At 43.2% G+C, this 130,872-nt stretch overlaps 1 protein-coding gene across 3 annotated transcripts; it reads right to left on the minus strand.

Annotated features, from left to right (window-relative positions):
• Positions 1-26,525: 26,525 nt before the first annotated feature.
• Positions 26,526-109,383, minus strand: LG05H8orf89 (linkage group 05 C8orf89 homolog). 3 transcript variants are annotated; one of them, XM_073631800.1, is made up of 8 exons: positions 109,123-109,382; positions 100,814-100,865; positions 98,223-98,380; positions 93,382-93,523; positions 91,484-91,539; positions 84,277-84,371; positions 50,651-50,738; positions 26,526-26,859 (listed from the first exon to the last, which is right to left on the minus strand). In XM_073631800.1, exons 1-7 carry the CDS (start codon positions 109,262-109,264, stop codon positions 50,706-50,708), a joined length of 678 nt encoding a protein of 225 aa, XP_073487901.1. In that variant the 5' UTR covers positions 109,265-109,382; the 3' UTR covers positions 26,526-26,859; positions 50,651-50,705. The 3 variants fall into 3 exon arrangements, with proteins under 3 accessions (XP_073487901.1, XP_073487903.1, XP_073487902.1); XM_073631801.1 differs by lacking the exons at positions 26,526-26,859; positions 50,651-50,738; positions 84,277-84,371 and adding an exon at positions 88,352-88,878 and having other exon boundaries at positions 109,123-109,377; XM_073631802.1 differs by lacking the exons at positions 26,526-26,859; positions 50,651-50,738; positions 84,277-84,371; positions 93,382-93,523 and adding an exon at positions 88,248-88,878 and having other exon boundaries at positions 109,123-109,383.
• Between the last annotated feature and the right edge of the window lie 21,489 nt (positions 109,384-130,872).

Raw genomic sequence — 130,872 nt, forward strand, 5'->3', positions numbered from 1 at the left:
TATTTGTTTAGATCTTCTTGCAAGGTTTCTACATCCTGCATAGAAGTTATTGCCATGCTTAGCTTAGTATTGTCTGCAAATACTGAGATTGAGCTGTTTACTAGATTGCTTAGCTAGTTACAGGTTTATTTACAGTTTGCAGCTAGTTATCATTTAAAAATGATTATCACTGTTATTACTTTTAACTAGTGCAACAGCACCCTGCTTGTTAACAGAAATTCTTAAACATCCCATCCCATATTAATCAGATGGACTCTGGAAGACTGCACAGAGGTCAAATTATAGACATCTCTTGCAATAGAATTTCCATCTCTGGTAAGATATTTTCCTGATGCTGGCCTGCAGTGTTTTCCTAATAAAATTGTGAGGCTGATTGTTGTGGTAAAGTCAAAACTTTTTATTTAGCAATCAGATTGAGAATGGGCACTGACAGGACCATCAATATTTATAGAACAGAGACGGGTAAAGTTATTGTAACATTTTCCAAAATCATTATAATATATAAGTTGATATGGAGGGTATTGTTTTTTTTTTTTTTTTTTAAACTGGAGTTTCCATTTTACAGGTCAGTCAACCCAAAATGTATATTTTAGTAATTAGTAAAGCTGGGCAGTTGGCCCTAGCTCCTGCCTTATTATACAGGTAAAAGCCAGTAAATTAGAATATTTTGAAAAACTTGATTTATTTCAGTAATTGCATTCAAAAGGTGTAACTTGTACATTATATTTATTCATTGCACACAGACTGATGCATTCAAATGTTTATTTCATTTAATTTTGATGATTTGAAGTGGCAACAAATGAAAATCCAAAATTCCGTGTGTCACAAAATTAGAATATTGTGTAAGGGTTAAATTTTGAAGACACCTGGTGCCACAAACTAATCAGCTGATTAACTCAAAACACCTGCAAAGGGCTTTAAATGGTCTCTCAGTCCAGTTCTGAAGCCTACACAAACATGGGGAAGACTTCAGATTTGACAGCTGTCCAAAAGGCGACCATCGACACATTGCACAAGGAGGGAAAGACACAAAAGGTTATTGCTGAAGAGGCTGGCTGTTCTCAGAGCTCTGTGTCCAAACACATTAATAGAGAGGCAAAGGGAAGGAAAAACTGTGGTCAGAAAAAGTGTACAAGCGATAGGGATCACCGCGCCCTAGTCAAGATTGTGAAAAAAAACCCATTCAAAAATGTGGGGGAGATTCACAAGGAGTGGACAGCTGCTGGAGTCAGTGCTTCAAGATCCACCACCAAGAGACGCTTGAAAGACATGGGTTTCAACTGCCGCATACCTCGTGTCAAGCCACTGTTGACCAAGAAACAGCGCGAAAACCGTCTCACCTGGGCTAAGGAAAAAAAGAGCTGGACTGCTGCTGAGTGGTCCAAAGTCATGTTTTCTGACGAAAGCAAATTTTGCATTTCCTTTGGAAATCGAGGTCCCAGAGTCTGGAGGAAGACAGGAGAGGCACAGGATCCACGTTGCCTGAAGTCTAGTGTAAAGTTTCCACCATCAGTGATGGTTTGGGGTGCCATGTCATCTGCTGGTGTCGGTCCACTCTGTTTCCTGAGATCCAGGGTCAACGCAGCCGTCTACCAGCAAGTTTTAGAGCACTTCATGCTTCCTGCTGCTGACCTGCTCTATGGAGATGGAGATTTCAGGTTCCAACAGGACTTGGCGCCTGCACACAGCGCAAAATCTACCCGTGCCTGGTTTACGGACCATGGTATTTCTGTTCTAAATTGGCCAGCCAACTCCCCTGACCTTAGCCCCATAGAAAATCTGTGGGGTATTGTGAAAAGGAAGATGCAGAATGCCAGACCCAACAACGCAGAAGAGTTGAAGGCCACTATCAGAGCAACCTGGGCTCTCATAACACCTGAGCAGTGCCAGAAACTCATCGACTCCATGCCACGCCGCATTAATGCAGTAATTGAGGCAAAAGGAGCTCCAACCAAGTATTGAGTATTGTACATGCTCATATTTTTCATTTTCATACTTTTCAGTTGGCCAACATTTCTAAAAAATCCCTTTTTTGTATTAGCCTTAAGTAATATTCTAATTTTGTGACACACGGAATTTTGGATTTTCATTTGTTGCCACTTCAAATCATCAAAATTAAATGAAATAAACATTTGAATGCATCAGTCTGTGTGCAATGAATAAATATAATGTACAAGTTACACCTTTTGAATGCAATTACTGAAATAAATCAAGTTTTTCAAAATATTCTAATTTACTGGCTTTTACCTGTATATACTAAATAATTCAACAGCAAGATTTGCCTCCCATAATTACTGATTTGTATCCATCTGTTCCTGCTCTCCTTTGCATGCTCCGACATCGCCAATTGACTTCTTCTTAATTAAAAAGAAATAACAAATCTGGCAATTCAAGTGTAGTTTTCTCCAATAGATTTCCCAAGTGATACAAAGATTTTCAGGTTTAAGGCTCCATTCACACTTGTATGACTCCAAAGTTGCGCTGACTTTGGTGTGAAACTTTGGTGCAACTTTGACGCAACTTTGGATGGGTGTAACTTGGATACAACTTTGGCTTTGACCAGTGGTAATGGACAGCTGTTGCACACAAATTGCATTGTATAACATTCAGGTATGACTTTCATGGAACTTCAGATGGTTAACAATGAGGTCTATGGCCAAGTTGCATGTAAGTTGGACCAAAGTAGTGTGTGAACTACTTTGAAGTTGCTGCATCTTTAAGTTATGCATATATGAATGGGTATCATTGGAAAACATGGGGAACGACTTTGTCATGCAACTTTGACTAGTCTTCAGTATCAAAAACTGAAAGATCAATTTCAGATGGAATAACTATGTATACTTTAGACACGATAAAGTGACGGTCCCAAAATTCAAATATCTATTGCAATAACAAAACAAAACTTGTAGAGCAATACGCTATGATTTTTTCATGTTTTTTTTTATAGTATACACAAGACTACTTACTGATAGGAAGAAAATCCCATTTACAAAAACACAAATTAATTATAAACACATAAAACTTTTAGTCTATTGAAAACATATGTCGATTGCAATCATTTTGGAGAGTGAATAAAAAGAGAACACAATAGACAATATCCGGGCTGCAGATGAAATAAAAACTGTTTTGAGAATTTCTTTGTACAGGTTCATTTATTGCAGACAGCTGTGTTGTACTTGGAAACACCCCCACACAATGGTATTCATATTAGACATTACACAAATTACACAACCAAGAATACAGAGAACAATGACTAATTGTGGGTCATTTAAGAAAAAAAAAAGGTTGTAAACCTGTATCTAGTAGTACCACTTGTACTACTCTTGCAACAACAATCGTTCACTGTAGCTGCTTCTCCTTTAAGGTAAGTTGAAATATCAGGAGTCACCAAGACAGGTGTATAGCACTCTCCCCTGATGGGACAACTGAGAATAGACAGGTTCTCCTGGATAGTACAGAGGCTGCCAGTCACACAAGCACAGTCCCTCTCACACCAAAAATGCAGGCACAGTATAGGGGATGACTTTTTAGTATTTATTGTTGAAGAACTTTAACAGGAGAAGGATTTAGGGTCACAGGATACTCTAAAATGATCAGTAACAACAATAGGAGGACAAACTTCTCTCTAATCTTCCAAAAGCAGCTTTATGAAGGTAGCAGGGAATGGCCAGTATATCTAGGACCCTACACCAGCAGTCTAAAAAGCCACTTCTGGTACTTCGTTCCCTTATGACGCTTGCACAACTATTAGTCCCCAGCAAGGTCTTTACACACAGTGCCCCAGGAGCTGTCTGCCACCCAGCATCTGCAGGTAGATCCTTAGTGAAGGAGATTAAGTAGATCATTCTCAAGACTAGAACTTCACTGCAGTGCCCTCCAGCAAATGCAATCCTCTGGCAAACTTCTCCAGGCCCTCAGCCCAGTAGCTGCTGAGACCCAGACCGCAGCTTCTTATCAAAGCGGAGCTGCCTCCAGGAGCAGCAGCCCCAAGAGAACTGGAACTTTTCCTTGAGGGAAAAGAACATTTGGTTCAGGCCTACTGTACATTTGTTATCTCCCCAGCCACCTTCTGGACACCCCCTCCCAGTGATTTGCTTGGACAAGATAAATATTCAAGTAATCATTTGAATCTCCTAGCCCTATGCTCTGAAAACAGGTGGGAGTGGGACCAGTCAAACTCTCAGCCCAGAAAAAACCCTAAGCAGACCAACATAATCAATCACTACTATATTCATTACAATGGAGCAAAAAAAAAAAACCAAAAAACTAAATGTTCCTAGCATCCTAAATAGTAGAGGCAGCTACAGGCACAACAAATGCAGTGTTCTGCTCATTTTTTCCGCTGCCTATAGCACTGCTATATTACCTTACCACCTCTAGGCCTGTTGCCATTCCAGGGGGAACAGGATTCAGCCGATTGTAATTTGGAGGGGTGTAGAATGTCCAAAGCAGAAGTTGATATTGTCAATGGGAGTGATGGTAGAGGTAGCTGAATGTGAAACATCAGAAAGGGAGGCAGAGTGGAAGGTGTTCAGGGCCCACGGTCAGAGGGAGAGAGAGGCTGTGTGGGAGCTGATCATGGGCTTTTGGGGAATAGGCAAAATACAAGCTGATCTTACCTAGGCAATAAGAAGGCACCCCACTATCAATTAGAAAATCAAAAAGATGGTCTTAAAACAAATCATTTCAAACAAAATTTTACTAGAGTATGGCCAACTTAAGATTTTATGGTTGGAGTGAAGTAGGCAGGGTGAACAATGCTCATGGATAGAGGAGGTAGGAGGCAGCACAGGAGCTGGTTGTTGCAAAGTGCTGGAAGCAAAAGAGTATCCACTGATCAGGTACCATGAGGAGAGAATGTAAAACAGCTAGTCATGGAAGAAAGTAAGGAGAGTGTTAACAAGGGACCAGATGGGAAAATGATCATGGTTAAAGTGGGAGAAAGTCAGAGCAGAAGATGACCATAGATAGAAGATCAGGGAGACAGATAGGGAGCTTGTAGTGACCAAAAAGTGGACAGAAAAGTGGCAGTTAATTGTGTACCATTGAGAGAGGCAGATGATTGGAGAGGTCGTAGGCACAACATAAGGTAATTATGACTGGAAGTAGAAGCAATTTGTAGTTAAGAGGGAGCAGAGAGCAGCAATTGATATCTTCCAGATATACAATAAAATGCAATTGTTAAATTTAACAGGCACATCAGAGTTAATTTTACCCTCTGTGCTCCCAAGCTCCTTGAGATCTATAAAAAGAGATATCTTAAGACACTGCCTAGTAGGGCCCCATACAACAATCTCCAGAAACTGCAAAACAGACACTATACCACCATATACCATAACTGGTCCAGATGCATACAGAGAGCTTGAAAGCAGGAGATACAGATAAAATGGACCTATTCCTGCCACATACATTATAGTTGAGCTGCTCCATGTTAAGATCCTCCAAGGCATTCCAAAACCTGTTGACATTTTAATCAGAAATACCACTCCGAGTTTAAGGAGATGTATGGCATTATACAAAAGACCAAACCTACATACTCACCTCCATGCTGCAGCTTCGCTGTGATGCTGCAACTGTTTCCCACCGACTCTATAAGTCCTAAAACTAAGCACTCACATGACGGCTGATCGCTAAGTTCTCAGTTCGCCTGTCAGTCGCCTCTCTCTGCTCTGCCCCTTGAGCACTCACTGGACGCCGGACAGAAGAGGGCTGGATCTCAGGGGCACGCTGAGAGGCTGAGCCAGCTGCCAATCAGTATGTTTTCCTAGGTAAGGGTGACATTACAGGGCCTATTTCCTGGATCCTGGAAAATCTGAGGATCCCAAATACCATAAGAATGGTCATTTACACAGTACAGAAGCACAGAATTTGGGATCATCAGCTTTCCCATAATCCCATAAGAAAGCTAAATGGCATCACCCTAACCCAGTAGTACCATACATTTTTTGTTTTGTTTTTCTTAAATTTTTATTCAGAAGATGGGGTGTTAGCTTATAAGCAGACCTTACGTTTTTTATCTTCATGAAAGATCTATCTTAATGCGACACTGAACTCTGGAAAAAATATCTATTCAAGTATGTATTGTAGACTCAAAACATACCTTCTATTGGTATCAGCCTCCTCCAGGTTCTTTTTTTTCTCTCTGCTGGGATCTGACTTCCTGTTAGATGGTGGCTACATTTGTTCTCCATGGTACCACTGTAGGAACGTAGCAACCCGATCTTGCTCACTCCCGGGATGGACTATAGACAGTGGCGTTTGTAGTGTGCATAGAGCAGTGCACATGACGGCTACTAACATGAACTGTTCATTCCAAACAAATAGAAATGAGGGGGGAAAAAGCAGAAGTTTAGTTTCTCATGGAGGATGTTACAAGGAGACAGAAAAACACAGTAAGAAATTATTTCATGAAAAATAGATTAATATTTTTGGATAGTAAGGATACTGTTTAGTGTCACTTTAGGAGGAAAGTATGTGAATATTCTATTTTAAAAAACTATTTTATATGTAGCTTCTACAGTCCTCTATAAAAGTGGAATATCTGCCTTCACATGTTATTATTCATCAGATCTAAAAAGGAAGTCAGTTCATACAGATTATATCACAAAGACTAGTATGTGTTTTCCCTGCAGATTGTAAGTTGACAACACTTTTATAGAGCAGTTAAACACGAGCTTGACATCTCAGTGCTATTATTTGGAAATACCTGAATTTTCATTTGTAAAGCCAAAGAAAAGTAAACTTAGCATGTAGATGACAGGTTAAACATTAAGCAGTAAACCTTCAGGCCAATCCTCAGCTGTTCAAATTCTGTTTCAACTGAACTATTGACAAAGAGTGCAACTTAGCTTTGCTAACCTCCTGTACCAGGGCATTTTACATACATTAGACCAGCATTTCTCAAACTTTTTAACCTGAAATAACACTTGAAATAACTTTCCAGGCTCCGGCAATGGCAACGTCCAAATCAGTGCGACGACTTTGCGGTGCCCCACCGATTCTCAAAAGTAGTTCCTGTGCTACTTTTGGCAACTTCGGGGGTGATTTGAATAGACATCTGTGCATGAACCCGCATAGATGTCTGTCAAATCGCACCCGAAGTCAGGCTGCACTGCTGGTTTGAAATCATGCGAGTTCAGCTGAACTCTCACAATTTCAAACCCACATCAATGTGAACCTAGGCTAACAGATAAATACTATGTACAATGAACTTTTTAGCTATTCATCTGAGAGGCCAAAGCTGCCTAAGGTACTCCTAGCAACCTCTGGAGGAACCCTTGTTGAGAAAGGCTGACAATGACATTTAAGCACATGTCTGCCTCAACAAACTCTGATATTTGGATACAGCCATGTACAGAACTATTGGAAGAAATATGCAATGCCCAAACAGATTCCCCACGGTGGTGGACTGATGGTGCTCCTACTCAGAGTGTCTTCCCAACACTAATGGAACATGGAGCTGTAAGGTGAAGAGCCGGCAACTCGTCCTTCCGAAAAAGTCACTTTATTACATTGAGTGGAGTGTACAAAGTACAGTGGCTTACATGTTTCGGCAATAAGTCTTAATCATATTGTCAAGGCTGACAATGACATTTAAGCACATGTCCGTCTCAACAAACTCTGATATTTGGGTACAGCCATGTACAGAACTGTTGGTGTGAAATATTATTTCGAGCAGGGTACAGCTCTAGTCTCTGCTGAGGTTTGTAACTCTCTAGTAGAAAAAAAAAAGCTCCCTTCATCCATAAAATATAACCCTAATGTTCTGTGCCTCATGTTCATATAGAAGAGGGTTTAAAAAAAGAAGTTTAATGCCGCCCCTTCTGCTTATTTCTTAACATCACTGAGGGCATTAAAACAATGTTTTATTATCATCCTACAGGCATTTCCTCACAAATCTCCCAGTTCCAAGAATAGCATCTATGTCCCTGTTAGATGTAATTGAGCCTTTGGTATGTACTTTATAGATCCCTTTCTCATACCGATCTAAATTATGTATGAAGAGTTAATTACCCACATATATTTTTAATGGAGGGCTTATTTCTAATTATCTGAACCCAAAAATGTAATATATTACAGCTTACAAGTCCTTAGATATGATGGCATTAGTTTCTTTCTATCCAGGCTTTTTTTCTTTTATTTTCACCAGTTGATTCCTACCAGTGCCACACTTTTTGTGTTAGGGTGACAATGTTCAATAACTGTACTGTATCTATGGAGGAGTAGCGTTTCACCCTAGGTTGCTCCTCTAGTCCTGGACAACAGAACACCTCCCCTTCTCCACATCTTTATTAAATTGAGGGTGTTTTGTAGTCCCCAAAATAAACCTAAGCAGGCCTGACAACACTGCTTGGGATTTCACTGCAGAAGAGGCTCAATTGATTTTTTGGATACTTTTCTGTACTTGCAGTGTTTTTAAAGAGAAAATACTTGGAGAAACGTGTCTTGGAGAGAGATGCACCTAAAATGATGGATCGTGAAATTATAAATCTGAAACCCTTAGCTAAACCAGAATGTTGCCAACTGAGCCTTTACAGCACCAAAAAGTAAACTGTAAAAAATATATATTTTTGCACGTTTCTATAAAGGGTTTCTTTAGTTTTAGACAGTGTAGGGAAGAGTTAAATTCTTTGTCAGGTTTTAATTTCTAACCCCACTAGGGAGATATTCCCTCACTTCCGGTCTCTATAACACCCATACAAGAAAAGTATGGTGTGGATGTCATTGTGACGGAAAGGCGGAAATAGCAATAAAGACACAGTCAGAAGTTCTTACCCTTCCCCACTCTACTATAATAAGATTTTTTTTACCCTTTTTTCAGAGTTCATTGAGGGACACATTTTGATTTATTAAGTAACTTAGGTTATATAGTCTCCTTCAAGAGAAATTAACACTAGGCACGTAGAAAGCTGAAGGCTGACCCCCTTTGGGCTACAACCCCTCCCACTTCAAACTTGCTCAGTTATAGCAAAGGTACAAAGAGTGAGCAATTTCATATGAAAGGAGTGAGCTGTGTCCCTCAATTGACTCAATGACAAAAGGAAGTTAGTTTGAGTACAAAAAAAGTTCTGTCTCTATCATCTATTAAGGGACACAGCTTTATGATATTTAAACAACCTAGATGCATCCAAAAGCAGTCCAAATAGCAGGGTGTACACACCAAAATAAACACTTGTAAACAGACCCAACAAGAGAAAACCAAGGCACATGAAAGTCCAAAGGCAATAAAGCCTCTGCTTAGGCAGACATATTGACGTGATAGAACTTAAAGAACGTATGTTCAGATGACTGGATCGCAGTGTTACTGATCTGGACACAGAGACCTGATGACCAAAAGCAAAAGAAGTACTCACTGCCCCAGTAGTGTGGGCTTTTATAGGAAAAAGAAAAACTTTAGCTTGCAACTCCTAACAAGAACCTGTCGAAACTACTTATATATCTGGAAAATCAAGTACTTCTTTTAGGACCTTCTGGGATACCAAACAGGGAATCCATGTGCCTAAACAAAGTAGTGGCTGAAAAGTAAACCCTGATGCCCCTTACCACATCCAGGTAAAAAAGAGAGATCTCTGGGGTGAACTAGTAGTGAACACAAGTAGGACAACACAACATCCTCGTTAAGGTGAAAAGTGGGAAACACTTTGCTAAAAAGGAAGCCTAACAGATGGAGCCTAACACTGGGCCTAACACTTACAACCACTCAAATATAATATTTAATCATCAAATGACAAGCAAGAGGACACTGAAAGGGAACCGACAGGGGAGACACCTTACCTTTCATGGTATTAAAACAAACAAGTGTCATTCTTCCCCCAACTGCAGGAAGAAAAAAACATGGCACTACCACAAAGGTCTGTGTAAAGAAACTACCAAAGACTTACACCAGTGAAAATAAGTTTTCAACGTTTAATGATAAACGTTTGAACATAGTTGGGATTACAGAATCTGAATACCTCTGTTTCTAAAAACCTGAGTTTCAACAGCAAGGCCCTCAAAGCCAATAACCAACAAGCCAATATATCACACTCTCTGAGTCTATATTGGAGCTATAAGAATGACTAGAATGCTCTCTGCCTTGCCTAGAGGAAGTAAAAGTTCAACTGAAAAAATGCATACATCAGGGTATACTGATTCCACAGTATCACCAAAGCATCTGCCTAGCTTCTTGTTGAACCGAGATGCTAACAAGTCTATGTATAGTGTTCCCCAACACAGACATGTCCTGGAACACCTCCGGATGGAGAGATCATTCTCCTGAATCCAGATATCTGCTAAGAAAACCTGCCTGCCAGATTTTTTATCCCAGGAATGTGTACTGCGCAGATCACTGGAACATGAAATATGACCCAGGACAGGGCAGACCCTATAGCTATTGTAATACACTAAAGCCGGCCATAAATAGATTGAGATTTGGCCGGTTCAGCATGTATGGGTACTGATTTACTGATCGACTTCTGTACAACCTCCTTGTCGGATATTTCCTGCTCGATCAGCGGCGCAGGCAATAGCTGGCAGCTCTAAATAATGTATTCTATGATAGGGACGTTTCCCCGCTGTCAGAATACAATCACTCAGCTGGGAGGATTCCCTATGCACATCAATTCTGCATATGGGGGAATCGATTCATTTTTTTTTTTTTTAACCTGCTGGTTGAACAAAAAAAAGACTCTTCTTGGGGCTGCCCTATTGTCCTTCTAATTATTGATGTAAGCCACAACTGTGGTATTGTTCTATTGAACCTGGACTGGTTGACCAGTAAAAGGGGTATCCAGGGAAGTAAAGAGAGAAGATATGTTTGTAACTCCAGGTTGTTGATTGGAAGCATCAAATCCTCCTGATACCAACAACCCTGAATAGATAGATGATTCAAAAATCTGCCCCAACCCAGAAGAGTGGCACAATGACAAAATTCCCAATGTAAGAGAAGAAAATGAGAATGATTAATTTTAAAGTGATGGAGTGGAACTGAGTAAATGTGATTGCTTTGAAGACAGTTTCATCAACTTCTCCTGGGATAGAAAGGTCTTGGCTTGATAGGTTACCAGGTAAGACTTGTGGGTCCGGGAACTTAAACCAAGAATGGAGGAACATTTTGATACAGTATAGGAGGGTGTTGCAGTTTTTATATTGACAAGTAACAATTAACATTCCATACAACCTCCTTCCGAGTACAAAAAAAAAGGAAAACGACAAGCTTGAATACAGATGTCACTCAAAAAAACTAGCGATACATACAATTTTTGGCACAGCATTGGCGTATCAAGTAGATGTAGCATAGAAAATCAGAAATCAGAATTTACAAAATATACTTAATTAAAATCACAAACAAAAACCAACCCATTCCCTCTTACCAATAGAGATTTATGAGCTGGAAACAATTGGATGCAATCTTAATCTCCTCCACAGTAATAGCCACCTCTAGCTGGTGTCTGTCTCTGAAAATGAGGGGAAATAAACAGAAGACAACAGTGTCTTCAGTGCTTCCTAACTGTAGGAGGGGACAGATGGATATAGCCAGCTATAATACTGAATAAATGTGTTTAGTATGGCATTCAGATCCTTAGTCAAAGGACCCTGGGCAGTTTTAATGCAGAATATATTGGCTTGGATTCTCTGGTCTGCCACTAATAGGGCCCTGGTCACCTTTTTTTTAAATTATTGCATTCCATGAAGAGTGAAAAATATGGTATCCCATGAAGAATAGTAAAGCCTTCTTACATTGTTGCTTGGCCAACCAGCACTTAAGCCAGATCACCATGTGGATCTTGACAGAAGAGAGGGTTATCTGAGAGAAAATCCAGTTAGCTTCCAGTGCAATACATTGAGTGTGAACACTGGAGCTGCCAGATCCTTAGTGATATAGACCAGTCAGCTATGGTGTAGAGCAGAGGCGAGTATAGGTTAAAGGGTAGGGTCTAGCAAGGAATAGATGAAGCGAGAAATCACTTCTACCTTCTTGTCAGTAGGGTCCTACAAAGAAAAAAGTATGTTCTACGTAGCTGGTCAAGTAATATCCTGGCAAAACAATGGCTAACTGAAATCAAGCTAGTGAGGTCTTCTTCAATAGATAAGGGAGGGACTCCAACAATAAATCCTTTGAAGGCTCCTCAACATTTTGAGGAGATACCTCTGAAAGGAAGGCAGACATTTTAAAACTCTGGGGACAAGTGAAACAACAAATTGCACAAGCTGAATAATAAAACATTCTCTATGAAAGAGCACTCAAGGACGCAAAAGGTGATGGTGGTGGGGTCAGAAATGGCTGATTACAAGTGATTCCAACTTGGATCTTTAGGAAGTGCAAAATCATCTTTTCCTGCACAAAGCTATACTTTCACATAGTGCGGAATAGATCCTGATTTTCAAAAAAAAAAGCTACATACTGTAAATCCTCCAGTAATATTCACTGATCAGGTTAGGTCTAAAAGTTGTTAAAAACAGCAGCTTATGGCTAGCAACCATTAGACAAAGCAGGCTAAGGTTATAGTAAGGCTCTCTTACTGGGGAAAGCCCACATATGGCAGCTAGTCTCTGCAGTAAGTGCACTGACTACCAGCAGAACCTCCCCCTCTCATCATTCCATCTGCACCCACAAGAATGGGGAACATGGCTTAACTGTGTTCCCCTAATCACTGATCAGGTCACAGCCTGTTGTCTGAGCTCTCTCAGAATATGAAAAGCAGCTGTTATGTTTGCACACAGCAAAGCTCCAAAGCTTTAGGCTCCATGCACACTGGGCTTAAGGAAACGCCAGTCACCATGGCAGAAAATAAACGCACATATAGAGCATTTTTGTGCACATGTTTAGGCATATTTAAGAGTGTTTAGCATATTTTTCTGCCAGAAAGATCCAATCAAAAATGCAAACCAGAAGGTTTTTTATTCTTCCTCTAAACGCTGTGCTCAAAATATGGCTCTAAACGTCCTAATGTGCATGGACACATAGGATAACATTGGACAGGCAAAACACAAAACTCCAGTAGATGGGGGGTTTTTTAAGCCAGTGTGCATGGAACCTTAACACATGCTGTATCATTAACCGATTGCTGACCAGCCTCCGTCATTATATTGCGGCAGGTCGGCACGATCTCGCAAACCGTCGTAGCTATACGTCGGCTCGCGGGATTAGGATAGCAGGCGCGCGCCCGCTGCACAGCGGAGTTGCCGATGCTCGTGGCCAACGGTCGCAATGACCGTCGGCCACAAGTGATCGCAAGCACGGGGGACAGAACAAGGAAGTGTGTGTGTAAACACACAAATCCATGTTCTGCTCTGAGAGGAGTGACAGATTGTGTGTTCCTATTAGCTAGGAACCACGATCTGTCACTTCCGCTAGTCAGTCCACTCCCCCTTCAGTTAGAATCACCTCCCAGGGAACACAATTAACCCCTTGATCGCCCCCTAGTGTTAACCCCTTCACTGCCAGTGACATTTTTACAGTAATCGATGCATTTTTATAGCACTGATCGCTGTATAAATGCCAATGGTGCCAAAAATGTGTCAAAATTGTCCGATGTGTCCACCATAATGTCACAGTCATGATAAAAATCGCAGATCGCCGCCATTACTAGTAAAAAAAAAAATTATAATAAAAATGCTATAAATCTATCCCCTATGTTGTAGATGCTATAACGCTTGCGCAAACCAATCAATATACGCTTATTGTGATTTTTTTTTTTACCAAAAATATGTACAAGAATACATATCGGCCTAAACTGAGAAAAAGTTCGTTTTTTTTTTAAAAATGGGGATATTTATTACAGCAAAAAGTACAAAATATTGTGTTTTTTTCAAAAGTGTCGCTCTTTTTTTGTTTATAGCGCAAAAAATAAAAAACGCAGAGGTGATCAGATACCACCAAAAGAAAACTCTATTTGTGGGAAAAAAAGGACATCAATTCTGTTTGGGTGTAGCGTCGCACAACCGCGCAATTGTCAGTTAAAGTGACGCAGTGCCGTATCGAAAAAAATGGCCTGATCATTCAACAGCCAAATCTTCTGGGGCTGAAGTGGTTAAGGAGTGAGGAGAATTATAAAATAGCAGTTCAGGCAGAACCAGTGCAAACTGGAGTAAATAGAAAATCACACCCCTTACTAGTAAGCCTTTGGAGTGAAAAAATTAGTCTTTTTCCTTTCACTTAGTAAAATAGAGCATACAAAAAAATTCTATATAAAGACATACAGGCAAGTGTAGCACAAAGGTAGATTCCTTGTAGGTGCAAAGTATTTTAACCTCAAGGTACAGTATGTAGTCTACGATTGCGTGTGTGCATGCACACTTGACCTGATTATGACATTTTTAGGATGTGTGACTATCATGAGAAAGTAAACCAACTCCATAGTTAGATAAAAGTCAATTACCGAGGACATTTTATGCACTGATATGTCTAGCCAGCCCCCCAGACTAGACCAGGGGTCTCCAAATTATGGCCACTACAAGATTTTATCAGGTAAGCAACTAGGGTTGCTGGTTACTTCCCAGGACCTACTGTGCTCTCAGTAAAGGACTTGCTCGTGCACACGAGCGGACTTGCCAACGGGCTAAACTCTGTCTGAATTTCCAACGGAAAGATTTAGAACATGTTCTATATCTGAGTCCGTCTGAAATGCCAACAGAAAAAGTCCGATGGGGCATACACACGGTCAGAATGTCTGACCAAAAGCTCCCATCTGACTTTTTCTGTTGCGAAGTCCGACCGTGTGTACACAGCATTAGAGGTCAGAGATCAGTAGTAGGTAAGAGCTGCCAATAAAGACCAATATGTAACCCAACTACAAAAAGCCTAATTAGAGTTTAATAAACCCCCAACATTCTATTTATATTACATGAAATAGAAAGAATGAAGTAAAGGAGGATGAGTCTGCTGTGACCAGTGAACAATAGCCTATACACTTTATTAACACAAAAACACACCATGGTCAAATTGAGTCTCCAACTATTTCCTTTCTATGATATGCAAAAATCATAATTCTTCTATAAATACATACAAATTAAGAAGCAGTATACAGTATACATGCCATTTTTTTCTTAGGAATTTGTTAATTAAGTGTATATGCTACTGTATATTTCAATAGTCACAGCAGCCTCATTCTTTATATTTCATGTATTATGAGTAGAATATTTGGGTGGGGGGTGGTTGGGGTCTAATCAGGCTTTTTTGTAGTTGGGTTACATCACATTTAACCCCGTGCTTGCTGAAGATAGAGCCCAGTGGGAGCCGAACCCCACAGCTGCGACATCTATACTATGTAACTAGCAGGTACTACTGAATTGCCTGCTGGATCCTTGACAACTGGCAAGGGATGTTTCAAGTGATCCTTTTCCCCCTGCCTCTCCTGGGCCTCCTCCACATTACAAGTGCTAGAACTGCAGCAGATTCATGTAGTGCTTGTGATGTGGAGGAGATCGGGTGCTGGGGGAGCAGCAGGAGGACAGGATCGGATGAAACATCCCTTCCTCTCCAGATGACAGCTGTCAAGTAACCAGCAGGCATTTCGGGAGCACCCGCTAGTTACATGTACATGTACAGTATAGATGGGACCTGCAGCTGTGGGATTTGGCTACCACTGGGCTCCACCTCCAGCAAGTGGGGGGTTAACTGTGATGTGTGGACTGCTCGTGCTCGGTTCTTTCTCCAGTCAAAAAAATAAAGAACCAACGTCTCTCCATGTTGTGCAATGTGTGAGAGCACAGTGAGTGCCCCTCCCTTGCTCTACACATATTGCATCCGTGGATGATATGCCACTGGTTTGCATCAAACCAATGGTAGTACTAAACCTGAACCTTATCTCTCAAACTATAAGCTCAAAGACAAGACAATTAGTGCATTAAAGTTTTGGTTATATCTTATTTAATCACTTGCCGACCGGCTCGCGCCGATATACATAGGCAAAGTGGCACGGGTGCACAAAACAACGTACCCGTACGTCCCTGCGTCATCCGCGGCTAGCGGGCGCACGCACGCCGCGTGCCACGGGAGCGTGCCTGCTGACTCGATGTCCGCCGGTGGCCCGCGATCGTGGCACGGGCAGGCAGAACAGGAAATGCCTATGTATACAAGGCATTTCCCTGTTCTGCCTAGCAACATGACAGGGATCTACTGCTCCCAGTGATTGGGAGCAGTAATCTCTGTCATGTTCTAGTGAGCCCATCCCCCCTACAGTTAGAACATGCTGAGGGAACACAGTTAACCCCTTGATCGCCTTCTAGTGTTCAACCCCTTCCCTGCCAGTGACATTTACACAGTAATCAGTGCATTTTCATATCACTGATCGCTGTATAAATGCCAATGGTCCCAAAATAGTGTCAAAAGTGTCCGTTCTGTCCGCCGCAATGTTGCAGTCACGATAAAAAAACGCAGATCGACGCCATTTCTAAAAAATATCAATAAGAATCCCATAAATCTATCCCCTATTTTGTAGACGGGACAACTTTTGCGCAAAACAATCAATATACGCTTATAGCGTTTTTGTTTTTTTTTTTACCAAAAATACGTAGAAGAATACATATCGGCCTAAACTGTGGAAGACATTTTTGGGATATTTATTATAGCAAAATGTAAAAAATTTTGCTTTTTCTTCAAAATTGTTGCTCTTTTTTTGTTTATAGCGCAAAAAAATAAAAACCGCAGAGTTGATCAAATACCACCAAAAGAAAGCTCTATTTGTGGGAAAAAAAGGACGTCAACTTTGTTTGGGTACAACATCGCATGACCGCGCAATTGTCAGTTAAATTGACGCAGTGCCGTATCGCAAAAAAGGGCTTGGTCAGGAAGGGGGTAAATCCTTCTGGGGCTGAAGTGGTTCATCATATTTCTAATAGAACAGCTGTAGTTCCTATGTGTTGTAGAAGAGTTTTGGCTTCTGTCATGGGAAATCTTAGTGAATGCTTGTTTGATTGCATTGGCTGACCTAGATTAAGTGAGTTCGCTGGAATCTATCCCTATAATAATTAAGATGATTATACTCTTTATCCAGAAAAACTTGGTATGTTTGTTGGAGCTTAGTGAAACACAAGTAGAGGATGTCCTTTATATCAGTGTGAAAAATAAAAGGATTTTATGTATAGTGATAACATCCATTTTTAATGAATAAATAGAGTTTTGTAGATTAAAATAAAAAGACATTTATCATTATGCATATACTGTAAAACAAAGGAGTTGAGACTCTTCACTCAGTATTCATTTAAAACATCCAATCCTGTTAAAAAGAAAATTCCCGTTAGTTTATTTATCTCATCTGTATATTACTGGGTAATGAACATACCTACAATTTATTGAATGAAGATTTTCAACTCTTTTAGCAAATCAATTTGTTATATCTAATTTTGCTATTTAGCTAATTGTTCTTTCTTATTAGTAAGCCATTACCATTAAATTGGCGGGATTTGTGCACAGCACACACACGCACTCATTCTTCATTTCCATAAGTATTTAATTATGATGCTAAAACTAATTTTTTGTATGTAGGGCCCGCTGGATATTGTTGTCACTGGCCCCTAGCTGTCAGGGAGTTCTGCCATAAGTGGACTGTGTTTCACTATACCTAGGAATACAGATTCCCCAAATAGGGAAAGAGCGCTACTGAGATCCTTAGCTAGTAAGTGCTAGTTGTTGTCATTGACTGCTAAGACAAGTGGGTATATATCATATAAATCATGCAGCGATACTTCAATCATTATTGCTAACTGCAGCTTTGTCATCAAACCTAATCAGTTCTTCCCAATGTCCTTCATATCATATCATATGTCTCTTGTCATTGATAAAAGTGTCAACCCAGGTTAATGAAAGAAGAACGGTAATGGAAAAACATTTTTTTTTTTAATACTGATAGTGTTAATTCCATAGTACTGGATTAATTGTACAGTGGGTCTCGGGCTGTTTTTATTGGATGCAGCCTCTGCAGATTTAATGGGATCGTGCATCAGGGTCGGTGTACATAAACATTTATTGCTTGTTACATGGGTTTATGAAGCATTATGCAGTGTTTCCATCTTTAATTGGAACTTAGGCAGTGATATACCATTTTCAGAGTATTTAATTATAGTGGCAATTGATATTGAAACAATGCTTCCAGGTAGAGGAATTGTACATATGTATTGTGTAGCTCAATAACTTTTTGAGTGCAAAAAAATTCTAAAGACTTGCTAAAATTCGGGACCCCATGCAGAAACTCATGTTTAAGTGTTATCTGCCACTCTCTGGCATTCTATTGACTTTAAACAGCGACATCAATACACAATATGCATTTAAGCCACAAATTTAACTTGATGTTCTGCCACTTTGCTCAGCAGCCCCACCATCCAATGATCTATGCGTTATAGGTCCAAATGTGCTATTACTGGGTTGTGAGTTATTGGGGGAGACTGGCCAAGACCAGGTGGGTGCACAGAAAAGGATCTACAGCATATTAAACAGCTATTAACAGGCTCATGGTATTAATTTATAACATTTTAAGCTTTATTCATTTTACAGGTGCACTTTTAGTTTTAGTGATGAAATAAATCTATAGATAAAATAGAAAGCCCTTTGAAAGTGTTTTAGTGTTATATGACTTAGCTGAAAAGAATGTTTCATTCCAAGCACGTGGAATTCCACTGGTATGTCAGTTAGTGTATCTCCTCATATATCAGTTGAAAAACCAACACTTTAAAGTTTTTTTTTTCATGCAAACTGTCTTTTTGTAAAGTAACATTCTTGCAAATGTCAATCAGCCCTTTGTAAATACTATCTTGCATACTCCAATATGTGGATTTAAATGCAGCAACACCTGGGTTATTTAATTGCTTAGGGCTGTACCGGCGTACTGAAGACACTCCTTTTCCTGCACAGGAAGAACAAAGGATTTATACTATAAATGAGTGATGCTGCTGTCATTCATGGGCTACTAGCTGAACTAACTTATATTTACTTACAATCAGGCCTAGGCGTGGCAACCTATAGGAAAATCAAATACAGGTATTTACAAAGTGGCTACATAGCAAGACTGTAAATGCTTACAACAACCAGTTACAAATATAATTGTGTAAAATTCAGAATGATATTTATTTTTTATTTTTAATGTATTTAAAATTTTGCAGCCTTACCTATGGAGTTTTACCTATGGAAAATGTATATGTACCCATACCTAGCTACTCATCACCCCCAAAATGATAGTGCTGGTGCTTCGTGTCTGACGCATACCCACACAGTGCTGTCACATGGGAATTAATCTTCAGCTTTTCAAAAAGCTTCAAGTTGCGACCTAGAGTTTACAAAGGGCTTTCTGTCTTTGTTCGTAGCAAGCAATTAGAGCAACAGGGGAGTGAAAGGAAGGTAAGTATGTGTAGCTAGGGTGGGCAGCAGGTAAGTGAACCTTTTGCTTCGCCCTGTATGGGCAAAGCAGAGGTTTACTTGAGAGATCTGCCTGAGATTATCTCCTTATACCCATAAGGACATATCTGCAACCTGAGATCAAATGGTTCATGAAAATATTTTTTGGTACTTTGATTTATGTTTTTTACATCTTAAATCTAAAGCCCATTGCATCTTTCAAGCTCATGTATATGTTTTCTTAAAATATTCTTCAGTCCCCCCCAGTCCCCTCATTATATAGATCTGGGCCCCCCTCCAGCAGGTGCTTACCTTGTCTGATGGCTACGGCATCGCAGGATGTCTGCAGCCCAGCCAGTAAAAATCTAGTGTCACCCTACCTGCACCAGCGTCCTAACGTCATGTTGACTTGAATGGGACTCACCTCAAATTCCAATCCAGCTTATGGGGTGTTAGTGTGTACGCATGGGCAGACCACCATTAGATTTTTACTGGCCTAGCTGAAGATCTTGCTGGAAGCCACAGCTGTTGGACAGTAAACACCTATTGGAGGGGGGACCCAGATCTATATACTAGGGAAAGTGGGGCTGGGGAATTTTTTAAGCAAACATTTACATGTACTTTAAGTGAACAAATTCAAAACCTGCAAAGCAGCTACACAATTAGGAATATGCAGGGATGACCATGCATGAGAGTTTCTAATTAACTTTAATTGCCCCTTATAATGTAACTGCAGCCAAACTTTTTGTTCCAGTTTTTGTAAGAGTGGAGAAGCTTTGATCCTCTAATGGAAACTGTGATAAATTTGCAGTTACATTCTCAGATTGTGTCACAAGATCACACTTCTCAGAGTTACTGAGCTTGGGGGTTTATGACTGCTAATTCGCAGTTCCCACTTAATTAGAGATGGGCCAGCCCAGAGAGTGGGCGTGCTCTGGACAGGACCACCCAGAAAGTGGGTCTGATCTACGTGGAAGCATCCAAGAAGGTGGGTGTATCAAGTGCAGGTCATTTGCGGGGGTGACAGTGTACTGGGGACTGGGATGCAGACATTAGTAAGTATGCTCTTTCAGGTTTTTATTGCTCCATGTGTGCCTGCATGTGTCACTTCTTGCCCTTAACTGGTAAAAGTTGAGCTTTTTGTGTCCATTCTCTGGAGTTCACTTTCCATATACCCATTTCGATAATCCACTAGGAACTGCTTTATGGATGACTGACTGCCTAGTGTATTCTCCATAGAAATATGGGGAGAAGAAATTTAAAAAAAGGGAAATTTCAATTTCAGCTCATAGCCCTTCACTAGGTGTTTTCAAAGAAGATCAAACCCTTTTCAACGCTATCATAAAAGGTTTTAATTGCTCTTAAGGTCTGGTTCACACCTTTGCATTTTTTTAGTGTGTTTTCCGTTTTGCATAAACACACTACAGTCCATTTAACATGGTTTCCTATGGGTCATATTCACATCTGTGCATTTTATGGAAAGGGCTAGGAACTTTTTTCTGGTTTTTGGTTCCATAGACTTCAATGAAATTAAAAACGTGTATTGAAAACCGCAAAATGGACCTGGAATATGCAAACTGCAACCTGCATAGGTGTGAACCAGGCCTTAATGATGGTGTTTTAAATAGCAAACTGAACTAGCCCTGAACTTTTTACCTGACATGATATATTTTTAGTGATATACTGTGGTGCCTACATAAGCGCTGATGACTTACCAGTAAATGTGAAGAGCGATCTGCATGTAAACTAGTATAAATGTAAAACAGATGTTTCTATTCATAAACTGACCTCATTCTACTCTGTAGAAGCTGGGAATTATTAATTTATAATTTTTATGTATTTTCTGTAAAGGCCTGCGGTTATTTCTTAATGCATTAATATCGTTGCAAAGATTATTGTTTTCATTTTGGCAGCATTCATTTCCTAATAGCGTTGACTGCTATCCAAGAAGCACATTGGGGGACATACAGTATATCAACCAAATTAGTAACACAGTAAGATGCAAGTCAGGGTACCTCTCTCTTGGCAAAGACTTTGCAACAGGTTTACAGTGTATTTGTGAATCGTGCATCTGTATACCTGGACAGCAACTGCGACAGGTTTGAAAAGTTCTGTGACAGATGTGTTACTGAAACTCAGACATATTTTTGTACTCTAAACATGCGAAAAAAATAAATGGTCAGGGCCAGATTTCATTCTGTTGCAGTGCTACTTTAGAGCAGCTGAGGGAGGATTGTATAAGGCCCCTTTCACACCAGTGGACTGATTGGGTCCGCCTGTCGGTTTTTCAGGCGGACCCAATCAAACCACCCATTGATCTCTATAGGGCAGTGGATATCAGCGGACATGTGCTTGCTGCCACCCACCAGGCATCCGATCCGATAAAGTCTGCTCTCTCTTAGAGGAGAGCAGGCTGTGTCCATGTCCGCTCTGTATAGCAGAGCAGACACAGACCTGTCATTTGGCTGCTCAGTGGGGATCAGCGGAGAGATCCCCCTCTGAGCAGGCAGATTCTGCTTGGAAGTATACGCTCCATCTGAAAGGGGCCTAACCCAAGCTGTAACATTGTAAAAAATCTGTGTATACACTGTTATGCCTCATACACACGGTCGGATTTTCCTACGGAAAATGTTTGATGGGGAGCTTTTTGTCGGAAATTCCGACCATGTGTAGGCTCCATCGGACATTTTCCATCGGAATTTCCGTTGCACAAAATTTGAGATCTGGATCTCAAATTTTCCAACAACAAAATCTGTTCTCGTAAATTCCGATCGTGTGTACACAATTCTGACGCACAAAGTGCCACGCATGCTCAGCATAAATTACGAGACGGAAGCACTCGGTCTGGTAAAATTACCGTTCATAATGGAGATAGCACATTCGTCACGCTGCAATTTTTTAAAATAGTTTAATGCAGCGCATTCTCTTCTTCTTTATAATGCTAGAATAATTAAGTTGTTTTGCTGCTCATATTCACACAGAGTTCTGACAAACTAGTTTCTTTATTATTTCTTGTGATCTTCTGAATAATATTTTTTTTTTTCGTCAGATCTCCATAATAATGTTTCTAATTTTTGTTTAGATTTTTTTTTTTTTATCAAGAGCTACATTTTTTTTTTTTTATAGTGCTCTCCATAATATTATTTCACGTTTTGTGTGTCAAGTTACCACAACACCATTATTATCTTTGTACCCCAGGGCACACATCAATTATTTTAAAGTCAAAATTGGTGGCCTGAGGAGTCCTTATAATAGTGAGCACAATCCAGTCCGGGACTACAAGAGATCAGGAACAGCAGCAGATGACATATCTGTCCCCAGGCTGTGGTCATACAACAGCCTGCGTCTTTTGTCAGACCAGACTGAACCCAGGCCATCAATTTCTTGTCTTCCTTACACGCTTCCTTCCAGGCTGTGGCTCTGGTGTTGGAGTTGTGGCAGGAGGTGGAGGAGGACCATGGTTCAACTCACAAACGTGGCTTTGGCTTGTGAGTTCGCCCCTCAACCCCTTATTTAGGGCTTGTAACATAACTTCCTCACATAAGAGGTGTTGGCCCTCCTCCATTTCCAGCATTTTGCAGGCTGACATGTAGGCATAGTCCTCTTGAAGACTGGGGGGGTTTCTGAGGGCCGCAGTAGCCTTCATAAATAGGCCAAGTGCTGCCTCCTCCAGGTTACTCCTCTTCCTGGCACTTTTTTGTGGAAGGCCGAGGGGAGGTATCTGGGATTCGGGCAGGCTACTGGGCCCGGCCACCTCCTGGCTGCCACTTTCCACGGCCTGGCTGAGGCCTTCTGTGTATGAAAAAGGGACAAAGTTTTAGTTTTTGGTTCATCAATCACACACAATTTTCAGCTCATGACTGTTGCAAATCGAATGTTAATAAATAGAAAAGACTATCATTCTGACCCCAGCATTTTTCATTCTTGTCCCAATCATTTGTGGCCACTACTGTCTATTGATATGTAAAACACTTTGTGAAATCATACATTAGTGATCAAAACTAATATCTATTTAACGTCATTAATTTGACAACCAGAAATATTTTGAAGAATGCTATACCTGACTCAAGCTGGGCTCCTCCACATGTTGCTGCCTGGAAGGCCCAGGCTGGTCGTCGGAAGCCTCAGCTGGGGGGAAGGAAGCCTTGAAGGAAGACTGGAGAGTGCTGGACTGGGTTCCGTCTGGTCTGACAGAAAATGCAGTCTGTCATAGTAACACAGCCTGGGTACATAAATGTCACCTGCTGCTCCTGATCTCAGGGAATCCTGGACCTTCTTGTGCTATTATATGTGCTCCTCATGCCACCAATTTTGGACGTTAAATACTTGATGTCTGCCGTGGGGATCATCGGCTTCACAAATTCAAGCAGTTTCTCCAGCGCTGCCTGCCTCTTTGTTTGTTTATTAAAAAATGGGTGGTTCAGCTGCCACAGACAGGGCAGCCCCCTGAACATATCAATGAATATTCCTAGAAATTCCAATTCTATCATTGAAGGGATCCATTTTCTCTGCAAGACACAACACAAGACAAACCCTAATGTCAAGCAAAACTCTGCTAATCTTGACCTAATATAGGCCTCAATCTATAAACAGTACATGCCACTGATGCACCAAGTTAAATTGTACCTTCGTTATAATGATCGTCGCTTCCATTACTCCGTCCTCCGCTCACAGATCGTATGTACGACGCACGCGCGTTACGCTTTATATACACTGCACATGCGTGAAACTCCGCCCGCCCCTGACGTTCTTTCTAGTATATTCCCCACCCCTTCTCTTTTGGCGCAGTGGAAGAGCACATGGCAGAGAGACAACAGGTGCATGTAGAGGAGAGCAGCAACGATGAAAAGCTGGAGCCATGAACGTCCCAATCCCGGAGAAGATTTAAGGCCTCAAATATGTCCTTTATAGAGATGGTGGACATCTTGAAGAGGGCCGATTATGACGGGAAGCATGGACCTTACCCAAACACAAATGTGAGAAAGGCCAAGATCATGACTAAAGTTGTGAAGATTCTGCACAGGAATTTTGAGGTACGGCGATCCAAGGAGCAATTGAGGAAACGCTGGTCAGACCTGAAATTGAGGGAGCACAATCAGTACAGAAAGATCAGAAAACTGCTTCTAAATAAGTAGTTTTCGCGTGTTACTATTATTATTATTATTACTTGCATGCTGCTCCATGTGCTTTTCTTTACTGTTGTACAGTTTAAAATGGCAACTTTCATGTTCATGGGCACAGTAATCTGTCATAGGAAACATCGTTCTTTCACCCACTTATAAGATGTTTTTGGCAGATACAGGTTAACTACATTTGTTCAGGCCTATTTGTATTAAAATAAGTTTGTTGTCTAGATTGCTAGTAACTAGAATGAAATGCAAACTTGATTCAGTGTAAGGAGAGGACATTCAGCAGCTGTTTACACATCTGCACACAGGAGCACTAGTGTGGGACACCAGAACAAACTTTTTAGGGTGTCCCAAACAGGTGCTCCAGTGGATACTAGGGGTCTCTACATGTGTGATACTTTAACAAAAAAGGGAAGTATTCCAGCTTTAGAAAGGAAATAAAATGTTCTTCAGCTCGGAACTCTGCCAAAACAGACAATTGTACGACACTTCCAAGCAATGTTTCATATTCCTATTTCTGCTCTCAAATATCTGCGTGCTAAGTATACCTATTTTTTATTCACATAGGGGAGAAAAGACTCGAGAAATCTGAGGACACCATGATCCCCCCACCTCCTAAAGAAGGGGAAATCCCAAAACCACAAGCAGAGGATGTGGAGGGAGATGTTTATGAAGTGGGCGAAATAGTGACCACAACAGGTGAGTGTCTGAGACCACAGATTCAGGTAATAGATGGATGCCTGCATATTTCTAATACATGGTGTGTTTTTTTATTTTAGGTGATGTGGATGTTGTGGAAGAAGAATCTCATTTCACAAGTGAAAGTGCCCAGATCCTCATCGGGGAGAGAATGGGGTGCAATCGTGATTTAGAAAATATAAAGGAAAACATCAATGATGTTCAACAAAAAATGAAGAACATCATTGATGTTTTAGGCAGAATATAAAACACAAAAATTGTACCGTGTATTTTTGTTTTAAAAAAAAGTTTTTAAAGTATTTTAAAAGACAAATTTTGAAGATGCACACGGTGTGTCAACATGTGCTATCTGCCATCACGGGATATAAATGTACGCATTTTGTGGGTGTAACCCATTCCTTGCAACTCAAGTAGGTGAGAGGAAGGGGTTGCACCCCCAAAACACATCCATTGATCCCCCATGATGGGAGCTAGCACATGTTGACATTAGGCATGGGATCAGGAGGGAAATCCCCAGTTTGAATCACAATTTGTGCGCATCTTCAAAATTTGGCTTTTACAGGGGTGACATCACTCCATCTGTTGAAGGCAATATCAACACACTTTGGACATACTCATGTCTGATATTGCCTTCACTTTATCAAAGTTGAACTTTGTAAGTTCCTGAGTTGTGTATGTTCTGGTTTGAAACATGCCTGTTTAACAAAAAAAAAAGGATATTTACAATGTGAAAAAAAGTTATACACCAAAGATGTTGGTTTGTTCAAAAACCCTTTTCTAGCGCATATGTTAATGTGCTTTGAGTAAAATGTTTTCTACTCAACAGCTTCTTCTTTTAATCCTCAATAGCAATTTTTGTAGTAAGTTGGTGTTTACAGTGGCAATGGGGGTTATTTACTAAAGGCAAATCCACTTTGCACTACAAGTGCAGTTTCAAATGCATTTTTGCAGTGCACTTGGAATGCAAAGTGGAATTTCCTTTGGTAAATAACACCCATAGTGCTTTATAATTTGCCACAATCACGCCATTTTCGTGACGCCCCAAAATTAATTCATGGTGATCAAAATGATGAATATTTTTCTCAGTAAAATACATACATTAACAACAAAAACAAGGTGTGTGTAGCAGACCCACAGCATAATAAGATTCCCCTGAAGAAGAGATTGTCACCTCATGTATGAAATTACATTTGCACTATTGAAGAAAATGGCCAAAAAGAAAAGCCCACTGGAGAACAGCTAAAAGAAACCCAGGCAGTAAATCAAAGGAAATCTTTCAGTTTAAGTTAAAAAATGTTTTATAAAATGTTTCTTAACCAGTTTCTGGCATATCAATGGCCCCCCTACCCGCAAAGTACTCGACATACTTCTGTCTTACTTCGCGGGCGCTTTGGGGGGGCAAGCCAGGACGGCCAGCTTCAAGCGCCATCAGGGTTTCTTGTTGAAGTCCGGCCTCATGCCCAACTGAGGCCACATAGTTCATTGAATTTCTCCTTAAATAGTTGTGTAGAATGCAGCATGCAAGGATTATATGGTTAAGTTTATATTCCGCCATGTTGATTGGCATAAGGAATAGGCAAAACCGGCTGGCCAATGTCCCAAACGCATTCTCCACCACTCTTCTAGCTCTGGCCAGACGGTAGCTATAAACCCTCTGGTCCGGGGTGAGGGTCCTCATGGCTTCACAACGGTCGTCTGGTCAGTACGAACTAACAGAAAGCACTGAAAAACAGAAAGGCCGGAGCTGAAAATCAGAAATGAGCAGACAAGAACACAATGACAATCAAATACGTAATATCAACACGAACCCACAAGCACAAATTTAAGTGCAGTAATGATCGGAAAAGCACAAGGCTGAAAAGCGCGAATCGTCTGTCACCAAACTTCTAATAACACGAGATTAGCAGGCTTGACACGAGATTAGCACGTTGATGCATGTGTTGTACATCACCGCGTTCTTGAGGTTCGTAAATTCTGACCAACTTTGTGTGACCATGTGTATGCAAGAGCCAACATCCGTCGGAAAAAAAACATGGATTTTGTTGCCGGAATGTGTGATCATGTGTACGCGGCATTAGTGTTTAGTGTAACCTTGCTGTGCAACAGAATTCATGGATGTCCCACACTGTGAGTTGACACACAATTGGAAGAAACAAGAGTGCACAATATCTTTATCATCAAATATGTCAAAAGGTATCCCTTAATACAAAAATGTAATATATTCTCTTAAAAATAATTCCATTTTAGATAGGCCTATACCCATAATAATGAAGCTCAACAACCAAACATCTATTTAGAACCGATCTGTCATGATCTGGGTCATAATATGGTTGAATACATGTACTAATACATAAAATTAACTGTGATAATCAAAGATTGCTAAAAAGAAAATGTATACTGTGAAAAAAGAAACTCCACAATTGTTGACACATACACACAAAAACAATTCAGTGCTTGCTGGTAGATTTAATGTCATACAATCTTAATCTTATAGCTCTATTGCCAAACAATCATCAATGTATATATTTGTCCTTAAACATTTTCAAAGAAATGGTAGACAACAAAGTGGGTAACAAGACAAAATCGTACAGATCCTATCTGAATCACAAGGCTGCCCTTTACCCTTACCCCCACAAGCTGCAGCAGAAGCATATTTTTTGTAATAATACATTGCTGCCTGCCTTGACCCTGAATTAAAGTAAACCTTTGAAACGTTGAATTTGTCATTGCTTTGTTACCCAATTTTCCATTGAACTACCACAAGCATTAAGCCAGAGAAGTATTAAAAGTCTGAACTCCAATTCTGCTTGCTTGTTCCACATTATTAGAACAGACCATAGATTATACTCAGATTACAGGCACATTATTAGCAGTGAAGATCCATGAGCTCTATCCATTCATAGCTATAGTCGTGTAGCAACAAGTGCAGCAGCTGCTAGCAAGCCCATGGTTCCACCAGACTCAGTTATGACTCTACATTCAATAAAACCTTATTGTTATTGAGTTATTACCTGATAACTCCTTTTTCAGGAACCCTTCAAGATGGTTGATTAGAGAGAGATGGCTTTGCCCAACTACAGAAAACTCAAGACTAGAGAGATTAAAAGGCTGCAAACATATAATTACTACAAACATACTGTTTGATTACAACATAGTTATAGGAGTTGGAACCCCACTGTCCTGGAGGATTCCTAGAAAGGATTTTTCAGGTAATAACTTATTTATCCAAATCATCCTTTACCCGGTTGACTAGAGAGATTAGCAAGGTGTTATCTAGGATGGGACCAGGAAAGGATGTTGATGTAATAGTGCACAACAACACTATACAGTTTATATCCAAGACATTTGTTAAAAGGCCACAACAGCAATGCAATACAGTACAACACAATAATTATAGTTTTTTTTTTGTCCAGTAAGGTAAGAGCCAACGTATTAAAGTGGTAGTAAATAACCCTTGGTGACTTGTACCTACCAGTAAGCTTATAATAAAGCTTACTGATAGGTACAAAGAATATCTCCTAAGTGTGCACCATTTAGGAGATATTCACTATTTTTGCAGCTAGTAGCATCACCGGTGCATGCACACTGTGCTCTGAATGGGCAGCATACTGAGTATGCCATCCATTCAGAGTGCTGTGCCATGATTGTGACTCCCATACACATGCGCAGTAATGACATCATTATGGCTTGGCTATTCAAACGGCTGGAGCCCTTAGGCCTGGAAGGAAGACCGAGTGAACATGGAAGCCCTGTCAGTGGTGACAGTGCACCGCTGGAGGGCTTTGTTTTAAGGTACTTTTTTTATAAAATATAAAATATAAAAATATAATTATGCCATTAACTTGCAGTGGGAATTTTTTTCTTTACTCCCTTTACTACTGTTTTAAAAATGTTAGCTAGATTTTGTATGATTCAAAGTCCAGTGATGTATGTGCCATGGCTCCTTTTCTTTTTGTACTTCTAGAAATGCCAAAAAAGCACTGAAAAATAAATGATACAAGCTTGAATCAACGTCAAAGTTGGATCTCCAGGGACAAAGGTTGCTGCCTCTTCTATCGTTGTTGTTACACCAATGAGATACATTAAGTAGGTTGTCCTGTAGGAATTACTGATTAAAGGAAATATTCTGCAAAATACTTTACACGCTGAGTGAAATTCCTACTGGAAGAAAGTACAGCCTGCTGTAGAAAAGGATGGGGGGATTGGATGGTATTTGCTGGGTGTGCATTTTTTTTGTTTTCTGCTATATATGTTATTCTATTTCTCTGGTCTGCCTACCTTGTCAGTGTTTTCCTTGCAATTTACTTAAAATTTAGCTTTTTTCTATGATATTCAAATGTTCAGCCAGTAGGGAGTACAGCACCAAGAGGTTCAGGCTTAGAAAATAAATCAATTCTAAACACACTTTTGCAGTGCGAAAAAGTATGTATTTTACATGTGTTACACCATGCGTTAGTTAGCCTACTCATTTTTAAAACCTTTATCAGCGTTCAACCAGTTATATTTTTTGTTTACGAAGATGATAACTCCTGAAATAGAACCTCAGGCTTCATTTTGTGACTGGCCAGAAGGAGAGGGAGCTGGTCACATGGCCATAGCGCTTGGCACTATGAGACTTGCAACGCTTAAATCTGAGTGGCCCAGAAAGTAGAGTGGGAGCTAAAGTTTCCCCAGCATGTGAACAACAGGATTTGTTTAAGCTAGAAGAAAGTAGGCATGATGGTGGGTGGTTTTTAGGGACTTAATATATAAATGGATGCTAGTACATTTTTTTGCCAGAGTCGGCCTTTAATGGGGTGCCAATGCACTAAGGCAGGGTCAAAACTGCCCTTGGCCCTTTTTCATGAACACATAGTAATGGGTTTTGGTGCACTGCAGTGCTTTAGTACATTGGACATGCCATTCAAAACGAATGTGTTGTGAATGAATGTCTTGACAGGTTTTGTTGTTGTGTTGATGAGAACTTGCAGCTTGCTACAGGGGTTCATTCCATCTTGAGATTGGTTTGAGATATTTCTGAGATCATTCATTGACAAGTACATTTGACCTGCATTTGACCTCCTTCTAAGCTGCATCCAACTTCTTCAAGCTGCTTCTGTGTTTTCATTGACTTGTATGGGGAGAGAAGCCGTTTTAATCAGAACAAAAGTCCTTTGACACAGGCTCTTACTGCTGTTCTTCAATGTAAGCAGCCTTTGCTTAGGGAAGAAACCCCTGATCTGTACTTGCATGACCCCAGTGTAGCCCTGGTCTGCAGAGCTGGCAGGAGAGGAGTGACTGCACAGACCAGGCTGTCACTGTAGCCACCCAAACACAGCCGGCACTTCATTTTCTCCCTTCCTCCCTCACTGGCCACCTGCAAGCAGAGAAGCAGCTGTGACAGCAGAGAGGGGCTGATGCCACTCAGACAATTGGAGCTGCCCATAAGAGAAAAAAAGACTCTGTGGCCGTCTTTATTGGAAAAAATGAGAAAGTCAACGGGTTCCTAACAAACAGCAGACACACTGATCACCCCTCCTGTAGATAATCTCCTTCCCCCTGCTGCCAAACTCCCCCTTGTGTGTTCCTCCAGCAGTGCTGACAGCTTCTTCTCCTCTCCTTCCTGCTGGCTGCTGCACTTACCACTAGCAATGGGAAAGTGCATGGAAAGGCAAGATAAATCACTTATATGCAAAAAACAGATGAATGATAGCAAGTTGATAGCAAGTTTCTGCACACGGGCATAGGCGTGCACACAGGGTGTGCCAGATGTGCCTGGGCACACCCTAATCACCCAATGAAGTGCAGATTCCCCTGCTTTCTGGCGCCACCATCTCCCCCTGCAGTGCTACCAGCTTCCCTCCTCTCCCACTGGCTGCTGAGGGGAATGGGAGATGGAGAGCAAGAGAAGGGGCCAGTAAATATTTCATTTACCGGCCCCTTTCCTTTTCTGTACCGATCGCTCCTGTGTTCATTCCAAACTGAAGCAGAGTAAACTATGTTTACTCTGCTTCAGTTTGTGAATGAACAGGAAGCTGCTCAGGACAGAGCACTTCCCAATAATTCACTGTCCAGTGCAGCTGAGGCTGCAGAGAAAGGGACTGGAGAATCTCTGTCCTCAGACCCGTTCTGAGCCCTTAACAGGGCTCCTAAAAAAATTGTAAAAAAATTATATTGTAAAAAAATATTTTAAAAAATTGCAAGAAATAATAAAAACATTATAAAAATGAAAAACTACTGATGCCATCAACTGCTCTACTGACACCAATCTCTGCTGATATACATGAATGTGTGTGTTTGTGCTCTGGGTTGCACACCCTAATGCAATAATGCAATAGACTGCACACACCAATGCATACAGGTATAACACTCATTTTAAAGAAATATACACAAAGAAATGTTTCAGGTTTATTGACACTTGCAGAAAGTATTCATGTTAAAGACAGCCTGTATTTTCAGAAGAAGGCAACACCTGTAGGTCTCTTATAACATGTTTTCTTAAAAAGATAATTTATCTTAAAAAATGTAAGATATTGCAGTTTAGCAATTATTAGATGTGGTGGCTGCATTATTATTCTTTGTTTTAGGCTTTTTCCCCTCTGTTTTCCAGTTGTGATCTGGCCAGTAATACACTGCCTGCATTAGAATGCCTACACTGGAGGAACTAGCATGGGGGCAGATTTGGACAGCAGCATTGTCAGTGTGGGGGGGGGGGGGGGAGTGGGGGGGGATGTTCCCCAGTTAATATGTTATAAGCAGATATAGCAGGTGTTTTTTTTTCCTTTTGGAAAATAGATTTAATATAAATAAATAAACGCTAATTGTTATCACTCCTGTCAGTATTAAATATTTTGCCTCATTCCTGTAACTGAAAGATAGCTTGTTCTTTTGAAAAACAACAGACTTACTGCCTGGATCACCAGATGAAAATAGAAGAAAGAAAGCCCAAACAAGGAAACTAATACAGCCAGCACATCTAAGAATTGATAAACTGCAATATAATAAATGTTTGTGTTTGGGTTTAATAATGCTACAACAATAAGCATAGAGGGGGCCTAACAATGTATCATTTCCACCTGGAAAAGTATCAAGTATGCATCAACCAAAGTCAGTGTTACAAACGTGAACAAGTAATATTTATAACTTTGTATTGCATGTTGCCACTTGTTTAATTATAAAGGGGCTATATATCAAATGAGCATAGACAAGAGATAAACTGAATCTGAGCTGACTCAAAATCTACCAGGCAAAAAACACTATGCTTGGTTGCGTTATGGTTGTTTTATCTGTTTGAAAATTTTATTATGTCAAATTTATTTTGGATGATAAAAAGTAAGTCTAATTAAAAGCACCATCGCTCTGCGGGGTCAAAAGAGGTCTGCTTTTATCACCATTAGCGCAGATGATTGAACTTGATACTTTAAATAGGGATTATATTAAAGGTCGAGTTGCGAAGCATTAGCTTGTCAGGTGAAAGCCTGGGAATGTACATAGACGGTCTACAAATAAAGATATGAGCAATAAACAGCATAACAGAGGGTTAAAGAATCAGCCCATCCAAAACAGGCATTTCAATTTTTGTTAATTCTGGATAGGTACAGTATATGAGAAACCTTCATTTACATAGTTGGGGATTATTATCACTGTCAACAACAATGCACTGAAGGTGGCCACAGATGGATTTAAATTCAGTCGGTTTAGCAGGGACTGGCCAAATTTTGATCAGTGTGTAACTGTCCCTGTTCGACCAAAGTTGGCGGTTAAATCGACTTCTGTCAGTTTATTCTGCCAGCGCCAGGACCTGCTGTCAGTATGCAACATCCCGGCAGGGGGGATTCCTCCTTCCACCTCATTTGAAGGGTTGTAGGAATCTGTTTGCTTTTTTGGCCAGCTTTAGTAAGTTCTTTCTATTTACCGTATATAAAAGCAATACCCCATAACCCCTCCACATGAGAAAATACGGTATATTCCTGTACCGAGAACCACTCAAAAAGGTATTAGGGGTCTAACCCCAAAGAAAATCATTCAAAAGCACAGGGGTGTAACCCCTGGAAAAATGAAAAAACAAGGGGCCTAAACCCCTAGAACCTTTCTAAGAGGACTAACCCAAGGGCACTACAAAATGGTCCTAATCTTGGACTCTCCTACGGCAAAACAAAAACAGCCTCCTCCTTAGTGCCGGTTCACACAGGGGCGGCACGACTTGCAGGTCGCCTCAGCGAGGCGACCTGCAAACGACTTCCGAGGCGACTTGCAAAACGACTTCTGTACAGAAGTCTATGTAAGTCGCCCCAAGTCGCCCCCAAAGTAGTACAGGAACCTTTTTCTAAGTCGGAGCGACTTGCGTCGCTCCTATTAGAACGGTTCCGTAGCACAGAACGGGAGGCAACTTGTCAGGCGACTAGGTCGCCTGACAAGTCGCCCCTATGTGAACCGGCACTTAGGGCTGACTATGGACAGGGCAACATCAACAGTAAGCAGAAAAAAAAAATTGACAAACAACATATACATCAACATATGCACATTATTCACAACACTGCATAAAGCATATATTTTTACATCTTTGTCTTGACCTGGTCCTTTCCATGACCACCAAAAACCCAGGCAGACTTCTGCCAGACTATACAGTATATATACAGGGCCCTCTTACTTGTGATTAAGCACAAGATGTATGTGTGAAACGTGTCTACGTGACCACAGTTTGGTGTCTTTGGTGTTATCTTTGTGAAGCAAAATAAAAGGCAATCAGAAGTTCTGAATGTGCAGCCATTCCTTTCTTCTTCCCTCTTACCCAAGATGCCCTCACATTGGCAAGTGATGAAAATAGAAAAATAGTGCTGGTCCCATAGGGTTATCTTACTGGTATTGCTATCTTAAAGTATTAATTTTGAAGTAAACTATCTGGTTCCTAGGCAGGCAGCTTATACATGCCACATATCCAAGGTCTCCTTGGCTTGCAGTGTAGTGTAACAAAAACTGAAGTTGAAGCACCACACCAATGCCAAGAGGTGCAGATACAATTTTATTTAAGAAAAGTCTGCAGGGTGAATACACTAAAGCACGGGTGTCCAAACTTTTTTCAAAGAGGGCCAGATTTGATGAAGTGAACATGCGACCATTTTGCCTGACATTCTTTGAACCATTAAAATTCAGTCCAAGTGTGTTCGTTCGAGCACTAATACACTGCCCAACAAGAATTATCTTGCCTTTGTGGCTATGTTTGAGTAAAGAGATGAGCTTGGGCGTGTTATTTGGGTATACCGTATCTATCGGCGTATAACACGCACCTTCACTTTAAGAGGGAAGTTTCATGAAAAAACCCTAAATTTTAAATAAAGAACTGTGAAGCAAAATAAGGGTCAGTGCCCATTTGCAGCCTCACAAGTGCCATGAATGCAGCACCCCCATTGCCATGAATGAAGCCCCACCATTGCCATGAATGCAGCACCCACCATTGCCATGAATGCGGCACCCACCATTGCCATGAATGCGGCACCCACCATTGCATTGGATGCAGCATCCACCATTGCCATGAATGTGGCACCCACCATTGCCATGAATGCGGCACCCACCATTGCCAGGAATGCAGCCCCACCATTGCCAGGAATGCAGCACCCACCATTGCCAAGAATGCAGCACCCACCATTGCCATGAATGCAGTACCCACCATTGCCATGAATGCAGCCCCACCATTGCCAGGAATGCAGCACCCACCATTGCCAAGAATGCAGCACCCACCATTTCCAGGAATGCAGTACCCACCATTGCCAGGAATGCAGCACCCACCATTGCTAGGAATGCAGCACCCACCGTTGCCAGGAATGCAGCACCCACCATTGCCAGGAATGCAGCACCCACCATTGCCAGGAATGCAGCAACCCCCATTGCCAGGAATGCAGCATCCACCATTGCCAGGAATGCAGCACCCCCATTGCCAGGAATGCAGCAACCCCCATTGCCAGGAATGCAGCACCCCCATTGCCAGGAATGCAGCAACCACCATTGCCAGGAATGCAGCACCCCCATTGCCAGGAATGCAGAAACCCCTATTGCCAGCAATGCAGCAACCCCTATTGCCAGCAATGCAGCACCCGCCATTGTCAAGAATGCAGCACCCACCATTTCCAGGAATGCAGTACCCACCATTGCCAGGAATGCAGCACCCACCATAGCTAGGAATGCAGCACCCACCATTGCCAGGAATGCAGCACCCACCATTGCCAGGAATGCAGCACCCACCATTGTCAGGAATGCAGCAACCCCCATTGCCAGGAATGCAGCAACCCCCATTGCCAGGAATGCAGCACCCACCATTGCCAGGAATGCAGCACCCCCATTGGCAGGAATGCAGCAACCCCCATTGCCAGGAATGCAGCACCCCCATTGCCAGGAATGCAGCAACCACCATTGCCAGGAATGCAGCACCCCCATTGCCAGGAATGCAGCACCCACCATTGCCAGGAATGCAGCACCCCCATTGCCAGGAAGGCAGAAACCCCTATTGCCAGGAATGCAGCACCCACCATTGCCAGGAATGCAGCACCCACCATTGCCAAGAATGCAGCACCCCCATTGCAGCCTGATTGATGCCCATCCATCTGCAGCCTTGGAGGGGACAGGGAGGGGGGCAGGACGAGTGCCAAAAGATTACATACAGGAATAACTCTTGTTTTCTCAGCAGCCTCTTTAATAGAAAGTCTCACCTCCTATGATGGACAGAACATGGCAGCCCAGGAGAAAGGACTTCCTATTACAGAGCCTGCCCTGTAAACAGGAAATGCTCCTGTGTGTATGGCACTCGTCCCGCCTCTTCCCTGTCCCTCCCAAGGCAGCCAGCATATATATCTTTTGTGGCCCCGGCGCTGGGAGATCGTTGGTGGCCACAAAAGATATACATGTTCAAATAACCAGATGGGCCTTTCAAAACTGGAACGATTGGCCCCTGGACATGTCTGAACTGGGGTAAAGGGGTTCACTGATGTAAGATGGCAGTCAGGACACTGATATAATGGGGGATCTTTATATCAGTGTCCCCCCTTACCTTAGGGTCTCCACTCGCCCCAACATCTGTGACTCCCAATACACTGACTGACTGTGTCACACACTAATCTGTAATTGGGGACAAGAGTAGTTTTAATCTGCACTTTTCTGCTGTTCATGGTCAGTGGAAAAGTGCCCTTAATTACTGGCAACTCTGCTTGGCAGCCAGGAGGCCCCTGTGAGCGTGAGGCCTTAGGCGACTGCCTAGTTTGCCTAATTAAGTGGAGCTACACCCAAAAATGGAACTTCCACTTCTTTGCTTTCTCCCCCCCCACCGCTGCCACATTTGGCACCTTTCAGGAGGAAGGGGGGAGCAGGGACCTGTTTTTGGCTGAGCAGCCAATTGTTCCATTACTTTTGGTCCCTTAAAAAGTGGGAGGCACATATACAAACTGTTGTAATTCCTACACCGTTCACCTGATTTGGATGTAAATACCCTCAAATTAAATCTGAAAGTCTGCAGTTAAAGCACATATTGTTCGCGTCATTTCAAATCCATTGTGGTGGTGTATAGAGCCAAAAAGATTAGAATTGTGACGACGTCCCAATATTTATGGACCTAACTGTATATGAGCTATGAGTAAGCATCATTGGATGTGAAACGCGTTAGCCTTGATCCCTGTTTTATCCACTCTTTGATGTGACTTTTTCTGTATTTTTACCTATTTTTGCCAATAAAGATGACTTTTTCATGGAGTGCGGCAGTCCAGGATTTTCTTCCTTTTTCTACACAATTGTGCACAGCCAGCACCTGAGAGTTTGTAGTAGGGCGGGAGCACTTGTTCAGGTGTGGTAGCTTTGTGAGCGACTTTTCTTTCTCATTAAATAAAAGTTCTTGCAAAACCACGTCCTCTTTGAATAGTAAATCTGACAGTATTCAAAAAAGCAGTACAAAGTAATGTGAAAAGTTCAGTAATCCAAAACTCCATGTAAAGCTTTAGCATACTGCAGCCAGTACAAGGAAGGATAATTTCTGGCTTTTTTCTATCCGTTGGTGTACTTTGCACATTGCCCAGAATAAGCCTGAAAATAACATCCCCAAAGGAGAACCAGCCCATATATAAGAATCTCTTATGCCGCGTACACACGGTCGGACTTTTCGTCTACAAAAGTCCGACAGCCTGTCCGACAGACTTCCGGCGGACTTCCGGCGGACTTTCGGCGGACTTGCAGCAGACTTTCTAACGAACGGACTTGCCTACACACGACCACACAAAAGTCCGACGGATTCGTACGTGATGACGTACACCGGACTAAAATAAGGAAGTTCATAGCCAGTAGCCAATAGCTGCCCTAGCATGGGTTTTTGTCCGTCGGACTAGCACACAGACGAGCGGATTTCGGGGTCCGTCGTAGTTACGACGTAAAGATTTGAAGCATGTTTCAAATCTAAAGTCCGTCGGATTTGAGGCTGAAAAAGTCTGCTGAAAGTCCGGAGAAGCCCACACACGATCGGATTACCAGCCAGCTTTAGTCCGTCGGCGTCCGTTGGACTTTTGTAGATGAAAAGTCCGACCGTGTGTACGCGGCATAACTGTTAATTAATAACATTCTGTTGGTAGGGAAGATCCTTGTAGGTTCCTTCTCCTTATATAGATATACTGAACCTTCCAGTCTACTAAACTTAATCTTATTTGGATTTCCCACTTCACTGCAATAATAAACCAGCATAATGAACTGAGGCATGAAAACGCTTCAGCTACAAACTATTATCATGGTTATGCTTGTTAGGGATTTCAACTTCTATTTCTCCATTATTTTCATATCTATGATATTTTATTGCTCTGAATATTTTTTATGGCATAAAAACAAATAAAGCAAACTGGAGTAGTCAAGCTATTTGAAGTAGGGCTATATTAAGGGCCCACATGTGTGTCATGAATCGCACGCACTGGTGTATGTTGTGGAGGGAGTTTCAATGCTTTGTGTCATTTACTGTTTTTTTGTTTTTGTTTTACTGAAAGAGACTTGAAAAAAACACTTAAAGTTACCCCAACTTTTTTTATTCCTGATATGTGCCTGCTATACTATGTACTTGTATGAAAAAGTATCCTGTTCTCTTTGTATTGCTTCCTTGATGGGAAATTCCTAGTGTTCCTGCCAGTCCCTCTGCTTTCCTGTTAAAAACTGACCACGCTAAGCAGCAGGACACACTGTGGTCAGTTCTCTAGCTGTGCTGGGAACTCAGTATGCTCTCCTCCAATGATCAGACTTGTCCTGACACGCCCCCCCTCACAGCCATTCACTGGGAAGATCAGTGTACTGCAGCTTTTCCTCCCCTCAGATCTTATGCAGCTGAGAACAGAGGAAATGTGAGCACCTAAAAAACAGGGGATAACATTTTTTTATCTATATACACAAATGTTTTGCCTTTCATTTCTATTTTAAAGTGTAAGTCCTGGCAAAAACTAACTACCATTAAACTTGCTCTCTGCCACATCCTAAACCTAATCTATCTAACCCTGTAAAGCAAAAATCGTTGTACTTACCTATTCTGCAGCCAATCTGGTCCACTTCCCAGCAGCGGATGCTGTGTGCAGGAGAGGATCGACAACAGCTGGGAAATGGCTGGGAAGTGACATCACCCATAGAGTTACTATGGGGCTTCCGTTGTTGGCTTCCTCTCCTGCACACGCCTCCACACTGAAGCTGCTGCTGACAACTGATGCTGGGACCGGACCGGATTGGCTGCAGAATAGGTAAGTACAGCGATTTTTGCTTTACAGGGTTAGATAGATTAAGTTTAGAATGTGTCAAAGAGCAGGTTTAGCGCAATGCCGCGTACACACGATCGGAATTTTGGTCGGAAAAAGCTCTGATGGTTTTTCCGACTGAACTCCGACGGGAATTCGCTCAAGCTGTCTTGCATAAACACGGTCACACCAAATTCCGACCGTCAAGAATGAGGTAACGTACAACACATACGACAGGACTAGAAAAAGGAAGTTCAATACCCAGTGCGCCACCCTTTGGGCTCCTTCTGCTAATCTCGTGTTAGTAGAAGTTTGGTAAGAGACGATTCACGCTTTTCAGACTCGTGCTTATTTCCGATCGTTTTACTGTGTTCAGTTTGTGCTTGTGTGTGTGTATCTGGTTTTCAGTGCATGTAGTCAGTTTGTATCTGTTTTTCAGTGTGTTCTTGTTCGCTCATTTCTCATTTTCAGCCCGCTCTTCACAGGCCTTGCTGTTCTTCAGTGTGTTCGATTAGTTTGTTCTGACCAGCCGACCGTTTTGAAGCCATGTTGCGTATACGTACTCATCGTAGAGTTCGTGCTGTGTGGGGGCTTGGTGTTGGGGTTCTTACTTTGACCCAAGTCCAGTCCATGAACAGGTTTGGGAGGAGTTCATGGACCAAGAATTGGTTACTCCATCGTGGCCAATTCTCTCATATGCTGAGATCCAGGAGAATAACCCTGATTTCAGGAATTTTCTTGGGAGGGTGCATGTGATCAGCACAGGGCCAATCAGCACTGTCCAGAAAGAGGGTCAGGGGTCACGCATCCTAATAGGATAGTCAGTGCAGAATGAAAACTCTTCCTACAAGCTTTAACCAGACACTCATAGAAGTCACAGGACTGCTATATACTGCTGAAGAGAAAATGTATTTTGCAATTTATATTTACTAAAATAATTGCATTTCCATGTTCTGTGTACTATGGGAGACCAGATATAGTGAATGCAGGGTCCTGGGTTTTAGTAACACTTTAACCACTTGCCGACCAGCCGCTGTCATTATACTGCAGCAGGTCGGCAGTATAATGCAGCAGGTTCCCGCAAATTCCCGTAGGTGTACGTCGGCTTCTTTAACAGCCATAGCAGGTGCGCGTGCATGCCCGCTGCATGGCGGGGGACCCGATGCACGTGGCCAGTGGCCGTGAGGTCCCCCGGCCACCCGCGGTCACAGGAAAGAGAGCCAGGATGGGGATCTCTCAATGTAAACAGACAGATCCGCATTCTGACAGGGGAGGAGAAAGAGATCTGCTGTTCCTAGTGATTTGGAACAGCGATTTCTCTCCTCCTCCAGTCGGTCCCATCCCCCCACAGTTAGAAACACCTCCCAGGGAACACATTTAACCCCTTGATTACCTCCTAATGTTAACCCCTTCCCTGCCAGTGACATTTACACAGTAATCAGTGCATTTTTATAGCACTGAACGCTGTATAAATGTCAATGGTCCCAAAAAAGTGTCAAAAGTGTCCAATCTGTCCGCCGCAATGTAGCAATCCCGATAAAAAACTGCCATTACTAATACAAAAAATAAAAAATAAAAATGCCATAAAAATATCCCCTATTTTGTAGACGCTATAAGTTTTGGGCAAACCAATCAATATGGGCTTATTGCGATTTATTTTACCAAATATATGTAGAAGAATACATATTGACCTAAACTGATGAAGAAATTCTTTTTAAAAAAAAACAATTTGGGGATATTTATTGTAACAAAAAGTAAAAAATATTGTTTTTGTTTTTAAAATTGACACTTTTTTTTGTTTGTAGCGCAAAAAATAAAAACCACATGAGGTGATCAAATACAACCAAAAGAAAGCTCTATTTGTGGGGAAAAAAGGATGTCAAATTTGTTTGGGTACAGTGTCGCACGACCGCGCAATTGTCAGTTAAAGCGACGCAGTGCCGTATCGCAAAAATGGCCTGGTCATTATGGGGGGGAAATCTTCCGGGCTGTAAATGGTTAAGCAATACATTGGGCCTTTGAATCATTGTTGGTATATTTTGGTGCAGAAGCATATGCATTTTGGTGTGGCTTCTTCCAGTACAATACAAAATAAGAGTGAAAAACAAGGGACTGTTTTAATTTAAGGGCTTAGTTTAGAAGTAAACTAGGTTGGTTTGGATGTAAACCTCTGACATGAAAACTGAACACATCATATCTGTCTATTGTGTGTATTGCCTCAATCCAAAGCACTTAGTGTGATTTCTGTCTGCTGCCTGCATTCCTGCCTACTCTGCTAACTGAATTTCTGACAGCTAATACCAACTCCAAAGGATGATTGGGGTGGGGGATAGGAGTTCCAGGACACAGCCTATGATTGACAGCCTCAGATGTGCATGTGTGCCTATGAGTTTGTGTGGAGGAATTCCCTTCCCTCCACTCGGGTCTCAGATTACACTCAGCACCCTGATATGTGTTCTGCGGTGTGTAGCATCAAATCTCCTTTCCCTGCCTGCTCAGTAATGCTGTGTAAAATGTGTGCTCTACAAGGCTGTAGAGTGTATAAGAAAGATGGCTGCAGATAAACAGGTACAACTTATGTAGAAGCTTTGTTTCATCTCTGTGTATCACCTGAGGCCAGTCACTTCAGTGGATATATGTAAGGGCTTACAACCACTTTAAAGTGGAAGGAAAAGTTTGCAGTAATCCTACATTCATACACCCCAATAATATCTTATCTTTACAGTAAAAAGTTAATATATGTTGTTTTCTACCTTTTTGGGATTAAAATTGCTGCTATCACGTGACTGCAAAGCTAATGTCTTTTTGCATGCAAGACAGCTGTTGGGTGTCTCCACAGGCTCCTATTGTCATCATTTTCAGAAGTGATGTACCTAGCTGGAAGGCATGAACATCGAGCAGGATGGAGGTAAAGACAGCAAAGGGTCGGGTGGTACAGAGGTGGGACCAGGCGAGACGGGGTGAGGATACTCAATGCTGTGTTGAAATCATTATACGGGCACCAACAACAGTTTAAGGATTTGCCTGCGAGCTGCCTCGGTGGCACAGGCACACTGGTGTCGGTAAAGCTAAGGAGTTGGTTGTCTAGCTTAGACTGCTGTTTCTAACCTTGACAATCAGCAAATAAGATAATGCATACTACAAAAGTTTTAGTTGTTACACATAATAAACAAGAGCAAATTTTGATTTTTAACTGAAATTACACTTTAAGGAAAATCTATCACCAGAAAAAAAAAATCCACCAGGTGGGACTTGTGCACTTAGCACTTGTCGCCACTAAAATCCAAGCAGTGGATATTAAAAAAAAAAAAAATTTTCTTTTCTGTCATTACTGGCTCTAGTTCCACCCTCCTGAAAACTAAAAATATAGGTTTTACCAAGGGGGGAGTTACAGCCAGCCCCAAGTCCTGGCTTCTCGCCATTCTGCAGTACCTTCCTTCTCATCTGCCCTGTTCAGTAAACAGGATTCAGACCTGCAATCTGCTATTTAGGGCACAGAGGGTGGAAACTGCCAGCTTGCGCTGAGAATGGTTGCAGCCTGAGAAAAGCATTTCTGTTTCAATGTATTTATTGGTTTTACGCCACAATGTAAGAAATCAAAAGCAAGCATATAGGTCGCCCTCACAGGGGCTAAGAAATCATCAGGTATTACAAAAGAATCCAAAGGAATACAAAGATAACAATCAAAGTTAAACCTTCTTGTGATTGGGATTATATTGAAGGATAATTAAGGTGAAATGGAAGTGGAAGGGAAAAGGCCATACACCACAACCTTTTTACAGTCCTCCCAGGGGAGGTTCCATTGCTGAGACCGACCCCAAAGTATGGAGTCTGTAAGGACAAGAAGAAAAAAGAACCAGAAAGTAAGTAAGAGGGAGTAAGAAAGGACAAAGTCTAGAGAAGGAAGGAGAAAAATGAAGGAAAAAGAACTCAGTCTCAGACACCCCGCCGGAAGCAGTCAGAGGAGGCCCGAACAAGCTGGTTGGAGTTAGGGAAACGGATAGGAAATCCAAGGTTCCCAGACTTTGAGATATTTGTCGTGGGAGTCGTTCACAATGCTAGACCCAAGAAAAGCATTTCATTTACACCACAAGCAGTTTTGGTGAATGGAAGCATTCTTGTCAAGCTGCACCCATTCACAGAACAAGCTTACAGTTTCCACACTCTTTGTTCTCCTGAATAGTAGGCTGCAGCTCCGGACTCTAGGTAAACCAAAGAGGAGAGATGAGGACAACACTGCAGAGCACAGTGACCTTTCTTCTGGCAGTTTCATGGTGGAGGATGTGTGGACTCTGTGTGTACTGTCACACCAGCTCTCCTGACCTGCCACTTGTGAACTCTGTCTCCATTGACCTGTGTTGTTGGATAGTTAAGCAAGTAGGGGTCCGGGTTTGAATAAGGTGATAAGGTCAGGGATTAAGGCAGTTTAGTTTAAGTTTTTAAGTTAAAGTTTAGGATGTAGATAATGTGTTAGGGGAGGTTAACAATAAATTGCTTTGGGAAGGTTAGATTAAGTGTTAAGGTCAGGTCAATGGTTAAAGGACAGCCCCAAGATCTCACCTTGCCCACCTGAGCAGCCATGCATATAATAGTAATCGCCTCCAATCAACAGATCCCAGAGTCCTCATTCTGCAACCTGAGGCTGGGCAAGGTGTTCGTCTGTTCTGCAAACCATTATACTTAGCATTTCTGAGGCTGCTATGGGGAAGATTTACTGATTAGTGGTATTAGTATAGTTGGAGTTTACCAGAAAGAGAGGGGAGGTGGTAGATGTAAAAAAGTGCACCTGTGCTTTAAAGTGTCTGTCTACACAAAAGTGAAATTTCAGTTGTAGGTGTAGCCTGTAGTGCGATTGGTAGAGTTATAACGATGGCCTTGAAGATTTTCAAAAGACAAAGAAAAGGATTGCTAATAATATGTTTTCTCCTTATATAATCTACACATAATTTAAAGTAATATTTAAAAGAAGTAGGACAAGAACAGAGTCGATAATTTTTCATTATGGTGTTAGCAGCATCACTTAGTAGACCTGATGGGAATAACAGATATCTTTGAAAAACCCATTATTTTGGTAATTGTTGCATTTAGTAGGAAAGCCAATAATAGGATGGATGAAAATAATTCTAACAAGGATGAATGAACCACTTTAGCTTTTTGACACAGGCAAAAAATCATTTTGGAGATGGTTAATCCAGATGAACTCCAGAACTTAATCAACCAATTGAAGGTTTTAGCATGGCTTTTTAAAATATGGATGTATTCAGAGAGAACTACCTAGGATTTTAACCCCATAAACACAAAGGTTTTCATTCATTGTGAAAACTGGAATCACTTGGCATGTTGACTCGTTCTCTTCAGTCTCCATGATTAATGCCCTGTACACGCGAGCGGACTTTTCGACCGGACTGGTCCGACGGACCGAATCCGTCAAACAATCCGACCGTGTGTGGGCTTCATCGGACTTTCGACAGACCTTTTCGGTCGAATATCTGACGGACTTTAGATTTGAAACATGTTTCAAATCTTTCCGCCGGAACTTCGCTGAACCCAGTTCCTATCGGGAAGCCTGTTCATCAATACAACGCAAGGGCAGCTACAGCACCTGCCCGCGAGAATGTTTCCAGTGCGATCCTATTGCAACAGGGTACTATGCATCTCGCGCTCGCTGCAATAGGAAAAACACATTTTCCTGTTGCAGCTAGAGGGAGGCGACAATGTCCCTTAGGTCTGGTAAAGGTTTTAAGGGGAGCCCCCTACGCCAAAAAAAACGGCGTGGGGGTCCCCCCAAAATCCATACTAGATCCTTATCCGAGCACACAGCCCGGCCGGTCAGGAAAGGGGGAGGGGACGAGCGAGCACCCCCCCTCCTGAACCGTACCAGGCCGCATACCCTCAACATGGGGGAGGTGGGTGCTTTGGGGAAGGGGGCGCTCTGCAACCCCCAACCCCAAAGCACCTTTTCCCCATGCTGATGAGGACAAGGGCCTCTTCCCGACAACCCTGGCCGTTGGTTGTCGGAGGTCTGCGGGCGGGGGGCTTATCGGAATCTGGGAGCCCCCTTTAATAAGGAGGCCCCCAGATCCCGACCCCCCGCCCTATGTGAATGAGTATGGGGTACATCGTACCCCTACCCATTCACCTGGGGAAAAATGTGTCAATAAAAAAACACACTACGCAGGTTTTTAAAGTAATTTATTAGGCAGCTCCGGGGGTCTTCTTTCAACTTCGGGGGTCTCTTCCGACTTCTCTGCTCTCTCCAGCCTCTTCTCCCGATGTCCGGTTCTTCTCCCGCTCTCCGGCCTCTTCTCCCAGTGTCCGGTTCTTCTCCCACTCTCCGGCCTCTTCTCTGCTTCTTCTCCCGCTCTCCGGTTCTTCTGCCGGGCTCCTCCGCTATCTTCTGCTCTTTTGCCGCTCTCTTGCTAGCGGTGGCCCAGTCTTCTCCACCGTCTTCTTCCCTCTTCTCTTCTTCCGATGTTGACACGACGCTCTCTCCCGCTGTAATGCTGTGTTCACGGTGTGCAACGACTTATATAGGCATGGGGCATGGTCATCAGGTGATGTCACCTGGTGACTCCGCCTCTTATGACATCACAGTCCCAGGGCATGCTGGGACTGTGCCATCATAAGGGGCGGGGTCACCACCCAGTGACCACGCCCTATGCCTATATAAGTCGTTGCGCACCGTGAACACAGCATTACAGCAGGAGAGAGCGTTGTGACAACATCGGAAGAAGAGAAGAGAGAAGAAGATGATGGAGAAGACCGGGCCACTGCTAGCAAGAGAGCAGCAAAAGAGCAGAAGATAGCGAAGGAGCATGGCAGAAGAACCGGAGAGCTGGAGAAGAAGCAGAGAAGAGGCCGGAGAGCGGGAGAAGAACCGGACACCGGGAGAAGAGGCCAGAGAGCGGGAGAAGAGGCCGGAGAGAGCGGAGAAGTCGGAAGAGACCCCCAAAGTCGGAAGAAGACCCCCGGAGCTGCCTAATAAATTACTTTAAAAACCTGTGTAGTGTGTTTTTTTATTGACACTTTTTTCCCCAGGTGAATGGGTAGGGGTACGATGTACCCCATACTCATTCACATAGGGCAGGGGGCCGGGATCTGGGGGCCCCCTTATTAAAGGGGGCTGCTGGATTCCGATAACCCCCCTGCCCGCAGACCCCGACAACCAACAGCCAGGGTTGTCGGGAAGAGGCCCTTGTCCTCATCAACATGGGGACAAGGTGCTTTGGGGTGGGGGGGCCGCAGGGTGCCCCCCTTCCCCAAAGCACCCACCCCCCCATGTTGAGGGTATGCGGCTTTGTACGGTTCAGGAGGGGGGGTGCTCGCTCGTCCACACCCCCTTTCCTGACCGGCCGGGCTGCGTGCTCGGATAAGGGTCTGGTATGGATTTTGAGGGGACCCCCACGCCGTTACCCCTTAAAATCCATACCAGACCTGAGGGCCTGGTATGCTCCGCGATGGGGCTTGCAAGGTGTTAATCTTGCCGATAAAAGTGGCTAGATTGACTTCTTTTTCTAGTCCTGTCGTACTTCATCACGTTCAAAATGAACGTGTGTGGGCAAGTCCGGAAATCCACTGTAACTCCGTCGAAAGTCCGTCGGGAAGACCGTCTGACCTATTCTGCCGGAAAGTCCGGTCGTGTGTGCACGAGTCTGTTCATTTGGAAAGTCCGTCGGATAGATCGTCGGACCAGTCCGGTCGAAAAGTCTGCTCGTGTGTATATATATATATATATATATATATATATATACATACATACATATATATATATACACACATAAATATGACAGGGGGGCATAGTTACTGTCTTGGGGGTGCCTGAAGGAGGTATAAGGAAGTTAATAATCTTCCTCTTTCCTCCTCCGTTCCCCCGGGATTCTGTCTTCACTCCCCAATTCTCCACCTCTGAGGTGGTGAATCGGGGAGGGTGAATTCTGACTCAGATTGCCAGTGAAGGGCTGAGATCTCAGCTTCATAAACTGGGCGTTTCTGTGTCAGTCAATGAGGATTCTCAGTGTGCGGAGATCATAGGCGGGAGAACATGTTCAAACACATTCTCCCCCAATTATCTCTGTTTCATAAACCGTTTATGGACTGTGATCAGTGGCGTTCCTCGGGATCACCACTGTTCACTGCTTCATAAACGGACATCTAAGCCCTGTAAGCAGAGCGAAACACATCAGAGGCATAGCTTAGATGAAGCTGGGATGAGGCTGCTATTACTTGTGTGATGAACAGGCTTGCACGATGTGTGGCAATCAGGATGCCTTTTTTTGCCTACAGACTGTACAGAGTCACGACTTGCTCTTTGCCCAGCCTGCACCCACAGGGGAACCCATCAGATATAGCTACAGAAGCCTGAGTGTAGACCCAAAGCATTATACAGGTTCTCTGGATCAGTGTTTTAAAGCTAGACATAGACTTTACTCTGAATGAACAATCACTGTAAAATTTACTTTCAATTTAGCAAAAGTAAGCGTAGCTACAGAATATAGAGACAAACATAAACCATCCCTTTTAATAGTGCACTACAAAGTTTATGGTAGACCTGCAGGCAATTGGCTGTAGCACGGATCAGTGTATTCTGACAGCAGAGGAGTTCATGTGGTCAGAATACAAGAGCACAATGGAGTGGATAGGGAATCAGTTTATTTTTTTTCTGATGGAAAAAAAACAGTTCATGTATGGCCAGCCTTACTTAAAATGCCTGCCAATGATTAGAACAAAAATATTGGGAGGTGGCTTTACTATTATAAACCTTCACTAGAAATACAATGCATGTGAAAAGAAAATTGATATTATATGATTTTTGAAAATTCCATGTTGGATGGCAAATGAGAAACAACCCTACTAAACTGAAATAAAGGACAGGTATGATAAGTGTGAGACTCTACAGCTGTTGTGTGAGATATATCACGCTCCCAGCTCTACGGCTGCCAGCTATCCTTCAGCTATAAGCCAAGAGAGGAAGTGTGCTGCTCCACTGGAGCCTTGAGGGGATTCACCTGTACTGAATTATTTACGTTTTATCAACTAGATTGCTATAGGGAAGTGTCCTGAAGGAGGGAATAAACCCGGTTTGGCAGTTCATGATATGTTCCTGACATATCCTGTACTTTATGTTACCTGCAAGGCACTGAAAGTTTAGCTGCATCATCTGTGATCATCACAATTTTTTTTTTTTTTTTTGATCATCACAATTTTTAATAACTACTCGATTGCTATCAACAAGGAATGAGAAATAAATAAAGCAAACTTGTGTTTGTAAAAGTAATTGATGTTGAATGCTGACAGAATATTTAGCACCACAAGGTGGCTTCACCCAGCTGGAGATTCTACAAAGAAAAAAGGAATTCAAGGGCCCATTCAAACTGTGCATTCAAATTGAATGGGCTTGCAGTGTATGATACTCACTAAAAAATAGACCTGACCCATATTTTTTAATATTGCCGCTACTGTAATAGCCTTCCAATATGAATGGCACTGCAACCCACTGTGGTTTGCATGTTACTATACACACGCATTACTGCAGCACATACAGTTGCTCTTCTGTCTTCACAGAAGCTGTTATTACATAGCATATAGAATACTTACAGCAGTGGTCACCAACCAGTGGTCCACGAGAACATTTTGGTGGTCCCCAGGGGTTCTGCTGCAAATCAACATTGTGGCAGATGTATACCGCCCAATGTTGTTTCCAGTGATACCGATGCCTCCTCTGTAGCTCCGGCTCTTGTGAACTCAGAGGGAGACACTGGGAGTAGCGCAGAGAGCTGGAGGTAAAGAAGGAGGGGACTTCCAATGGCAGTGCTGATTACAGACTGTGGGAGGGAGCACGGAGCTTGAGCACATAGCTGGATAAGGAGGTGAGATACAATGATGAGTCTGTGTAAGGCAACAATGTGATGCAGGGTGCAGGGGACAGAGCTGGAGCATTGTGTCTATAAGGCAGCAGTGTGATCCAGGGGAAAGGGGACAGAGATCCAGGGCATTGTGTGTATAAGGCATGTAAAATGCATGTTAGTGGACCGCTGGATTCAAAATTGTGAGTTCAGTGTAGTGGTCTGTAAGGTCCGAAAGGTTGGCAACCACTGGGTTTTATTTCATGTTTTTTTGGCAACAATCATTGTCAGCAATATATGTTCATGAAGGGCCAAGTCTGGCTATAATTTTTGCATGAATCATCTGCTTATAGCACTTATTGGTATATTTACAGTACATTCCGACCATAAAAGAGATTAGACAGAAACTTTTAATGAAATTTCATAAGAATTTAGCTTTCATAACTAGGTGGATTGTGGTCTCTAGAAAAGACGGTTAATAAACAACTTACACGTATAGCCAGCTATTATGATGATATAATGCTGGATGGCCGAATCACATAAGGTTCTTCTTTCATAAAGATATAGCCTATTTAATGGTGTTTTTCAAGGCAATTATTGCTTTTGATTAAACTTTTTTATGGGTATGGAATAACATGTTGGGAAATGTCTGAATCATTTTATGTGCAATAGTTTTACATTTCAAGATAAAGGGACTCTGAAAGGTCCTATGCTTTCCTTTATTATGGAAATTTTGGGGATTCTTGGTGTAATAGGTGTTATTAGGCTTTCTATCAAACACATACATTTTACATGGTTTAAAGCTTGTTCACGTGAATTTTTTCCATTTATTTAAAATCAAAGAACAGAAAAAAGCTTTCTTTTTATCTGCCCTTTGTTGCTTAAAAAAGGCTTTAAAACCCAACCCCAGCTTTCTGATGCACACTATAGGATCAACTGTTTGTGAACATCAGAAAATCACACCTATCTGAGCTTGTTTGACATCTGATTACAACAATATGAATGGTTTTGCCTCCCTTCTTTGAGGCTTTAACACCCTCCACTCTTTTTGTAAGCCTTTCAACAAGATGTTGGTGCACATCAGTTGGAATTTGGGCCCATTCTGCCAAAAAAAGCATTTGCGAAGTCAGGTTGAGAAAACCTAGCTCTCAGTCAGCATTCTAGTTCATCCCAAATGTGCTTAGTGGGGTTGAGGTCAAAGCCTGCTACAGGCCACTCGAGTTAAGCTACACCAGACTTATCAACCCACATATTTGTGGACTTGACTTTGTAACCTGTACTTAATATTTTGGAGGGTTGTTTTTGGTCTTATAGTGTACTGTATGTAACATTGTAAAGTATAGGAAAAAACTACCAGTGCTTTAATATTTTTAGTATGTGTCCTTACACCAGCCCTGGAAATTTTAATTTTACTCAGTGCAAACTAATACAATATGTTTGCTGATATCGATAACCTGCAGTACTCAAACAGTATGTATGGGAACATTTCACCTAAACTGGTAATAAACTTGCCAAGACTAAAGGAAGAAGGATGGAAGCATCAACTAGCCCACTGACAAATCCAGATTTTGAGTGGAAAGGCCATGGACATCCTGTACATGCAAACCTTCGCTTATTTCTTCTAGTTTTAAGTTGAGTCGTTTAATAAGAAAGTTAGCCTGAGGAAAAACAGAAATTTGCGCTGGCTTTAATTAAATGCGGATGTCACAAAATATCTTTACGTTCCAGCAACTTTGGTGGGATCAGCATAGTGTGCACACACACATGTTACTATGCTGGGTTTCAACATCCCTGGATCCTTCCCAGCTATTAATTGAGCTTCCTTTGAGACTGTGTACAGTGCATAACAGCAGCCTTCATCAATGAGGCTGTTGTGTTTAGAAACTGGATCAAATTTGCATTCACTTCCACTGTTATAAGAATGCTGATTCTTTTTTGGAGCTTTTTTCGATAACATACCTGCTAGAATCATCTTGATAAAAGTAAGAAGGCATTATCTCAAGTCCATTAGGTGTCATGTCCTACTTCTGCCACTCTTTCCAGGCATCTAGAAGAAAAGTGATCTCCATTATCATACCTTAATAACAGCCTGGGATTTCCTGTTCTTGCCAGGGCCATCTAAGGAAAGCTATGGTAAATATTCAGCAAGTCTTCATGCTTTATTGTAAAAGTAACATTTATCTGGAAACATTTTTACTCTACATCCGTTCTCAACCTTTAGGGAGTCCAGGGCACAATAAATTCTTCCAAACCCTCCATGCCCCAATATGGCCATGATCTACCTCTTGCTGACCCCTTTTCTAAACCTTCCCCACTCTTTCCATAACAAAGAAAAAGTTTGGGATATAGATACACTTTAAAGTTATAACTTGTTATATCATAAGAAGCTATAAGGTTGATTCATTAAAACTATTAAAACTGAACAGAAGAAAAACAGCACACAATTGCAGCTGTATACCACAGCCTATTGGATGTCTTGTTTACCGTTTCCCCAAAATAAACAGTAAAATTTGATTGGTTCCCCTTAGTTGCAGCTCCAGTCCTTTTGCTTCTATTCAGTTCTTATTTTTAATGTATTGCTAAGTCCCTGGAGACAACATTTATGGACAGTATCAGTATCTGGACTTGAACAAAAACCAGTCAGAATGGATAAAAACTTGCAAAAAACAATTTCAAACTGGAAATCAATGAAAGAATAGTGATCGGGGGCGTGGCTTGGATGGCTTCCCGAGCAGACGTGTTTCACTGAGGCTCCCGCTCCGGCCTGCCTGCATAGAGCTGGAACCTGCACCTCACTGCCACTAATCATGGGCAAACCGCGCAAAAATAAGGAAACGGACCCCAGAGGACATACCACCCGTTCTTCCTCGGTTCCCCCCGCCACTCATTACCGAGTATTTTGGGCAAGAAGCTACGGCCGGGCACCACGAGGCCAAGATGGCGCCGACGCCACAGGCAGCAATCTCACCATCCTCTTCTCTGCAAGCCTCTGCGGACCGCAGAAGCAACAGGTACGGATCCGAGGGTGACCTACCCACTCTCCAATCCCCCCTACTGAACTTTCGATCAGCCCCCCCTCCGGAGGCCATATACTGGGCAGCCTATCGCAGACTTTCCCCCCATGCCTCATAGGGCCTGCGCCCTCTATATCATCCGGCCAGCCATCCCCCTCCTGGGATTCCTATCCTCCAGAATGGGACCCCCGCTCCCTGCCACAACGCTCCCAGCCGCACAGGGACAGAGCCCCCTCTCTCTCCCCTCTCCAGGGGGACACAGTCCAGGCTCCGGCATCATCCCAGGCCCTAAAGCCACCAGGTTCCCAGGGGGCTTATTCACATACGGGGAGCCCACAAGGCCCACTGCTAACCAAGCACTCCAGCATTACTTCCCCTCCACTACCACCTCAGAGGGGACCCCCCACGCCAGCTTCCTACTCTGCAGTAGTACAGGGCTCCCATGCCCACATTACACCAGACTTTGACCCTGACCCTGAAGCATGTACATCTTGGCAAGATTACGTCCGCTGCATGCCCACAAAACAGGACTTCCGAATGTTAATTCAGGAAGTGCGGGACACATGTAGAACAGAGATTAACATGCTTCGCACTGATCTTCATCAACTGTCCACTAAAGTCGCATCCTTAGAAGAAGAAACAAATGACACTAAAATTGAACTCTCACAAATACATGACCGCTTAACTTCACAAGCTACCACCCTTAGAGACTTCCAACGTCACCTTGAGGACCTCGACAACAGAGGTAGACGTAATAATATTAGGGTCAGAGGTCTACCGGAGGCGACTCAAGAAGAAGACCTGAATGTGACTCTGCAAGCCATTTTCAACAGCATTTTAGGTCGCCCAGAACATCAGCGGGTTAAGCTGGACCGTGCACACTGAGCTCTGCGTCCCCGTGGGCCAGGATCTCGTCCACGAGACGTGATCTGTAGGGTCCACAACTACACCCACAAAGAGGACATTATGAGAAAGGCACGAAACATGCATGCTATTGATTTTGACGGGGCCTCCCTACAACTTTTTCCAGACCTCTTATGGATCACCCTTCAACAGAGAAGATCTTTGCAACCACTCCTCACCCTGCTAAGAGAACATGACTTTCGCTATCATTGGGGTTTCCCCTTCAGCCTCGTGGCAAAAAAAGATGGAAAGTCCACAACCCTCCGTTACCCGGAGGATCTTCAATTTTTATGCAGAGAACTGGACATCCTGGTACCACCTACCCCTGGATGGGAACCGTTGCCACTACCCCCACCTCGCCCAGACCCTTGGATCCAAGTCGCAGGCCGGAAACGCACAAGACCGCGATCTGCAGGTCCTTCTCCTCCACCTCGTCAGCGATGAACTGCTGCTCATCTGAACTCCCCTCTCACCCAGTTGTATCACCTCAGTTTTGCTCGGTTTGTCTCTTCCTATTTCTCTACCTGAGAACCTGGAGACATATCCTGCTCATCCTACTCATTTAAAGTATGGACTTACTTAGCAAACAGATTCTCTCTTGAGTTAGCAATACATGTTTGATTGTGTTTATAAGGTTTAGATTACATTAGACTTACATAACTAGTCGGGTTGTGCCATCTCCCCCCCCCATGCTCCTCCTCTTTTTCTCACACCCTCTTCTTCCCTACCCTCTCCACCCTCGCCCCTTTCTTTCCCACCCTTACCCTCTCCTACATCTATCTACACCCGCTCACCTACTCTCACTCTCTCCCCCTCCTCTTACCGTCTGTTTCAGAGGAGGGACATGGCCAGGTGGGAGGGTTATCTCCCCCCCTCACCCCTTTTCTGTTTTGCTTCCCCCCTGCTGGGGGTTAAACTATAGAGGAATACTATTATGCAGAGGGGTATTTCATATACTTATACTTTTATATCATCGTTTTTGAATTCATAGAACATGTCTTACTATTGCTCCAAATCTCACGTATCAAAAGCTTCAATGGTTTATTCTTTTATTCGAACCAAAGTCATAAGTATAGATATGTCGGTTGCCAGTTAACGCATACAGGTTCCCTGTTTTTTCTGTTATTTAGTTTTTCTTTTTTTTTTGGATTTAGATGCAGGCAGGCCCGGAAGGGGGTTGTCCTCCCCTCCTTGGGTCCATCCTTTCCTCCCCCCCGGAGCTCTCCGAATGGCTCCTTTTTTTATTTTCTCTGACAGTGGCATTTCTGACTCCGATGTCAGAGGGGGCCCTTCGGAGTCTCCCACCCCATCACTTTGTGTAGGTGGGTTATATTGTGAATGGTTAACTAACCTTAATATTGTACTAACCTTTGTGTTTTTTTTCCTGTTTTCTGTACCTTTTTTTATGTTCTTCTCCTACTGCTATTCCCATTTCTTTCTTTCCCCCTTCTCATTCTTTTGGGCGCCGCCCGTCTCCGGGACCGGGTTCATGTTCGGGGGGTCGCAGGCCTCCAAACCGCAACCACCATGGAAACCCACTATAGGTACCTCCTATACTCCAAGGCTCTACTACACCCACTAGGTAAGCTACCGTTTCTTTCCACAAAATATCCACCATGGTTGACATATTTTCATTAAACGTAAAGGGCCTTAACTCAAATGTTAAGAGAAGCCTAGCGCTACGAGAGTTCAAACGGTCTAAAGCGGACATTATTTCCATTCAGGAGACCCACCTCGATAAAACAGGCACCATGACATTCGCACGACGGCAATATCCTCACATATACCAGACCTCTGGTCCACATAAACGGGCAGGGGTAGCAATCCTTTTTAAGCAAGGCTCCCCCTTCCAGTTGCAATCCCTATACTCTGACCCTTTGGGACATTACCTCATCCTCCGAGGCCTCTGGAGAGGAGCGAATATCACTCTATGCAATATCTATGCCCCAAACACGAATCAAATCCCTTTTTTGTCTAAGGTCTTTGACCGCTTGTTTGAGGCCTCCCATCAATACCTGGTGATCGGAGGAGATTTTAACCTTGTCCACTCTCCGGGTCTTGATAAACATTCAATGGGTCAGGGGAAATCCCAGGCAAACACCAATAGAACAGCCACCCAGTTTCGCCAACTTACTAGGAAATATGCCCTGTTCGACACCTGGCGCACCACATACCCATCAGCTAAACAATTCACTTTCTATTCCCATCCCCATATGTCCCAATCACGAGTAGACTATTTTTTTGTTAATGCCCCGACTTTACGAACATGCACGAACTCAGACATTCAGGCCATCTCTTGGTCGGATCATGCACCGATTACACTCTCTCTAACACTCTCTCCGAGCTCCCTTCGTAAATGCCATTGGCGCCTAAACGACTTCCTACTCAAACATGACCCATCCAGAATGGAACTAGAACAAACTTTGAAGTTGTACTTTGCGGAAAATTGCTCCTCTGAGATCTCCGCCTCATCTCTGTGGGAAGCCCATAAGGCAGTCTTCCGAGGCCAATGCATCTCGCTCTCCACTGCCTTAAAAAGAAACGCTAATGCCACACGCAGCGCCCTCTTAGACAGACTTAAGCATCTAGAAATGCATTTGCTCACATCTCCATCCCTGACAATCCTTAGAGAACTCACTAGTGTAAGGGCTGGACTGAAAGATATCGAAATAGGGAAGATAGAAAAGGCGCTAGTCAGGCTTAGACAGACTTACTACGACAAAGCCAACAAACCTCATACGCTCTTGGCGAAACAGCTTCGTGACAAGGCAGCAACAACTACCACTACACAACTTAGGGAGGCAAATGGCGTCCTCCACTCCCACCCTAACAAAATAGCACAACTTTTTCACGACTTTTATTCTGCATTGTATAATGATCCGAATGTTCCGCATAACCCACTTCCTCCTGACTTATCTCAGGCCATCTATACCTATTTAGCGGAAGCGGATACTCCCAAGCTTACCTCCTCTGCCCTGGAGACTCTTAACGCCTCCATTACAGAGGAGGAGCTAACAGACACAATTAAACTGTTGCCAAATAATAAGGACCCTGGGCCTGATGGACTACCATACCTCTATTATAAGACGTTTCTACCACATTTACTCCCCCATATGACAAATCTCTTTAATTCATTTCTTTCTAACACACCCATCCCCAGAGATATGCAAAATTCCTACCTGACACTAATCCCAAAGCCAGGGAAAGATCACACTCTTCCGTCCAATTATAGACCGATAGCACTTCTTAATACAGACCTAAAAATTTTTACGAAACTACTGGCAAATAGATTAAACAACTTCATGCCATCCCTGGTCCATAGGGACCAGGTGGGCTTTATCCCTTGTCGACAGGCTGGGGATAACACCCGGAGGGTTATTGACCTGGTTGAGGTTGCGAACAGGAACACAATGGAGGCAATACTGCTCAGTCTAGATGCCGAAAAAGCCTTTGATAGACTGGGCTGGCCTTTCCTGTTCGCGACTCTCAACCGGGCTGGTATTGAAGGTCCGTTCCTCCGAGCCATTACCCACTTATACTCGGCCCCAACAGCCCAGGTTCGCACTAACTTTGCCACTTCCCCTACTTTTTTGACCTCTAATGGGACCCGCCAAGGCTGTCCACTCTCCCCTCTTTTATATGCCCTATGCATTGAACCGCTAGCAGCCCATATCAGAAATAACCTAAGTATCCATGGTATACCAGTCCGTACTAGAGATTTCAAGATCTCCTTATTTGCGGATGATGTCCTCCTCACTCTTACCCAACCTCACATATCTCTCCCGAACTTACAAGTGGAGCTGGAGAGATATAGCACCCTCTCGGGTTATAAAATTAACAGTTCCAAGACAGAGGTTCTCCCTCTTAATTTATCTCCCCATACTTTTTCAACGCTTTCACAAACTTTTCCATACTCTTGGCGGTCCTCCTCCTTAAAATACCTGGGGGTACATATTACACCCACATACGATACTCTATACAAGACCAACTTTCCACAAATGTTCGCCTCTATCAGAGCCTCCCTAAATAAATGGAAATCTTTGAAACTGTCCCTTTTTGGTAGACTTGCAACCTTGAAGATGACGATACTACCTAGACTTCTATATCTGTTTGAGACGCTCCCTATCCCCATTCCGAGTTCACACCTAAAAAAACTTCAGGGTGACCTGATAAACTTCTTCTGGAATTATAAAAGACACCGCATTGCTAGATCGGTTCTATATGCCCCACGTAACCAAGGTGGACTGGCGTTCCCCAACATAGCTAAGTACTACCTAGCAGCTCAACTAAGACCCATAGCCTCCTGGTGCACCCTACATGCTTACAATCGGTGGACACAGATAGAAAAGTTATGGCTAGCCCCCATACACCCAAACTCCATGCTTTGGAGCTCTGATATACCTCCGGGCAGCGTACAATTGCTAGGACCAATGGCTCTCTTACGTACATTATGGCGACGGGCCAAATTGAAATACCCGCTCACCACCACGTCTTCCCCAGTCACTTCATTCCTATTTACACCCAATATCCCCGACAGCTTAACCTCACAGATGTCCCATTTCTGGATGAATAAGGCCATATTTTGTTATGGAAAATGAATTGACCCTAAAACTAGAATGCTACGATCCTTCCAAGAACTGCAAAAGACTTTTGATATTCCCAAGCAGGCCTTTTTTAGTTACCTACAAATACGCCATTATGCACAATCACTGAGGTCGAATTTAAGATTTTCTCCCCTGACAGACTTTGAAAAGCTATGTTTAGAGGGCTCATCCCCTAAAGGCATGATTTCCCGCTCCTATCAAATACTGGTCACTGATTTCTCACCAGATGGCCCGCGACATCCATATATGGCTAAGTGGGAGCAGGCGTTGGGTACAGACCTACCCTTAAAAACCTGGCAATCCATATGGAACCAGGCTACTAAAAGCTCCATATGCACGCTTTATAAAGAGAATCAATACAAAATTCTATTCCATTGGTATCAAACCCCTGACCTGCTCCACTCCATATACCCCACAGCTGATTCTCGCTGTTGGAGATGTTATAAGGATAGGGGAACACTATTTCATGTCTATTGGACCTGCCCTCTAATCATCCCTTACTGGGGTATGGTACAATCCCTACTCCAGTCCATCTTTGATACAGGAGTGCTCCTTGATCCGAGGATTTTTCTCTTAGGCCTTCCACCTACCACCTTCTCAAAAGCATCCAAAAAACTTTTAGCTCATGTGCTTACTGCAGCACGCTGTCTGGTGGCTCTAAAATGGAAAAAAAGAGAGACTCCCTCATTGACTGAGCTACACTCCAGGATTAGGGATGTTAAGAGAATGGAATATCTTACGGCCTCACTAAATGATACTCTTGAGAAGCACAACCGTATTTGGGAACCCTGGGTTCTGTTTGAGACTCCTGTGACCTAATGATATGTGTCATTTATGTATTTATGACCCGTCCCCCACGGACCTGCCCCGGGTCTGGAGATGGGTGGCTACCCCCCCTTTTTTCCTCCTTTCTCTACTTTTTTCCTTCTTTTTTTTTTTTTTCTTTTTTCTATTTGTGAAGTTATATATATATATATATATATATGTAAAGGGTACTAATGGATATACTGTATGAGATGTATAACAATCTAGTAAAACCACTCCGTTTCATCACTAACTGTTTATATTGACAGGCTTAACCGCCCAATGTGTGCCAAATTGAAATGTGACACTACGATCTCTTTCTATCCCTGTACCTAATGCTGTAATGCTGTGTTTGTTATTTTTTTTTTCTGTGGAAAAAATAATAAAAATTGTCAATTATAAAAAAAAAAAAAAAAAAAGAAAGAATAGTGATCACTGGGATACACATACATTTATAAATTATTATTTTTGTATATAGTAATACTTTCATTTATTTTTGCATGAATGTTCCATATTTATTTCACTCAGTTTCCATAATCTGTTCTTCATTGGCATGTTATTGCTTCCTAGAAGGCAAACATAGTAGGAGAGTTATGCTGCTCCAATGTCTCCTTGTTGCCCTTGCTTCCTCTGAGCAATGCAGTAAGCTTCTTCTAATCTATTTTTCTCCTCCAAAAGTTACAAGTTAAAAAATGTTAGTCATATTATCATTTATTTAAAAATAAATTGTTCTATGTGTGTGCAGTGCACTGTGGGGGGTCCCGGACTAATAGAAGTTTATTGAGTTCCATCAATTTTTTAACAAGCACGTGATTAGAGCCTGAAGCTCTAATTGGCTTGTTTTACATTATCCTCGGGGCTCAGAGCACTGCGCCAAGAACCCTTGCACTTTTGATTTTAGTGATTCAAAATTCGGCTCTGGCTTCTCGTCCTGGCCAATCAGGAGACTGAAGATTTGGAACACAGAAGCCGCTGGGTATCAGGTGGAGCTATGACAGCCCAGGCTGGAGGCTTCGTTTGCAGGTAAGAACCGGGAAGGGTTTGTTTGTGCCCCCCCCAAAAAAAATGTTATGGCCAGGAAAACCTGACAGGCTGGTTGTACACAAGTCATTCAATAGATGGACTTGTGTGAAACCAGCTAGCCCATACATGGATTGAAATTCGGCCAGGCTGGCATCTGTTGTTACCACCTTCCAGGTAACTGATAGAAAGGATCTCCCTTTTTGAAGATTCTTGGATTCAACCACCAATTGAGCAGTCTTGAATAAAACTGCGCATAAGGAATGGCCTCGAAAGAAGCCACCATCTTTCACAACAATTTCATGCAAAGTCGAATAGAAGGATTCTTCTTTGTTTTGACCAACTGATTCAGTTTATTTATGGAACTGATCCTTTCCTGGGGCAAAAACACCCTCTACTGAGTTGTATCTATGATCAGCCCAAAGTACTGCAATCTCGTTAATGGTTTTAAGGAGGATTTCTCTAGGTTGAGAATCCAACTTAGGTATTCCAGGTAGCTGACTGCGGTGACCAAAGTTTGATTTAAGCGGGCTACCGATTGATCTATCAAGAGTAGATCATCTAAGTAGGCTAGTATCGTTATACCTTGAGCCCTTAGCCTGGCTAAAGGAGGAGCCAGGACCTTTGTAAACACTCGAGGTGCAGTAGCTAGACCGAAAGGCAGAGCTACAAACTGGAAATGAAGATTTTCTACCTCGAAGCGTAGAAATTTCTGGTGAGCAGGGAGAATTGGCACAAGGAGATAAGCATCCTTAATGTCAATTGACGCCAGAGGTTCTCCCCCTTGTAGGATGGAGACTACTGATCAGATTGACTCCATGTGAAAAAAGAACATGTGACTCCATGTGAAAAGATCTTTGAGAGCTAAAATGGGTCTGACATCCCCGTTTGGTTTTGGAACCATGAACAGGCTTGAATAAAACCCCAAACCTTGCTCTTCCAATGGGACCACCGATATCACTCTTTGAGACAAGAGATGATCCAAAGCTAGAAAGAGAGACTTCTTTTTCACTGGATCTCTGGGAATGTTTGATCTGAGAAAATGAGGAGACAGAAACCCTCGGAACTCTAGTTTGTAACCTAGAGAAATTGAAGAAGCCACCCATCTGTCTTGACATTGTTCCTGCCAGACCTTTGAAAACTGTAGAAGCCTTCCCCCCACTCAAGCGAGCGGGGGCGCACCTTCATTAGGAGGCTTTAGTATTCTGTTTTGTGGGTTTCTTCCCCCAGGTCCTTTTTTGGCCCTGGTCCTGACCCTGAGGTTTACCTCTTGAACCTGATGGTGGAGGCCATCATGACTGCCTGGAGGCTGATGCCCATGGCACTGGAGAAGAAGCACGTTTAAAAGAAAAATGTTTAAACTTCTTCTTAACCGGTAAAAGGGAACTTTTTCCATTAGAAATTCTTTGGATATACTTATCCAGATCGTCTCCAAACAACCATCCACCATGAAAAGGAAAATTGGCAAAGAGCTTTTTGCATGGCGCTTCGACTGATCAATTTTTCAACCATAGAATTCCACATGTACCAGCCCTAGCATGAGCCGTGAGGCCTGGAGAATAGAATCTTTCATAGCGTCTACTGTAAAACATAATGCTTCTGATATCCCGGCCAACTCCTGGGTCTGCTGATCAAGAATAACTTTGAGTACCTCTATAAACTGGTCCTTTAAGGACTGAGATGTTCCGATCGCTGCCAGTGCAGGTTGAACGACTGAATCTGTCAGCGAAATATAGTTTTTAAATAGGAAGTCCAACTTCTTATGCGTTGGATCCTTTAGCATATGAGCATTGTCTACTGGACAAGTCAGGTTTTTATTTACAGATGATATAGCAGCGTCAATTGCTGGAATTCCCCATTTCTTATAAAACTCTTCCTCCATAGGATAAAGTATTGAAAACTTTTTCGGAGGAAAAATTGTTTATCTGGGTGCTCCCACTCAGAATACATTAGCTTCCTTAGCCATGAATGGATAGGAAAAGAATGTAAAGATTGGGGAGGCTTTAGTGAACCCAAACTAGAAGTGGGCTCATCGACCGACTGCATTATTGGCAGTAAAAATGTGGAGTGGACCAATTCAGTGAGACTGTACCAACAATCTTTCCTGCAAACCTGATACTTCCGTATTAGGTTCTTCGGAAGAGGAGACTTCACCCTCTTCCTGGTCTTTTGAAAGAAATTTGTTATCTCTTGCTCCTTGTTCCTCAGAAAGAGGGTCCTGGGCAATGGACAGGGACCTGCTGCGCTTAGTCCCACTCTGGGATGCAATTAAAGTATACATTTTTTGCTCCAAGCTTAAAGTGGTTGAAGAAAAAAACTCCTTAGTAATGTACACAGGGGCTGCAGTGTTAAGAGCAGCTGCAAAACTTGCCCCTCCTGATGGCTCACTCTGACCAGCCATATTACTTTCAGGGGAGGATGCCATCTTTTTTTGCGATAGTTCTAGGCTTCCGTGTGACTGTAACAGTCCTTCTAGAGCCCTTTTTTGAGGGGTTTTCCATCCCCCTTCCGACCATAGCCTCATGCACAAAGCAGAGGTACTACCAGAAGGAATGCATCCACTGCTTGAGCAATAGTCCAGCCCTGTAGCTGCTATTAATGCTCAGCCTGATGCAGTAGTAAATGTGTCAAAAGGAATACCTGTGTCACCAAACCTCTTATATGCCACCTTTGCTCTTGTGTCCCTCCTGCTGCATGTAACAGCACAAATGGTGCCTTTTTTAAAACATACCTTCCCGCGCTGGACGTTGGAGGACGCCAATGCCGCGCTAATCCCCGCCCCCCTGTTGCCTATGGCCCTTTCCCTCTTTTTTGAAAAAGAGCTCTTTCCCGCGTGAGCACGGGCTCTTGATCCTATGGGATCCACAGGGAGGAAGGAGAAATGGCGAGGGGGTCTGAAAGCTGCTGAGCGGCGTGCCGTTCACGCTGTTTTGTTTTTTTTTAATTCTTGTGGCGCTCTATCCCTGAGAAGAGGAGAAGGAATAGCATAGGGGGGCATCTGGTGGGGAGAGGGAACCCCCCCAGACTTACTGGAGGTCTGCTGCTTGGCTGGAGGAAAAAGAACTGCTGCTTCCTGGACACAACGTGGGCTTTCTGAGAAGCATGAGACAATAAGTGCTCAATACAGCCCCCCAGTGGTGACACATAGGCATGACAACACTTACTAAATTTAAAGGAGACAATCATAAGCAAATTTTAAAAATTTCTTAGAAAACTCCACTTACCTTTCCCCCCGCAGGGTTTTCTGTGGTAAACCAACAGACCCAATCTTCACCCTTCACGGTGGGTTCCGTTAAACCTTCAGGAGCTGGGGATCCTCAAGGAAACCCACAATCCTGGGCCTGTAATAGCACCACCCCCAGTAAAAACTTTATGGCCTTAATACCAAAAAGTACTGGATCCCGGGGTCCAGCTCTCTAAAAAGAGAAGCGTTACAGGCAAGACCTCATTTCTTCAGATACGAGGCCCGGGTACCATTCAATTCGAGCAAAAAGACACTTTGAATGGATCCGGCTGCATGGCTAACCCCAGCAAGGATTGCTCCAGTGGAGCTCAGCACAGCACATCTTTACTTGTGACCAACACCTTAGACACTGGCGAAAAAACTGAGATACTCCCAGTAGTGGGAGGGATCACGGATGTGGAAATACGGGGCAATTTAGGTAACAGCGATCACAGGTCAATTCGTTTCAGTACAAATCACACAAATAGGAAACATAAAGGGAATACAAAGACACTGAATTTCAAAAGAGCCAACTCCCCTAAACTACAAACCTTGCTAAAAGGCATAAATTGGGATAAAATATTAGGAACAAAGAATACGGAGGAGAGATGGGTTTGCTTTAAGAGCATATTAAATAAGGGCATTAGCCAATGTATCCCATTGGGTAATAAATTTAAAAGAGCGAACAAAAATCCTGGATGGCTTAACTCCAATATAAAAATGCATATAAAAGCAAAGGAGAAGGCCTTCAAAAAATACAAGGTTGAGGGATCATCCTCAGCATTCAGACTTTATAAAGAATGCAATGAAAAATGTAAGGGTGCAATTAGGACGGCTAAGAACATGAAAGACACATGAGACACTGAGATACTCCCAGTAGTGGGAGGGATCACGGATGTGGAAATACGGGGCAATTTAGGTAACAGCGATCACAGTTCAATTTGTTTCAGTATAAATCACACAAATAGGAAAAATAAAGGGAATACAAAGACACTGAATTTCAAAAGAGAGACACATGACAGAGGAGAGCAAAAAAAATCCCAAGAAATTCTTTAAGTATGTAAACAGTAAAAAAGGGAGGACAGACCATATTGGCCCCATAAAGAATGAGGAAGGACATCTGGTCACAAAGGATGGGGAGATGGCGAAGGTATTGAATGTATTCTTCTCCTCAGTCTTCGCGAGTGAATCGGGGGGCTTCAGTAACCAAAACTGCAGTGTTTATCCTCATGACACAACACAGGAAGCACCTCCATGGTTAACAGAGGACAGAATTAAAATTAGACTTGAGAAACTTAACATTAATAAATCACCGGGACCAGATGGCTTGTATCCGAGGGTACTTAGGGAACTCAGTCAAGTGATTGCCAGACTGTTGTTCCTAATTTTTACAGATAGTCTACTGACTGGAATGGTACCAGCTGATTGGAGAAAAGCCAGTGTAGCACCAATATTTAAAAAGGGCCCAAAATACATCCCTGGGAATTACAGACCAGTTAGCCTAACATAAATAGTATGTAAACTCTTGGAGGGGATGATAAGGGACTATATACAAGATTTTAGTAATAAGAACTGTATCATTAGCAGTAATCAACATGGATTCATGAAGAATCGTTCTTGCCAAACCAATCTATTAACCTTCTATGAGGAGGTGAGTTGCCATCTAGATAAAGGAAGGCCCGTAGACGTGGTGTATCTGGATTTTGCAAAAGCATTTGACACAGTTTCCCATAAACGTTTACTGTACAAAATAAGGTCCGTTGGCATGGACCATAGGGTAAGTACATGGATTGAACACTGGCTACAAGGGCGAGTTCAGAGGGTGGTGATAAATGGGGAGTACTCAGAATGGTCAGGGGTGGGTAGTGGGGTTCCCCAGGGTTCTGTGCTGCGACCAATCCTTTTTAATTTGTTCATAAACGACCTGGAGGATGGGATAAACAGTTCAATCTCTGTATTTGCAGACGATACTAAGCTAAGCAGGGCAATAACTTCTCCGCAGGATGTGGAAACCTTGCAAAAAGACCTGAACAAATTAATGGGGTGGGCGACTACATGGCAAATGAGGTTCAATGTAGAAAAATGTAAAATAATGCATTTGGGTGGCAAAAATATGAATGCAATCTATACTCTGGGGGGAGAACCTCTGGGAGAATCTAGGATGGAAAAGGACCTGGGGGTCCTAGTAGATGACAGGCTCAGCAATGGCATGCAATGCCAAGCTGCTGCTAACAAAGCAAACAGAATATTGGCATGCATTAAAAAGGGGATCAACTCCAGAGATAAAACGATAATTCTCCCACTCTACAAGGCTCTGGTCCGGCCGCACCTGGAGTATGCTGTCCAGTTCTGGGCACCAGTCCTCAGGAAGGATGTACTGGAAATGGAGCGAGTACAAAGAAGGGCAACAAAGCTAATAAAGGGTCTGGAGGATCTTAGTTATGAGGAAAGGTTGCGAGCACTGAACTTATTCTCTCTGGAGAAGAGACGCTTGAGAGGGGATATGATTTCAATTTACAAATACTGTACTGGTGACCCCACAATAGGGATAAAACTTTTTCGCAGAAGAGAGTTTAATAAGACTCGTGGCCACTCATAACAATTAGAAGAAAAGAGGTTTAACCTTAAACTACGTAGAGGGTTCTTTACTGTAAGAGCGGAAAGGATGTGGAATTCCCTTCCACAGGCAGTGGTCTCAGCGGGGAGCATTGATAGCTTCAAGAAACTATTAGATAATCACCTGAATGACCGCAACATACAGGGATATACAATGTAATACTGACACATAATCACACACATAGGTTGGACTTGATGGACTTGTGTCTTTTTTCAACCTCACCTACTATGTAACTATATAGTGGGAGGGGTTATATAGGGGGTACACTTTTTGTCTTAGGGTGTTCCAGTGTCCATCACCTGAAGGTGGCCTATAACCCACATAGTAACTACTAGGGCTCTATGTCCAGTGAAGTACGATAAGAAATCCTGCTCGTCAGTCCTGCCTACTTAAGCCGTCCAGCCCATATGATCTCTGTGTTCCTGTTAAAGATTTGCTTGGCTGACATTCCTTCAGGTTCCAGAACCTGCTTGCTGTTCTACTACGCTGTTCTCTGGCTCCCTGACGTTTTGGCTTGTTTGACTATCCATTCCGGTTCCTGAACTCTGGCTATGTTTTGACTAAATTTACTCTGTCTACCTTTTTTTATTATTATTAACTGCTTGCTGCCTGCCCACCGTCAAATGACGGCGGAGCGGTGCAGCTCTCGTTCTGGTACGACGTCATATGACAGTGTCCCAGAACGGCTGCGCCCGCGGCCCGATCTCTGTAAAGAGCCGTGTCTGCGGCTCTTTAACCATGTGATCGGCTGTATCCAATCACAGCTGGTCACATATAAACAAGGAAGTGCGGTAATTGGCCCTCCTCACCTCACACTGACAGAGTGTGAGGACAGGAGAGCCGATCAGCGGCATCTCCTCACAGTGCCTGCCAGTGGCAGCAATCAGTGCCCACCACTGCTCACAAGTGCCACCAATCAGTGCCCATTAGCGATGCCAGTCAGTGTTGGCAATCAGTGCCACCTATCAGTGCTGCCCATCAATGCCCATCACTGCTGTCAAACAATGCCCATCAGTGCCACCCATCAATGCCCATCAGTGCCACCTAACAGTGCCCATCAGTGCTGCCTATCAGTGCTCATCAGTGCCACATATCAGTGCCAACTATCAGTGCCCATAAGTGCGGCCTACTAGTGCCCATAAGTGCGGCCTATTAGTGCCTCATCAGTGCCGCCTCATCAGTGCCCATAAGTGCCACCTCATCAATGCCCACCAGTTCAGCCTATCAGTGCCCATTAGTGCCGCCTCATCAGCGCACATCAGTGAAGGTGAAAAATTACTTAGTTACAAAATTTACTGACAGAAAAAAAGTAAAAAATATTTTTTTTCCAAAATTTTTGGTCTTTTTTTTGTAAAAAATAAAAAACCCAGCAGTTATTAAATACCACAAAAAAAGCTATATTTGTGTAAAGAAAATGATAAACAATTTGTCTGGGTACAGTGTAGCATGACCTCGCAATTGTTATTCAAAGTACAACAGCGCTGAAAGCTGAAAAATGGCCTGGGCAGGAAGGGGAGTGTTAGTGCCTGGTAGGCAAGTGGTTAAGGATTTACCCCCTTCCTGACCAGAGCACTTTTTACAAATTGGCACTGCGTCGCTTTAACTGCTAATTGCGCAGTCATGCAATGCTGTACCCAAACGAAATTTGCGTCCTTTTCTTCCCACAAATAGGGCTTTCTTTTGATGGTATTTGATCACCTCTGTGATTTTTATTTTCTGTGCTATAAACGGAAAAAGACCGAAAATTTTGAAAAAAATGATATTTTCTACTTTTTGTTCTAAAAAAATCCAATAAACTCATTTAGGCCAAAATGTATTCAGCCACATGTGTTTGGTAAAAAAAAATGTCAATAAGCATATATTTATTGGTTTGCGCAAAAAGTTATAGTGTCTACAAACTAGGGTACATTTTCTGGAATTTACACAGCTTTTAGTGTATGACTGCCTATGTCATTTTTTGAGGTGCTAAAATGGCAGGGCAGTACAAAACCCCCCCAAATGACCCCATTTTGGAAAGTAGACACCCCAAGGAAATTGCTGAGAGGCATGTTGAGCCCATTGAATATTAATTTTTTTTGTCCCAAGTGATTGAATAATGACAAAAAAAAAAAATTACAAAAAGTTGTCACTAAATGATGCACAAAGTTGTCACTAAATGATATATTGCTCAAACATGCCATGGGCATATGTGGAATTACACCCCAAAATACATTCTGCTGCTTCTCCTGAGTACGGGGATACCACATGTGTGGGACTTTTTGGGTACCTAGCCGCGTACGGGGCCCTGAAACCAAGCACCGCCTTCAGGATTTTTAAGGGCGTAAATTTTTTATTTCACTCCTCACTACCTATCACATTTTTGAAGGCCATAAAATGCCAAGATGGCACAACCCCCCCCCCCCCAAATGACCCCATTTTGGAAAGTAGACACTCCAAGCTATTTGCTGAGAGGCATGTTGAGTCCATGGAATATTTTATATTTTGCCACAAGTTGCAGGAAAATGACAATTTTATTTTTTTTTTGCACAAATTTGTCACTAAATGATATATTGCTCAAACATGCCATGGGCATATGTGGAATTACACCCCAAAATACATTCTGCTGCTTCTCCTGAGTACGGGGATACCACATGTGTGGGACTTTTTGGGAGCCTAGCTGCATACGAGGCCCCGAAAACCAATCACTGCCTTCAGGATTTCTAAGGGCGTAAATTTTTGATTCACTCCTCACTACCTATCACAGTTTCGAAGGCCATAAAATGCCAAGATAGCACAACCCCCCCCCCCCCCAAATTACCCCATTTTGGAAGGTAGATACCCCAAGCTATTTGCTGAGAGGCATGGTGAGTATTTTGCAGCTCTCATTTGTTTTTGAAAATGAATAAAGACAACAAAAAACATTTTTTTTTTCTTTTTTTCAATTTTCAAAACTTTGTGACAGAAAGTGAGGTCTGCAAAATACTCACTATACCTCTCAGCAAATAGCTTGGGGTGTCTACTTTCCAAAAGAGGGTCATTTGGGGGGTGTTTGTGCCACATGGGCATTCCATGGCCTCCGAAACTGTGATAGGCAGTGAAGAGTGAAATCAAAAATTTACGCCCTTAGAAAGCCAGAAGGCGGTGCTTGGTTTTCGGGGTCCCGTACGTGGCTAGGCTCCCAAAAAGTCTCACACATGTGGTATCCCCATACTCAGGAGAAGCAACAGAATGTATTTTGGGGTGTAATTTCACATATTCCCATGGCATGTTTAAGCAATATATCATTTAGTGACAACTTTGTGCAAAAAAAAAAAAAAAAAATTGTCTTTTTCCCTCAACTTGTGTTACAATATAAAATATTCCATGGACTCGACATGCCTCTCAGCAAATAGCTTGGGGTGTCTACTTTCCAAAATGGAGTCATTTGGGGGGGGTTTGAACTGTCCTGGCATTTTATGCACAACATTTAGAAGCTTATGTCACACATCACCCACTCTTCTAACCACTTGAAGACAAAGCCCTTTCTGACACTTTTTGTTTACATGAAAAAATTATTTTTTTTTGCAAGAAAATTACTTTGAACCCCCAAACATTATATATTTTTTTTAAAGCAAATGCCCTACAGATTAAAATGGTGGGTGTTTCATTTTCTTTCACACAGTATTTGCGCATCGATTTTTCAAACGCATTTTTTGGGGAAAAAAAACACTTTTTTAAAACTTTAATGCACTAAAACACACTATATTGCCCACATGTTTGATGAAATAAAAAAGATGATCTTAGGCCGAGTACATGGATACCAAACATGACATGCTTTAAAATTGCGCACACGAGCTGTGGTGGAAGGGGGGGGGGCGTGACCGGATGCTGGGGTGAGGGAGAGCGATGCAGCTGAACCTGACCCTCGCTCTCACTCCCGCTCCTGAGATAAGGACGCAGCATGGCTGGAAAAGGACGTTGTGGAGGGGGGAATGCCTGAAGCACCAGGGGGCGGTAATAGCTGCGGTACACTGCCCGGATGCACGGCACTGTGACACGCTGTCACGCTGTCTGGACGGAGCTGCGTTGAACCTACACACACTGTTCCTGTGTTAAGCTGAGTTACACACGGCTCTCCTGAGAAGGACATCGGCGGCGCTCAGCCCTGTGAGAGAGGGGGGCGCTGACGTCCAGGATCGAGCTGGGGTATTGGAGAGTCCTTGAAAAAATTCTTAACCAAGCAGCAGAGGATTCTACCCACAGCGTTAGAGGGGGTGAGTAGGTGGTTATTTACTTACTCACCTGCAGTACACAAGCTCACAAAGGCTTATCAAAGAAAAGGCTCATACAGCTCATATAGCTAATAACTTGGTGGGGGAGAAGAGGCACACCCCCAGGCCAGAGTGAAACTTAGCTAGTGGTGGGAATAGCGCCCTGTCGGTATGACGAGAAGGAAGGGGATAGAGGATGGAACAGCGCAGGAGGGGTTGGGGGCCCCCGGACCTGGTGGCACGAAGGAAAAGGGGAACCAAGTGGCAGCCAAACTGGAGCGCTTTGCGCACACCCCGAATCAAACCCCCAAAAAGGCTAGCAGCACAGGGGGAGCCCAGCAACAAATTGGCCACCCTGGGAGGAGAAGTCAGGCCCAAGAGAATGGGACTTTGGTAGCTATACCACCAGCGGGCCCAGCAGCAGCAGCAGGAGGCCCAGAAAAACAACAGGTCTTGGGTGCAGAGGGGGCAGTAGGGGGAGGCCAGTGTGACCCGATTAATGGAAAAGAGCCATCCCTAAATGACATTTTTCTGGCTGTTAACAATTGCAAACAATCAATTAATGAACTGTCCGAGCAACTTAAGGGCATCAGGGATGAATTGTTAACCGTCAAGGAAGATGTGCGTGCAGTGTGCATACGAACAACAGCTTTGGAGGAAAGGTTCAGTCAAATGGAAGATGAGGTATTTCCTTTAAAACAAGAAGTAGCACTTATGAAAACCCAACTGAAGGACTGCCTACAGAAAATGGATAATATGGAGAACAGGTTGCACAGGGAAAATCTGCGGGTACTTGGGCTCCCAGAGGGCTGTGAGGGTAATAATCCCATCAGGTTTATGGAAGACTGGCTGAGAGAGAAATTTGGCAGGGATTCATTCTCAAAACACCTTCGCTATAGAGCGCGCACATAGAATAGCCCCCAGGACCTCGGCTCCAGGGGGCCATCCCAGGCCTTTTATTTTTAAACTTTTATGTTTTCGGGACAAGGTTACTATCCTGCAGAAGGCAAGAGAATTAAGAAATATCCAGCATAATGGTGCTAGGATTTCAATATATCCGGACTTTTCCCCCGAGCTACAGAGAGAAAGAGCCAAATTTGGAGATTGTAAAAGAAAGCTTCAACAACTAAGAGTTAACTATGCGCTATTGTACCCAGCACGGCTGTGTGTCTCAGCTCAGGCTTTTTCCCACCCCTAAGGATGTATCAATTTGGTTAGAGAATAATGAAGAGAGAATAAGGTGGGGAGAAGAAATCTAGACACTTTTTTTTTTTTTTTTTGAATCTTTTTGGACCTTTTTTGTGTGCTGGGGTTCCCCTTTTTTTTTTTTTTTCCGTTTCTCAGCTGTTTGTTCTATATTTACTGTTTTTTTAGAATGTAATCTGGAGTGGAGTGGCGGGGGGGGGGGGCGGGGGGATGGTAGGGGATTAAATATAAATATAAGTTATAAATGCAAATATATTAGTAAGACGTATTAGGATGGCTTAATTCACTAGCACATTAATTATAATATCAATAAGTATAAATACTCAGGGGATAGTTCCCCTTCTACTAGGTTTGGTGCACGTTTTTTTTTTCTCTAGCCTCAGAGAGTTTTTGAAGGTCACTATAGAAGCTGGAAGGGTAGGCCCAAATTTGGGCATAGGGGTTTGGGATGGGGGGGGAGGGAGGGGGGGTGCTGGGGGGGAGAGGGGAGGGGGTTGGGGGGCGATTTGGGATGGGGGGGTGTACACTGTGGGTAGAGAGGGGGGAGCATGGTCACGGATGGATGAGTGTCGGTTTAGCCTATCACAGCAAAGGGACACAAAAAAAAAGTAGGGCTACACATAATGTTCACAAAAAAAAAAGGTGGTTTGGGCCATTAGAAGACTAGCATGTGGTAAGGTCACTAGGCCTAAGGGCTGATGATAACCGAAAAAAGGTGTAATAAAACCCCAGGAATTGGTGGAAGGGTTAATATATGTGCATGGAATGTAAGGGGGATTGGGGATAATTTAAAAAAACAGGTAATTTTTTCAATAGCCAAGAGGAGGAAAGTTTAAATACTCTGCCTGCAGGAGACCCATTTGGTAAAGGACTCAATTAAAACTTTAGATAACGCGCAATTTCGAACACAGTATCACTCCACCCACTCCTCCTATTCCAGAGGGGTGAGTGTATTGATAAGAACCGGTTTTCCCTTCTCCTGCAGTCAGAGCAAGGTGGACGAACACGGGCGGTATATCTTTCTTTCCTGTTTGATAGAAAATAAAAGATTTATTTTGGCCAACGTTTATATCCCTCCCCCATTTAGCATGGCAATACTGGATGATTTAGCCAGTTTTATCATGTACTTTCCCGGGACCCCAGTCATAGTGGTGGGTGATTTTAATATGACAATGGACAACAGTATAGATAGGTTCCCTCCCAAAATTGGAACAAGAGCGTCACCTAAGAGCCCCCTTATGCAATATTGTGATGAAATAGGATTGGTAGACATCTGGAGGAGGAGGCATCCTGGGGAGAAACATTATTCATGCCACTCCAGGACTCATGCCACCTTATCCAGAATCGACCTGGTCCTGGGAAATGAGGAGGCATTAAATGTAGTGGAGGAAATAACGTATGAGCCAAGGGCCGTCTCGGACCACACGCCTGTTATTACTGCTGTGAAGATAGGAGAGCACCACAACAGGGGGAGTTGGAAGGTTAATCCCTTCTGGCTTGATTTAATAGGAGAAGAGGAGAGAATGAAGGAGAGCCTATCAGAGTTTGTTAAAATAAACCTGGGCTCGACCTCATTGGGGGTTGTTTGGGACTCCCTGAAGGCATATCTCTGGGGAGTACTAATCCAGAAAATCACATTTAGTAAAAAGCAATCGCAAGCAGAAGAACAAAAAGCTAAAGAGAGTGTAAAAGTAGCAGAGGCACAGTACGTAGATGCACCATCCCAATCCAACTATGAGCTCTGGGTGGAGAGACAGGACGAGTACAGTAGGGTTCTCCGGGAAGGGCTGGTAAAGAAGAGATTATTTCAGAGGCGGAGCTTTTTCGGAGAAGGGGAGCGAGTTGGGAAGGCTCTGTCTCTGATAATCAAGGCAAACGGCCACCTTGGTACAATAGCAGCAATTAAGGGGGGGATGGAGTAATGAAAAAAAACACTCCTGATATACTGTGTGAATTTAGGACATACTTTGAGAAGTTGTACAGCTCTCATAGAGTAAATGTGGAGGCGGAAATGCAAGTTTTCTTTGAGGGGTTAAGGATAACCCCATTAACAAGCGAAGATAGGGAAATGCTGGATGCTCCACTGACCCTTGCAGAATTGCAGAGGGCAGTGGGAGATATGGCAGGCCAGAAGTCACCGGGCCCCGACGGCCTGCCCATTGAAATATTCAAAAAATATGGGGAGGTATTATTGCCCCTACTCTTGGAGGTGCTTAACGGAGCCAGGGAGGACGGGGTCCTGCCTTCGTCCATGTCAGAAGCTATAATAATAACCCTGTTGAAAGAAGGGAAGAGCCCAATAGATATGGCCTCATATAGGCCTATCTCGCTCTTGTGTTCGGACGTGAAGATTTTGGCAAAAGTAATGGCCGCAAGGCTGAATAAGATAATTTCCAAACTAATACATACGGATCAGACTGGGTTCATCCCGAATAGATCTACAAGTACGAACATAAGACGAGTGTACCTGAATATGCAAATACCTGTGGAAAATAGTGGGGGGAGAGCGGCCCTCTCATTGGACGCGGCCAGAGCCTTCGATTCCCTGGAATGGCACTATCTGTGGAAGGTACTAGCGGAATACCAGTTTGGCCCTGGGTTTGTCCAATGGTTAAGGCTGTTATACAGTGGTCCGAGGGCTAGGGTGAAGATCAATGGTCAGTGCTCGGAGGGGTTCCAGCTGAGCAGGGGTACGAGACAGGGGTGCCCTCTGTCCCCCCTGCTCTTTGCCCTGGCAGTTGAGCCTTTGGCGATGGCCCTGAGGGCGGCACATGGGGTGCAGGGGTTTAAAAGAAGGAAGGGGACAGACAAGGTAGCTATGTATGCAGATGACATCCTGCTGTTCTTGGCAGATATGCAGAACTCATTAAAAACAGCCATAGGGATAGTTGAGGAATTTGGCGTTTTTTCCGGGCTGTTGATTAACTGGGAGAAATCAGTAATCTTACCTATAGATCCGCTGAATGAACCCCTTCCTTGTCAAGTATCCCAGGTTAAAATAGTCAGCCAAATGAAATATCTGGGTATTAATATAACCAGTGGACAGTATATATCCCGTAACTTAGTCCCACTTATGAAAAAATTAAAGCAGAAATGCCGGGTGTGGGGTCGCCTGCCCCTCTCGGTCGTCGGACGCTGCAACCTGATCAAGATGGTCTGGCTACCCCAACTTTTATATGTTTTGCAGAACTCCCCTGTGTGGATTCCTAAGCACTGGTTTAAAAAAATAGACAGTGTGTTTAGAGAACTTATTTGGAAAGATGGGACGGCCAGGATCGGTTTGCGGACGTTGCGACGGCCAGAGGTGAGGGGCGGCCTGGCAGTACCGGATCCGTACGGATACTTTTTGGCCTCCCAACTGCAGCAAATGGGAGGCAGTAATAGGTCATGGGAGGAAGGAGTGGGCAGTAGCGTCTTGTGGAACGACATCGGCCATGATATGATCGCCGAGGCATTAGAGGCAGACTCATTTGGTACTAAGTGCCCCACTACCCAACTGATGGTTAAGGCTTGGGTACAAGCCAAAAGAATTCTGGGATATACTGGCTTTGCGGAATTTTCCCCACTCTGGGATAATAACAACCTTAATGAGCTTAAAAAAATGGGACACGTTGTGGAGTGGGACCGCCAGGGTATTCATTTCCTGGCACAGGTATATAAAGAGGGGAGGTTAAAATCTTTTAAGGAGTTGGTAGAGGAGTATGCAATTTCTAATAGATCTTTTTACAGGTATTTGCAACTCAGGCATGCCCTAGAGGCACAATTTGGGAAGGATGCGCCAGTGTGGTGCGAAATGACCTCTTTGAGAAAGCTTATTGATGCGCATACTAGGAAGGGGTTGATTTCTGATATGTACAGATGTCTGAACGCATCAGCCCAGGGGGGCATGGTGGAAAACAAGAACAGGATCAAATGGGAGGGAGATGTGGGAGCACTGTCCGATGATCAATGGACGCAGGTTCTGTCGCTGGGGCCCAGGGTCACTCTCTCTCCTTCTCTCTCCTATAGGGCATATTACACACCATTGAAATTATTTAAGTGGGGTAAGAGGCCCGACCCAAAGTGCCAGAGGTGTGGGGGAGGGTATGAAGACCTGATCCACATGTTTTGGCGATGCCGCAAACTACATATATATTGGAAAGGGGTCGTGGAAAGGATAAATCTGGTGTTTGGGACGTCATTGAGAGTAGAGGCGAGAGAGTGCCTGTTGGGACTAACGGGGGATAAGGTGGCCTCGAGGGACATACAGACAGCAAGGATCAGATGCCTGTTTCAGGGTAAAAAGCTTATCGCACAGTATTGGCAGAGAAAGGAAGCACCGACGGTTTCAGAATGGGTGAATGCAGTTAGAGAGGTGATCTGCAGAGAGAAATATATATACAAGAAGAGGGGTAACTTTAAGAAATTTGAAAAAATATGGAAAGCATGGCTAGACCTGGAAGGGGTTGGATTGATAGGAGGAGTGGGTTGTGGATGGTCTGGGGAGGGGGGGATGGTTGAATGAATAGTAAAATGTATGGTAAAGTGCATGGTGGGGAATGGATGGGGGGTGGGAGAGTGAACGGGGGAAAAAAGGTAGAAAACTATTCTCGTAGCCTACAGCATAAGGGCGAGTTGATCTGACGCGCATTAGAATGATAATAATATAGGGATAGGTATTAATGTGTTTTTTCTTATGACAATATTCCTTGTTCCCTTATTGTATGTTTGTTGTAATGGAAATTTTTTTCTCAAATAAAAAGATTTAAAAAAAAAAAAAATTGCGCACACACGTGCAGTGGCAACAAACTAAATACATTTTTAAAAGCCTTTAAAAGCCTTTACAGGTTACCACTTTAGATTTACAGAGGAGGTCTACTGCTAAAATACTGCCCTCGATCTGACCTTCGCGGTGATACCTCACATGCATGGAGCAATTGCTGTTTACATTTTATTCCAGACCGATGCTTGCGTTCGCCTTTGCTCGAGAGCAGGGGGGAACAGGAGGGGCTTTTTTTTTTTTTTTGCTTTTTTTTTTTTTGCTTATTTTATCTTATTTTTAAACTGTTCCTTTCATTTTTTTTTTTAATAATTTTTATTGTTATCTCAGGGAATGTAAATATCCCCTATGATAGCAATAGGTAGTGACAGGTACTCTTTTTTGAAAAAATTGGGGTCTATTAGACCCTAGATCTCTCCTCTGCCCTCAAACTATCTGACCACACCAAGATCGGTGTGATAAAATGCTTTCCCAATGGCGCTGTTTACATCCGGCGAAATCTAAGTCATGAAATGCTCGTAGCTTCCGGTTTCTTAGGTGATAGAGAGGTTTGGAGCCACTCTGGTCTCTGATCAGCTCTATGGTCAGCTGGCTAAATCACCAGCTGCATTCTCAGGTTCCCTGTTGGGATAGGTGAGCCAGAGAAAAACATGGAAGACGGTGGGGGGGTGCATTCCCTCCCACTGCTTGTAAAAGCAGTCTAGAGGCTAATTAGCTGCTAGGATTGCTGTTACATGAAAGCCGAACGCTGGCTGAAAAGAATGATACCAAGATGATACCTAAACCTGCAGGCATCATTCTGGTATAACCACTCAAAGTCCAGCAACATACCAGTACGTTGCTGGTCCTTGTTGGGCATATATTGTAAACTTTTTTTTCATGCAGTCTGTGGGCTGAACGAAAAAAAGAGATTGATCGGTGGGTATGCCCACCATTAGAATACCTCCCTTCATCCACCCACTTCTAATGATGGGCATACATGCACCGTATATATATCCCGAAGCATGGGGGCATCCTCCCGCAAAAGTTAGGAGCAAATCGCTCCTCTGCCCTCTGCTGCCCCACGCTTCGGCATATATGCTGAAGTATGTAACTGTGGTGGTGAAATCACCTCCGACAGCGATGGAGTCACGGCTTTATGTATCGTGGGAGCAAACGCTGTTGCTGTCAAGATAAATAAATCCGCGCTGCAACTGAATGGCATACCTGCTAAGCAAATGATGGCTAACAATAAAACAAAGTAACATTACAGTATAACAGTAAGACTTACCATACCTGCAAAGCAAATACAAAAAAAACATAGTAAAAAATAAAACATTTAACGCAACTTGTGCCTACCTAAAATATATATATGCCGAAACATGGGGGCATCCTCCCACAAAAGGTAGGAGCAAATCGCTCCTCCACCCACTGCTGCCCCCACACTTCGGCATATATGCGAAGTATGTAACTGTGGTGGTGAAATCACCTCCGACAGCGCTGGAGTCACGGCTTTATGTATTGTGGGAGCAAACGCTGTTGCTGTCAAGATAAATAAATCCACGCTGCAACTGAATGGCATACCTGCTAAGCAAATGATGGTTAACAATAAAACAAAGTAACATTACAGTATAACAGTAATGCCCCGTACACACGGTCGGATTTTCCGATGGAAAATGTCCGATCGGAGCGTGTTGTCGGAAATTCCGACCGTGTGTGGGCTCCATCGGACATTTTCCATCGGATTTTCCGACACACAAAGTTGGACAGCAGGAGATAAAATTTTCCGACAACAAAATCCGATCGCGTCAATTCCGACCGTGTGTGGCCTGTTCCGACGCACAAAGTGCCACGCATGCTCAGAAGAAATTCCGAGACGGGACAGCTCATTCTGGTAAACTTAGCGTTCGCAATGGATACAGCACTTTCGTCACGCTGCAATGTTAAAAATGGTTCAATATAGCACACTCTCTTCTTCTTTATAATGTGACAAGAATTAAGTAGTTTTGCTGCTCATATTCACACACACTTCTCACAAACTTCTTTCGTTACTATTTATCGGGATTCCCTCAATATATTTTGATTTCTCACATCTGACAACATATTTTTGTATATTTTTTATATATTTTTGGGCTTTAATGTAGATTCTTTTTTTGTGTTTCTATTTTTTTTTTTTTTTTTGCGATTTTGATTTGTACTCCCGAAAATGTTTGAGTGTGTTTTTTTGTGACAAGTTCCCACAACACCATTGATATGTTGTTCTATTTAATCTGTAGGAGATTGTTTGGTGTTGTTGTCTCTTGTTAATTTCACATTTTATGTTAGAAATGTACCTGAATCCTCACCAACAAACTGTCCTTTTTGGATGAAAACACACTCAGGAGAGTAGAATTTCCCCAAAAAATTTATTAAGGGCTCACAACTATAAACAAAGAGGGAGGCAACGCTGGAGAAACTGCAGAAGTGGGTGAAGCCTTGTACCCCCAGGGCAGACATCAATTATTTAAAAGCCAAATTGGTGGCCTGAGGAGTCCATATCTAAGAGAGGGCAGTGTGGTCCAGAAGTCCCAGAGATCTGGAAAGCAGCAGATGACATCTGTGTCCCCAGGCTGTGGTCATACGAGAGACTGCATCTTCTGTCAGACCAGACTGAACCCAGGGTCATCACTCTCTGGTCTTCTTTCCACGCCTCCTTCCACGTGGTGGCTCTGGTGGTGGAGTTGTGGCAGCAGGAGGAGGAGGAGGAGGAGGATCGTCCATCTCAATGACATCCGTCTTGGGTGTTAGTTCCCCACTCACCCCCTTACGTAGGACTTTATAAATAAGGTCCTCAGAGAGCCTGCGTTGGCCCTCCTGCATGCCCTGCAATTTGGTGGCAGCCATGCAGGCAAAGGCCTCTTCAGGAGTTGGTAAGGCTCTGAGGGACGCAGAAGCCTCCCGGATCAGCCTGAATGCTGAATCCTGCACGGGACTCGGAGTCGTCTTCCTGGCTCGTTTATGTGGCAGGCGGAGGGGAGGGACCTGAGACTCAGTGAGGCTGCGACTTGTCCCAGGCTTCTCCTGGCTGACACTTAGCCCCGCCTCCTCCTGGCTGCCACTAATCCCCGCCTCCTCCTGACTACCACATTCCACAACCTCCTCCTGGCTGAGGTCTTCCTGTGTATGAAAAAGGGATATAGTTTTAGTATTTTTTTCATCAATCACACACAATTTTCACCTCCTGACTGCTGCAAATTGAATGTTAACAAATATAACAGACTATCATTCTGAGCCCAGCATTTTTCATTCTTGTCCCAATTTTGGGTGCCCACTACTGTCTATTGATATGTAAAACACTTTTTTCAATCAGCAATTAGTGATCAATAATAAAATCTAGTAAACATCATTTATTTTTTGACCAGAAATCTGTAGAAGAATGCTATACCTGACTCCAGCTGGGCTCCTCCGTTTCTTCCTGGCTGGAAGGCCCAGGTTGGACATCGGAAGCCTCAGCTGGGGTGGAAGGAAGCATGGAAGGAAGAGTGGAGAGGGATTCCCTGACTTCAGTGTGGTCTGACAGAAATCGCAGTCTCTCATAGTACCAAAGCCTGGGGACATAAACGTCATCTGCTGCAGCTCCTGATCTCTGGGAATCCGTGACCTTCTTGCGCTCCCTTAGATAAGTGCTCCTCAGGCCACCAATTTTAGCTTTTAAATAAGGGATGATTGCTGTGGGGACCACCGGCTTCACCAACTCCAGCAGTTTCTCCAGCGCTGCCTGCCTCTTCTGTTTGTGGTTATAGTGGGGGTGTCTCACTTGCCACAGACAGGGCAGCTCCCTGTACTTGTCTATGAACAGGGGCAGGAAATTGTGGTCGTTGAACCCATCCATTTTCTCTGCAAGACACAACACTAGACAAACCCTAATGTAAGGCCAAACTCCCCTAATCTTGTTACAATATAGGCTTCCATTTCGAAACAGTATAGGCCCAAGTTTAGATATTACCTTCGTTATCACGATCGGCGTCTCCGATGCTCCTTCCTCCGCTCACAGATCGTACGTAAGACGCACGTGTGTTATGCTTTATACACACTGCGTATGCGTATAACTCCGCCCGCCCCTGACGTTCTTTCTAGTCTATCCCCCGCCCCTTTTCGTTCGGCGCAGTGGGGGAAGAGCACATGGCGGATAGACAGCAGGTGCGTGCTAATTGTAGCAACGAGGAGGAGGAGGAGGAAGGGCCGGAGCCTGAAACGTCCCGATCCAGAAGGAGATTTAAGGACTCAAATATGTCCTTTGGGGAGATGTTGGAAATGGTGGACATCCTGAAGAAGGCCGACTATGATGGAAAGTATGGGCCTTACCCCAACCCCAATGTCCGAAAGGCCAAGATCATGGCGAAAGTGGTCAGGAGTCTGCACCGGAAATTCGGGGTACGACGATCGAAAGATCAGCTCAGGAAGCAGTGGTCGGACCTGAAATTACGAGAACATAAGCAGTACAGAAAGATCCGGAGAGTGCTGCAAAAAAGTAAGTAGTTGTGCTGTGTTCCTATTCTTTATGTTTATTACGTTCGTGCTGCTCCATGTGCTTTTAGGAACTGTTGTACAGTTTAAAATGGCAACTTTCATGTTCATGGGTACATTATTCGTTCGGATCAAACATTTTTCGTTCCAAATATAAAATACCATTGTTTAGCCCATATGCATTTGGCCACCATTTTGACGCCCTATACTTGTCTTCAAAGAATTGGGTTGTGTAGATGGCTTTGTTACTAGAATGAAATGCAAACTAGATTGTGTGTAGGAGAGGACACTCAGCAGCTGTTTTCACATCTGGACACTGGAGCACTAGTGTGGGACACAAAAACGCCATTTTTATTAGGGGGGCCACACAGGTGCTCCAGTGTATACTATAGGGGGGGCTACATCTGTGAAGCTCACACTAAGCAGGTAAAGTATTGCAGGTTGACAAAGGGCATTCAACAAATTACAACTTGGAACTCTGCTAAAATTGACAATTGTACCTCACTTCCAAGCAATGTTTCCTATTTATAGTTCTGACATTAAATATCTGTGTGCTAATTATACCATTTTGTTTCACATAGGGGAGAAAAGACTTGGAAGACACCCCTCATCCGAGGAGACCAGAGCCCCCCCCCCTCTGGAAGAAGGGGAAATCCCCCCAACACAAGCTAAGCAGGAGGAAGAAGACGTGGTGGAACTAGTCACCACAACAGGTGAGTGTCTGCGACCACAGGCTCAGATAAGAGATGGATGGCGGCATTTTTTTAAACCAAATTTATTTTGGGGTTCCTCTCTTTTTAGGTGATCGTGAGGTTGTGGATGAAGATCCTTTCACATCCGAAAGTGCCCAGATCCTGATCGGGGAGATCATGGGGTGTAATTTACAATTGGAAATCATCAAGCAAAACATCAATGATGTTATTCCAAAATATAAAAACATCATTGATGTTTTGGGGCGAGTTTAAAACCCCTCCAAATCACTTTCTTCTTTTGTGTGCTACAATGTGCTAAATGTTTTTGTGATTTTTCCCAAAGCCAAATTTGGAGGATGCACACAGTGTGCCAACATGTGCTATCTGCCATCACGGGAGATCAATGGACGCGTTTTGGGGGTGCAACCCCTTCCTCAATAATAAAGTAGCGGTGAGGAAGGGCTTGCTCCCCCAAAACACATCCCTTGATCCCCCGTGATGGCAGGTAGCACATGTTGACATTGGGAAATTTGTGTGCGTCTTCCAAATTTGGCTTTTCCAGGGGTGATTTCCCCCCATCTGAACGCAATATCAAACACAGTTCCTAAATACTCATGTCTGATATTGCCTTCAAGTTCTACCAAATGTGAACTTTGTAAGATCAAGATTTGTGTCTTTCTTGTTGGTTTTACACAGGCCTGTTTTCTATAAAATGGACATTTTGATTTTGGATAATGCCACCACAAAAATTGGTATACAACAAACATGTTGGTTTGTGTGAAAAACCTTTGGTAAATGCACATGTGATTGTGCAGGTATTAAAAAGATTGTTAATCAAGAATGTGTGGATTATTGTCTCAACGCTACAACACTTTTGGGGTGATGTAATTGTTGTTTTCTGAGAAAATGGGGGTTATTTCCTAAGGGCAAATCCACTTTGCACTACAAGTGCAGTTTCAGTGCAGTTGCAAGTGCACTTGTAGTGAAATGTGTTTTTGCATTTAGTAAATAACAGCCAACAGTGCTTTGTAGAAGGTTACACAATCACGCCATTTTCTGCACTCCAAACATTTCTGTCAGGGTCAGCTAAAACAAACACAAGCAGTAAATGTCCACAAAGATTTTTTTTTTTTTTTATTATTATAAAAAGGCTTCACAGATTGTCTGGCATATTGATGGCCCCCCTACCTGCAAAGAACTCCTGGTATCGTAACCGGACATCACGGGCACTCAGGGAGGGCAAGCCAGGACGGCCGCTTTCAAGCGCCGTCAGTGTGGTTTGATGTATCATTCCGGCCTCAGGCCCAACTGAGCCAGCATAGTTGGCCGAATGTTTCCTTAAAAAGTTATGAAGAACACAGCACGCAAGTATTATATGGTTCAGTTTATACTCCGCCATATGGATGGGTGTCATAAATAGGCGGAACTGGCTGGCCAGGATTCCAAATGTGTTCTCCACCACTCTTCGGGCTCTGGCCAGCCGGTAATTAAAAACCCTCTGTTCCGGGGTGAGGGTCCTCATTGGGAATGGCCGCATCAGGTGGTCCCCCAGCGCAAACGCTTCATCAGCAACGAACACGAATGGGAGTCCTTCCACATTGTCCTCTGGAGCTGGCAAGTCCAAGCTGCCATTCTGGAGACGCCTGTAAAACTCCGTCTGGGCGATGACTCCACCATCGGACATCCGGCCATTCTTCCCCACGTCCACATACAAGAAGTCGTAATTAGCCGACACCACCGCCAACATCACTATACTATTGAACCCCTTGTAATTATAATAGTACGACCCCGAGTTGGGTGGTGGGACGATGTGGACGTGTTTCCCATCAATTGCCCCTCCGCAGTTAGGAAAGTCCCACCGCTTGGCAAAGTGGGAGGCCACAGTCTGCCATTCCTGTGGCGTGGAAGGAAACTGTTGAGGAAAAAACAATAAACATTACTATTTTTACTCTGAAACATGGCAAGCAGATTAGACACAAACATTATGGGGCAACCTCCAGATAGCATTTATTAAGGGGAATTTAACAACACCAAAGTATAAGGTACACCTATCATATTCCCCCTCCCCCCCTTTCATGGGCCATTTCTAACATTATAGGGGGTGTGTGGAAATCTTGGACAGGTAACCCTCTTCACTTCATTGAGAGATGAATGCCTAAATAATGGGGATTACTTGGAACAGCCCCTCCTTAGTTATACTATTGGCAGACCACTGGACAGGTAAGAAGTGTCTGAATACAAAGATATAAATACACACTGTACACATTTGAGGACATTTGGACATTCTGCTATTACCTATCAAGATAATAATAGGATACAAAAACTTTAAACAGTACCATTGGAAAGTATACAGGCAGGCCCTTGCACTACATGCTTTGGGTAATTCATCCATAAATCTGACCAGTAAAGAGGTGGGTATAGTGTGTATGGGTTTGGCAAAGTCAGCAGATAGATGATTGAGGATAGATAGAGAATTGGGATCAGCTGACTTAGCAGTTGGGGGAGGGAGGGTTACTAAAAATTATTTGGGGACACCACAAAAAAAAAGCCTCTGGCACTCTGCCTGAATTTAAAGAAAAAATAACATTTCCAAACATTTTAGGGGGTGTTTGGGGTAAAGCACTACTATGGAGCTGATAAAATACATTGTTAAGTGACTACATGAGGTGAATATAGGGCAGGAGACACCATGCTGGGGAGGTTATTGAAGGGCAAATATGTATGAAGGACATAAAATAATAATTACATAAAAATCCAGCATGCATGAGAACAAAGGGGACATTCACACGCATATTACAATCATGGTAATTAGGGAATGAGGAAAGAAATACAAGATATTATCAAACATTCAATACAATAAAATGTGATATTAAAGGATAAAAATCTTACCTTCATATACTCCTTCTGCAGGACCTGGATGATGGTAGAACAGGTCTCTGGGATAATGATACCCAGAGCCTGGCGGGAGATGCCTGTCGAGAACTTCAAGTCCTGCAGGCTTCTCCCTGTGGCCAAATACCGCAGGGTAGCGACCAACCTCTGCTCCGGAGTGATGGCTTGCCTCATGCAGGTATCCTGACTGCTGATATAGGGGGTCAGCGAAGCCAACAAACGGTGAAACACGGGGTCCGTCATCCTGAGAAAGTTCCTGAAATCATCAGGATTACTCTCACGGATCTCACGGAGCAAAGGCATATGAGAGAACTGGTCACGCTGAAGCAACCAATTCTTGGTCCATGAACTCCTCCCCACCCTGTTCATGGACTGGACTTGTGTCAAGGTCAGGACCCCTACACCAAGCCCCCGCACAGCACGAACTCTACGAGGAGTACGCATACGAAACATGGCTAGAAAACGGTCGGCTGCTCAGAACGAAGTAACAGAACGCACTGAAGAACAGCAAGGCCTGTGAAGAGCGACCTGAAAAACAGTAACGAACGAACAAGAATACAATGACTACCTAAAGTCACGCGGAACTTGCTGCACGCACTAAAGAGCAGATACAAACCCACAAGCTCAAACTGAACGGCAGAAAACTATCTGAAAGCCACGAGTCTGAAAAAGCGCGAATCGTCTCTCACCAAACTTTTACTAACACGAGATTAGCAAAAGGAGCCCAAAGGGTGCCGCGCTTGGTTCTGAACCGGCCTTTTCTAGTCTCGTCGTACGTGGCGTACATGACCGCGTGGTTGGCGATAGGAAATTCCGACAACTTTGTGCGACCGTGTGTAGGCAAAACAAGTTTGAGCCAACATCCGTCAGAAAAAATCCTAGGATTTTGTTGTCGGAATGTCCGAACAAAGTCCGACCGTGTGTATGCCCTATAAGACTTACCATACCTGCAAAGCAAATACAAAAAAAAAAAAGCAAAAAATAAAACATTTAACGCAACCTGTGCCTAAAATATATATATATGCCGAAGCATGGGGGCATCCTCCCACAAAAGGTAGGAGCAAATCGCTCCTCCACCCACTGCTGCCCCCACGCTTCGGCATATGCTGAAGTATGTAACTGTGGTGGTAAAATCACCTCCGACAGCGCTGGAGTCACGGCTTTATGTATCGTGGAAACAAACGCTGTTGCTGTCAAGATGAATAAATACGCTCTGCAGCTGAATGGCGTACCTGAAAACAAAAAAATGGTTAACAATAAAACACAGTAAACAGTAAAGTATAAAAAAATTGCATATCTGAAAAGCAAACATGGTAAAACATAATAACAATAAAACATTGCAGAATAGAATACAGTAAAAAAGGGCAGAACAATAGAGAGAGAGAGAACAATAAAACGACAACTATTTTTGTTTTTTTTATTTTATATATTTTTTTGTGTTTTTATTTTATTTTTTTTTTACACTTTTTTTTGTAACTATAACTTTTGTAACTGGTACCAGGTTCGGGTCTCTCAAAATGCGATGGCATCTTGGGAGACCCTGTGTTAGTGTGCCTAGTCTGTGCAGTGCTGTACCCTACCCTAATACTCAACTAGTGAATGGTAGCGTTCAAAACATTCACCAATGCAAAGACCAGGATTGTCAGGACAGGAGGGACAATAATACCGGGTGTCACGCCTATATCCGCGCTTGCTGCAGACACGACATCTTCTTTGGGGGGCTCGTTGGGTAGAGGTACTCAAGAGAACATACAGAAAATGCCTCTCATGCAGCCGGCTTACTGCATTTGGTTGGGGAAGGTGAGGTGGAGCACCGTCTGGAAACAGAAGGGCTCTGACGATCTCTTCCTGGAATTTAAGGAAGGATCCAGTTCAGCAAAGCCAGTTGAAATAAATAAACAGACACTTTCTGGTACCAGCGTCTGGCCTTACGGGCAATTAGGTACGGCGCCAACAACTGGTCGTTGAGGTCCACCCCTCCCATATTTTGGTTATATTCATGGACACAGAGGGGTTTCTCCACAACAACAGTCGCCGTAGTAATTTGGACCGTCGTGTCTGCATGAAGGGAGGTAAGAACGAAAACATTCTTATTATCCCTCCACTTCATAGTGAGCAAGGTCACTAAAAAGTGGCACGCTCGTGTAATAATTGTCCACGTACAAGTGGTACCCCTTTCCGAACAAGGGTGACACCAAGTCCCACATAATCTTGCCAGCGCTTCCTATGTAGTCAGGGCAGTTTGTCAGCTCTACGTGACTATCTTTGCTCTCGTAAACCATAAAACTACATGTATAGCCTGTGGCCCTGTCACAGAGCTTGCTGGGAAGGTACTGTTTGAATGACAAGCGGTCAGAAAACTTAATCAGGGACTCATCAACGCAGACAACTTGATGGGGAGTAAATAAGTCTGCAAAACGTTGGTTGAAGTAGTTTACGAGGGGCCGAATTTTGTAGAGCCGATCGTATTCAGGGTCTCCACGAGGACGACAGAGTTCATTGTTGTTGAAGTGCATGAACCGCAAATTCTGCTCGTATCGTGCCCTGGTTATGGAGGCAGAGAACAAGGGCATATGGTGAATTGGGTCAGCGGTAGTTATGCCCATGTTGAGGGAAAGGCCTAGAAAGATCTTAAATTCGGAAACCGTAATTGGTTTCCAATCTCTGGCAAGGGAGGACTGGGGAAGAGTGGCGATGTGTTGACCAGCATACAAATTGCTTTGGTCCACAATAGATCTATAGAGATCTTCTGTGAAAAACAGCGAATAAAAATCCAGTGACATAAAATCAACTGTTTCCACCTGAATTCCGGGTTGGCCAGTGAAAGGGGGAAGTATGGGTGCTGCAGAAGTGGTGGGTTCCCAATTCGGATTGGCGAATGCAGCAGGAAGGGCACTATGGGCATGACGGGCCTGTGTTCGTCTTCTTGGTGGCAGCGGGACACTACTTGTGCTTGCCACCTCGCCAGCTTGAACTGCACTTATGGGACTCGCCATGTCATCAAGTGTTACTGCAGTGCTGGATGTACGACCAGGGTGTACTAGGCCGCTGGTGCTTGCCAGTTCACCAGAAGGAATAGCGGCGCTAGTACTGCTCTGCCCCATACGAGGGACCTGCGGTTCTTGCACATCAAGGACAGAAGAAGAAGTTCGGGGTCTGGTACGCCTGACCTTGGCAGGGACCACAACTCCGTCGTCAGAGCTATCTGTCATGGACCCGCTGTCCTCTACAGGATCGTATTCTGAGCCAGAATCTAACAGATGAGTGACTTCCTCTTCACTATCTGTCATACTCAGAAACGTGTAGGCCTCTTCACTAGTGTACCTTCGATTTGCCATTTTGGGCTCCAAATTTAGGGGTACACTAGTGAGACTCACAGGCAAAAAAAGCTCCTGATTGTTAGTGACTGTATCAAAACGCTACCAACAAAAACTGTAAGCGATCGCAGGGATCAGGCTGACTCTGCGAACGCTACAGTTATGTGTGTTTATTGTTTTGTAAGTGACAGTGATCGATCGATACTGCACTTGGGTGGGCTGGGCCGGGCCGAGGGGCAAAACGCAGGTGCTAGCAGGTATCTGGGCTGATCCCGCTAACACTGTGTTTTTGGGAACCCTAAACTGCTGGGGATGCTAGTATAGATCTGATCGGATCAGATATTGATCCATTCAGATACTATACCACTAAGAGAGGTGTATGCTGTGTGCGTGGGTGTTAGCGGTACTGGCCCTAACCTGGCCCTGCCTGGGGTGACGCAGACCTTATCTGACCCTAAAAACTTAACTTATATCACCGCCGGGCGATTAGGGGGTTAAACCTTTACAAGGTAATAAACGGCGGGTGCCCTAAAACTATAATAAACAAACTAACCAGCGTCACCCATAACAGTTATACGGTGATCACTGGTGAAAGGGTTAACTAGGGGGCAATCAGGGGGTTAAAACCTTTATTAGGTAGTATATGGGGGTCCCTGTCCCTATAAAACACTGACGGCGTACCTATATACTTACCTCCCTAACTAGCATCACCAGTGACACTAATACAGCGATCAGAAAATCGATCACTTAGTGACACTGGTGACAGGGGGTGATCAAGGGGTTAACCTTTATTGGGGGGGTTAGGGGGGTATCCTAGACCTAAAGGGGGCTAACACTAACTGCTCTATCTCTTATAACTATCACAAACTGACACCAATGCAAAAAAAAAAAAACCTGCTATTGGTGTCACTGTGACAGGGGGTACAGGGGGGTGATGGGGGGTGAAATGTGTGCCTAGAGTGTTCTACTGTACGTGTAGTGTTTGGTGCACTTACTTGATGTCTTCTCTCCTCGGCGCTGGAACGAAAAAAAAAAACACTGGCTCGAGGAGAGATGACATCACTTCCTCTGCCGTTGTTTACATTACAGCAGCAGAGGAAGAATGTCATTGGCTGGGAGCGATCGTGAGGGGGTGGCCACGAATGGATGGCCTCCCCCTCACCTCTGATCGCTCGGGGACAGATGCCGACCACCTCGGGCACCGGGGGGATCCCATACGTTACTTTGCCTGCCCTCGCCATTCTGCCGCAGTATATCTGCGTGAGGCGGTCGGCAAGTGGTTAAACAAGTGTGATTTAACTGTACTTCTGTCTCAGTCAGATTCATGGTTTCTGACACCATTCATGTGTGGGGTTGCTTTTCAGCCAAGGGAGTGGGCTCACTCACAATTTTGCCTAAGAACACAGCCATGAATAAAGAATCGTACAAAAAAACTAAAAAAAAACTGTGAGAACCACTTCTCCCAACCATCCAAGAACAGTTTGGTGAGGAACAATGCCTTTTCTAGCTTGATGGATTTCCTTGCCATAGGGCAAAAGTGATAACTAAATGGCTTGGGGAAAAAACATCAACATTTTGGGTCCATGGCCAGGAAACCCCCAGTGGTCAATCCTCAAGAGACGGGTGAACAAAACAAGCCCCCACAAATTCTGACAAACTCCAAGCGTTGATTATGCAAGAATGGACTGCCATCAGTCAGGATGTGGCCCAGAAGTGGATTGACAGCATGTCAGGGTGAATTGCAGAGGTCTTGAAAAAGAAGGGTCAACACTGCAAATATTGACTCTTTGCATAAACTTCATGTAATTGGCAATAAAAGCTTTAGACACTTATGAAATGCTTGTAATTATACTTCAGTATACCATAGTAACTTCTGACAAAAAGATCAAAAAACACTGAAGCAGCAGACTTTGTGAAAACTAATATGTGTGTGCCATTCTCAAAACCTTTGGCCATGGCTGTCCTTTAGTATATATCTCCACCTGCTGGCAGTCTGAGGAATTTCAGCTACATTTTAACAAACAAGTGAATAGGATTTCAATACAGATTCACTTTAAAATAAAAACTAAGATATGTTATTTTTTTTAAGCATTGTATTTTTTACATGAGTATTAAAAAAAATAACTTTTAAATGTATTCCAAACATATTCTTTTTCTGTAAAACAAAAATCAGTCACCAGTATCTTATAAACAGAAGTATAAACAAATAATCTTCTGAATATAGTAAAGCCAAAGTAAAGTGAAGGCCGTTTCAGTTGGAGATAATGCATGAATTTCTAGTGTCATTGCCATTGAATTTAATGAGTTTGTTTTTTGGTGTTTTCGTGACGTATTGTATACGTTTCCAAGCTGGCCATTTCTGAAAGTCTCTGCAGGTATTGTATGGGAGCCCTGCTGACAGGGTCTGGATATCTAGAACAGCCTAGGCACAACAGAAGAAACATATTTTTATTAGCTACAATATACTCTACAAGACTGTCAATACAGAAAATCCATGAATTAGGTATAAACATAGAGATTCTCCTGTATTCGGTCTCTATTACAGATGGGGGGGGGGGGGGTCTTATGTTGGCTGCATAGTTAATGGGTATCACTTCTGTTCAAAATGAGAAAACACTAAAGGACATGTCTCTGAAGTGTATCTAAGCCCAGGAGCAAAAAGTTGATTTATTGATGATTTCCATTTCTTAGATGACGTGGCTGCATTCGTTTTCTTTTATCAAGCTCTTTTCCCTTTTCCCTTTTTTTTACTTTTTTTTTTATTTTTACCTGGTGGTGCTGCCGGTAACACACTTTCTGTCCTAGGTTGCAAATGCTGACTTAGTGTACTGTATTAATGGAGAAGCACAATGCCATCCTAGGACAGGAAGCTTGTTGGGACCACAGAACACCTCCCCCTCTCCTCATCTCTATTACATAAGGGGGGAGTGCTCTGTAGGTCATAGAAGTAAACTGAGAAAGGCTGATAACTTGCTTGGGATATCAGTGCAGCCCAAGCAGTTTACAAAGAAATTTAGGTTCACACTGAATTTCTGGCAGGGTCAACAGATATTTTCCTATACTTGCTGGGCTTTTAAAGAGCGACAATATAGGGAAATGTGCATGTATTGGATAGGTATACTAAATATATATATATATTTTTTTTTTTTTACACTTTGCCCAGACATACACATTAATGGCTCATTAGAGCAAGCTGTGAAGTCACATGGCCTTTCATAAACAGTTTGCCTTGAAAGCTTGCTATGGTTTCTAATAGCATTTAGGTTGAAAAAAGACAAATGTCCTTTGAAATTATTTTGTCATTTTGACCAAAAGTACTATGCTTTTACCAATAGATGGCAATAGATGAACAAAATATATAAATTAATTACTGTATATATATATATATATATAGACAAGCACAAATTTCAGTCAAAGCTTTAAAATTCACACACAGATTTTGGATCCTACATGCACATGGTGGTTGGCAATATTCAAAAAGCTCTTTAATATATTATTCCCTGACAAAGTTAAAAAATGTGTGTGCTCTCTGAACAGATGTATTACATGTGGTATGTTTTCACTGAGCTCCATTCACTATTTGAACACCAAAATGTAGCTCACACCAGGGGAGGACTTGGAACCTAAGGCTTGGGGATAAACACAACCAAGTGGCCCTTCCATGGCAGGGATATACACCAATCAACCATAACATAATGACCACTGGCAGGTAAAGTAAATAACATTGATTATTTTGTTACAATGGCATCTGAAAGTTGGTGGGACAGATTTGGCAGTAACTAAAGATAGCAAACTGGCAACAGGGTCATGGGAGACCAAGGCTTACAGAAGCATGAGGATAATGAAGACTGGCCCCTGTAGTCTGATCAAATGGAAGCACTACTGTAGCTCAAACTTCTGGAAAAGTTAATGCTGTTTCCAATAGAAAAGTGCAAGAGCACACAGTATAAAGGGATCTATTCCTAGGGTGGTCTATAGAGTAGACGTCCCCGGAATAGAATAGACAGCTACTTATGGTCAGAAAGGGCACTCTACACAGTTATGTAAAAAAGTTTTGTATCAAATTTTATTGTGGTGATATTCACCTAAATCATTAAATTTAAAAACATTATGTTGCTTTCCATTGAGGTTGATTAGCTCAAGTCCTCTGACAACGCATCATAAAAGAAGTGATGCCTTCAATGTATAACCATACAGACAAAGTATCAATGTTACAGATGTCTAACATACAGACAAACAATACTGTATTGTTAGAGTATTGTTTGTCTGTATGTTAGACATCTGTAACATTGATACTTTGTCTGTATGGTTATACATTGAAGGTATCACTTCTTTTATGATGTGTTGTCAGAGGACTTGAGCTAATCAACCTCAATGGAAAACAACATAATGTTTTTAAATTTAATGATTTAGGTGAATATCACCACAATAAAATTTGATACAAAACTTTTTTACATAACTGTGTAGAGTGCCCTTTCTGACCATAAGTAGTTGTCTATTCTATTCCGGGGATGTCTACTCTATAGACCACCCTAGGAATAGATCCCTTTATACATATATATGCAATTGGCTACGGCCAGAACCTCAAAATTGGAGGAGAGGCAGAGAACTATTTGTTATGTTACCTTACTACTAATAGAGAGTGTACCGGCACCTGGCTCAGCCTCTCAGCGATCTTCCGAGAGCCTGAGTCAGCCGCTCCTGCTCCCTCCACCACCCATCGTTCCACTGAGGGTCTCTGCTGGAGGGGCAGAGCAGAAAGTCAGTAACTGACAGTCACGGTTCTCTGCTTAGAGCGGAGGGGGAGAACTGAGCGATCATGGTGTTTTATCACTCAGTAATCTGTGTAGAGTCAACAGGGAAAGGATGCAGAATTGGGTCAATGATGCATCCATGTAGGAGAGTATACTGTAATGAGTTTTTTTCCCGTAGCCCATACTTCTCTTTTAAACAATTAAAAACCTCCTGTGTGGATTGTATGCCCCTAACGGTTACAGAATACATATTACATAATAAATAAAACATACTTGTCTGCTCCCGCTGAAAAGACCGTGACTTGGAGGCACCACTGGACACTTGTGTTCTAGATCACAGAAGTTTTATAATTATAGAACCATTAACATTCAAAAATATTAAATATGGCAGGTAAAATGCATACAATCTTAAAATAATTTGTGCTCCGCAGCTAGCGGTCAGTCATTGGAAGATCCAGTCCTCACTAACAATCTTCATGTGATCATTATGTCAGCTATGATCACATGCAGGCTGGAAATTCAATAAAAAGAAAAAAGCAGTGAGCCTGCAGGTGCAGCTACAGCCCAAGAAAGATAGTGTGCCTCTGTTTAATACTGTAACTGTAGGACACAATTATACAATTTAGAAATAAAATCACTAAAAAAAAAAAAAAAAAAGTAAGAAAATATTTATATGGTATAATTATTTGTTTTACATTTGTATCTATTTTTAACCTATAAAACCAAACAAAACCATAAAGCTGAACCCTGTAGAAAATATTGTCTAAATACAAGAGGAGATTCTTACTTGAATCTTGGTGTGCTTTGTGTATTTCTTCAGAATCTATGCAGTAATCCAGGAAGAAACTTTACTTATATGCAGGAACTTCCTTTACTAATGACCAGTCAGTGCTGCTCTGTCTCTTTGTACATGGATGACTCGCTCTGCCCCTTCCTGCATTTTTCTGCTGGTAGCCTGTAATGGGTGGACCTGCAGAGTCCCTCTCACTACTTTGCCACTGTGCTACACATAGCTTCTACAGTGAACAATGTCATATCTTTACAATGTAATCTCTGGGTTTGCAAAGGCAAGTACATTTAGTCGTTGTGCCTAGTTCAGCTTTAATATGTCCTTAAAATAAAAATGTAAAATCTATTTAGGTAGGTAAAACTTGTCATAGAGTTATAGTCAAGTTAACCTATGCATACTGATACTGCAAGATTTGGCAAGTGCATTTAGGTTTTGATGAACTTTAGTCATGAAAAGGGTTAAAGCACTCTTGTCAATTGCAAACAAAATAGTTCATTTGAATGGACTACCAAATACATAGAAACGTGCAAGATGTAGTGCAAACGCTACTTTTGCAAATCGCCGTGTGATTTGGTGGCTGCAAACGCAGCATGTTTGCGAGATGCAGTTGGGTGTCATTAACAATTTATGGCACCCATTCGCGTCTCGCAAGGGTAGCGTGTTCATGTGTGGTGCATGAAAAGTGTACAGAATGTTCCTTTTTAACACCACGTGCCAATGTGAACTGCCCCTAAAATACACAGCCAGTCATGTGAAGCCTCTTATGGCTGTAGCATCCTTATAATAATACACATACACCCTGCATTTCAACTTTTCACACGGTTTTATGCTGAGATGGGCATTTCTGATGCCAGGTAGAGGGAGCTTCTCACTCCACTTGCATTAGGGAATGGTCCCACAAAAACCAATGACAGAAATTAGGACAGAGGTAGATGAGCAACATGGGGCCCTGTCTATTGCTGAGATAGTTATGAAACGCATATAAATGGTGCCCTAGGAAAAGCTGAAAGTGAGTATATTTTCAGGAAGCAGAAAAATGGAATGGCCATCATAACCACCTCAATACCGGGCATCAATTCCCACCCCTGCTGCCCCTCATATCCTGAAGCATGGGGCGGGGTCACATGTGTGACCCCTGCAACCCCTATAGTTAGAACAGTTGTCTAGTTTAATTCAACAGGTATAGCTTGGAAGTTTAGCATGCTGGATGTATTCCATGCCATCCAAATTATTTATGAAAATATGACTGTCTAGTCGAGAGTTGTTGGTGGCCCATATACATGTAATAACCAAGTCAAGTATTCAAACAGCGGCAACTTAATTCAAATATATACAATGAATAAGAGACTCCTGAACTGTAAAAAGCCTATGCCTCAATTACCTGTCAGTGTTGAGATGAGGGGAACACAACATATATCCTCTGTAGTCTCGTAAATGAGGGAACCGATTAATTTTGGTGCCTGGAACTCTCCAGCTGAGATCAGTTGTGTTTGGGTTCTGGTTACCCATGACAGAATATAATCCTAAATAAGACATAATCATCAAATAAACAAGATCTCCACTTTTCACAACAGTATATCTACTAGTATACACTTCATAGAAAGGCGGATTTAGCATTTACCATAACCCAGCAACACAAGCACTCTGTATTATCATGCTGTTTCCAAGTAACACCTCAATAAGCAAATAAGGAACTAATGATAGTGAATGCAAATGCTGGCACCAATCGTATCAAAAAATACATTGGATAAACATGTGGCGCAGAGTTCTCCTGCTCATTGTTCACATATTCGCCAGGTTGCAGGTTTTCTCCCACACAAGGAATATAATACCGAATAAAAATACTGGCATCAGCTGAGGGTGAAGTATCCTCCTTTAAACATTTTTAAAAAATGAGTACAGAAGACCAAGTCAGAACCTTACAGACCTGAGAAAGAGAGGACTAGTACTGAAATGGTAAAAGAACTAACAGCCATAAAGAAGTGAGCTTTAACAGGAAAAGAGGGAATCTTATCCTTCAAACCATATGCCTAATCAAGGGTTTGGTGAATTCACCAAGAACTGGTGGAACTAGAGGTCGAAGTACCTTTCTTTGGTCTGTCTGAAATAACAAATAAGGAAACAGAATGAGGCAATGGCAGGAATATATAAACAGTTGTCCTGAACAACATTTAGAAAATGGTGAACAATCTCCTAGTGATGAACTGGTGGCAGACAAAAGGATGGCAAAACAATGTCCTTATTTAGATAAACAGAGGCCACCTTAGGCAAAAAAAAAAAATGCCTGGGTCGCAAAACAACCCTGTTCACGTGAAGAACCGAAAAGGGTTCTTTACAGCACAAAGCTGCCCGTTACAAAACCTGTCTGGTCAAAGCAGTTGCTACAAGGAAACTTTTGGGACAAAAGGTGAAAATGGGAGTTCATTAATCAGCTCAAATGGAGGCATTTGAAGAACTGGCAAGACTTAATTCAAGTTGATTTCAAGGGGAATCTGATAGGAGGAGCCGTATGAGTGACCCCCAGAATGTAAAAACCAAGCAGTGAACTGCCAACAGTGTCTGACAGAGAATAGCCAAGGCAGATACCTTGATGGTACCTTAGTACCACAAAGGCATTACCTTGATGATACCCAGGGCCAAGCGCTGGCCAGCCCCCCAAAAAAAAATCTGAGGTCACGTACTATAGCCATGTTCTGAAAGCCTAACTTTACACAAAAGGGGAAGTTCCACTTTTCTTCCTCCAACACCCTGCTATATTTGGCTCATATATTTGACTGACCATTGAAAAGAGAAAGAGTGCATTAGGTCTTCTCTGTCACTCTGTTCTCTCACCCTATCCAGATGCTTCTTGCACTGCAGCAAAACCAGTTGGCTTCCTCTCCCCACCCAGTCTGAACCCTGCTGTTCAGGGTTTGCAAGTCAAATGCAGGTACTTGCACTGCTTACATTGAAAAAATACATTTAAGAATGTATTACTGAATACAGAACTGTATTATTTTGTATCTTTTATCTGCCTGGAGTTCACCTTTAAGGGCTCATTTATATCAGCTATATTAATTTTTAAGAGCGATACAAAAAAAATGTACGTACTATATTTCAATGGGCCTAATTTACACCATTGCAGTATTTCATGTGCATTTAAACAGTACAGCACAATGCATTTCTTTTTTTTGCACATAAACATACCAGAACACATGTGAACACACTGCAAACACATGTAAGCGAAAGTCGTAAAAAGGATCATAAATAATGCAAGAACACCACAAACACACTATAAACACCTTACAAATGCATGTAAATACACATGCAGAACTGCACAATGAACACAGGAATTGCGGTATAAACAAGTTCTAAATGTTAACTAGAGGTTTGCTGAATTAGACATAAACTACACAAAAGGTAAAGGACAGCCTATCGCTAAACCATTTTATTGCACAAGTACTGATATTGCAATCTCTCAAATATGAAGTAGACAACAGGGTGGTAGAGCCAAGTCTATGGGAGGGTTCGCTGGACAGAAGAATCCTCAGGAGACCAGAGATTGTATGAGAATACGTCAGTACTCTGACACCACGCTGAGATGTTATATGACGTTGTTATATCAGTATGTGGCATTTTGTTTTTCTTTTGGGACTATGAGGTAATTATACATTTTTTATTATCTAGCTGAAGAAAGAATTTATAATCCAATGGGGCCAGACTGTCTGTTTTTAAAGCCAGAAGAAAGAGTATAATGTACTTGTCATACAAATAGAAGTTCATATCAGATAAATACGTTAAAACCGTCTGTTATTTGAAGTAATATGACAGAATTAAAAGCCAATTCCACCCACAAGTGACAGCTTAGACTTAAGCAGAAATACATAATGTACACACAAAGTTAGATATAAATGGGTTCCAGCAAGCCCTACAATTTTAGCCTTTCCAGTGTCCTTCCAGATGTTTCCAGCAGTCTCCTCCATTCCTAATGTAGCAGTTTGCTGACTGCCATGATGATGGTTGTTTAGTAAGATCCTATCCAAGAGCAGTCAAGAAAAAAATGTGGTATGTGGCAAGAGTTCAATGACTTGTTGGAATGCCACATCCCATTTAACCCCAAAAGGGACAATAAAAAACAAGGGGCTTATGGACAGAACCAAACAGGCAAGCCCTTCAAGCCTAAATAGTTACAGTACTTGACAATGACACTACATGGTTAGGCCAAAGCAACCCAAGATGGGGAAAAATTGAGGCATGATATAACATTTGGCTCTGACAACATCACCAAAAGTGGTACAGCTGACTAGTAATACTAGACAGCACGTGACTGATGTCAACAGGTCAGTGAGTAGTGGGACAAAGCAGGTGCTGGAAGCAAGATGTGACACGGGCTAAGAACTTAGGAAGAAAAGCAAATTCTCAAGGACCATAGGGAGAGAGGAGGGTGAAGGGGCAATGTTTATCCTGGGGAAGAACTTCCTACAAATAATCCAGGTAGTGCCTATGGTATGATGTGATAGCTGTATTAATTACATGTGTTTTATACTGTACTGTATAACAATGTGTTCATTTTGCACACAAAGCATTTTCATAATCTTTTGTTTAACAAAATAGATGGTGCCATAGATGTATTGAAAAATAGGATTAGCTTTGATGAATGCAAATATTGCATCAGAGAAGCTTCGCATCAAGCTGTGTTGGATTAAGTCATATTGGGATGTTCATTAAAGTATCCAAAGTAGAGTAGAGACTAACCATAGAGGGATCACTTTATGCAGCTGGACAACTTGAATATGTATTACAATATATAAGAAGCACTTGTTTATGCAATAACTTGTAAGAAGTATGTAAGGCAGGGCTGTCTTTAAGGCAGGGCAAAAGGGGCAGCTGCCCCGGGCCCAGTCATTGTTGTGGGACCCAAAGAAGCTGCCCCTTGAGCCTACACTGCCTGAAAATAGTTGACTCGGGGGTGCCCAAGAAAATTTTTACTCAGGGTCCAGACGGCCCTGATGTAAGGGTGTACATAAGAGTGCAGAGTGTAAACTAAGAATCTTAATTGTTAACAAATGGTCATAAGGCCTTATATGTGTAGCACCCTCTAGTGTGCTAGATGTAGATCATTTTTGTAAACTGCAGTGTAGGTAAATTTGGCTTGGCTGAGAGCCAGGCCTGGCTTGAATCTGGGTCAGGGATGAGTGACTCAGTAGGCAGCATCTCTGATAACTCCTCCTGCTTGCTGGGAGCTTGGAAAAGCTTCCAGAAGTAGAGGGAGGAGTCTAGGAGGAGCTTGGAGTATTAATGAGGGCCCTAGTCAATCCCCAGCAAAATGGGCTAGCAAGGGGCAGGCCACCACTTAAATACTCATGAGTCATGCCAGCAGGGGGAGCCGGGTGGAAGATGGAGAAGGAGTGCTGAGGAAGCTGTTGGCGGCCCTTGAGGATGCCCCCTAGTCGGGGGGGGGGGTGACCTCGGGCCTGGGTGCTGAAGGGACCCTCTACAAAACATGGAAGAAATCCTTTCTGGAGGATGGTAGCAAGGAGAGGACAGCAGGAGAAGGTCAGCATGTGAGTTTCTGGTGAGTGAGCAGTCTGGGAGGACTGTGGAGAGAGAGAGACTGTTTAAGTCTAGAGAGGACTGTGGAGAAGTTAGCCAGGAGGGCTAGTGAAAGGGGCAGCTTGGCAGTGCCTGAAGAGGTGGTGCTGGGATCAGCAGCCACAGGAATGTATGCTGGATGCTGAAATTGCTACACACCTAAAGGGGCCTCGGGTTCCTGCCTGTAATGGGCTATTGCTCTTAAAATCAGACTGAGAGCCTTTTTGTCAGATTCACCAAACGGTGTGCCAGCTGGAGTTCTCCAAGCAAATTAGTGCTGGAGGAAGCAGAAGAGTGTATATAGACTATGTATAGGAAAGTTGTCCCTGAAGTTGTTCTGAAGTCAAATAGGCATCCCATAATTTTCAAATCTCTATCCAATCCCTCAATGACAAAAACAAAGCATTGGACTGTTCTCTGACTTGGAGTGCCTGTGAAGATGTGGTGTGCCTGGCTGTGCAGGGTGGGGAATCCCGATCTACTTGTGGCTCCGTAGGGGGTGTGCTGCATATGTTATATGTAAGCATACACATTGTTTCAGTTCTATTGCATCACATAAGCTAAAATGAAAGAAACCCATCCCCAATCAACAGTGTACCAAAATCTACTTTATTTTGAAAGTGACAAATACATTTCATACCAGGTACTTACCATTACTCTGAATTGCTGACAGAGTACTACTCCAGCTGAGCTTGTGAACGCAAGAGTTGGCACAGTGTGGTGAAATAGTCATAAGCTGACACTGTAGTCTTGGGAGAACTCCTGCAATGTCATGTCCACAATTTAATGGATGGCCAGATAGTATGAACCTAGCCATAAATTAAAAAACAAAAATAGTAATGAGGAACCTACAGATTAAGAGAAAGGTAATTATGTACAGTACATTGCTTTGCAAGAATTTGCTAACAGTAAGTAAACAACAATAACAAGTCATTTGTTTACACATATGTACTTAATAATGTTCTACCTTAGATGACCTCTTGAATTTTTTCAGCAGCATTATGAGTACCTACAATATACTGCTATGCATAGGTGTGCTCAGGTGTTGTGCCAGGTGTGCCTGGGCACACCCTAATCACTACGTGTTGATTCCCCCTACTGACTGGGCTTCCCCCGTGTTGCACCTTTTCCCCCCCAGCAGTTCAGCTGGCTTTCCTCCCCTCCCCCTCCCCCTCCCCCTCCCCCTCTTGGTTGCTGCAGGGGATGTTTGAGAATGGAGAGCAGGGAAAGGGCTAGTAAATATTTTATTTACCTTCCCCTTCCTTTTCTAAATTAACACAGTGAATACACTCACTCATTGTGTTCATTCTTAACTGAAGCATAGTAAACTGTTCTTCAGTTTGTGAATGAACAGGAAGCTGCTCAGCACAGAGCACTTCCCATTAACTCACTGTCCCGTGTAGCTGATATTGCAGAGAAGGACATGTGTGTTTGAGCTTTGGGAGGCATACCCTAATGCAATAGGCTGCCCACACCTATGCTGCTATGGTCTCAAAGGTAAAGGCTTGTTAGCAGTGGTATGAATTACTTTGAACCACTTACCTAAGGGCCAGTTCACACCAGTGCGCTTTTTTTCTGCACTAAAAATGCATGCACAGTGTTTTCCATTTATTCCAATGGCTCTAGTTCACACCATGCAGTCAGTTTTCAAAGCAGAAACTGACCGGAAACTGACTGTATGGTGTTAACTAGAGCCATTGGAATACATGGAAAACACTGTGCATGCATTTTGTGCAGAAAAAAAGCGCACGGAACTGAACGGAAATTTCAAGAAAAGAATCAGTTCTGAGCAAAGAAAAAAAATAAATATTAAAGACAATTAATGAAACCATTGATCTTTTTGTTAAAAGTGGTTTTATTGAAAACATCAAAGGCAAGAGTACAAACCTTTCACTCATACAGATAAGATCGAGTATACCAGTAGTGTCTAAGAAATTTAGCACACAGCACAATCACTTATCAGTTATATGCAGATGGTAGGTGAACTATAGTGAAATAAACAGTGTTTTATTAGTTTCAAACTAGGTAAGGAAAGAAGATAGCTGAGCGCCTCTAATGCCTGACTAAGTCACCTGTGGATCTGTGGAACATGAGTATTTAGGTCTGATTAGGGTGGTAAAAAAAAAAAATAGGGAACAAAACGTTCTAGTGCCAGCTTCACCAAGGCTTAAATGCTTTGACACAAGGCAAGGATATTCAATTGGAGTCGGATTTCTCTGCAGCACTGCGGTGGGTTAAAGCATGTCAAAGGGAAAGTCCTAGGAAGGGGAGGCGGAAGGAGGATAAAAGAAAAAAAAAAAGGGGGGGGGGAATGGGTGTTTAGGGCAGGGCATTAGGTAACGGGGAGAAAGCAAGGATAAAATTTGGGGGTGGGACCCTCCCGGAATGGAAGGCCATGAGCTATCGTAAGCAGGGGCTCCTAATTTGAAATTAAGATAATTCCAATGATGGCAAAATCAGAACTACTGTATGTATGGAAGAGAGATAGCAAGGTGTTGTTTATATAAAGCTGTAGGTTTTAAAAGCAAATTTGGAGGGTTATGTGTGAAAAAACTTGTTTAAATCCAATCTAATCCTTCTCAAAAGAAGAAATTGGTGCACCAACCAATCCACAACCCTGACTAAGTGACAGGCCCAGTAGTACTCCTGTATATAGGGAAGGCTTATGCCCCCATGTGATTTGGGAAAAGTGAGAGTTTTGCCCATTATTCTGGGGTGAAAACGTTGGGGTTTTGTTGCATACATTTCCAAATACATGTAAAACATTGCCGCATCAAGGCACCTCTGAAAAGTGAGGACCCCCAACTCAAATCTATCTGAGCTCCCAGCTATGGGTCATACGTATATTGCAATACACAGATTAAGTAGCTGAGGAGGAAGATACTCTTGCCACAAATACAGGTCTTGATTCAGCAATGATAATCCAGCCTGATAAACATACTGGTCTCTTGTATCTTAGAAACTCCAGTAACAAGATACTCCATCAGTATTTCCAATTAAATCAAGCTTCCAGGATTAATAAAGAATCAAATTATTGAATCATGCCCCCATGATGGATTCTTCATAATTCAAAAAGGAAAAAAAAAACTGGAGAGGGACAAAGATTTAGACTACCAGAGGGAAATCTTACCAATAAAGTCTTCAAGAGATAAAAGATTGTGATTCATTTTTTTGGTGCCTATCCAAAATGAAAAATAAAAACACTTTTTTGTTAGAGTTTTTGTAAAATGTGCATCGCTTACCTGTTATTAAGGACTGAAGAATCCAGATAACCCGAGCCTCTAACATGTAAATCTGTAGGGGATTAAAACAGGGAAGGGATATAAGATACCGAGGCATGTCTATCAAGGCTTTAATTAGTTATTTCGTCCACATAGCTCAGTTTCAACTTCCTAAAGATTTTGCTTAATTGCTTGCAAGACTTTTGAATATTTTGTTATTCTTGAAAAAATTCTAGGGAAAAGATATTATATATTATTTAATTTAGCTTCATTCTGTTTTTTCCCTTATTTTCACCTGTGAATCCTGTGACTAACACACTTCCAGTTCCATGTCTACATTTTTTTCGACTATACCCATGGAAGAAGCCATGGTTGTCATACAGACTTAGCATCCAACATGTCTGTCTTTGTTCATTTCCATTACACAAATAATTGGTGGGAATAATGGATAAACAATAAAGAAAAGGTTCTTTGTGCTTACTTATCAGCTCACAGGAAGTTACTGATATCTGTAAACTGTTGCAGCCATCACATCTAAGGACAGTGAAAAAAATACATTCCAGGTAGGGAAATTGTATTCATAGTTACACTGGTCTGGCTGGAACCAATGTAACGTAATGCATATACCATAGCTGGCTGATGTGTCTGGAAGCTGGAAATCACTGAAATCACCCCAAATGGCTGCCTTGCTGCATTCTGAACACAGGAGGTCAGCCACTCGGCAACCCCTGTGTAAGGTCTGAACATTCCTTGTGATTCTTTGGCCACTGGCTTATTAACGCAGTTCTGGCAAAAACACTTGGACCAGTTCGCTGATAGTCTCGCATTTCACACTCTTGATTGGTGATCCTTTGTTACTTTTGGGTTTTTTTCTTCTGCAGCTTAGTGTAAACAAAAGAAGACATAAGGGACAAGATAAGACACCTTAGCTTATGTAGCTAAACCACACACTACCTAGTGCAAGGAAACATTTGGAGCCCAAACTTCACAGACCTCATCCCATAAAAGTAAGTGAGATTTAAAAAAAAAGCAGTTATTACCTGTTAACTGAATTTCCAGGAATCTTCCAGGACACCTTACTGCTGACAGACCCCAGGTCCTTAGTATTGGAATATAATCTGAGGGATCTGAGGGTCTTCCTGAATTGAAAAGTAATGCTTCACCTATGTGTTTTTCCTGCTGCCAAAAAGGTCGATTTCTGGTGTCCCCCATTTTGCACAAATCTGTGTGAAGACAACCAGGCTCAGACACCATTCTGTCTGTACTAGTTTCCAGGTAAGCACCTTTGAGGACCCCTGTGACCATAAGAACCCGCAGCAACAACAACAAATCCTTTACAGTGTAAATTGACTCCATTATGATTTTTTTAAATTTCACACATTTGTTTACATCCTGTATTTCCCCAAGGGTTTCCTTGTGAGGAAGATGCGGGAGTAGAACCCTCCTTCCCTTTCCTCTTTTGCAAGTGGGGTCATCACCCTGTGTTGCAGTATTTCTTCTAGCAGAGATAAAGTGAAGCTCTGCCTAAAAGGGGAAGCTCTGTTTGTTGACCCCCCCGCCACATTTTGCACCTTACGGGGGTGGGGGGGGGGCAGGTACTGGGTTTTGACAGGTACCCTCTCCCACTTCCGGCTAACTTTGCCGCAGAGAACTCAGCAGGAAGTTCGTCTCAGCATCCTGCTTCCCTCGCTGCTAGGCCATTCACAAAGCGCAGCGCACTTGGAGCATGCGCAGTAGGGAATTGGCTGTGAAGCCGCAAGGCTTCACTGGTGGTTTCCCTTAGCTGAGTTGGCAGCGGCAGCACCCGAGAGGAGATTGAAAAATCGTCTTGGGTGAAAACACTGCTGGAATAGTGGACTGGTAAGTGAGTGTCCTAATATTAAAAGTCAGCAGCTACAGTATTTTTTCTGAAGGAGCCTGGAGCTCCTCTATAAGAGCGATTCCACTTCTACTTGGTCTTGGGGTAGGAGGAGTAGCAAAGAATCTTATTGGGGGGTCTGTAAATTCTATTCTGTAGCCATTTCTTGTAATGTCCAGTATAAAGGGGTTTTGGGAGGCTTTTTGCCACTGCGGGAGGAAGGCCCCCAATCTTCCATCCACATGGCAGCTTGAGTCACTGGGAATGAGGCTTTTCTTTGTCTTTGTTGGGGTCGAAAATAAATCCTTTTTCCCTTCTTTTTGAAAGGCCAGCCTTTCTTTTGGCCTTGCTGTTTGCATTTTTTTGTTCTGCCTCTGCCTGTTGGGATGAAAAATGTCTTCCTAGATTGCTTGTTTGGAGTAGGAAAATCTTTTTCATGTCTGCTGACCTCTAATACTGAAGATAGCTAACTGTCAAACAGCAGATTTCCTTTGAATGGGAACCCGCACAGCTTAGCATTTGAGGTCAGTTCCCCATGCCATGTCTTAAACCATAGCGCTCTTCTTGCTGAGTTAAGAAGTGCAGTAGCGCTTGCTGAGAATTACTGGCCTTTGAGAAGCCTCTATAAATAGTCACGCTAGGTTCCCTTGTGGCTCTGGCCCCTCCCCCAGGTGCTCCTGCGGTATGTATAGGTGGATGCAGAAAAAATTGTTCAAAACCTACTACCATTGCAGCCGGTTTTTTTCCTCCCTATCAGTAGACTCATGCTGTATGCTGGGTCCTGAGATCTGGTCCGCACCTCCTGGACCAGGACTGATTTATCTTCAGGGTCCTGGTACTAGTTTACATGGCTGGAGCTGCGGCTCCTGGAAAAGACGCCACTATCGCTGGAAGCACATAATTAGGGAATTGATGCCACTGCCACAGTCACCTGGGAGCCACACATGGGAGCGGAGGATACCGGGACTGCCATGCAGATCCACAGTCTCCTCTACCTACCTAGGAAAGCTTACTAAGCCTGGATGCCTGAGGGGATGGTTGAAGCCTCTCCAGTGGGAGAGATACCTCTAGGTAATTTAGAGAACATGATAGGAGGCAAAATTCCTAATTCTCTCCTATCATCCCTGGCCAGCCTGCCCTCTAGTCCACTGTCCTGATCACAAGGAGTAGCTGACTCAGGAGGCCCCTGCAACTATCATGATGGCCTAAAAAAAGCATAAGATAACAAACTAATGATGCTCCTGTTTGGCCAGAGGAAACACAGGTGAAGAACATTTTCAGAAAATATAGAAAATACCTCTTGATCTTACTTAAAATACAGTGTTCTATCACCTCCTGTGACCTGAACTGATATATCAAAATATGTCATCTTCCTTCCATGTTATCTTTTGTAAATTACTGTCCCCAGCATGTAATGGAGAAGGGAGGGAGAATAACATGGTTATTCTTCTTTCCCAGGGAAAGAACCAGGACCTCTCCATAGATACAGCAGAGTGAGTGAGGGTAGCCAGTCTAGAACATGAAATGTATTGTTTGCAGTATTACCAGACAAAAATAAAGGGAAAAAAGTCTGGAAATGAGGAAACCAGTGTAGCCATTGCATCTAAGGACTGGCAGACTGTGATATAGTAACTCCTTGCTTTGTTTAGTATATATACAATTTAAAAACTGTTGGCACTATTCCTACCAAGTTCTGTCTATCCCATCAGTGCACCTTAGTGGAATGTTTACCTTGAGAGATGCTGTGAAAGTCAATCCTCCCATCCCCTATGCTGGGCTGCTGTATCCAGTTGTTCTACTTCCTCATATTTGGGCACTTCCAGTGGGAGAGACAGCATTACAAGGCACCGAGGAGACAAGGAACCTCAAAGCAGCAGCATGGAACATAACGCTCACAGATCTTTTCTTCAAACCAGGATGTGTTTGAGCAGAAAATTATTATTTAGAGTCCATGGGGAACAAGACATTCAACGTAGAGATTTGCAGTGATGCCCCTGCATTGTGCAAAGGGTATAGAAGGATATAACAGTCTGACCTAGCAATGAGCATCCTCTATATATAATGTAAATGAGGAATACAGAAGCGAAGAATAAATATTAAATATAGCAACGGAGAGATTGTTTCTAAGAATAAAGTCCTTTGTTCCAAAGTGGCATTGGCTGTCTCCTAGTGACCTAATAAACAAACGGCAAAAGAAAACTAAACCACATTGGCTAGGATTACAATGTGAGCACAATGTGCTGGCAATGGTTGGTTGTACAAACTGAAAAGGCAGCCTGGCACTGTGCTATCTGTTACTAGGCAGGTCAGTGCTGTCCAGTCATTTTTAGATTTATTTTGTAGGATTTCTATTAGGTGCAGTAACCCAAAGCAACCAATGTTCACTCTGCTGGACACTAACCAGTACAGGATGCATTCTGATTGGTTGCGCCTACACATGAATACATAATATTATTAAATATCTCTGTAGGTGTAAATAACATCAATGCACTTTTTTCTTTAAATTTCAGCTAGACGTTAGAAATACAAGTTATATTTTATATTTTCCAAAGTTTATTTGGTTTTGTAAATGATGTAAAAATGATCCTGAGCAGATGTGATTCTATTATCAGACGTGCTGTAACCGCTGAAGGCGCTCCCATCTTCACCCAATTTTCCTTTCGGGTTTGCGGACTCCAGCTGTGTGAGTAGCTGGAACCGCGATGACGTCACTCCCGCGTATGCGTGGGAGCAGATTACGTCACAGGACCCTGAAGGAACGGCACATTATGCCATTCCTTCGGAGCACATGCGCCGGTGACATCCCCGGCTGCATCTACAGTAAATATCTCCTGAACAGTGCAAGTTTAGGAGATTATAGGTAAGCCTTATTATAGGCTTACCTACAGTATAGGTAAAAATCGTGCATGGGAGTTTACGCCCACTTTAAAGGAGTTCTTTGGTCACAGGATACACTTTTGTTTTAGTTCATCAGCTTTGTAAAAATAAAAAAATTGTTATATTTGACAATCCAACATAGGTCTGAAAAGTCTCCTTTCATATTGTGAGTTCTGCGTCTTTCCTGGCCAACTCTTTCTTGGATTCCCTGCATGGTTTGCTGTTTCTCCTCTGCTCTTTCCTTTGGGTTACTTTCAAATTCGAAGGACTACATATCCTATGGTACCTTGCTGCCTGCAAGCGGTGATCCCTGTACTGACTCCACCTCCTGAAACTCCTTCACCCAGCGTGTGTGTGTGATCAGAAATGGCCCTCCCCACACAGGATATTGTGCTAAACCTGTAGGTAAATAAGAAAACCAGAACCTTCACTAAATGGAAGAGTGGGTTTGATAATAATGTTGGCAGTGCCTCTACTCAGAACAGGGCCTATGTGAGCAGAGGGGATTCCCGTCCTGGAAAATTAACCAGTAATCTAACCTAAGTATTTTGGAGCAGAGGAACTACTGCAACCAGCATTTAACATTAACCATAATTATACACACGCACACCAGTATGGAAATAACACAAACTTTATATAACAAAAGATTATTAATACTAATACTACATAGGTATTATCAGCAAAAGGCCTGATAGGAGACCTGGTGGAAATGTGCATATATTTCCGGTTATATATAGTTATTATTGTGGGCAGCACAGTGGTGTAGTGGGTAGCACTCTCGCCTAGCAGTAAAAAGGGGTCGCTGGTTCGAATCCCAACCACGACACTACCTGCCTGGAGTTTGCATGTTCTTCCTGTGCCTGCGTGGGTTTCCTCTGGGTACTCCGGTTTCCTCCTACACTCCAAAGACATGGTAGGTTAATTGGCTTCTATCTAAATTGGCCCTAGTATATGAATGTGAGTTAGGGACCTTAGATTGTAAGCTCCTTGAGGGTAGGGACCGATGTGAATGTACAATGTATATGTAAAGTGCTGCGTAAATTGACGGCACTATATAAGTACCTTAAATAACAATAAATAATAATTATTAGAGATACCTCCAGATGAAAGATGCAACAAAGCCCAGTTGCAGGCGCCCCTTAAGATGTTCTCGATGCAGCATTTCTCTTTGTGTCAGAGACCCACACACAAGATCTGTGGTGATGAGACCCTCCAGACATTGTCCAACAAACTTGGAATGCACCTTTTGACCAGCAAAAGCTGTGGTGTGGCACTGGAATTCAGAGTCAGCTTATCTATTTTTCTTCTTTTTTTTTTTTTACGTTCGCAGTGGTGCAAAAACTAGAACAAAAGAACCCATAAGTGTACAAAAAACCTGCATGTGAACACACACAAAAAAGTGCACTTAAGCGTATGCTTTCAGTCCACACCCTGAAGGAGTAGGACCTCTACCCTGACCCCCAGGGCTCAAGGCTCCTGACAGGGCCATAGGTTTACATGATCTGCCTAGCCAGAAGGCCTGGCAGACCCCATTCTTCTAAGGCAGCCAAAGCCACCCTTGAATACTAAGTCAGGGGAGCTCTCCCTAAAAAGAGACCCCCCAGAGGCAGGGGAGGAAGGAACCGGATGGCCACAAATCCTCCCCCTAGACATCAGGGTAAGCCCGAGAACTCACACCCTTCATACAGTGAAAAAAACACACAAAAGTGAAGGTGATAAACGTGGGAGAAAAAATGAATAGAAAAAAAAAGGTGGCCGTACGATATAGTGCACTGGCTGGGCAGACCTGAGGCCTGGTAGACAAAAATTGCCCTCTCTTTAGCCAAAAGGCCAAGCCCATCATTTGGTGCTGTGAACATGTGATCCGTTCACGCCGTGGGGTCCACACCCAAGTGTTAGTAAGAGCACCCCTAGGGCGACCACTCCCAGGGGGCACAGGCACCGCAGACCTTCTGCCTTCCCAGCCCATTGCCAGACAAGGTAGAATGTTCAAACCAGGAGGCAATGAGCTCTTCCAGCTTTCCCGGGGAATTACTCCCGTGCCCCAATTGCCTGTAAATGCCCCAGTTTCTGTTCCAGCCGGCACTAACCTTACAAGCCCCCATCACTCCAGCAGGCTTGCATAGCCTTCACCCTAACCTTGGTCAGGTCAGAATAGTAGCACAGTGCCCCCACTGGATCACCGATAAGAACAGATAATACACTTGATCTTAGCCAAAAGGCAGAGTCAACTTACAGTATCTCACAAAAGTGAGTACACCCCTCACATTTTTGTAAATATTTTATTATATCTTTTCATGTGACAACACTGAAGAAATTACACTTTGATACAATGTAAAGTAGTGAGTGTACAGCTTGTATAACAGTGTAAATTTGCTGTCCCCTCAAAATAATTCCACACATGGCCATTAATGTCTAAAACACAGGCAACAAAAGTGAGTACACCCCTAAGTGAAAATTTCCAAACTGGGCCCATTTAGCCATTTTGCCTCCCCAGTGTCATGTGACTTATCAGTATTACAAGGTCTCAGGCGTGAATGGGGAGCAGGTGTGTTAAATTTGGTGTTATCGCTCTCACTTTCTCATACTGGTCACTGGAAGTTTAACATGGCACCTCATGGCAAAGAACTTTCTGAGGATCTGAAAAAAAGAATTGTTGCTCTACATAAAGATAGCCTAGGCCAGTGATGGTGAACCTTGATACCCAAGATGTTTTGGAACTACATTCACTCTGCAGTGTAGTTGAGCATCATGGGAAATGTAGTTCCAAAACATCTGGGGTGCCAAGATTCGCTATCACTGGCCTAGGCTATAAGAAATAGTGCTAAAATCTTGTGAGCCACAAATGGGTTAATGCCTCCAATGTGAATAAATGAACCTAATTCAGCTGCACACACTAACCACGTTCCATACCGTGTATATGCCAAAATAAAATAAATATATGTGCATGCGCTAAAGGCTATAAATACGTGAACAAAGAATATAATAAATCTATACAATATTGAAAATTACAAACAGTGTCAAACGCCTGTGAAGAAAGTGACTAAAATCCACAATTGAATATATGAATAAATGGTAACAAGCAACATGCAAAAAAAAAAAAAATGTGAGAAAGAAAAGAAAAAAATCCTTTAAATAATTAACAAAAATATATAAGTGCTACTTGATAAATAAAGTGTCCGAAACCAATTCATACAAATGAATATATCTCAGTCCAAACCATTCACAAGAGTATATAAATCAAAGTGCACAATAGTGTCCAAACAAATAGCAGGCATTCCTCATGCTTGTATTTATGAAAAAGTGCTAAATATTCCTCATGCTCTTCTTAAGAGATGTGCACGTTATGGCATGCTGCAGTGCTCTCCAGTGACCCCCAATGGATAATGCGCTCACCTTAGAGCGTGTGACACAGTGGTTAAACAGTGTCAAAACACGCATTAGAGCCACTCCAGGGCTCATACAGGGTCTGCTGGTGATGATCTGTACCACGCTCAAATGGTGACATATATAAAAGAAAGGAGACTCATAGCATAATACCGCCAGGAATTTATTTGAAAAGCCATAAAAACAATCCCTCCAGGAGGGTACTCACAATGCTTGGGTGCGTCAGTGCACCATCCTATCCAAAGTATGCAATACAGATGAATCCTGTGGTGTGCGGTGCGGTGTACAATCCTCTGCCTGTCTGTGTGTAGAAAGCTCCGTCCTGCCCCTCCCCTACGCGTCTTCGGCATAGGGTATACGTGCCTTCATCTGGGGGATCTAATAGGACGGGCGCTCCATGTGTAATTTATACTGTCACAGCGGCCATTTTGCCTGGGACCGCTGACATCCTAGTGTTCGGCTCCAACAGCAGCCATTTTGCCTGGGATCGCTGACATCCTAGTGTTAGGCTCCAGCTATGTAAAAACAACAGCAAATGACGCTGTATGCCGGCCTTGATATTTAGGAAAAAGCAGGAAATGAAAAGCTATAGTAAGCGGTGTTAACCCTATCTGCATAAATATAATCCTAATCCAGGACAGAGCCACACATCAGAGTAGACACCACATCGCACACCACAAATAATGGTAATTGCACTAGCGATTAATATATGGAACATCAAAAAACTACAAATGTACTAATCTAATGGCATAATATATAACAATAAAAAATTTATATAAAAAATTTTGTTTAAAATCATACTGAGAATTAAGTATGTTTCTCGCATCAGTAATACAGCACAATCATTATTGTGGGATCCTATAAAACCCTTAAAGGGACCTGTAACCTTTATTGCTCTGTAATAGGAAACTCACAGATATGTGTTTAAATAAAAATATTAAAATAAATTTAAATAAAAATATTAAAATAAATATATAAAAAAATATTTGAAATAAATATAGAAAATTGATACAAAAAAAAAAAAAAAAAATTTTATATATAAAAATTCAATAATTCTATAACCTAAAAAATACACATCTGGAATACAGTAGATACGATAAAATTACAAATATAAATATAAACGAAAGTATTCCTGAAAATGTGTATTGATCTTGGAATATCACAATTACTATCTAGTAATAACACCTAAAAAATAGCCGCCTCACCAAATGGTAAAAGGGGAAAAGTAAGTCTATATGAACCATACCATAAATGTTAATCAGGCGATCATTTAAGTATCTAAAAAGTGCTAAGTAATCCAGGAGAGCGTTATATCAAAAAGCAATAAATATGGGGGAGTGCTTTGTGAAAGGCACTATATGAGCTTAATCGCTCCCCAATGTGCAAACATATTATTTTAGTGGCTAGAGTGAATCCAATCAAAATCAAGCGAATCGTCATAATCTACTATGTATACCCATAAAAAACTTTTTAAGTACTGTAAAATATGGATATCTAGGTGGGATACAAAAAGGTGAAATCAATAATTACTCAAGAAACATCTTAAATCGAACTCCTTATTAAGCCCCCCCGGGGCCATGGAGCCGAGCTGGTGTATCCACCATGATTCACGTTTACTAATTTCTCTTACAAAGTTGGAACCCCTCCAGTGGCGTTTGGGTACCTCTATCCCCCAAAATTTCATCCCAAGCGTGCTTTGATTATGTACACGTTTGAAATGTATGTACAGATGGTGCTTGTCAGACCCCTTACATATATTCCTTTACGTGCTCTTCTAAACGGTCTTTCAAAGCCCTAATAGTCCGCCCCACATAGATGTAATTGCATGGGCATTTTAACGCGTAAACAACCCCTATCGTGTCGCAGGATATAAAATCTCTAATGGTGTAGGAGTGGTTGTTTCTAGGATTGGTAAACTCTTTTAATCTTCTATTGTTACCAGGAACCCTAACGCAGCTGTAACATCTCCCACACCCATAAAAACCTTTTAGGTCCCAGAACATTGAGGGTTTCTGGGGGGGTGGTTCTACCACATTATGAACTAACTTATCTCGTAAGTTGGGTGCTCTCTTAAAAATAATCTTGGGTTTCTCTGGGAGTATCTCTTTTAGGTGGACATCTTGTTTCAAAACATTCCAGTACTTCCGAATAATTTTTTGTACTTCATTGTTTTGTAAAGAATAATTCAGAACCATACTAATACCATCATTAACATCTTCTTCCGTAGTCTGAACCTTATCTTTAAGTAAATTATCTCTACTAAGGCCAGCGACTTCCAACTTTTCTTTATTCAAGAATTCTTTCTGGTACAGTTAGGCTAATATTCATTACCTACTGGGTTATACTTCATCTCCAGGGGAATGGACACTGGTAGACCAAAAGTCTTCAGACAGGAAGTGATCCCCTATATAACCCCTCCCATATAGGACGTGCTTCAGTTTTGTAGCAAGCACAGAATCCTCAAAAAAGAGGAGAGGGACCTCTGTGTCCCATGTAGTACTCAAAGAAAAGGATTTTACAGGTAACTATGTAAAAATCCTATTTTCTTTTTCATACATTATGGGACACAAAGTTAGGCTAATATTCATTACCAACTGGGACATCCCAGAGGAATAGCCTTGACGGGAGAGAGACAACCTGACAAACAATAGCCATCAGACCTTATACGACAGCCCGCAGTACACTGCGGCCGAAAAGCCGAATCCTGGGCTGTTCGAACATCCACTTGATAAAATTTTGTGAATGTATGCACTGAAGACCAGGTAGCAGCCTTACAAATCTGAGCCACAGATACCTGATGGTGAAAAGCCCAGGAGGTTCCTACACCCCTGGTAGAATGAGCTCTCACCCTAAAGGGAGGAGCTTTACATTTCAGACCATAGGCCTGAATGACCAATTGACGGACCCAATTGGCAATGGAAGCTGCCTGCCCCTTCTTGGGTCCTTTTGATAAAGCAAAAATGGAGTCTGATCCTTGGATCCCCACAGATGTAGACAAATAAACCTTGACTGCCCGGAAAACGTCCACAAAATGCAGTCGTCTCTTTTCCGCAGAAGGAGGCTGAGAGAAAAAAAGAAGGCAAAATAATGTCCTGATTTAAATGAAAGGCCGACAACACTTTTGGCAAAAGGGATGGAACAGGTCACAGCACGGCCCTGTGGTATGGTTCCTCCAATCTGATTTCCACAGCTGACTGTAGAAAAGAGAGAATTCTCCCAATCATATTTCCGAGGATGCCATTTTCTGGCTTCACACCAAGCGATATAAGTCTTCCAGACTGTCAGGAAAGGTTCTATCTGCTGGTAAATTCTATCATTTGGCATGCAGTACAGAGGTCCACCAGCAGGGAAAAGCTCTCCTGACAGTTCAAAACTGCCAGGAGAGCTTTTCCCTGCTGGTGTTGTCATCTTTGGACCGCAGTACTGGCGTCCACCAGTGGATAGATCCTGGCAGTGTGGAGCAGACAGCACCTCCCGATCAGGTGTCACCTGAGGCTAATTGCAGGTGTGCATATAAATACCCGGAAAGCACTCCCATGCTTGACCTGGTATCTTCCTTGTGCCCTGATCCATACCTGCAACCTGTATCCTGAACCTAAATTTGTACCCGATCCCATCCTGATCCTGTCCACCCTGTGTTCCTGTTCCCTTGTAACCTGATCCCATCCATCATCACCCTCCCCTGTCCTGCCCTTGTTCATCTGCTGATCTACTGTGTATGACCCTGGCCTGGCTAACATTTGTGATTCCGGAACTGCCCTTTGTTATCTGCTGATCTTCTGTGCATGACCCTGGCCTGGCTAACATGTTTGATTTTGGTACTTCCCTTTGGCTGTATATAATTATGTGTTGTCTGTGGGTTTCTGTTGGTTGGTTGAGCACTATTTGTATTTGGGGTGTTTACTTATTTATATCACTTATCTTAAATAAACATTATTATTATTCACTTTATATACGTTTTGGTGTCCTCTGTCGCAGATCACACAGTTCTGGTCACACCTGTTTATGACACAGACCTTATGAGAGATCTTCCTAGTGACAGCTTTTCTAGCATTCACTAGGGCGTAGACACCACTGGTCCAGAGATGCCACAGTCCTTTAACACTCTGGCTTCAATAGCCATTCAATCAAATTTAGAGACTTTAAATTGGGGTGGAATATAGGACCTTGAGACAGTAGATCGGGGAAAAGTGGAACCGTCAATGGCCCGTCTATTGTCAGTCTCACAATCTCCGTAAACCAGGGCCTTCTGAGCCAGGCTGGTGCCACCAGAATGACTGGAACCCCCTCTCTAAATCCTGCGCAACAAATGTGGAAGGAGGGGGATTGGAGGGAAAGCACGAACCAGGGAGTACTGGCTCCATGGAACTACCAGAGCATCTGCTCCGATTGTCAGAGGATCCCTTGTTTGAGACACAAACTGCTGTAGCTTGTTGTTGAACCTGGATGCCAGTAGGTCGACCTCTGGCCATCCCCAGTGCTGGCAAATTTCCTGGAACACCCCTGGTGTAGGGACCATTCCCCCGGGCAGATATGCGGGCGGCTGAGATAATCTGCCTTCCAGTTCTCTACTGCCAGGATATGGACTGCCGATAGAATCAGCACATGTCTCTATGCCCAGGCTAGTATGTGGTTCACCTCCTTCAGAGCTGAATGACTCCTGGTACCACCTTGGTGGTTTATATAGGCCACTGCAGTGGCATTGTCGGACTGAACCCTGATAGGGCAGTCCTGAAGTTCCACCGTCCAGGACTGTAGGGCCAAACGTACTGCCCGTATTCCAGGATGTTGATGGGCAGGATCTGTTCTGTCCTTGACCATTTCCCCTGAGCTGTGAGCCTCTCTAGGGTCGCCCCCCAGCCTGAGAGACTGGCATCTGTAGTCAGTACTCTCCAAGTTACCGGGAGGAAGGATTTTCCCTTTCGCAGGTTCTGATCCTGCAACCCCTAGTTTTGGCTTAAGCGTGCCCGAGCAGATAAGAACATTGGATAATCCAGGGCTTGTCCTCTTCTGTTCCAAGCCAATAAGATGTCTTAGTGTAAAGGCCTGGAATGGAACTGGGCATAGGGCACTGTCTCGGAGGACACCAGCCTCCCTAGAAGACTCATACAGAGCCGAATGGAGGGTTGTCTGGTGCCTCTTATCTGATGCACCTGATCCTTCAGGACACAGATCCTTACGGGTGGCAAAAATACCCTCGCCTGGACAGTATCTAGGATCAGACCTAAATATTTTAGACTTTGAGCTGGTCTCAAGGTTGACTTTTCAGTATTTATGATCCAGCCTAAACTTTCCAAATACCGCACCGTGCATGTTATGATCTGTTCTATAGCCTGTAGTGAGTGATCTCTGAGCAGGAGGTCATCCAGATACCCGAGCACCAAGATCCCTTGGGCCCTTAAAAGACCCAGTACTGGTGCTAGGACCTTTGTGAACACCCAGGGAGCTGTAGCAAGCCCGAAGGGTAGAGCCACAAACTGAAAATGACGTTTCTCTACTGCAAATCACAGGAACCTCTGATGAGGATGAAAGATAGGTACGTGTAAGTACGCGTCTTTTATATCGATGGAGGCTAGAGTCTCCCATCTGGAGTTAGGCTACTACTGAGTGGACAGACTTCATCCGAAAGGACTGGATCAGTAGATACTGGTCCAGGGATCTTAGGTCCAAAATGGGCCTTGTGTCCCCCGTTTGGTTTTTGAACCGTAAACAGGTTAGAGTAAAACCCCGCTCCCCTTTCGGCTACAGGAACCTCTACAATCACTCCTTGATGCATTAAATGATGTAGTGCCTGAAGCAATAAATCTTTTTTTGGAGGACCTGAGGGAACGCTGAATCTTAGAAACCTGAGGGGGAATCCCCCGCAAATCCAGCTTGACTGCCCTGCTATTGAACTTTTGGTCAATGGTTCAGAAACGCATAAAGGCAAGCCTAGATATCGATCTTCCCCTTTCACCAAAGCACTTCTTGCTCCACATTCCCCTTTTGTCATTATAAACGTAGCGCTCTCACTCAGCTTCTCAATGCTGCAAAACATCTTATACCAATTCACTGGAAGAGCACACATGTCCCAAATGAACAGGATTGGATTGGGAAGGTGGTGGAGTTTATGGAGGCGAAGGAGTGGATCAGTACCTGTAAGGGTTTCCAGGAATGCTTGGACTTTACCTGGGTTCCATGGAAGAACCATGTCTTGGGGTCAGTTTCATCCAGTTTAGCTGGACCTGGTGGATCCGTTTATAGACAACTTGTACAGGCACACCAATAATTTTGAATCATTTGTTTCCTTTTTCTAACAGCCAGAAAACCATATGTAAATGCCAAATTTAGGCACATCAGCAGTGCTTTCAAGTCCTACGTCTCAAAATTTTTAGCATGTTATTTAGGCTTAATGTACACGGGACATTTTAACCACTTGGCGACCGCCGCACACCGATGTACGTCCAAACTTTGGCGGAGGATATCGTTATGGCAGCAGCTAGCTGCCATAACTCCAGTATCCCCGTTTTCGTGTGGCGGTCAGCTTTCAGATAAAAGTGTTCTCTGCAGCGCATTCACAAGATCACTTTTATCAGTGGTGGGAGAGGGCCCCCCCCCCTCCCGCCACGATCAGGTGCCCTCCGCCACTTACCGGAGCCGTCGGTAGCGGCGGAGGCGATCGTGTCCTTCTCCGTGCTGTGCCTGGAGACAAGCGAGGACAAGATGGCACCCACTCGTCTCCATGACACTGCTGGGCAGAAGCGACGTCAAAACGTCACTTCCGCCCATACGTCTTAAAGGCACATTTTTTTTGATGACTTTTTTTTTTTTTTAAATTGCATTTAAGTGTAAATATGAGATCTGAGGTCTTTTTGACCCCAGATCTCATATTTAAGAGGTCCTGTCATGCTTTTTTCTATTACAAGGGATGTTTACATTCTTTGTAATAGGAATAAAAGTGACACAATTTTTGTTTTTGTTTTTAAACTGTGTAAAAATAAATAAAATCATGTAAAATAAATAAAAAAATAAAAAATAAAAAAAAACCCCTGTCCCGATGAGCTCGCGCGCAGAAGCGAACGCATACATGAGTAGCGCACGCATATGAAAACGGTGGTCAAACCACACATGTGAGGTATCGCCATGACCTGTAGAGCAAGAGCAGTCATTCTAGCCCTAGACCTCCTCTGTAACACAAAACATGCAACCTGTAGAATTTTTTTTAAACGTCGCCTATGGAGATTTTTGAGGGTAAAAGTTTGACGCCATTCCACAAGCGGGCGCAATTTTGAGTGTAAAAAAAAAAATTGGGCTAACTTTACTGTTGTCTTATTTTTTTTATTCAAAAAAGTAATTTTTTTCCAAAAAAAGTGCGCTTATAAGACCGCTGCACAAATACGGTGCAAAAAAAGTATTGCATTGACTGCCATTTTATTCTCTAGGGGGTTAGAAAAAAAAAACAATATATAATGTTTGGGGGTTATAAGTAATTTTCTAGCAAAAAAAAACTGTTTTAAACATGTAAACACCTAAAATCCAAAACGAGGCTGGTCCTTAAAACCACTCCTGAACAATTCAACTTGACAGATAGGAACCGATGTTTAAAAAAAGCTGAGTTAGACTTACCGGTAACTCTTTTTCTGAGAGTCTTCCAGGACAGCCCATGAGACCTTGGGCTCCTCCTACCAGGACAGGAAACACGTCACCCCCACCAGATAAAAGGGCGGTCCTCCAGGCCCATGTCAGTATTCTCAAGAACCGTAGGACCCTGCAAAACATATGCATAATACACATAACTTCAGACAATACCGGGTGGGAATCCGGCTGTCCTGGAAGACTCTCAGAAAAGGAGTTACCGGTAAGTCTAACTCAGCTTTTCTCCAAGCGTCTTCCAGGACAGCCCATGAGACGATGAGCCAGAACTTACCAGTCTAGGGAGGGACAACTGCCTGAAGGACCTTACGACCAAACGCCTGCTCCTGAGCTGATAGGAGATCCAGGCGATAATGTTTAATGAAGGTCGAGTAACTGGACCAAGTGGCAGCCCTGCAAATTTGTTCCGGTGAGGCACCAGCCCTCTCAGCCCAAGACGTAGACAAGGCTCTAGTTGAGTGCGCAGTAACAAAAGGTGTAGGGACCTCCCTAATTTTGTAAGCTTCCAAGATGGCTTGCTTTATCCATCTAGCCAATGTGGCTTTAGATGCACTATTCCCCTTGTGAACTCCAGAAAAGAGGACAAACAAGGCATCAGTTTTCCTAAAGGTCTTCGTGACCTCAAGATAGACCAAGAGAATCCTTCTTACATCTCGGAAACTACATTTTCTTTCTAAGTCGCCCTGTGGCGAACTACAAATGGTTGGCAATACAATGTTCTGAGATCGGTGGAATGTACTTGCCACCTTGGGCAAAAAACCTGGATCGGTTCGTAACACAACTCGATCCTCAAAAATCGTGAGGAAGGGCTCCCTAACTGATAGGGCCTGCAACTCACTTACCCTACGAGCTGAGGTAACAGCTATAAGGAACACAGTTTTTAATGTAAGTAACTTAACTGACATACTTTCCAGAGGTTCAAACGGAAATTCTACCAGAGTTTGAAGTACTAGGGACAGATCCCACGTTGGACAACTTCTCACCACTACTGGTCTGGCCCTAGAGATAGATTTGAAAAATCTGGCTATAGTGGGATTTTCCAGGAGAGAAAACTGGAGGAACACACTAATAGCTCCCGCCTGTACCTTTAAGGTACTAACAGAAAGACCTTTGTCGACACCCTCTTGGAAAAATTCCAAAATAGACGGAATATCATGAGCTAATCTATCATTTTCAGATAACCATGAGTTAAACCTTTTCCAAACTTTGGAATATATGGCTCTAGTAACTGGCTTCCTGCAATTCACAAGAGTCCTGACTACTTTGTCAGAGAACCCTTGGGCGCTCAGTATCTTTTCTTCAGATACCAGGCCGTTAAGTTTAAGGAAACCACCTGAGGGTGTGATACTGGACCCTGCAATAATAGGTCTTCCCTTTTCGGAAGACTCCACAGAGGCTCTGAAACCAGAGACTGTAGCAGGGAAAACCATGGCCTCTTTGGCCAAAACGTGGCAATTAGAATCAGATCTGTCTCTTCCAGCCGAAACTTCCGGAGGACTACTGGAATCAGCCTGATTGGCGGAAAGGCATAACATAGGCCTGGAGGCCACGGGTTTGCCAGAGCATCGATCCCCAAGACTTGGTCTGCCGGGTTCATGGAAAAGAATACCTCCGTCTTGCGGTTGTTTCGGTTTGCGAACAAATCCGCTACCGGATAACCCCATCTCTTGGTGAGGTCTGCAAAGACTTCGGGATGAAGGGACCAGTTGTCTTGGTCTATCCTGTGACGGCTGAGATAATCTGCCAGGCAATTGTTTTTCCCCTTCAGGTGTACAGCAGAAATGGAGGCTAGATTCCCCTCTGCCCATGAAAGGATCTCCTGGGCAATGGACTGAAGCCTCCGGCTTCTCGTGCCTCCCTGCTTGTTGATATACGCGACTGTCGCTATATTGTCTGACAGGATTTGGAGGTTGTGACCCCTGACCTCCATCTGAAAAGACTGGAGGGCTCTCTGGACTGCAAGCAGCTCTCTTTGATTGGATGAGGCCCTTGCCTCCTCTGGGGACCACTCTCCTTGTGCTACTGCATTGCTGAGGTGGGCCCCCCATCCCCAGGAACTCGCATCCGTGGTAATCCTTCGGGAAATGGGAAAGGACCATGGGAGACCTCCTGCTAGGTGCTGACCAGCTCTCCACCACCACAGGCTTCTTTTTATCCTGTTGGGAAGCCAGATCCTTGACTCCAGGGACCTTACGTCCCCGTCCCAGTTTCTTAAAAGAAACCTTTGTAAAGGACGCTGACGGAGTCTCGCCCATGGTACTGCGGGAAAACATGAGGTCATAAGACCCACTGCCCTCGACACCTGTCTCAGAGAGACCGACTGGTTGGTCTGCAATGTTGACATAGTCTGGAACACTTTGGTAATCTTCTCCTGAGGAAGAAAAACTCTTTGGTTCACGGAGCAAAAATCGTAACCCAGATAAGTTACTTTCTGGGCCGGAATCAATGACGATTTTTCTTTGTTTATTAGCCAGCCTAGGGACTGTAAGAAGTCCTGTACAGCCTGGAGATCTTCCAACAGCCTTTGGTATGATTTTGCCACTATCAGGAGGTCGTCTAAGTAAGGGATAACCGTTATTGCCTTTAATCTTAGAGGAGCCAGCGCTTCCCCCAACACCTTCGTAAAGATGCGTGGGGCTGAGGAAAGACCGAAGGGGAGGGCCCGAAATTGAAAATGTCGGGTCCCCATACCCGTCTTCACTGCCAATCTCAAAAACTTTTGGAAGGCTGGATGGATAGGGATGTGAAGATAAGCATCCCTTAAGTCCAACGTGGCCATAAAGCAGTTTGGGTATAGTAGGTTTTTGATTGTAAAAACCGTCTCCATACGGAAATGCTTGTATCTGATGGACTTGTTTAAGGTCCGGAGATTCAGGATAAGTCGAAACTTTCCTGCCGGCTTTCTGACCACAAATACATGGGAATAGAATCCCTTGCCCCGCTCCGATCGAGGAACAGGAATCAGGACTTTTTGATCTAATAAGTCTCCGATCTGGAGACCCAGAGCCCTCGCTTTCTCCCGATCTTGTGGAGGAAATGTGACCAACAAACGTTCTGGTGGTTGGTGAACAAACTCCAGCCTGTACCCGTTGGTCACTAGGTCCAGGACGAAGGGGCTCAGAGTGACTGCTGCCCACTGTGGGATGAAGGCCCTCAATCTCCCTCCCACCGGGGAACACAAGTCACTGCGGCTTGGCGGGCTGTTGAGGAGGGTTAAATAGCACTCCCCCTTTGCCTCTGCCTTTGTGCCCAGTCCAATGCTTTTTCGGCCTGCTGTCCTTTTCTCTAGGACTCTGTTGCCTGTTTTGGCCACGAAAAAATTTTCTGGCTGTCTGAACTCTTTCTCTCTGGAAACGCCTTTTTCTTATCAGCCGTGCATTCCAGTGCCTCCTGTAGACCTGGGCCAAATAAATGATCGCCAGTTAAAGGAAGGCCACAAAGGCGCAACTTGGAGGCCGAGTCCCCTGACCAGGTCTTAAGCCAAAGGCTTCTCCTGCCCGAGTTCACTAGAGCCGAAGTCCTGGCTGACATTCTTACCGACTCAGCGGAAGAATCTGCCAAAAAACCCACTGCCTGAAATAGGAGAGGAAAAGACTTTAAAATTTGCTCTCTGGAGGTACCTGCTGACAGATGTGACTGAATCTGAGTCAACCAAACCTCCAGATTTCTGGCCACACAAGTGGAAGCCAAAGCTGGTTTCAGGTTTCCAACTGCTGAGTCCCAGGCTCTGTGGAGAAGGATATCCCCCCTCTTGTCCATCGGATCCTTAAGCGTACCCATATCATCAAACGCCAGGTCCGAGTTTTTTGAAACTTTTGAAAGAGGTGCGTCTAGCTTGGGATTCTTATTCCATGGCTGCGCAGTGTCCTCATCAAAAGGAAACCTCCTTTTTAGGTTACTAGAGAAGAATGGTTTTCTCTCAGGATTATCCCATTCCAGTTTAATAGTATCAACCAAAGAACTATGAACTGGAAACACTCTTGATTTTCTCTTATGTAATCCCTTATACATAAGATCATGTTTGTATAACTGAACCTCTTCCTCTTTTAATTCAAGGGTAGTATAGATAGCCTTTAATAAGTCATCTACATCCTCAACAGATAACTTAAATCTTGAGCCTCGAGTGGATTCTCTATCTCTGGGCTCTGTATCTGACCCTGATTCTTCCAGAGAAGAACGGGTAGATCTGACCTCAGCCTCAGAGTCTTCACTCTCTGCCTGCTGCAGAGTGCTTACTGACGCCTTCAGTGAAGACGGACTCTCTGCTGGAGTCTGGAGCTTGTCAATAAGCGTTCTAAAGGAACTGAAGGTGGACGCAAGCTCATCCCTAACAGAAGTAAGCATCTTCTGGCACGAGGCAACCGGGTCATCCTTTACTAGGCCTTCTATACAGGTGCGACAAACTGCTTTGCTCCATGAGGAGCTCAATTTGTTTGCGCAAACCGCACATTTCCTTTTAAGTGGCTGCGCTTGGGCATTGTCCTGAGTCTTGGTCTGCAAGACAAAATAAATGACCCACAATGTAATTAAAGCCACACAATCACTCCGTAACACCACGTGCAGGAGGGAGGAAATGTGTCCCCTTACACCCACTACTACAGAGGGGGGAGGGGAAGGGAACACTCACAGGGATAGTAAGGTGGTGACAGAACACCCCAGGCTTACCTGTGAGGTGCTGGTGTTGGGAACTGCATCCGCTGCCTGTGCAGGCACTGCAGGAGGATCCATTCTGCCCCTCTTGGTCATCCACAGCCTGGCTGCTTAACACCAAGAAACACCAGCAGCCAGCGTTCTCTGTTCGCGCCATTTATGAAGACTGGAACCTCGTCTCCGGCGCCCGATGATGATGTCATATGCCCCGGAAGTAACCCTCTCCAGGCACTTCCTGTGGGCCAGCTTGGAGCGCAATAGCTCCGCCCCCTCGAACGCTGCGGCTTCCTCCATTCCTTGCTCAGATCAGCCAGGCTGTCGGCAGGGAAGGACAACCGAAGCTCAGCTGAGCTAGAGTGCAATGCACTGCGCTAGGGGCACGACCTCACACCGGTCCTGGCCCTCTCCAGGCACTGAGGACAGAGAACAGCAACACAGCCAACCTCCCCAGCGGTGTGCTGCTTCTGGCAGAGGAAGAGGTAAGTGATATGCCCCAGAAAAAAGCCATACAAAGCCCCTGCTTATAAGGCCTATGGGAGCAGGTTCCATGAACATGTTACCCCCCGTCCGGAGGAAACACAAATAACTGACATGGGCCTGGAGGACCGCCCTTTTATCTGGTGGGGGTGACGTGTTTCCTGTCCTGGTAGGAGGAGCCCAAGGTCTCAGGGGCTGTCCTGGAAGACGCTTGGAGAAAAATCAGTTTTGCCACATTTTACAATGCGTTTAGAAGAGTTTTTTTTCTTGTAAATGGTCAAAGACGAAACGCTGCTAAACAAGAGTTACTGAGTTTACAAGCTGTTGCAGGCATTTGGCATTGCAAATGCCTCTCAACGCAGTTTTTTGCTTTAAAACAATGCTTCTCAACTGCCTAGAAACAATCCTGTGTACATGCACTGATAAAATAACCGAGGAGAGCTCAGAGGCAACTTAAAAAAATGACCGACTGCTCCTAAAAGTCAATGTACATGAAGCCTTAATGTGATATTTCCTTTTTTTTCCCCTCTTATATTCAGGTTGTTCTGTTATGGCCAAGCGCTAGTCATCTACTAGACCTCGTGTAAGTCCACGGTTGGCCTCACTGGAGCTCTCGTGTGGTCAGCTCTTTGCTCCAAGCCAATAGCTGGGACACAGCCTGGAGAGGTGTAAGGGCAATTCGCTGCATAGCACAGAGAGTGGTTGATTCAGACTTTGCACCGCCTGGTGTGCAGTTGGGGCCTTCCTGGACTTACACATGGTACTACACTCTATTGGCGAAATCTGAAAATGTCTAAAGGCCATTGATTGCATTAAACTTGTTTCCCTACGTTTCATTTGCATATTTTCTGTTTAAATAATTTCAATCAGCTACTTGTACTGGTCTCAACACATTCTCTTCATTCCTGAGGGAATTCACATCCTTCGATTCAAAACTCAGAACATGGTGAGACCAGCAGCTGTAATATTACTTGCTTTAGCACAGGAATTAGTGATACCTATGATTGTTGATGCTGATTATTTTTTCCTTATGTTTGGTATGATGAAAATGTAAAATAAACATTGCTTAAAAAAAGGGTTTTAATTGACACAAATTATTGCAGTTTTGAATGCCTTACCTTGCTGCAAAGTTTATATTTTCACATTGCTGTCTTTCACTGAGTTGGACACTTATCACTTTTGTTATTTTTATATTTTGCAGTCTGTTCACTGGGAGAAAAAAAAAAAAAGACTGAGGAAACCCTCCCTTCTTTCTGCAGCAGACTCATGACATCACCTGACTAAGCAGACATTAGATTAGAGCTCAAACTGCCACTTGCTGCAGAATACTGTAGCATATCATGAATTTATTCATGCAGACTTAAAGCAGTTCTTCGGGCATGTGCGAAAATTAAAAGTCAGCAGCTACAAAACTGTAGCTGCCGCTTTTTAATAGACAGACATTCACCTGTGACCCAAAAGTAAAAATGTAGGTGCCATCCAAAGCCAACCGCAGTTAGTGCTGGGTCAGGATGGGAGCCCATCCCAGCTCCAACATGGCAGAAAAATATCTGAGCCGCACATCATAAAGCAGACCAGTGTGAAATGATAAATGGCAGCCTCAGCCTGGGCTCCAGCCAGGCCATGACCCAAACATGTTTTGCTCCACCCCAGAGCTTAATCATGATTAAGCTCTAAGGCACAGCGGACCGCATTCTGGTGGGTGTGGCCTTGCCAGAGCCAAGGCTGCCACTGCCATTTATTCTTCCACCGGGGTCTGATTTATGATGTGTGGCTGACAGACATTTTCTTTAGACATTCACCTGTCCCAGGATCCAGCACTGTCCTCACCCAAGCCATTTTCTTCACTGGTCTTCAGTCCCCTGCATCTTAACTGTGGGCAGCCAGCTGTGACTCCTTGTGGTGACACAGCTGACTGCACTTTGTGAATGGCCCTGCAGCCGCTCCAAAAATGCTCAGCTAGACAAATGCACACTTCCTGGTCCCATGACTCCTCTTAATACAAAATGTGGGGTAGGTATATGTATACCTAAAGAGATATAGCTTTGCAATTGTGAAGCGAATAACTGGGGTGACCTAGCTGGGACATGCCTTTTACGTTCCTTTTCTTTTTTTAGCCCTCCCCTCCCCAGGAATGCCTCAAAATGTCCTTCCTCCTTACTGTCTACACACTAAAATACCTTATACCCTGACATGGACATTCATTTTACTGTTCATTTAAGCACAAGAGAATCCATTTTGTTCTCACTGTTGAAATGTGTTCTGTAACCTTCACCTAACACACAGACACTTCTCCTACTAAACGCTCTCTACTCCCCCCTCCCTTTTCAAGGTTTAACTTTTGCAATTGTTCTATTCGCTAGTTTTTAATAATATATTTCTATTTGTTAGCTTTTAATAACATATTGCTATTTGTTACTTTTTAATAACATCTCACACCACCCCTTTCTTATCTATGTATAAAATAACATGTAATAATAAATTTTTCACTGAACGGACATTTTAAACACAGTGATTGAGTCCTGTGAATCTGTTCCTGCAGCTGCAGTATTAACTTTGTTTTAGAGTCCCAATCAGAAATCAGTCATATCAGTCTTGGCGAGCCAGCCAGGAGTTTGGCAGAGTCTCCAGAAGGAACCGCGCTTCGATCGGGATCATCGGGAAACGCAGACCTCAAATGCCGGCTAGGTAAGCTGCCCTTAAGCTTGCTATATTTCTGCCTTTTCCTATGTATCCTATCTGTCGGTTCTCAAGGAAACCAGACCACTCTCGGACCTTTCTGGTTGGGTAACGTGTGTGTGTGTGAATGTGTTTGTGTCCCCCTTCACGGGTTGGACTGTGTGTGGATAGGGAAAATCCTCTGCAGTTCCCTGCGTTGACTCCTTGTGGGCGACCTGGGTCAGAGGCGCATGGTAGGGTCAGATAAAACTCACAGAGAAGAGAAGAGACGAGGAGGGTCTCTTAATGAGTGTTTTGTCTATTGTCATAAACCCCTTCTATCCACGTAGATAAGTGGAGACTATTCTTGTAAATCTGCAGATTTGCTGTACTATTTGTTTTAGAGGCAAGAGGGTATAGGCACAGGTAGAGAAGAGAGAAGACTGGCCAGTCATTATGGGCATTAAATTAATTAAGGGAATGAAGGGAGAGAGGCCTTCAGAAAATGCCCAGCGCAAGATGAGCGCTAGAGAATATATGAACCGAAGGTACGGTTCTGCCTATACTGAGCCCCTAGATAAATGGGTAGAATGGACAAAGGGAACAGCTAAACCTTTAAAATCTGAAGGGACTTTTGATTTAAAAGTATGGCAAACTTTTCTGCACGATTATGGCCCACTACTGTGCAGTGAAGGAACGTGGAGAATAGCTTGCACATGGGAGACAGAAGCTAAAGTAGCAAATCAAACTGGCTTGACGGAGATATTTAATAAAAGTACTGCCCAAATTTACTACGTTTGGCCAGAAGACTCTGTAGAGGAGGACCCCCCACCTTATGTGGCTGCCAGTTTGGCTTTAAGGGGTCCACGCACAAAAGCAAAAGAATTAGATTACATGGAACACACAAAAGATGAGCTATGCAATATAGTAGAGAGCAGAGGTTTAACAGCCCCATATCAACCTACAAAGAGGGATTTGGCTCGTATCCTAGAAACAGATGATTGGCATAAATCAAAAGGCACATATGCAAACCTGGATCTCTCTGAACTTAAGGCTTTGGCCAGAGAAAGAGAGATAGAGTCTGAACTTCCGGAGCAAACCATAATTTCCAAATTGTGGCAGCAAGATGAAGAGAGAAGGAAGGGAGATGCCAGCCCTTCTGCCCCTGGCATAGAGAAATCTGTTGCAGTTTATCCTGTCAGAACCCAATTAGTTTTTGAAGGTGATGCTGTTGACAGTAAGTCTCAAATTAAATGGCATGTACCTTTTAGTCCCCAAGAAATGAGAGCCATATTAGAAGGATTGGGAGATCCTAGAAAGAATCCAATTGGGTTTGCAAACAAACTTAGTGCTGCACAGGAAGCATATGAGGCTTCTGCTACTGACATTCATCAGCTTCTTATTAAAGCAGTGGGAAGCAACATGTCTGGCTATATACTTAAAGAATGTGGTGTAGACGTCAAAAATCTAGGTAAGATGGTTAGTGGACGGGAGGTTTGTGAGAAATTGAAGGAAAAATTGCCCCAAATATATGGACAAACCAGACATGCTGAATTTATGAATGCTAAGCAAGGGAAAGAGGAAGCAGCAGGGGCTTATTGGAGGCGGTTAAGTGAGATGGCTGAGGAAGCAGGCATTAAAATAGAGGGAGAAGGCGGGAGAAACTGCAAGTCCATCTACACAACTGGTGAAACAAAGGTTTCTTGATGGTTTAATACCCCAGTTGAAAGAAAAGTTGTTCACAGCAAGGCCTGAGGCAGGCAATATGTCTATTCGAGACGTCCTGCCTATCCTGTTGTCCATAGAAAACAGGATTAACCAAAAAGACAGCAAACCCAAGGTAATGTACATGGGGAAGCAGAGAGGAAAAGGAAGAGGTAGAGGCAAAGGCAATTTCAGAAATCATGGCAATCGGGGACCAATTATATGCTACAATTGTGATGGGGAAGGACACATAGCCAAATTCTGCCATCTTCCTGACCGTAGACTAGAAAAGAGCTTAGAGGCCCCTCATGCTGATCCCAGTTCTCTGCCAAAAGCAGTGGATCAGGCATAGGAAAATGGCATGCCAGTATCAATCATGTTAAATAGGGGAGACAATGGTCCCGAGGCCAGAGTAAAAGTATTTTTACAAGAACTCCCCTATCCTGGAGGAGAAACAGAATTAACCTGTTTAATTGATACTGGTGCAAGCCGAAGTGTTTTTAATCGAGAGGACTTACCTCCAGGATTATTATCTACAAATGTTATCTCTGGTGTTGGCCTAACCGGGACCTCTACTGATTTGGTTGAGTCCAAGCCACTTAAACTTAGGCTAGGACAGCAAACAGAAATTGTCACTAAAGTGTTAGTTTCAGACACAGTTCCTACCAATCTTTTGGGAGCTGACATTTTGAACCAAATTCTAGCAAACATAGACTACACTCCTACAGGAGTCCAAGTGGTCAGTAGTCTATCAGGAGAAGTTTTAAATTCTGCCTGTGGAGTATTTTTAATCCAAGACTCCACTCTGCCATTTCCACCAGAATTGAAAGTGATTCCCCCTGAATTATGGGCCACCAGCAAATATGATGTAGGTCTGCTGGATTGCACCCCAGTCATGATAAAAATTAAACCAGGAGCCCATCTCCCACAGATTAAACAGTACCCACTGAGTATTGCTCAGACTGAGGGGATAAAGGATCAAATCACTCAACTGAAAGCAGCAGGGGTTGTTGTACCCATTAAGTCCCAGGTCAATACACCCCTGTTCCCAATTGCAAAGAAGCCAGACAAGAAGGGTGGGCAGGTGACATATCGCATGGTGCATGATTTGAGAGCCATTAACAATATAATAGAGGCAGATACCCCGATCGTGCCCAACCCCCGCACTTTACTAAGTGGAATACCTGCCTCCAGCACCTGCTTTACAGTGATTGATCTTGCAAATGCTTTCTTTTCGGTGCCCCTGCACCCAGATTGCTGGCACCTTTTTTCATTTACCCATGATGCCCAAAAGTTAGCATGGACAAGATTGCCCCAAGGCTGTGTGAGTAGCCCCTCTGAATATAATACTGCGTTAAAGCAAGTATTGGACCAATGGTCCCCCTTACACCCAAACACAGTTTTGCTTCAGTACATAGACGATTTGCTTATTTGTTCTGATACAAAGGACATTTGTAGCAGAGAAACAGTAAGCCTTCTCCTGTTTCTCTATAACAGTAACAACAAAGTTAGCAAAGATAAGCTACAATACTGCCAAGAGAAAGTGATCTTCCTGGGTCACTGCATTTCACATGGAATCCGTCACCTAACCCCAGATCGAGTTAAAACTCTACAAAACTTTGAAAAGCCAAAAAATGTACGGCAACTACGTGCCTTCCTGGGGTTAGTGGGATATTGTAGGGACTGGATTCCAAATGCATCAGAACTTATGGCTCCTCTATATGAGGCTACCACTAGAAACCCTTTCAAACTCACATGGGACAATGAATTGCAGATGAAGGAGCTTATTAAAATTTTGTCTGAAGCTCCCGCCATTGGACTTCCTGACTATACTAAGACTTTCTCGTTGTTCTGTCATGAAGTCAATGGATTTGCTGCAGGTGTACTCACCCAGCTACATGGAGACAAACAGAGGCCTGTGATGTATGTATCAGCCTCATTAGACCCTGTCATCAAAGGCTCCCCCAGTTGTATGCGAGCCATAGCAGCCTGCATTTTGCTGCTAGACAAAGTAACGGAGCTTGTACTAGATTCTGCTCTGATCCTGTATGTACCACATGCAGTACAGGAAATCATGAATCAAGTAAATACTAGACATGTGTCTGCCAGTAGATTTGACAAGTACCAGTCTGCTCTTTTTGCTCCATCGAATTTAACAATCAAACGATGTGTTACTTTAAATCCGGCTACTCTTCTTCCTATAATTGATGAGGAAGATGCAACAAATGGTACTGATGTAGAACCTGAGAGTTTTTCTCATGATTGTATGGCTCTTATGGAGGTAGAAAGGGCCTCTGTCACACCAGCAAAAGATGAGCCCTTATCAGATTGTGACACACACTTATTCGTAGATGGTTCCAGATTTTACACTGACGATGGTCAGCCACACACAGGGTTTGCTGTAACCACTACAGACACCATTTTACATCAGGAAGCATTGAAACCCCAGATGTCAGCACAGGAAGCGGAGTTGTATGCTGTAGTCAAAGCATGTCATCTCCTAGAGAATCAAAGGGGAAATGTTTACACTAACAGCAGATATGCATTTGGGCCTATCTGGAAGGCACGGCACTTTCTGACTAGTGCAGGGAAGCCAGTGAGACATGCAAAACTCATAGAGCGGCTATTTGAGGCCTTTCAGAAACCAGCAGAAGTTGCCATCTTGAAGGTAAAAGGGCATGCAAGGGGAAGTGACATGACAGCCAGAGGAAATGCTTTAGCGGACCAAGCGGCAAAGGATGCTGCCCTTATGGCATTTGGAGTCACATCCACTGTAGGGGTCGCCCAGGTAGCGGGGACAGATTCCCCTCATCAAGAGCAGTGGGATGTAGAAACTCTAATTCAGTTGCAGAACCAGGCCCCTGATGAAGAGAAGGATAAGTGGATCAAATGTAATGCTACCCAAAATCAGCAGGGCCTGTGGAGCGCTGACAACAGGTGGTGTCTACCCAGGAGTTTGTACCCAGTTTTAGCACAGCTGGCACATGGCGTCAGTCATCTTGCTAAGGGCGCGATGGTGGCACTTACTGACTGCTATTGGATAGCACCTGGATTTAGTGCATTTGCAGCCAGGTTTTGTGCTTCATGTCTCACTTGTGCTCTGTACAATGCAGGGAGGCCTGTTCATGTTCCCCAAAGGCATTCTCCAAAGCCAGATTTCCCTTTCCAAAGAATTCAAATAGACTACATTCAGATGCCCAGAATAGGCACCTATGAGTTTGCTTTAGTGTGTGTTGACATGTTTTCAGGTTGGCCCGAGAGCTGGCCAGTAGCCAAAGCAAATGCAAAAACAACAGCAAAGAAAATTTTGAATGAAATAGTTTGTAGATATGGAGTTCCTGAAACTATTGAGAGTGACAGAGGAACCCATTTTACTGGGGAAGTAATGAAAGAGGTAATGGAAGCACTTCACATACAGCAAGCTTTCCATACACCTTATCATCCACAAAGTAGTGGTAAAGTTGAGAGACTTAATGGAATTTTGAAAAACAGATGTGCAAAAATTAAAGCAGATACAGGAAAAGGATGGGTGGAAGCTTTGCCATTAGCCCTATATTCTGTAAGAACTACCCCTAAACAACCACATGGGCTGTCCCCCTATGAGATTTTATTTGGAGGGCCACCCAAAACAGGGCTATATTTTCCCCAACAGTTGCAGGCTTCTCACTCTAATCTGTTAGAATATGTTCAGATTTTGCAAAGAACATTGAATAAAATACATGAAGGTGTTTATAAATCTATCCCCGACCCAGATTCTGTTTCAGGTATTCACAGAATCCAACCAGGTGACTGGGTGGTGGTCAAGCGACACGTCAGAAAGCCACTAGAACCAAAATTTGACGGACCACATTTGGTGCTTTTGACAACCGGTTCTGCTGTCAAGTTGGAAGGAAAACCCACCTGGATTCACGCCAGTCACTGCAAGAAAATCCTGAAGTGATGATATCCTTTGAAAAAAAGATGATAATGTTTCTTTTCTTTTTGCTGTTTGTGAGAACTGAGACATGGAAAAATAACCCTTTCATCCAAATGTTAAAATTGTATGCAACCCATAGCAACGCTAGTAACTGCTGGGTGTGTTCTCATTTGCATCCCCAAACAGGAACAATACCCATGATAGCAATGCCTCTCATTTTCACTGATCTAAACAGGACCAGAATAAATGGCTCATACATAGTCTCCACAGCTAATGAGCACAGATCAGTAACATTGATGGTTTCGAAACAGATAAACACTCCACAGATTTGTTTAAACATTACATGCCCGTTTAACACTAAATGTAGACGGTTGGGCAATTCAGATTGCGGCGGAGCAAAAATTACAGTTTATGGAGGAAACTATGGTCAATATTATTATATCCCAGATCCAGAACTAAATAGAACCCTTTATAGTACAAATTGCTCACAGTTTCCAATATGTGAAAATATCGGTTTCCTGAGATTCCATGTTATTGCTTCCAGTTTTTTAGGAGCAGGCATACCGTCCATACGTAGAGGGTTATATTATATATGTGGAAATAAAGCTTACGCCTGGCTTCCTACTAATGTTACAGGTACATGTTATATTGGGAAGTTAGTACCTGCTTTGGCTGTTCGCAAAGATACAGTGCGACCAGATCAAAGTCCAGAATACCCTTTAGTGTTCAAAAGAGAGCTGTTCACTGAAGGTGACATGACATGGTCATGGTTCCCTTCCTGGACAGGATGGGGAATTGAAGCAATGAAAAGACTAAATAATTACACTAGAATTGTAGATGAGATTATTAACCTTACTACCACTGATATAGGTTTATTAAATGAAGAAATGGCTCAGCTTAAAAAAGTAGTATTAGAGCACA

The sequence above is a fragment of the Aquarana catesbeiana genome, linkage group LG05 (assembly GCF_042186555.1).
Source record: "Aquarana catesbeiana isolate 2022-GZ linkage group LG05, ASM4218655v1, whole genome shotgun sequence".
NCBI lineage: Eukaryota > Metazoa > Chordata > Amphibia > Anura > Ranidae > Aquarana > Aquarana catesbeiana.

Bases quoted from the DNA above. Each gene is read 5' to 3' on its own strand.
- LG05H8orf89 (XM_073631800.1), bottom strand. From the start codon at position 109,264: ATGCCGAAGACGCGTAGGGGAGGGGCAGGACGGAGCTTTCTACACACA. The intron at 100,866-109,122 runs GTGAGTACCCTC...AATCCCCTACAG, and splicing joins CACTGACGCACCCAAGCATT to ATTTACATGTTAGAGGCTCG. The intron at 50,739-84,276 runs GTGATTTTACCA...CTTTTCTTCTAG, and splicing joins TGACTCCAGCGCTGTCGGAG to ATGCCTGGAAAGAGTGGCAG.